Raw genomic sequence first — 121,896 nt, 5'->3', positions numbered from 1 at the left:
TTGATCTTAGGTCTAGGCAAAATGACAACAAGATAAACCATCACGTTGGCTTAGGCAAGAGGGAGTCGGGCTGGAATGGAAGGGCGCTAAGAAGAGCAAGGGCGAGCTGCTTGGCTGGAAAAAATAAAGACGAGGGCTAAGGCAACACACAGTGTCGTAATTTGGGGCCTGGGAGAGATGAGGTCATGATAAGAGGAGGAAGCCTACAAAGGACCTGTGTTGATGGATCATGAGATTGCAGGTTGTGGCTTGTTTGAGACACCCAAGTGAACCTTGGCTAGCAAGTAAGGAAAATCTGAATCAGGCCAGCTCTGATACAGATAAAAGTGTCAGCCCATGTAGGAGTCCATGTGTCAGCCTATGTAGGAGTCCATGTGTCAGCCTACGTCATGGGAGTCCATGTGTGAGCCTACGTCATGGGAGTCCATGTGTCAGCCTACGTCATGGGAGTCCATGTGTCAGCCTACGTCATGGGAGTCCATGTGTCAGCCTACGTCATGGGAGTCCATGTGTCAGCCTACGTCATGGGAGTCCATGTGTCAGCCTATGTAGGAGTCCATGTGTCAGCCTACGTCATGGGAGTCCATGTGTCAGCCTACATCATGGGAGTCCATGTGTCAGCCTATGTCATAGGAGTCCATGTGTCAGCCTACGTCATGGGAGTCCATGTGTCAGCCTACGTCATGGGAGTCCATGTGTCAGCCTACGTCATGGGAGTCCATGTGTCAGCCTATGTCATGGGAGTCCATGTGTCAGCCTACGTCATGGGAGTCCATGTGTCAGCCTATGTCATGGGAGTCCATGTGTCAGCCTACGTCATGGGAGTCCATGTGTCAGCCTATGTAGGAGTCCATGTGTCAGCCTACGTCATGGGAGTCCATGTGTCAGCCCATGTAGGAGTCCATGTGTCAGCCTACGTCATGGGAGTCCATGTGTCAGCCTACGTCATGGGAGTCCATGTGTCAGCCTACGTCATGGGAGTCCATGTGTCAGCCTACGTCATGGGAGTCCATGTGTGAGCCTACGTCATGGGAGTCCAGACAGTGGCCTTATGTGCGACAGACCCAGGTACTCTGAGCCTAGCTGCCACACTCAGCTTCCTCCCTCCCTGTTCTTTCACTGTCCAGCAGGTACAGCACTGATGGTGACACGCCAGGTCACTTTGATACTGAATTAGCTGTGCAAACTGAGAAACTTGTTCTTGTGACAGACCAGGGGCTCTTCCTCCTGCCCAGTCTGAGCCAGGGCGCCTTGACAGGCCACAATCCATACGTGTAGTGGATGAGCCAGACATGTTTCCCTATCTGGAAAGAGCAGAAGAGGGAGACGGACTAGTCAGCCCTCCCAGTCCCCAAGTTAGAACATTGGTATGTTGACTGAGCCTTAGACTTAGTTTTCTTTCCCCAACAGATGGCTCCCAGGACTCAGTCCTCAGAAGACTGGACCCCAGGATGTGTTCCTAAGAAGTGGTCCCAAAAAGGTAGACCCCAAGAGGATGGAAGCCAGGAGGTTGGGAATTGAGCCCCAGGAAGGCTATCTCCAGGAAGCAGTCCTCGAGAGGAAGTGACCACCCAGAAGGTGGTCATTAGGAGGGTGGTCCCCAAGAAAAGGTGGCAGTGTAGCCAGGAAGGGGACGACTGTTCCCTGCGAGTCCTCTAGGTGACGCAACTGAAACCTACGGAGCTGCTGAGAGCCACAGCCAGGAGTGAGTCCTGCGGGGGGGGGGGGGGGGTGAAGTAGTTAAAAGTTAGTGGAAAGCCCTGGAAAAGAGGTCCTTCCAAAGGAGGTGGCTTGGGGCCACCCCGTCGACTCAGTGGGTGTGGGTACCACCCTGCCATCAAGCCTGAAGAGATTGATTCCAGGAACCCACATAATAGAAGGAAACAACAGATTCCCACCAAACTGTCCTTTGAACTCCATACACCAGCTCTGGTATGCGAATTAACCAAACACAAAATATTTTTAAATGTAATATTTTTTTTTTAAATCAAGAGGTGACTCCAACAATGTCCACTATCATCTTCCAGATGGGGAAGGTAAGGCTCTCCTTTTATCTCTGATTATGGGGAGAGGATGTAAAGTCTCCCCAACATGACCTATCTAAATACTTCTGTCCATTTTGCGAAATTATCACTTCTGGGCTGGAGAGATGGTTCAGCCAGAAAAGGCCACCAAAGCCAACAAGCCGATCTCTTGCATCCACATGGTGGAGAGATCGGCTCCCACAGGCTGTCTTCTGACCTCCCTTCACTTGCTTCAAGTGGCACATGCATGCACACAATAAATACAGACAAAAGAAAGCCAATCACTTATCAATTAGGTGTGCTTGCACAGGTCTGTAATCTAAGCACTCAGGAGTGTGAAGCAGGGTAGCGAATTTTAGGTCATCCTGGACCACAACAGTGAGACCCTGTCTCAAGACAAAACAAAAAAGGTTAATCACTGGCAAGGGTGACGTGGGGGCTTACCCCCAGTGGAGGGCCTGTGGAGTGGGGGCGGGACCACTCAACCCTTTGTGAGGTCCTCAGGCCCAGCCTGAGGACGCTCATGGTTGAACATTTCCTCAAACGGTCATGGAGGTTTGGACACATCATCCTTGCGATGTGTCACTCTTGTGGTATGTCACTCTTGTGGTGTGAATCTTTATTCTTCTAAAAGGGAAGTGGGCGATGGAAAACCCCCATAGCGATTTGGGCTGCGGCCTGCTGTGGTGATGCTGGGTGCTGGCGTCCTCTGTGGGCCTATTTTGGAACTGCACCTCATCCAATAGACTCCGGCTCAGTTCTCCTCCTGTCTACGGTGTGAGCCCTTCATCAAGTCAGACTCAGAGTAGAGTGAACGCCAGCAGGCGGTCAGGGATCACTAACCAATGGGTGTCTGTTTTGTGTCTCATAATCATGCCATCTATTGGGTCCTGAGTTCAAATTTTGGCATTTAATTGAGATGAGTCTTACTATGTTGCCTTCTTTGGCCTCTAACTCCTGAGCTCAAGTATCACCTGTGTTCCCAAGAGCTTGGAAGGTGCAAACATGTTCGTTTGAATCTTAGATAAAGTGACCATGAAGTTAGGAAAGACAAGTGGGGTGCTGGCCACCCTGCTGAGATGCAGCAGCACCCTGCCTCCCCAGCGGGAGTTTTTTTTTCTTTTTCTTTGTGTGTTTGTTTTGTTTTGTTTTTGAGACAGGGTCTCTCTGTGTAACAGCTCTTGACTGTCCAGGCTGGCCTGGAACTCACAGAGATCTGCCTATCTCTGCTGGGGTCAAAGGCCTGTGCCATCACCACCTGACTTTTCTATTTTCTTTTTTAATGCAGGCTCGTGAGCCAGCTCTCTGAAACCCCAGAGTTCGACTTAGGCTGGTGGTGTAGGGAGAGGGGTTATTTCCAGAGGACCCAGATGCATGTGGTTCACTGGCAGGGTTGGTGACACAGCCTGGCTCTGTGTGCCTGTGTCCTGGACCAGACACAAGGCTGCTTCCTTCAGCCAGTGTGTTGCTCCCACCTCCTCCCACGTTCACACCCACCACCCCAAATGTGCTCTTCCCACGAGTCCCTCAGCAATATCATTGGATACACCTGGGAAGGGGGATTGCTTTCACCTTTGACCTCCCAAGGCTTGGCACCCAGCAAGATTCACACGTCTGTAAGCCTTTCACATCAATTTATTTCCATCCAATTTGATCCAAAGCAATTCAACTCGGTTCCCAACAGCGTGGTTCAAGCTCACGGCGAGCGTCAACACACAGAAAACAGCCCGAGAGCCAGCTAGGGGAATCTACATTTGTAGGAAGCAGTACTGACTCCGGTGTCTGGCTCAACCCCACCAGTGGGCCCGTGGAGTGGGGGGCGGGGCCACTCAGCCCTTATGAGGCCTCCTGTAAGCCCAGCTGAGGATGCTCATCACAACCATTTCCTCAAACAGTCATGGAAGCTGCTGAATTGTGTCCAGTGAAGGAGGTATGCTAGCTCGCTTCATAGACTCCTCTGTCTCCCGCCATCTTTGTCATGAGGACATAGATGGTGTGGGGACACGAAAGCCCGCTGACCCAAGTGACCCTAGAGCTTGGTCTGAGGCTCCTCCATTCCTGGCTGGTTGGGCTCCTCCCCTTCTCCACACTAGCTGTCAGTGCCGCTGGACTTCCTGGGAACACCCCACCCTGAGACAACACCCAGCAGCGGTTGTTCATCGGCCACAAAGCCCTGGTGACAGCCATTCCTAGCAGCGACGCCACAGAGGGTTCAGCTGAGCAGCTGGTGCTGTCCTAAATCTCACAAACAGCAAGCCGGTGCTGAGAAGACATCCGGGGACCACCGGTCTAGGCAAACTTCCAGAAGCAGTTGAGGCAGGCACGTCATGCACCTGAGACAGCAGGATGGCCGAGCTGCAGGATTCCCTCAGTGTGTGTCCTTCTTTCTGCGCCTGAAAGAACAACGCGAGAGGGTGACCTAAGAGGTGCTCTCGGCCACTGCTCCGGTGTCCAGAGCTTGTGGGATGGGGCAATGGGGCCTATGACCATCTTAAAGGCATCTTTCTGCTGCTGTGTGAATCTGAACACTTCAGAGCCTGGGACTCTCCCCTATGAAGACTCAAAGAGAAAAATCTAAGCCGGGAGGTCAAAGTTATTAAAATTGACCCAGAGTATGAGCCCCTCCCAGAAAGAAGGTCTAATCAGCGTGCTTCTTCACTGAGATTTAGTCACTCACGCTTCAGGAGGGACCTGGTGTGGAAACAAGCTTCACCACATTGAGGCCTAGAGCAGAGGCCACAGAGGACTCTAGAGCAGTAAGGACCTTTGCTCTAAAAAGCAAATCAGCGCCTGACCATTTTCATCCCTTCACCCACTCAACAAACTTTGAGTCCCTGGCTCCAGACTAGGAGCTGTTGTAGTCGCTGTCCTAGGGAGCAAGATATGACCCTCTCAGCCGATGGCAGCGTTCACCCCCTGAGAACTCAGTATGAGTGAATGAATCCCTGTGCCTGCAATTATGGAATAGACAACCACCCTCCAATACGAGGCATAGTTCAGGAAAGCTGTGTCACAGGTAATGAGAGAAACTAGCAAGACAGCTCCGTTCATAAAAGGCCTGCCAGGCAAGTGTGGAGCAGAATTTGGATCCCAGACTCCATGAAATGCTGGGTGGACTCAGGAGGGACAAGAATAGCAGTCAGAGTGAATCAAGGCTCTGGCAGCACCATGGGCCGGGGCCACAACCACCACTTGGGGACACTGGCATCTGGCATGCACTTTTTAAGCAGGCAGGAACCAGGTGTGTCTGTGCACGCTTGTGTGGGCTGGGCAGCTGGCAGCGTGGCTAACTACACACACAGGAGCAGCCCAAGATTGCTCGGAGGGAGGACGAAAGAACTAAGCCTTTTAAACAGGTCACCGTTTGGAGAACAAAGTTCAAGCACTCCTGTTAGCGGTAGACACACGATCACTACTCGCACGGGGGAGAAACGGGAAAGCTACGGTGGGCATTCGGATCAGCTTTCTGTCATGCTGCTTTTTTTTTTTTTCAAAAAAAGTGAAGGTAAACCCAAAGACTTAGAACCTTCATTGGATTAACTAGTAACTCTACTGTCCCTCCCTGACAGGCGACGGAACAGGCCGTAAGTCAGGGGACTAGAGGAAGGTTAGCCATGCAGTAAATGGGTGGGCGGATTCAGGTAAGGGTTCATCGCAGCAGCTGAACCAGTTAGTGCACCGTCATCAGCCAATGACTGGAAACCAACTGCTCTGTTCTCATGACATCACACGCATAAATAAGAGCCTGTCCGTGGCAGGCAAAGCAGAGGCATGGTTGGCTTGCTTTGCTCAGCTTGCTTCTCTTGGGGCAGTGGTTCTCATCCTTCCTAAAGATGAGACCCTTTAATGCAGTTCCTCATGATCTGGTGACCCTAACCATAAAATGATTACCGTTGCTACTTCATCACTGTGATTTTGCTGTTATGAACTATAATGTAAATAGCTGATATGCAGGAGATCTATATGTTGCGACCCATATGTTGAGAACCACTGTCTTGGGGAGAAGGGATGAGTCTAGAGGGCACATACTGCCTGTGACTGGCCGCACTATGGATGGCCTGTGGGGGAAGGATTTTATTACAGCTACCATCTTCCTACGGACAAATCGTTCTGGTAACCAAGGGCATTTCACTGATGGTTTTCTTGATAAAGCAGTATTTTCTATTCTTCTGTAATGTGTAATTTGGAATGGGCACATCACAGGCATGCTGTGCCAAGGGCCAACTGGCCTAAGTAGTGTGTGTTTAGGAGAGAAGTCTTCCCAGGTTTCTCCAGCTTTCAGGCAGTATGAACCAGCTAGCTGGCCCTGGGAATGGGTGGTTCAGTCACTGCCATAGCCTCGATGGGCAGCAGAGGGCAGCAAAAAGACATTATGCAAACTGGCCTCAAGGGAGCCTGGGATAACTCCCACATTAAAATGTTTTCTTTTTAAATTTTTATATTTTTGTTATTATTGTGTGTGTGCATGCATGTGCACGCATGCACCATGGTGTGTATATGATCAGAGGACAGCTTTGTGGGGTCAGTTCTTTCCTCCCACCATATGGGATCCAACTCTGACTTGCTGAGCCATATTGCCTGCCCAGCAGTACCTTATCATTTGGAAGCTCCCTGAAGGGCAGAATACAGAAACTGACGTTCATACACATTTAGAAATGTGTGCATTTTCTTTGTATTTTGTTTGCTTGTTTAGTTTTTCTCAAGACAAGGTCTCTCTGTATAGATCTGGCTGTCCTAGGACTCACTGTATAGACCAGGCTGGCCTCGAATTCACAGAGATTCACCTTCCTCTGCCTCCTGAGTGCTGGGATCAAAGGTGTAAGCTACAACTGCCCTGTTTTGTTTTTTTTTTTAATTGAAATTTAAAATTTATGGTGTGTGTATGCGGGCACCTATGTGGAGGTCAGAGGTCAAACTCTGAGAAGTTGGCTCTCTACTTGATTCTGGCTTGTGCAGCATTTCTTCTTTAATCCTCTGAGCCATCTCAACAGCTCTAATTAGGTTGTCTGAGACAAGGGCTCACTTTTTAGCCCAGGCTATCCTTTAAACACCCAGCAAGCCTCCTGCCTCAGCCTTCTGATTACTAGGATTTTTACTGTATCTGTGATCAGCTGGTACTTAGTTGTGAATATTTGTGACCCCACTAGTCTTTGGAAGTGGAACAATGGAGGGGCTAAACTTTGACCGTTTCTCTTGTCCCTCTCCTCCCGCTACTGTCAAGGTTAGTGGCCAGCTTGTGCTGTCTGTGAGGGGTTAGTGATTTTTGCTTGGCACCACCTGGTAATGCCTGGCCATTATGCACATAAGAAGGTATCTGTCGTTACAACTTAGTTTAGAAACATGCTTTTTATACTGAAGCTACAGCCGCGATGCTTCTGTGGCTTTTCTAGAGGCACCCGATGGAATTTCACAGGAACCTCTGCCAGCAATCAGGAGGCCGTGGCTGCCATTTCTTGATCCCATCAGCTGTTTGCAGACTAAGGTGCGGCAGCTTGCAAGGTCCTGCCTGAAACCCTAAGCACGGAGTGCAGACGCCTCCTCTCCCCTGGGTTTTCAGTGGATGGTGACCAGGAGGGAGTTTTGGTTTGGAAGGAACTTTATATGGAAGGCAAAACAATCATAGCTCAGGATACACAAATGAACCTGTGTTTGAATCTCAGTTTTGCCGCTTAATTTAGTGGAATTTTTTAAAAGTCAAATTAACTGTAACTTTTAATTTCCTTATTTGCAAATGTATCATAGTGTGGCTGTGTAAAGAATTCCTATCATCAAACAGCTGCCACTCAGGTACTATTTGAAGACTCCATCTAGAGACTTTGCTTTGGTTGAGCTGGGTGTGTGCAGTGTAGGGCCACGTCCATCTGAGGCAACATCCCTAGGCCTTCAACAGTTCTGGTCCTAAAGCTTACATCTCATAAGGGTGAAACAATGTTAAGGACCAGGAGGAGGAGGACAAGGACAACAAAGGAAGGTGTGTGATGAGCACAGGGGGAAGTGTCGCAAGGTAAGCTGGTACCGCCCCACTGCTGGAGTGAGGCTGGAGAGGGTGTGCAGGTGAGGGCAAGGCAGCGAGGATGCTCTCTCTAATGGAGACCCTGGCGCACCCTGCAGGCCACAGTGGTGCACCACAGCCACAGGAGTGCTCGCAGGAAGTCAAGGTCCTGACATGGCGGGGCAGGGAGGCGGCACTAAACTGAACGTGGGGGCTGGGCTAGTGCAGAGCAGAGGGGAGAATGGGACATTGGCAGTTCACAGCAAGGATGACATAAAACACCCGCAGGGGCTGCCTGTGAGCAGTTATCCCGACCTTCAAACAGGAAGTGTGATAACACATTTTAGGCATTGGCTCACTTTTCATTTTGGTTACAAGAAAGCTATCTGTAACTGCTTTGAAGATCACACTCATCTTTGGAGGCCCAGATAAATTCAACATTCATATTTATTGCTTTCATTATAAAATATAAGCACTTTACAAACATTTTGAAAAAGAAAAAAAATCCACCGCCCTAGCACAGACAGCATCAGCATCCTAGGTTCTCCCTAGACTTAGCATTTAAAGTTAATCTGAAATTTAATACTGTTCCAAACATTTAGAAGAAAACATAAAACATTGGCTCTTATAGTCCTTGTTTTTCCTAATTCTTCAGAGCATGCTCTTCTTTCACAGAGAAGGCTGGAAGCATCAGTTATAAAACCACATTCTCCAGGTTTCCAGCCGCTGCCAAATGACCTTTCTGTGAGGAACATAGTGTGACTGTGCGGAGCAGAACTTGGAGAGGCACCTGGTGCTCCTGTCCCACTGGGTGTCCAGGTGACAGCAGGTTTAACTGGTTGCTCTGTGATGTGTGATTATTGGAAGCCCACTCTTAGTATCAGTGAGAACGGGAGGAGGGTAGGTCTTGGAACCCTCACGAATCTTTTATGGCCATGATCTGCAAAGTCAACAGCCCAGCAGCACATGTGAAGTGTGTGTGTGTGTGCGCGCGCACATGTGTACATGGGAGCAGGTGCAGTGCAGAGGATGGACCCAGGGCCTCACACACCCTAAACAAGCTCGCCACCACTGAGCTCCATCCCCAGCTCTTTCCAGACAGGATCTCATTAAGTTGTGCTGGCTGGTCTTGAAATTCACCTTACAGCCCAAGCAGGCCTAGAAGTCACAAATCCTCCTGCCTCAGCCATCCGAATAGCTGGGATTAAAAGCCTACATCATCAAGCTAGGTATAAAATTGTTAGTCCACTTGACTTGACACTACTTTGTTGTCTGGAATGGCAACATTCTTGTATGTAGAGAATGCGCTAACTTTTAAAAACCTAATTCTGAGAAAAATAATGATCAAGTTTGTAATTTATTTTTAGACAGGATCTCACTACATAGACCAGGCTGGTCCAGAGCTTGTGAGAGATCCACCTACCGCTACCTCTTAAGTGCTGAGGCTAAAGGCATGTGCCATCATACCGACTCTATTGTTTGGTACTTTAGGGATCTTTGTGCCTCTCATCTCTCAAGATATTACAGCGAGGCTCTCCTGGTCAGCAGTAATGATGGGCATGCCTTGGAAACAGAAGCAAAGCAGTTCCAGAGGTAGCACCTTTACGTCCTGGGCTCACCGGACTTAGCACAGTAATCTTGATATTCATGTGGAATGCATATCGAAGTTGCATGAGAATTACTGGTTCATTACTCCCATTTTCACTGAACAGACACAAAAGACACCCAAAGAATACCTTCAGACACATCACCATGGAGAACACACTAGAACGCTTCCTAATAAATGAACCTGCTTGAAGCACACTGCGGGAAACCACAAGCGGGGAAGCGTTAAGTTAGAATAGCACCTCCAAGTCTCCTGAAGGGAATCAGGAAATAGAGAAGTGATTTGAATCAGAGGTATCACAGAAGCAGAGAGAACAGAAATCTAATGTTCATTCGCAGCAGAGCTAGGGTTAGCTGTCATTCGTTAATTAAGGCTAGACAAAAGGGGAGCCGCGCTGCTCAAAAGTGACCCAAGAGCTGCAGAGAGCCATAGAACATGTTATTGGCCTGGGGAAAGAGACTAACAGGTCACAGGCAGTTAGAATGCCCCTAAAGTAAACAATTTAGAGCGAAGAACCCAGGACTGAAAACCCACCAACATGAAACGGTGGTGGTGAGAGATGATCGCATGCTGAAGTTAGCTATCAGCCAGCAGCACAGCCCTGGACGGGAAAGTGGACTTAAGGCTAATGGAGACCAGGGAACTGAATGGAGATGGCTCTGGCCACGCGAGTGCCACGAGACCCTAGAAGAGCAGGCTTCGCCAGGGCAGGGATAAGTCAGAAGAAAATTGAAATGCTGCAAGCCCAGTGAAGGGAAAGCAAGGAAACAGCACAGGGGACATTCTGACAAAGGAGAAAAAGCAGACACAGTGGAAGCAGGAGGAGCTGCAGGGCTTAGGATGAAGCTTTCACGAAGCAGGCAAAGTCAGAGATGGAGAGGGTGGTGTGAAAGGAAGAGTCCATCTAGGGACTGAGAACAGTCTACTACAGAAAGTCCTCCAGAACCGTTAAGGTTCATACAGTCCTGAGGGTTGTCACTAAGACACAGGGGAGCCTACTGTGTGCACAGTGAACACACACTCATCAAGGGATTCCTTACACCTCCAGTTGAGTGCTAGGCAGCAACTGAACACAGAAGTAGGTGCCCCAGACTCCCAGAGGCTATATCGCATGCCTGATGACTGAATGAACATGAAGCAAGGACTCGATAAATCTGACTTGAACACCTTTATTTATTGGCACTAGGAACTGAACTCAGGTCTTGTGCACATGAGCCAAGCACTAAACTATGAACACCATTCTTCAGTATTTCCCATCCTCTTGTCTAAAATGCCTTCAGACTGCACAGGACAACTTTGGGTATCATCCTTAGGAATGCTGTCCTCCACCCTTGAGACAGCATTTTCATATGGATTCATATGGATTCATGAGCTCAAACCCAAGTCTTCATGCCCGCCACGCCATTGTCAACTTAGCTATGTTCCCAGTCTGTGTTGCCTTTCCTCGAGACGTTGTCTCACTATGTAGTTCTGATTGGCCTAGAACTCACTAAGTAGATTAGGCTAACCTCAAATGCAGAGAGCCACTGGCCTTTGCCCTTGATGCTTCTTTAGGCAGTAACAGGTCTCCACCTAACTGAGCTAGAGACTGTCAATACACAAGTTCTGGGGCTCACAGTCCAGCAGAGGGAGATGTGACACCAGGAGGACAACTATCACAGGCACACACAGTAGTCTGTATAAAGGAAAGCAGAGAACAACACAGGCACAAATTACATCTCTGTGCCTTGAAGACTAAAGACCTAACCTTTGGGCTTTCCTGGTACACTGGATTTTCTTAACAATGTCTTACTGTGCCTAAAGAAAATCCAAACTGAACAGAAACTAGATGACAGGTCTTGTAACCCTAGACCTGTCCCCACCTGCTTGTGTACTTCAAACACCTATTACATCTCTAACATGAATATGGATAGTTCAGCTAAAAAAATCCAAACTGCTTTCATTTTTTTGAAACAGGGACTTGCTATGTGGCCATGCTGGACTTTGTCATGATCTTTCTACTTCTGCCTCCCCAGTGCTGGGATTACAGATGTACACCACCACACACTGTCAGAAGACATTTTTTAAAGAATATAAACTCTTTACTAGGGAGACATATAAACTATATTATTTAATGAAGACTAAATGTTAGGGTATTGTGGTTAACTAAATTATAAAAATTATGTAACCAGTTCAAGTAATTTTATACACACACACACACACCACAAGCAAGGTGTAAAGATGCATTTCTGCAGTGCCTGTGAGCTAAGTGGCAAGTGTGTTCAATGTGTACATGGTATAAGACATCCTGGACATCCAGTACCAAAAGCCATCTCCACTTTCTAGCTGCTGGATTCTGGAAAATGAGTATTTGCAAGCTGCCCAGATGCTTGGTTTTATAAAATTTCCATGCTGCCTGGAGTACAGGGAAAGAACACAGAGGTTTTCAAAACAGGTATCTCTGAAGCCTCCAACTCACTTAAATTCAGTGACTTTTCCCCACATACTACCTGAGAACAACGTTCACCAGACAAGCTTCCTTCCCACTCCCTTACAAAGGCAACCACAGGGGACCAGCATTAGTGGGTAGCCCCCACACAATTCCACCATCTAGAAAAGACCCCCAGAACTTCAGAGAGAACCACCAGTCTCGGTTTTATGTAAATGAAAAAGTAATAAAACCATGTAAATATCAACAAAATTAATACCTGGAATCAACCATTGCTTAGCTATCTGCAATAATTGCTAAGCCCTATTCTCTCCTTTTAGAAAGTGCTCTGCACAGGTGTTTTTTTCTGGAACACATATGAGAATAACCATGAAACCCAACATCACACATTCGCTGCTACCAGGAAACATGGTGTTAGGTGCTCTTCACTAGCTGAGTAAGGGAGGACTAAGAAATACAGATCAAGTATACGGACTAGCTCTATGGAATAAATGCTGCCCACACTGTTAAGTGCTTCGACTGCATCTAGAAATAGTCTTAATTTAAGCTAACATACAATTTTGGAACTCAAAAGAAAAACCAAGGGTCTAGCCTATCAACCTCTTGATGAGAGTATATATATATTGTTCTGAGCTAAATTTGAGTATTTCACACCATACTGTAGGAATTCAAGACCATCCTGAGCAAGGCTGTAAGACCCCATCTAAAAACAAAGAAAATTCATGACTCAAATGCACTACCAAGCACATTTTCCTTTATCCCAAGAGTATGAACACCTTTGCCCTACAAGAGATGAATGCAGGATGTCCTTGCATGAAATGTCATCTACTGTACCTCCCAAATCTTAGCAATACTGTTCCAATATTGTATCACTTGCCTCTCTCCCTAACAATTCTAGGCTGAAGTTACTCCACCTACCAAAGTCTGATTTTCTGTTGTCACCGCTACTCTCAATTCTACCTGGTTCTTTCCCCTTAGGCTTTTACAAAGTCTCACCGCTCCTAAAACTCCTCAGGCAACATTCCAGGGGACAGTTTATCTGTCCCAAGTCCCTTACTACAAAACATGATTCAAATGATGAAGCTATACAACCAGAGTGGGAGCCATGCTTTATGACACATTATTCTCAAAGGTCTGGGTCACAGGTTTGATACACATGATCCTTAAATTCATTTAACAGATTCTGAAACCCACTTGTTCAAACAAGATAAATTCTGGAACTAAGGCTGATGATGCAAATGACTATATTGAAACAAAAAAGAAAAAGCGTTTCATCCAAGTATTTACATTTTAAAAAGACATTTAAAAGTAGACTACCTATTAAGTGTGCTTGAACAAACCATGTGTGGAATTGAATTCCATTCATTATGGAGTTAGTTTCTGCTAAATACTTACTGATGCTATAGTAGGCGCCTGGCATTTGAAGACTTGAGTTTCAGCTGTTCCCAGTCTCCACTAAAAAGTAATACATTCTACACTCCTGAGGCTCTAATCTGGGCCTCAGAAACAAAGAGCTGGTGTATAAGGCTCAGGGATGAGAACGTGGCGGCTATAAGAGTGGTCTCTGCAACTACCCATGTTTTTACCCAGGTGTTTAGTCAAACTCTATGGGCCATTTAAAGGTTTTAATTATGTATATCTTACTGTAGTATGTTACAGTAGCTTAACAAACGCAGATATTCACAGAAGATTCTGGGAAATGCTTGAGAATGAGAAGCGTCTCCTATATTACATCAAGTTAAAAACCATACAGTTCCTCAGGCCTCAAAGCACCTTTTCAAAATAAACTGATTATACAGCTCAATTAAAAACCCGCACACATCATATTACAAGCATAGAAAGTTTACAGTTCAACAATGCAAACATAGGCAATTTGACATTTCAGCCCCTTTTGCAACGTGATTAACAATTACAGAAGACCTTCTGTCATTATTGGCTTTGGCTTACATCTTACACAGCTTGGAAGTTCTGTTTTCTGTCTATGTTTTGTTTTGTTGTTTTCCTGTAGGTGTGTGGGGAAGGGATTGGACCTTCCAATAAAAATGAGAAGAAGTCAGGAATAAAAGAACCTATTGAAATTACTACTTCCTTGTAATACACCAGGGAGAATATGGCTAAAACACAGAGCCAAGTCTCTTACCCAATCACACTCAATGTTAATTTCTATTAAGTCTGACAATAATGTCAAACTTAATTCACTAGTTTAGGCAAGAGTAACTTAAGGTATTGTTATCAAAACCAACTTAATTTTGGTCCCGAAATCGTTAAGTCCTTAAATTTTGGGAACTTTTCACATTAACAAAGATAGCATGTAGGTCAACAATCAAAACCTCAAAAGATCAAGTTAAAAGATAAACCTTGTAACAATTTTAAATCTATCCAATTAATGTTTTTGTAGATTAGGATTAACTAAAATGTACCCTGCCCTGAAAATTTGATCCCCTTGGTCTGTAGACCATGACAATTTTTAAGATTATTTTTAAGAACAAAAAGCTCCGCTTAAACCCAACAACAAGCAAAGAAGCAAGGAAAGGAGGTCACTCCAAAGCTCTCACAAGTCACAAAGAACAACAGACAACACAACAACCCAGTTTGCACAAACATACTATTTTTTGTTTAAAAACAAAAAAAAAACAGGTATGGAATTAGGATTTATACACCAATATCAATAGAAGTGTCAGGTTTCACAATTTTGTTGCTTAGAGATTCCAAATTCTTTGACTGCATCGGTAAGGTAAGTCCTGAAGGCGTGCACACAGTAAACTGCAGCAAACACCCGACAACATGCCTCTGTTGCTCAGACAGCACCCGCACCTGCCTGTGCCTTTACAATATAAGCTGTAGCAGACAGCAAGCAAAAGGCCAGTTTGTGCCATCAATTCAGATTTGATTTGAATAAGCAAATTATTTCCTCAAAAGGCAGAACATCTAAAACTACACTGGGGAAAAGTATCAACTGAGCTTGGGGTAAAAAATCAGAAAATATCACAAGGGAGGCAGCAACAGCGCTTTGCTGAGTATTCTAAAGGCGTGTTTCAGGTAGTTTGACAATGATTCTGGTAAGACAACTGCTCAGACACTCACACCCACACAATTTAATGGCTTAAAAAAAAAGAAAAACCAAATTTGTTACTTTAAAAAAAACGAATGCAGTGCATTTTCAGCAAGATTATCGCCACAGACTCTGACTGCTCAGTCCACACATAAGCAGGAGTTGCCTTCTATGGTGATAGGGCTTCTCTGCACTAATTCCCATCAGGCTGAAAAACATTAGGGCAGGGGAAGCACAGACTGAATTGTTGCACAAAGAACATTTACTCATCAGATCCCACTGATCTCTTCTGTGCCCGCTTCCTGGGCAGCCTTCTTGGAGAAGCTTTATCTGAAAGAAAAAGCAAGAAAGATGCTAACTCAAGAACATTTTGTCTTTTCAGCAGTAAACTTAACACACACATGCGTGTACACATACATACACCATGTGGCAACAAATGCCTCTTACCTAGCTCTAGGTTTTTAAAATAAGTTAAAAATATCTTTCAAGGGTAATACCAATTAAAATAAAGTTTCATACTTGTGTAGGGAATGATCTGACAATGGATGCTGTGCTACTGCGAACACTATGCAAAAGGAAGAATTTGAAAGTACTGGATAAACCCAGGCATGGTGGTCCACACTCCAGTACTTGGGAGGCAGAGGCAGGAGGATTGGGAGTTCAAGCTAGCAAGGGTTACTATGAGATTCTGCTTCAAAAACAAAAACAAAAGCTTAAAAGGTATGACACACTTGGAGCGTATTTATGTTGGGCACTAACATCAGATTTAGTATTTGTGGGTACATAAGTGTTGGCAAATACACAAATCTAACTGCAAGAAGCAAAGCAAAGGGCATTAGTACCTCAATGCTAAAACCACTCCGAGACACAGCCTCTCTTTAGAATTTAACAGAAATACATGGGTGTTGAGTTTCTTCTATTCTATAAAAGAAATAGTCTATATGTTTCTTTTAAAAACAGGACCAAGATGGGTATGGTGGTACATTCCTGTAATCTCAGTTCCTGGGAAGCTGAGTTTGAGGCCAGCCTAGGCTATATCTAATAAGGCTTTTTCAAAAACAGGTTTGACATACCGTTTCCTTATTTTCTAGAAAAACTCCGCACCAGGAAGAATAGCTCACTGTGAAATAAGCTATTATTTTTTTCAAAAAGAATAATGAAAATGTATACGGCCTGTGACATGTGCTAACTACTGAGGCAGGATGATCATATGAAACAAGGTACAAGGCCAGGTTGGGCAATATACAAGACCTGTCACCTCCTCATCACCACCAACTGATTTCTGCAGATTAAAAAAAGTAAAAAACTGGAAAAAGATACTTTCACCAAGGTGTGATGTTTATTTATGAAATGAAAAAGAATGCCTAACAGTCTTTTTCTTAAAAGTTACTAGGACAGAATACATTTTATAATAAAAGTTTATCGAAAATATCTAAAAACAGCTGGGTTGTGGCGGTGCAAGCCTTTAATCCTAGCACTTGGGAGGCAGAGGCAGGCAGATCTCTGTGAGTTTCAAGCCAGCCTGGTCTACAAAGCAAGTTCCAGGAGAGCCAGGGCTGTTATACAGAGAAACCCTGTCTCAAAAAACCCAAACAAACACCCCCCAAAAGATCTAGTAAGACTGAACCTACAAGTCACATAAATAAGGCCTCCAAGAGGGGTTGTTTTTCTTGCCTAAAAACTCACTTCTAAGCAAGGACACGTATTTCCTAGGGAAGAAAACACTTTCTTAACAGATTTTCCCCAAAGATAAGACTAAGAACTACTTTCTTTCCCAAGTGACCAATTTCCAGATTATTGTAAAAAATAAGTAAGAAGCTAAATATTTCATCTCTGAAGATTCAAAAAGCACCCACAATCTAACAGCCATCAGTGTGAGCAGTTAGTGATGACATGTGACCATTAAAATCCCAGTCAGCTGGAGCACGGTAATGAGAGAGGGGGGAGGGGGAGAAAAAAGAGTAGCCCAAGGACTTTTGATGCCTGTTTCAGTTTCCAAATAAAATTCCATTAAAAAGACAGTCAATTCAGCTAGCCTTCACCATGATGACCTGCTTAGGCTAGGCAGCAGACAGAAAAAGAAGTCTGTAAGACAGTACCTTGAGGTCATTTGGGTTTAGAAAAAAATCCTTCAAATACCTCATCAGCAGAAAAAGCATTCTGTTTAAATAAAAAGCAATCACAAATGTATATCATGATTTTTTTTTCAGCTACCAAAGGGGAAAAAAAATTACCATTACTTCCCATAAAGGTTTGGGGGAGGGGGGAGCAAAACGAAACAAGCAAAGCCTAAGGAAAAAACTCTAAATTACTTAAAGTCAATATAGTTTATCTTTCCAGAGTAAACTTTAAACTATATGTGGGGGGAAAGAATCATGTAAGTGGAGAAAACCCTCACACCAGACTCCACAGACAGGCCTGCAAGTGCATGCACCACCCATTTAGAACAGGCTGACCAAAGCAAAACCACTTCACAAAAACTTTAACAGTTTAATTCTTCATTTTCACTAAGGACGACAGCATCATGTTAGCAGACACTCAGCTCAGTCTCCCCTCACCTAGGAGCCCATGCAGGTCAACTGCAGCTCATTTTTTTTTTTTTTTGGCTTTCAAGAGAGCCCAGGAAGGCCCCAAAATGTGATCCTCCTGCATTAGCCTCTTTTGTAGTGAAATTAAAGGTATTTACCCCCATATCTCGCCTATTTCTTTCTAAAATTAACAAGTGTGCGCTTATGAAGATTGTATGTGTGTGTGGGTGTTGTTCTGCAGGAGCTTCCACCTTGTTTTCAGACTCTCCCTGGTCTTGGAGCTCATCAGTAACTGGGCAGCCACGAAACCCCAGGGAGCTGCCTGTTTCTATTTCTGCCTCCCAAAGGCATCCTACCACCCTCGGCTTTTTCACAGGTTCTGGGGCCATAGTAATGGTCTTCATGCTTATCCAACACACACTTCACCAATTCAACTATCCTGTCAACCCTTTAAATGGTATTTACATAAGAAATGTATGCATTTAAAACATTATTTAGCAGGGCTGGAGAGATGGCTCAGAGGTTAAGAGCACTGGCTCCTCTTTTGGAGGGCCTGAATTCAATTCCCAACAACTCCATGGTGACTCACAACCATCTGTAATGAGGTCTGGTCCCCTCTTCTAACCTGCAAGCATGTATAGGCAGAACACTGTATAATAAATAAATACCCAAAAAAATTATTTAGCAAAGACCCTAATTCTTTTCTATTTAAAAAAAAAAAATCAGTCAACCTGTGAGTTTATAGGTTAAAAAAATACTCAGGGGAAGTAGACCCACTTCACCTTAAAATGTAAAATACTTAGCAAGAAATCAGATTAGTGGAAGCTGAAAATGCGTCATGAGCCTTAGGCAAGAAAAGTGAAACCATGGGCATTGTCATCACCATGCAGACAGAACACTCATAGAGAAATAAATATGTACAGAAAACCATTTTAATATCTAAGTATAATTTATTTATTGAAACTGGGATTAGTGAAGTCAAGGACAGAATTTTATATTTTTGTACAATCTATTATTTTTTTTTTTACAACGAGGCTAACTTGAATGCTTTCCCCCCTTTTTTTTCAATTTTCTTTTTTCTTTTTTTAAATGTGTATGCGTGTGTTGCCTTCATGGATGTAGGTGCACCACATGTATACAGTGCCTGTGGAGGTCAGAGGATTCTCTAGACCTGGAGTTGCAGACAGCTGTGAGCTGTCACGTGGGTGCTGGGAACTGACCCTGGACCCCTGGGAAAGCTTTAGTGCTCTTAACCTTGAAGCCACCTTCTCAGACCCTCAAGTGCTTTTTAAAAGAGCCACTCACCAAATGGGAAAAACTGTTCTGTATTCCTTCATAAAAATTAGTACTTTTAACAAACTTCCTATTAAAAAAAAAACACCAGAATCCATTAATATTTTAGATTAATTCTTTAAAAATTAGCATGTAGCCAGTTGTTGGTGGCGCATGCCTTTAATCCCAGTACTTGGGAGGCAGGAGGCAGAAGCAGGTGGATCTCTGAGAGCTCAAGGTTAGCCTGATCCACAGAAACCCTGTCTTGAAAAACAAAACAAAAAAACCCCCAAAGAACAACAAAAAGTAGTTGCAGTAGTTTCCCCCTAAAATACATTATTAAACTTGCTGTAGTCATGCACTATGCAAGAGCCCCCAAAACTGCAGCAGAGACCACTAAAGAAATTAAGTCACCTCACCTCTTCTACTCTGCACTGAAGCAACAGGAAGGAAAAAAGACAGGAAACAGATTAGGAAGAGAACTCAGACATTTACAAACAAGCTGCGTGTTTGAAAGCACTTGTAAATTAAATCATAAAAACTATAAACAGAACAAGTCTTTAAGTGCTTTGTTAATCATTATACCAGAGTCTACACAGGTAATGTTAAATAGTACTGACCAAGGATTTTTTTTGATTATTAGAAACTATTTAATTTCCATTTAGAGAAAAATTCTCACCAAGTTTGTAAGAATACTTACTGATCTGATTCAAAGTTTCCTGAGGAATCCAACTCATGTCAACATCATTTTGACTCGATGTACCCATTTCTACTTTCTGTATAGGTCTCTTGCGCTACAAGAACATAAAAGACTATTTAAATACATGTCATAACATTGTTTATTCTAATTTTAAAAACTTTGATCAATATATATAATTTGAGTATCTTAGCAGACAAATTACATTCTTGTTTTAAAACACCCCAACACACACTTTATCTACTAGAAGGATAAAAACATGTCTTCTTAGCGAGTGAAATGCTTGTCACAAAGCCTGATGACCTGTATTTGATCCCAGAGTCCCAAATGATAAAAGAATCAACTTCTCAAAGTTGACCTCTGGCCTCATCACATGTGCCAAAGCACACACATGTGAATGCACATGTACATATGCCCACCCAAAACCAAATATATGTAATAGGAAAATGTTTAAAAAAATAAATCTTGAGAGTCTAAGTTGTTACACCACTGATAGATCAAATAAAAACTACTATTTACCCAATAATTTTCTTTCCATTTGGGAATCAAATCATAGAAAATAAAGTTCCAGTCAGTGAAATTCAAGATAATTATTGAAATGTTGCAAGCAGGACTCTTTCATTGGTAGCTAAATATAATCAAATAAAGTAGGTACAGACACAAAAAACCCCACAAAATCTCAAATAGCTTGACAATAATGAATTCATTAAGAATGTGAAGGTTTTAAGGCATAGTGGTATGTATATACAATTCCAGGACACTGCAGGGAGAGGCAGAAGGATCAGGAGTTCAAGGCCTGCCTTAGCAGCCTAGTAAGTTCAAGGTCAGTGTAGGCTGACCCTGTTTCAAAAACCAAAGACAGGGTGAGACTTCCTCTATAGTCTATCTGCTGCAATACTGGACTATGAAGCCCACTTAATTCCATTTTCTTTAGTTTTGCTCTGAAGTTTAAAAATCAGAAATCTGTGCAGGAAGCTGGGCATGGTGTACACACCTTTAAGCACAGCACTCAGAAGGCTGAGGCAGGTGAATCTTTATGAGTTCCAAGCCAGCCAGATCTACATAGTAAAAGACTATCTCAAAATTCTGTGGAGAAAGTTTGTAATTCCAGCACCTGGGAAGACACAGGAGAACCATGCTAACTAAGCCAGACTGAGCTACACTGGACTTTAAGGCCAGCCAGAACTACACAGAAAAACGCTGTCTCAAAACCCAAGGGCTATAGCTATAGCTCAGTATAAAATGCTTGCCTAGCAGGTAGAAACTCTGATAATCTATTTAAACAGATTTATACAGTCTATAAATTCTGAATACACAAAAAAGTATCTCCTCTCACTAAGTATTCTAACCCATATAAATTGTTTGATTACAGATAATTCAATACATCCATGAGGAATATGTATTAAGTATTAGAAAAATCGTTCTGAACTCAAGGAACATTACCGTAAGATAGCAAAGATCACTTTAGAGAGGGTAACTAGCACACTAACTGGATTTGTGCACACATCTCAACAAATTCAAGTCACATATTCAAAGTCTTATCTCTAGGTAGTGTTAAAAGGCACCACAAAGCTCCAAGCCTACAAAACTACAATAAGAACTAGAGTACAGTTAGTACCGCAACCACTCAGTGTGGTTTGCCAGCTGCTCATTCATAATTACCTTTCTAGATTCCAGGAGTTGATGAAGGCCAACAACAACTAGAAGCCCAAGACCAGCAAGGAACATATACATAAAAATTCTGGCAGAAAAAAAAAAAGAAAGGAAGAAAAGAAAGAAAATAGAGCTGGTGTTAATTCATACATACCGTATCTAATTAAAAACAAAAACTTAACATATGCTACAACAGCTTTCCAAATAACTTGTAGGAAAAATACAGCATTTTAATTAATTCCAGGCAACTAGCTTTACAAATTTCCTTTTATTTATAGTTAAGAACACTTTGTCAAAAAACTCTACCTCTAAAACGTGTTTTATTTCAAACTCATGGTTTACGGCAATTTCAGCTTTGTTCACCTCACATTTACATCCTTATTTCATAACTGGCCTTATAAATCCTGTCAAGTGAGTCACATCTACGTTCACAAATGATTCTTCACTCAGAAAAAGCATTTTCCAAGAAAACACCCTAATCTGTGTAGTGATCTCAGAGGCCTGTTAGAGTGGCTAACCTGTGCAATGAGATGTTAGAGAGGCATGTTAAATAGGCTAAGGCTCAGTTAAAGCAGAAATGAATTTGGGAAAGGAAAAAGTCAACTACTCCTGCTGTAAAAACAGTTTTTCAGGTTCCACCATTTTCCTTGACTTGTATAATAGGCACAAGAAGCACATAATGTATGGATTTCACATTCTGACCATTTCTAGACATTCTGTGATCTGAGCACACTGCCTTCCAGCTCAGTCTGGGAGCTTCAGATCTACAGATACAGCTTTACTTACGTTTCTCCATCTAGCCCGTCCTCTCTCTCAATAACTGTAACTGTCTGATTGAAGACAGCATCTTGGAATACATTGCCCTGTTTAAGAAACAGATGTTTAAAAAATCACATGAGATGTGTTAAAAGAATAAAAATTACATGTGTTCTTAAAACTGCTATTCTACCAGACTTAACTTTCCATCACTTTGTCATACAGGACAATAAGGCCATATGTAATTTATGATTCAGTGCCAGGTACAAAACTTATGTTATTTCACCTTTAAAATAAAAATGCCTAGGAACTTGCCAAGACCACCCTCTACCTTCTGCAGGGAGCAGGGAGGTGGTGGCTTCAGGAGCCAGGGCAGCTGTGAAGATCACAGAGCCCTCGTAGGAAGAAGCACAGCCCACAGAGCTCCTCAGCAGCTGCAGGAGCAGACCACTTAGGAAGCAACCCAGACAAAGTCAGGCTCATGCTCTAAATGGAAACTGGAATGAAAACCAATTCCACTCTAAGGAACAGACCAGTAATTTATTTTCAGTTTCAAAGTATTTTTTTCATTATCATCTTAAAACTACTTCAATAATTTAACAAAACGTTATTTTTCCAATACAAAAAACCACCGGACATATATATATATATATCAACCTGAACTGAGCTCAATCCTACTTGAAAACAAGATGAAATAATAGACACAAAATGAAGTAACTTTTTAGCTATTTTAATGTCACTCTGAAGACAGAATGAGAAGCTTTTCCTCTGTGCTAATCACAAGGGAGGGCCTGGCTGAAGACACAAGAAGCCATTAACAGGCTGAGGGAAGGTAGAACCCACTCCTCGAAGGATGCTCTTGGGAAAGGGAGTGGAATAAACTCAGCCTCACGCAATAGAGAATATAAAAGTTGTCCCTTTCAGGGATAAGTGAAATTAACACATAAACCTTACTGCAAAAATTGTATTTAAAAGTGGATTGTATTTTACCCATGAGCATACAAAAAAGCAAAACAGTAAAAGTCTTTAGAAGCATTTTAAAAGGAAAAGGTCTACAACAAAATGGGACAGAACAAACGTCTTACTATTCAACACCGTCTAAGTAGAGGCAAACTCCACTGTACACTTCGTCCCTTGTCAAGATCTAGCTCAAGTCACTTTCTCACACACACAGCCCAGGTGTGTACACTTACCACTATGCTACTGCTTCTTTCTGGCCATCTCCCTCAATACCTTATAAGTGAAGTTAGAGACGTTTGTGTTCCTGGTGATATTATAGTTTGAACTACAAAACAAGCACTTATACAGACAGAAAACTATTCAACAATGGCCATTCTCCCATGTGGTTCCTAACAAAGATAAAACACAACTCAAAAGTTCTTACATTCAAATCTTTGTAGTTCAGATTGATGACCAGACCAAAAGGCCGTCCCCCCATGGGTTCTGCAGGAATGAAGGAATACTCAAAAGTCGCCTGTCTCTGGGGTGGCACTATAGTGTTCAGAGGAAGAGCTGTGAAATTCTGGATGTAAAACTGGTAGTCCTGAGGATAACGAAATGAGGCATCTAGAGATTCAACAATAAAATCTTCTGTCCCCTTGTTCGTAAAGCCTACCAGGAACTTCACGATGTTGTTTGCTGGAAAATCTAAGACACAAAATAGGAGAGGTTGGGGGTGGGATCTGAACACATTCAGAGTTCAAAATTAAACACAGACATGGACTTGGTTTCAAAATTCTCTCCACCAGAGCATTCTAGCGTGACTGCACACTAGCTCTGAATAATCAGAGCTATAGTACAAACTGAAAATCTTTTGGCTGCTCTTTGGGTTCCAATTTAGGAGATAAACTGGGTATTGCAATTCCAGCCAAATCACATTCAGATTAAGAGGCTAAGAAAATCGTGGCAGCAAGATTATCATACAAGAGGTTTATATAACTCAGTATGTTACTACAAAAATAAATGGGGGAAGGTATCATCACATACTCAAATTCCCTCTCTTAGGTGGAGAGAACAGAACAGCGGCTTTGCACATTCTAGGTATGTAAAGAACTACTGAGTCCATCCCCAGCAAGCAAATCACTTTTTGTAGGTAGTAAGTTGGAATACATAGAAAACAGAACACTTAAGTCCAAGAAAATTAGTGGGTTTTGTTGTTAAGTCTTCCATAACACTGTATGACAGGCTAATGGGTTGAATTCCATCCAGTATAACAGATTATAGAACAGACAGACCTGGGTTTGAATCTTGTCTCTGAGTAACTGTAGAACAAGTTTCTTAACCCCTGTAAGCCCAAGAGCAACAATAACTATATCCTCAGGGTTTGCTGGATTAAATGAGCACTGCAAAGTTAAAGACCAATGCTCCTCACAGAGTCCTCAATAAATAAATGTACTCAGGAAATTTCAGTAGCCCTAACGGGAAGACTGGAAATGCTCCAAAATCTAAACCTTTATGAGCTGCCAACAAGATGCTACAAGTGGAGAATCCAAGTCTCAAGTTGTGAGGTGTACGTGAAACAAACTCCGCCTACAGGCAGCTCATTATGCACATAAAAGTATTCTACAACTTAAATAAAATACTCAAAACCATTTCTGGTCCCATACATTTAGAGCAAGAAATATGCAACATTAATTTTCTTTATTAAGTTAATGCTATTCTGTAACCAAGGCCTAACTGTAGACATTTAGTATTTCATTGATATTTAAACATTTGAAACTACCATCAAATTCCAGACAGGCCTGTAATCCCAACACCTGGGAGGCTGAGGCAGGAGGACCTTGAGTTCAATACCAACAAAATAAACTCCTTTTGAAAGTGAGTTTGTGTGTGAGTGTGGATGCAAACAGAGCAGAGAATTACTTCTGGGGAGTCAGTTCTCCCCTTCACTTGCTCAGAAAAGGGCCCTCCTGTCTCTGCAGTGCTGCCTACTGCATGCTACCTCATATCTTCAGTGAAGCCCCTAACTGGCATTTTCGTGTGACCGCTGGCTAATCTTTAACATGAGTTTAAACTCAAGTCATCAAAACAAAACGGTATTCCTGACACAGCTTGGAAAGTTTCAAGAATGGGACCTTTGGGGATGGCAAGATGGCTGCCTGATAACCAGGGCTCAATCCTCAAAACCCGTGACAGGATAGTCCTCCTGCAAGTTATCCTGGAGCCCCCGCATGCTCCCAGAGGTATGTGCACCCAGATACACACATTTTTTTTTTAAATTTTTTTGAGAAGAATGTTTAATTTCTAGCAAACCAAATAACATTTATTTTCCCCTTTAAATACCAGCATTACCACACAAAAGATTGGAATTAAACAGACGATTCTCCATTACCTTCTCCTTTTACAAATAAGATAGTTGTGTCTGCACTCGGTGAAGCTTCTGGTTCACCAGACACATCTTCTTCTTCTTTATCTTCTGCCTAAAGGCAACAACATCAACAACAGAGTTCTGTGAAAGGGTGAAAACATTCACTGCAGCACTGATCACTGGTGCTGATGGTGTGCATTTCTCACTTTTTAGGAGGAAAGACAAACACAGTTCCCCACTATCACAGTTTATACAGTGGAGGTTCCTGCCCTGGGAAATCACTAGTCAGCACAGCCCAGTGCAAAGGAAGAGCCTCTCTCTGGGAAAGCCACTTCCTGGGTCAGAGCATCTCTCCCACAGGTAAGCACAATGGTGTAACTCTGCTCTACCTCTTCAATTAAACAGAACTCCTCATGGAAATGTGGACACTAAGTCACTGGGAATCTGGTAACTCTACCTCAAGTAAAGACTGAAATTCTGTTCCAATTTTTCCACACATTCAGGAAATGCCAGCATGGATAGGAGTTCAACCACACTTGAACTACAAGGTCCCTAAACAGACTGGCAAGCTAGCTTCCTTCCAAAGAAGGACCATAATAAGGTCACTCCCCTTTTACTACTTACTTCTGATGCTGTGTAAAAGCAGCCGGACAATAAATGGATGAGCAGAGCTGGATTTGGCTAGTAACCACATTTTGCCCAGCCCCGTTCTCAAGCACCTTATTATTACAGCCCAGAAAGATTTCCATACCAATTACAATTTCCTCATAGCCAGGTGGTGATGGTGCATGCCTTTAATCCCAGCACTTGGGAGGCAGAGGCAGGCGGATCTCTGTGAGTTCAAGGCCAGCCTGGTCTACAAGAGCTAGTTCCTGGACAAGCACCAAAGCTATAGAGAAACCTTGTCTCAGAAAAAATAAAAAATAAAATAAAATAAGATTTCCTTATTACAATCAGTCACTTATCACTGAAATGGTATGGTAATGATGGATACAGACACACACACACACACACACACACACAGAGATCCCCAGATCCAAAGAATACAACTAGGCAGGATATGCCTTTTGAAGGCTGAGGCAGGATTGCTTGATTGAGCATAGGAGTTTGAAGCCATCTTGGGCAATATAGTTGCTCCAAAATACAATATGCAAGTAGGTAGATATACCTGAAACAGAAAGGCTAACAAATTCTGTAAGAATAAAGTAGCAAAGTATACTTGAGAAAAAGGAGAAAGAGAGAAATTACAACTAAGATTCAATTTAATGAACTTCAGAATATGTTGAGAAAAAAAAGTGGTTCTGATCAGAAAAAGATTACAGATACGCAATAAAGACAAATCCAGAAAAAGAAAAGACCTCTAAATGGTCACAGTGATGAATAAATGTATGAAGGTTTGGGAGAGAGAAGAAAGAGTATAGAAAGTTACTGTGTTTTCTTTGAATTTTTTGACTGCAGAGAGATATTTGATTCTGGGGGCTGCTAAGATAAACCAACATAAAGATACCTGGACTTTAAAATTTGGGTCTAAGAATTTGTTGCTTTGGAAAAGAGGTTCTTTTGTTTCCACAGAGCAAACCTGTGGATTGCTTCCAGACTAGAGTCATTTGATGAACAAAGAGCCCCTGAAAGGCCGCCGTGAACAGCCCCCAAAATACTTTGCCCAACAAAAAGCAGGAAGCAGTTTGGAGAGAACTATGCCCATATTCCCAAATATTATTTATAAATGTTTGTTTAGATTTAAAGGGGGATGTGCTATAGAGATTTGCACTGGTATCAATCTTGGTTTATCGATACAAATTTAAAGTCAATTTTGTTGTATGTATATTTCTGTTCTTGATTAAGGTATTGTATTTGTGCAGCTCATTTAAAAATGTAATGTATAATTAAGAAATATAGGTTAATAGATAATCATCTATAATAGTCAAGCTTGTACTCATGTTAGGTTTTCTAGATATATAGAGGTATATTTCAGTTAGTTAGGTATTCTTCAAATCTTTCAGAGACTTTCAAAATATGGCATTTAAAATGTTTTAAGAACTTAGACTAGACTTTTCATGACAATGAGACATATCTGCTCTTGGCAGCACCAATCTACTTCAGAGGCTTCTCATGGAGTTTGCTAGCCATTTGGGCAAGAAACTGCTCTTGCCTGGACTGCTTGATGTCATGCTATGTAAACTGACATGCAGAACCCACAGAAAAATGACTGCTGAACTTGCCTAAAGATGAGATGATCCTTTGGGGTTCCTTGCTTCATGAAAGAGACTGCCAGACATTCTTCAGTACACAGAAGAAAGTGACTGTCAATACAGGTGGAACTATCTTTGAAATTTCCTACTTCATGGAAGAGTCTGCCAGATACTATGGGCCTGTAGGCTGAAGGTGAATGCTCCAATATTACAGAAGAATTTTGGGTAACTGTCCAGGTAGCAGGATGTCTCTGTCAATTCTAGAGTTTTAGAAGTTGCTTACAATGCACTTCCTGTTCATTTAGGTACTATATCCTTCTGAAGTCTTTGATGGAATGAAGAATAGTTATGATAAAAAATATAAATATTGTAAATGTAATTCTTGCTTGATACCTGTTTCGCTATATGTAATTTTACTATGTTAAAGTTAAAACCTTCCTTTTTATTTAAACAGAAAAGGGGAAATAGTGTGGGACACCATTCTGTATATGTGTTGCTTTTATTGGTTAATGAATAAACTGTCTTGGCCTGTTGATAGGGCAGAGTAGAACTAGGCAGGAAAAACTATACTAAATGCTGGGAGAAAGAAGGCAGTCAGGAGACGCCATGCAGCTGCTGCCAGCAGATGCCGGAACTTTACCAGGTAAACCACAGCCATGTGGCTATACACAGACTAATAGAAATGGGGTAATTTTGGATATGAGTTAGCCAGAAACATGCTTAAGCTATTTGCCAAATATTATTGAAATAATATAGTTTCTGTGTGGTTATTTCAGGTCTGAACAGCTGGGAACAAACAAGTGGCCTCCTACAAGAATAGAACAACAACAACAAAAAAGATACTAGTTCAATTCTCTGGAGCTACATAAAAGCAGAGAGTTATTTATGGGAGGACAAACTGGTAAGTGCCAGACTCCATCACGGGCATATGAAAATGGTACTATCCTGCAAAGTGGTGGAGATATTTGCGGAGCTCAAGGCAAGGGGCTAGGAGACCTGAAAGCCATCAACGGAAGGCTGTGGTAGTTAGAATCAGGTTTTATCAACATTAGGGAGTAAGCAGAAGAAGGTAGCAGAGAAAACAGCAAGTCGGCGGGAAAGAGAAGGGGTGTCAACACAGTGGGATTCAAAGTGCAAATAGCAAATGTTAAAAAAGCCTGAAATACACAACCAGGAAAATGTGCCAGGAATTTGGCAATTAGGTTGCTGGTGACCATAGCAACTTTCACTATACATATAGGATGGCTCCTGATGGGTAATGAATATGAAGCTAAAGTAAGAGGAAAAAGTACCAGCAAAGGTAAAAAAGGGAGTAGCAACTGAAGGAGGGAAGACAACAAGCACATCTGCATGTGCGCAGCTCCAGGGCCAAATGCCAAAGAGAAGGACCAAAGAATACTGTACAATCCACAGGCTGAGATCCTTAGAGTCATGAACACAGCTCATTGTTAGGGAAATGCACAGAAGTTCATCTTGAATAGTTCACTGTTGAATGTCTTCATTTTCTGACACCAAAGCCAACATTCCTGCCAGAGCGGAGTTAAAGCAAGCAATGTTTGCGAGAACAGCTGACAACATAGAAAGCATATCAAAGTAAGACGGATAACCTTACGATTTACCTCATGTCACAAAGGAATATAAAGCCCACTGGTGCAACAGCAGACTAGTCCGTGTATCCAGACCACCTCCATAAGCAGAGAGAGGAGAGAGCAGGTAGCATGGGTGAGCTATTCAAAGTTGCTCCTCTATTGAAATGAGTTGAAGAGGTCAAAAGTGGGCACCGGATCCCTTGGAACTGATTGCAGATGTTTTCGAGTTATGTTGGTGCAGGGAAAAGAACTCAGGTCTTCTGGGAGAGTAGCCAGTGTTTGTAACTGCAGAGCCATCTCTCCAGCTCTGAGCCAGATATTCTTATTGTCATTATTACAGAGTATAAATTTCAGAGCAAACTTCAAAGAGATCATTTCTAACTGTTACTATTCATAAAGCATATTTTATCACCTGTTCTTCATCCCCTGCTCCCAAAACACACTCATATGACCCACAAAAACATGAACTCTAAGAAAGGAGAGGAAATACCTCACTTGTTCAATCTAGTACCCAGAACAGAGCCTTGTTACATAGTAGAGATGCCCCTACATGACTCATGGCAGGTTACTGAATGAAAAGAAGCAAGCATACACACACAAAAAACAGAGCTAGAAAGCTAAGACCTAGACTCCAAATTTAACAGTCAGGGTCTGCTGCTGGCCCAAATATGCTGTTCTTCTCCAGCCTTCACATAGGGACGATCCTGACATGTTCAGTGCACCTTTTCTCTTCCCCTACTCCAGAAATCCTCGAGTTCATTCTCAATGATTCGCCCTTAGGCCACTTCAACCCAGGGGAGATGGCTCAGAGGCTAAGAGCACATATGACTTTTGCAGAGGACCCATGTCTAAAACCTTCAACTGTCTGTAACTCCAGTTACAGATCTAAAGCCCCTGCCTTCCTCAAGCATTTGCAATCACATGCAAGTATCCACACATTCATACATAACTTAAAAATAATTACCAAATTTGCCTATATATAGAATATATTCTTGGGCTGAGTATCTAGCTCAGTTGATAGTATACTTGTTCCCTATGTCTGAAGCTCTGGGTTCAATCCCTGATACCACATAAAACATGGCATTGTAGTACATGTCTCTAACCCATCATGTCCTGTATTTGGAAGAAGAGGCAGAAGGACCAGAAGTTCAAGACCATCCCTCAGTACCTTGAGCTCAGGACCAGCTGCATTACATTGAGACTACTTCAAAATGCCGGGGGGGGGGGGGGGGATCTTCATGTGTCATATACATTCTAGATATAGTATGTAGCACTAACCAAATCTGTGGGTTCGTCTTCTTCTACTTCAGCTTCATCGTCTTCATCTTCAATTATCGAATCTTCCACTGTTTCTTCATCATCTGTAAGATCTTGAGCCACTGCTAATGACCCTGAAATTAAAATAAAAAATGAGCACATAAATTTTATCAGTGTTTTTAAACATCAGGTCTAAACAAGAAAATGTTCTAGCCAGGCGGTGGTGGCACACGACTTTAATCCGAGCACTTGGGAAGCAGAGGCAGGCAGATCTCTGTAAGTCTGATGTCAACCTCTTCTACAGAGTGAATTCCAGGATAGTCAAAAGCTACACAGAAAAACCCTGCCTCAAATAAATAATAAAGAAAAAGAAGAAGTTCTGCCAGTAGTAATTCAGTCTTCCTGGTCAGCTGAACAATACCCCTGCACAAAAATATTTATAATATCTTACTAGTAGTCTTAACTTCTGTGCATCAATTTTAATGTTTCTAATATCAAAAGACACAAACTCAGTGGGTTAATGGCACTTGCTGCCAAACCTAGCCATGTGAATTTGATCTTTAGGATTCACCCTGAAAAGTGTCCCCTAGTCTCTGCATATACACTGCAAGACATAAGTACAGATAGAGACAGGCAGGCAGGCAGACAGACAGACAGACACACAACGTAATAAAAAATTTAAAATAATAGTGGTATCTTCATGGTTAGTAGCAAAGAAAAAAATCCAATTATTTTGCACATGACTTTAAGCATATTTTCAGATAGATTTAAAATACCAAAAAATAAATTATAATCATAACACTAAACTATAAATCATAGTTTTATAGGCAAAACTTTCTCAACAAGTCACACTACATCAATTTCAGGCAAAATCCTCAGAAGCCCTTCAAAGTTCTAGCTAGCAGTTCTTCCCACCACTTCTCAGAAACTGATGATGTGGCAATTCAGTGGGAAGAGCCACACGTGCAGTATCCAAGAGCAACAATCCGTTCTCAGGACCATGCATTTTTAAATCTTTTCACTTTCCTGGGTTAAAACGATTCATTCATAGTTTATACTTCATTTTCCAAAGCCAGTTTCAAAAAAGAAAGAAAATCCAGGGGGCTACGGTTGTAGCTCAGTTGTTAGCTTGCAAGCCTTGCATTCCTGGCATGCTGGAAGCCCTGGGTTCCTCTCCCCCACCTCACTCATGGGGTGTGGTGACAGACACCTGAAACCCAGTACTCCAGAGGTACAGGCACAAGGATCAGAAGTTCAAGGTCGTGTTAGGCTACAGAGACTTTGAAGTCAGCCAGGGCTAGCTCCGTGAGACTGTCTCAACAGCTGTCCCGTGTCCCCACCGCGCCCCCAACCAAAATCCCTAACGGTAACTCAAAGTCCTATTAGCTACTAAATAGAAGCCAATCACTTTCCTGATTGCTTGGCTAAACAGCTCCTGAATCTTAACTTTTTATGCCCTGAGCCGCTCAAACTTAGAAAAATGAAAGGAATTCTGGCGATCACTCAAACCAACTCATTTTATAAATTAGAAAATCAAAGCTCATGAAGGGCAAGAGGAAAAGGTTTCTACGTTTTTACATTCTGCCAAGTTTTTACTTCAGGTCAAACACTGGAATGAATAAACTTATAAAGCTCCAAGTAACTTCTTCCCAGCACATTTCCATCCAGCAGAAACTGGCTAGGAAAGGGAGAGGGGAGGGGTGGGGAGAAATTAGGAAAGCAGAAGAAAGCCATCTCGCGGGGACTCTTCGGTACCGGCTGACTAGCAGCAGGAGGAGGGGGCGTTTTTTGGACACCGCGTCTCGAGGTCCACACAGACCGCGATGGTCGATCGAGGAGAGCGAGAGACGGCGATCCATCGCGCCGAAGTAGAGAATCCGCTCTGGGCGAATGAATGGAGGCGCGCCCGCGTGGGGCTAGCGACACGTCAGCGCAGCGGCCGGGGGTTGGGGGTCCAGGGTCCGCGCGGGCAGAGAGATCAGATCGGCCCCGGCGTGGGTCCCGCGGACCGAGGGCTACGGGCCCGCGCTCGCAGAGGGCGCCGAGCCGCGGCGGGTCCTGGGGGGCAGCACGGCCCCCCTCCCCGGGAGTCCGGCGGGGGAAGCGGTGCCGGGCGGCCGCGGTGCCGGGCCCACCCCCCGCATCCCTCACCTCCGGGGCCTCCGCGGAGCAGCACGGCGACGGGGAAGGCCAGCAGGAACAGCAGCAGCAGGCGGGGGAGGAGTCTCATGGTGCCGCCGGTCAGCGTCCACTGCACGTCCGCTAGGGCTCTCGGCGGCTCTGGCGGTAATGGCGTTGCACTTCATCCGGGCTCCGCCGGAGGGGCGGGGCACGCACGCGCGCCGGCCGTGGTCCCGCCCCGCCACCAGCGACGTGGCCTCTAAGCGGCCAGGGGCGGGTCCTGCGGTCGGCGAGGTCACGTGGCCGGCGGTGGGGCCTCGGGGTTCCCGCGAGAGCCTTCCGGGCCTACCTCTTCCAGTTACGTTTCTCGTGCGGTGGTTGCTTTGAGGGACAGACCCTCGGTGAGTAGCGATGACGTGAGGGACGTAAACTTCCTGCTTGTGTAGTTTTTGACAGAAAGGAAAGGCTGTGGGTAGCGACAAAACAAACAAACAAAAAAACAAAAACGAGGAGTGACGCCTCACGCTCTGGAGTTGTAGTCTTTTACACTTTGGGTGAGCACGCGCACGTGGTGTGTGCGTGTTCATGTGCGTGTGTGTTTGTGTGTAATTACCCGTGCACAGATGTGGAGGCCAGACAGAGGACATCTGGGAATTGATTCTCTCCTTCCACCTTTACGTGGGTTTTGGACTTGAACTCTGGCTTGCATCACAACCACCTCCCAGGCTCGGTTCTGGGATTTTTTTTTCTCTTAATGTAATGGATCCAGACTTAGAAATCACCTAGCATTTCTGCTGTTTCCACTCCACAAGATCTCACGTGGCATATTTCTGGCAACTTCAGCTGGCAAGTGTGAAACAAACTCAGGAGACCCTCAAGACACAATCCTTTATCAGGGCCTTACTGAGTTATTTTTCAGTGGCTATCAAGAGACACCATGATCAAAGCAATGTATAAAAGAAAGCGTTTAGTTTGTAGGCTTGTTTACAATCTCAGAGCGTGTGTTCATGACCATCACATCAGGGAGAATGAGGCAGGCATGTTGCTAGCGCATTACCTAAGAGCTTACAGTGCAGTGCCAAAAAAGACCAGGTAGAGAGTTAACTCCAATGGTGTAGGCTTTTGAAAGCTCAAAGCCCAACCTCAATGACATATCTCCTCTAGCAAGGCCACACCTGTTCCTTAGCAAACAGTTCCACCAACTGGGACAACACATTCAAGCATATGAACCTATGTGGGCTCTTCTCATTCAAATCACCACAGGGGCTAAGAGGCCACCAGGATGTTTGGAGCCTCTGAGCCACATAGGGAATAAACGCACCTAGGAAAGTCACAGCTTATGTCTGAGCTTAACCCCAGTGAGTTCAGGTCGGCTGAAATGTGTGCTGAGAAGAGGTGGGAGAGACATCTGCAAACTCTAGGGCCTTTAAAGGACCACAAGTGCTCACCACCTGGAGTCAGACCTGAGAAGGGGAGAGTCAAGAGAGCTCCTCGGTGCAGTAACAGGGCATCTATAGCTTCACCTCAGTTACAGTCCCTGAAATAGAAGGTAAAATTAGAAGGACATATTTGTCCAAACCACCACAAAATGAACAAACAAAAAATAAAAGCTGTGGTGGTCTGAATAAGAATGGCCTCCACAGGCTCATATTTAAAACTTAGTCATCTAAGAATGGCCTTATTGGAGGAGGGTTAAGGAGATCGGGCCTTGCATGGCAGGCCCAGTTCTCTCTCTCCCTGCTCCCTGGGGATCAGGATGGAGAACTCTCAGCTACTTCCCCAGCACCATTCTGCCTGTGTACAGCCATGGTCCCTGCCATGATAATAGACCAAGCTTCCGAAACTGTAAGCCATCCCCTAATTAAATGTTTTCTTTTATGAGTTGCCTCGGTCATGGGATCTCATCACAGCAATAGAACATTACTGAGACAACCTTCTCCACATCAGCAAGTCAGGGCGGGTCTGAACAGTTAACTCAGGACACAAAAGGGTTCCCTTAAATTTGTTTTTGTTGTTAGTTTTTGAGACAGTGTCCCTTTCTGCAGTCTTCAAAACAGGTGTTGAAGTGGAGGTGCAGGACTATTCCTTCCAGTGGAGAACTCAGTGTAGTCTCTGCCATCAAGGCAGTGCCAGCCACCCTGTGGCTCTGCACAGAAGTATCAGTGAAGTGGGAGGGTGCTCCTGGGGAGCAGCCGTGGTCGCTGTTGCATGGTACTCTGCAGTAGCTGTTGCAGCAGTGGCAGCACTGGTGACTTCATGGAGCACTTTTGGGTGATTAGCTGTGAAAGGTGCGGCAGAAACCAGTGATGTGTGTGCTCAGAGGTGACTGGTATGTAATGAACTAGGGAATATAAAAACATGAAAATGGGAGGAGGAAGAAACCAGCACATTCAGCTATTTAGTTATATAAAAAGCAGAAGCCAGTGTTTGAGGGAGCCTTGAGACAAGTCAGCTTTCCCTCAGTGCCCACTAGGAAAGTTCCCCTAAATTGGCCATGGTATTTATTAAAGTCCCATCTACTAATTTAAGCCTCCCATAATATCCCCTCTCATGCCCCCTATCCTCTCCCACCCTCTGGCCTACTTTTTGGAAGGTTTTGTTGTCAGGGAAGATGGGACACCCGGGATAATCACATTGGGACAGTTCAGACAGGCGATTCTCTGCTTTGGTCATTTGATTCCTTTATAATATGTGGGAGCAGAAAATCATTTCCCTTGATACTTGAGTTTGCCTCAGCACTGTTCAAATTGCACGAGCCCTGGGTTTGTTCTCTGCATTCTCTAGGTGACTGCGTGGCCTTCAGAATGTCACTCATTTGTTACTTCCTCCGTGTACCCTGCCCTGCACTAAAATTACAGACAGCCCTTGGACTGGAGAGATATCTCATTGGTTAAGAGCACTGTCCTTCCAGATGACCCAGGTTTGACTTCCTGCTTCTCAATCTCAGATCCCCCCATTCACTTCATAGCATCTGTAATCTTCTTATACAGTCCATAGCTCTTGGGTCTCCTATCTGTTAATATGCCCTACCACAGGTGTTAGAAAACAGTCTTTTGAGACAGGACCTTCTTGTGTAGCCCAGGTTGGCCTTAAGCTTTGAACCCTACTGCCTCAACTTCCCAGGTGCTAGTACTATAGGTGTGTACCGTCATTCCCAGCTCGTAAATACTTGTTGAACCAATGAGATATGGTTTTGCTATAGTTAAATCTTTCCTCCTTAAATTTGTAATCCGCTTGGAGGACTTATAAAATTATGTCATTCAAAAACAGTTGTGTTTAATTGTTTGTGACCATATACTTGAGTGTTCTTTCATGCATCAAGGAACAAAAAAAGAATTAAATATTCTATTGTATTTTCTCAGAGAGAGCAAAAATCTATGGGAAAAGGGAACAGGAAACAAGACTATCCTGGCCAGTGTCTCAATTAACAGGAGAGCTTCCATTCCTTCTACAGCCCACACTGTAAAAAGATCATGAGCAATCTGGCCACCAGATTGACCACAAACCCCACCACTTAACCTGCCTCTGTCCCCTCAGGCTTTGCCCTCCTTTCTCTTACAATAAAATGTTTATAGGCCAGTCAGAAGCTAGTCACCATTTGTGGTTTGGATCCTGTCACCTGTGTAAAGTTGTGATTCTAGAGTCTCCTTCTCTACACCACATTGACTGCTTCTCAGTGCATCACTACCATCAACCCACATAGCCCACTAATGCCACTCTCAAAACTAAGGGCTCAGAGGCCGCTCCTTTCAGTCCTGTGCCCGTAACAGCGACAATATGGACTGTCATTTTGCAGTTTTCTTCTCAGTATAGTTCGACTGGCTTGGATTTTAAATTCTCCACTAAAACTTGATAAATTCCATGACACTCATGTAAAGCCCCGCACTCCACCCCAGCACTCTGACTCCCATTTCACCTCCGTGGCCCCTCCCCTACAGGACAACCACATAACAATACTGAGCCCTGAGAATGTCTTCACTACCTCGGAGTGTCAGTCCTACCTGCTTTGGCTCTGTTTGAAAGCTGGCAGGACACTCCCTTCAGCGGATGGGAAGAAAGGCCCTGGTGAGAGGCTGTGGAAAGAGTGGTCAGGTGCTGTTTGGGAGGCAAGGGCTAAGTGCAAGAAATTCTGGAGAAGCAATACCACTCTTGGGAATATACCCAAGAGAGGCCTTATCATACAACAAAAGTATATGCTCTGCTATGTTCATAGCAGCATTGTTTGTAATAGCCAGAACCTGGAAACAACCTAGATGCCCTTCAATGGAAGAATGGATGAAGAAAGTATGGAATATATACATATTAGAGTATTACTCAGCAATAAAAAACAAGGACTTCTTGAATTTTGCATGCAAATGGATGGAAATAGAAAACACTATCCTGAGTGAGGTAAGCCAGACCCAAAAAGAGGAACATGGGATGTACTCACTCATATTTGGTTTCTAGCCATAAACCAAGGACATTGAGCCTATAATTAGTGATCCTAGAGAAGCTAAATAGGAGAACCCAAAGAAAAATGTATAGGCATCCTCCTGAATATTAACCTTCATCAGGCGATGAAAGGAGACAGAGACAGAGACCCACATTGGAGCACTGGACAGAAATCTCAAGGTCCAAATCAGGAGCAGAAGGAGAGAGAGCATGAGCAAGGAACTCAGGACTGCGAGGGGTGCACCCCCACACTGAAACAATGGGGATGTTCTATGGGGAACTCACCAAGGCCAGCTGGCCTGGATCTGAAAAAGCCTGGGATAAAACCGGACTCGCTGAACATAGCAGACAATGAGGACTACTGAGAACTCAAGAACAATGGCAATGGGTTTTTGATCCTACTGCACATACTGGCTTTGTGGGAGCCTAGGCAGTTTGGATGCTCACCTTACTAGACCTGGATGGAGGTGGGTGGTCCTTGGACTTCCCACAGGACAGGGAACCCTGATTGCTCTTTGGGCTGATGAGGGAGGGGGACTTGATTGGGGGAAGGGGAGGGAAATGGGAGGCGGTGGCGGGGAAGAGACAGAAATCTTTAATAAATAAATAAATTAAAAAAAGAAAAAAAATTCTGGAGAGAACTGAGCCAATGGAGTAGAGATAAGAAAATGGGAATGGGGACAGGCAGACATAGCCTGGGCACTCTACAGTGAGCTGCAGGTAAGACAGGAGAGGTGAGGGAAAGTGGGCAGAGGGTATAACTTGTAGAGAGCTGTGCTATTGTAATGAAGCGCCAACCTAGGGAAAGGACAGAAGAAAGGACAGAAGGACATGTTATGTCCATAACACTTCAGCTGTGATAGAATACCCTGACAAAAGCACCTAGGGGAGAAAGTTCTAGGTTACAATCCATCATTTGGGGGAATCCAGAGACAGCTGTTTATATTGCACCCACGGGCAAAAATCAGCAAACATGCTCCCTCGTTTTCATTCATTCAGTCTGGGACCCAGTCCACAAAATAGTTCCATCCAGTTCAGGGTAGGTCCTCCCCTCTTACTTAACTGATTTAATTAGCAAACTATTTCACAAGCAAGCTCACAGGCCAACTAATCTAGACAGTCTGTCATTGAGCCTTCCAAGTGATCCCAGATCTAATTTATACAATTGATGTGTCTCCATCTACATACAATTGAGGAGACTGAGGGCTGTTCACTCTTTAAAAAATAGAGGATATGTATGTATGTATGTATGTATGTATATATAGGGTTTTCGTTTTTGTTTTTGTTTTTTTGAGACAGATATCACTGCCGTGAGGACCAGCCTCCAGCAGTAGCTCTGGGCTCAGTGGGAATCCACGGAGTCAGTGAACTAGGACAAACAGACACACAGGGACTTCCCTGAGAGCCAAAGCTTAGTTCTTCATTTTATTATTCTGTCTGCTGCTTGTTCTACTCTTCTTCTGATGTTTTCCTTCTGTCTAACTTTCCTTCTGCATCTTTCCATGGACATAAAGGATGTGGTGGTTTGAATGTAATTGATCCCCATAATCTCATAAGGAGTGACACTATTAGGAGATGTGGCTTTGCTGGAGTGAGTATGGCCTTGTTAGAGGACTTGTCCACTGTGTGGGTGGACTTTGATGTTTCCTATGCTCAGGATACCGCCCAGTGTCTTAGTAAACTTCCTGTTGCCTGCAAGATGTAGGACTTTGGGCTACTCCTCCAGCACCACATCTACCTGCATGCTGCCATGCTCCCTGTCATGATGATAGCGGACTGAACCTGTAAGCTGCCAACTTAAGAGTTGCTGTGGTCACAGTGTCCCTTCACAACAGACACCCTAAATAAGACAGAGGAGGATAAGAAGCTGCCAGTGATCTCGTGGTAAAGTGAAAGGGTGTGATAACTAGTTAGCAGCAGACGTGGAGAGAAGGGTTACAGGTGCTGAGAGCTCTGTGTGGGTGGTGGTCACACAGAGGTATGAGGAAGAGGGTTAAGGCAGGTGTGGTGGTGCATGCCTTTAAGTCCCAGACTCTGATGGCTGAGATAGGAGAGCTGCTGCAGCAGGACTTTCTTCTCAGAACCTTTAGCCGACAAATAACAACATGGGACTTCTTATTAATTATAAAAGCTTCGCCTTAACTTAGACTTGTTCCTAACTAGTTCTTATAACTTACATCAACCAGCAATCTTGAATCTCCATTCTCCCACAAGGCTCACTTCTTCACTGCCTGTCCTACTTCCTCCAGATCTGGATGGTGATTCTACCTTTCTTCCTCCCTGAGCTCTCTCTCTGCCCGAAGTCCCTACTCTATCTCCTGCCTAGCTATTGGCCATTCTGGTTCTTATTACACCAATCACAGCAACACATCTTCACACAGTGTACAAATAGCCCACAACAGACTGCCATGAGTTTGAGGCTAGCCTGGGCTACATAGTGAGTTTGAAGCTAGTCTGGCATGCACAGTGAAATCCTGCCTCAAAGCAAGACAGGTAAGAGGGACAGCAGATTTTCAGAGGCATGCAGAACTTGAGGGGAAGTTTGAAGAACAGTACAGCATTTTCTGAGAAGGATTTCTGTAAAGTCTCCCCAGAGTCTTCTCTATGCCAGGGCTACTTCCCACCAGCTCCTCTAGTGTAGGACCAGGACTGTCACTCTGTACAGGAATCTCGGACAGTTCCTTATCTAACTTCCCATACATAAGTTCCCTTGTGATCTTTACCTGTTTCTCTTTGTACCCTCAGCATCTCTGCAACTTGCTATGTGAACCAGGCTGCCCTCCAACTCTGCCTCTGCTTCTGTTCTGGGATTAAAGGTGTGTACCATCATGCCTAGCTCCCCATCCCACTCCCTCCCCCCTCCCCCCTTTTTTTAAAGCAGAGCAAACAGATTTGAGAAGTGAGAAAGAACTCCTGAGAGTGGTAGAGTCTCTAAGGGAGAAATGCCCATTTAATGTTTCTCAAAACCATGTGCCAAGGGAGGTGTGTTTATTCTGAGATGCTCTGTAGGTAACAAGAGGCATGGAAATGCCTCTTAGTACATACCATAAGTCAGTGTTTCTGCACAGAGCCCTGCTTTTGGACAGCCTGGGCTGGCCTTCTTTCACTTGGTTCATCCCATCAATGTGAAGATTCCAGACTTAGCTGTCTTTGTAGTAACCACCTTCCCCCGGCATGCTAGGTTTTTCTAGAGGATTCTTTGGATGTGACTTATAAGGAAGGTTACTTCTTACACTTGGGTGGCTTCACAGCTTTCATGCTCATCTTACTGAAAGGAGACACTGCTATGGCTGCAGCTTTCGTACACAAGTCATGTTCAATGTTTTTTATGATTTTAAAAATATTCTGATATTTATCATTTTTGCTTTTTTCTTCTTTAAAATGAATTAGTTGAAATGCTGAGCATGTCAATTCCAACTGACCCAGTGCTGTCTGGGCCTCCCCTTCCCCTTACACCTTACCTGTTCAGAACCCTCTAAGGTTTTAAGCCTGTCATCCACCCAGCCCCCTTCCCCAAAGACAGTGGCTATCTGAACCCCCTCTGGTGGACCACCTTGTCTAAGTGTTCCAAGACTCGAGCAAACACCACATTTTCTGTTTCCAAGTTCATACAGGAGCTGCCTTACAGAGTCCTCCAACAGAGACAGAAGTGGTGATGGTTTGACTTATGAGCATGTCCTTTGGAACCCGTACACTCCACACTACTCACTCTTGCACCTCACGACTGACAGAAGTGTAACACTGACTCTGTGAGATGGAATGTCCACCAACATGGTGTGTGGATCAACAGCTACACTTTCAGCCTTGTTAGGGGACTTGACAAAGGGATGGAATGGGATGAAGGCAAACATGGAGTCAGGAAGCCAACCAGGATATAATGCCAGTAGGTCACATGTTCGGTGCACAAGCACAGGGACCCGATTCATATTCCCAGAACCCACATTTTTAAAAAGCCGGGTACAGTGCTGCATGTGTGTAGTCTCACCGCCATGGAGACGGAGACTAATGGGTTCCTGGGGCCAGCTGGTAAGTTCTATACCAACAAGAGACATTGTGTTCTCAAACAACATGGATGACTCCTGCAGAGGGACACCCAAGTTTGTCCTTTACCTTAGATACCCAAACACACATACACACACACCCCAAATAAGTAAACATAACTTCAGGAATGAACATTTAATCATGTGTTACTGTCAGTTCACGTGGAAATGGAACATTCTTTACAGTGTCCATCAAGATGATCTACCAAGGTCATGGACTTTGGGTGATTTTCTAATCTTGGTCTGTAAGAAAGAAAGAAAATTATGTAAAAATGGGGGGAGAGAATTAAAATAGTGAATATGGTAAAAAAAAAAACAACACCATTATTTTGGCATATTTCCCTCTCACTTTCAAGAAGTTGTCATTTAGGATCAAAATATGAGATACTAAAATGATAACACTTTTCAACACAAAGTGTGTGGACCATCCTCAGTGAGGACCATCCTCAGTGTGGACCATCCTCAGTGAGGACCATCCTCAGTGAGGACCATCTTCAGTGTGGACCATCATCAGTGAGGACCATCCTCAGTGAGGACCATCATCAGTGTGGACCATCCTCAGTGAGGACCATCATCAGTGTGGACCATCCTCAGTGTGGACCATCATCAGTGAGGACCATCATCAGTGTGGACCATCCTCAGTGAGGACCATCCTCAGTGTGGACCATCCTCAGTGTGGACCATCCTCAGTGTGGACCATCTTCAGTGAGGACCATCATCAGTGTGGACCATCCTCAGTGAGGACATTCCTCAGTGAGGACCATAATCAGTGAGGACCATCATCAGTGTGGACCATCCTCAGTGTGGACCATCCTCAGTGTGGACCATCCTCAGTGTGGACCATCCTCAGTGTGGACCATCCTCAGTGAGGACCATCCTCAGTGTGGACCATCCTCAGTGTGGACCATCCTCAGTGAGGACCATCATCAGTGAGGACCATCCTCAGTGTGGACCATCCTCAGTGAGGACCATCATCAGTGTGGACCATAATCAGTGAGGACCATCATCAGTGTGGACCATCCTCAGTGAGGACCATCATCAGTGTGGACCATCCTCAGTGTGGACCATCTTCAGTGAGGACCATCATCAGTGTGGACCATCCTCAGTGAGGACATTCCTCAGTGAGGACCATAATCAGTGAGGACCATCATCAGTGTGGACCATCCTCAGTGAGGACCATCATCAGTGAGGACCATCCTCAGTGTGGACCATCCTCAGTGAGGACCAAACTCAGTGTGGACCATCCTCAGTGAGGACCATCCTCAGTGAGGACCATCCTCAGTGAGGACCACCCTCAGTGTGGACCATCCTCAGTGTGGACCATCCTCAGTGTGATCCATCCTCAGTGAGGACCATCCTCAGTGTGGACCATCCTCAGTGTGATCCATCCTCAGTGAGGACCATCCTCAGTGAGGACCATCCTCAGTGTGGACCATCCTCAGTGAGGACCATCCTCAGTGTGGACCATCCTCAGTGAGGACCATCCTCAGTGTGGACCTTCATCAGTGTGGACCATCCTCAGTGTGGACCATCCTCAGTGAGGACCATCTTCAGTGTGGACCATCAGTGTGGACCATCCTCAGTGAGGACCATCCTCAGTGTGGACCATCAGTGTGGACCATCCTCAGTGAGGACCATCCTCATTGAGGACCATCATCAGTGTGGACCATCAGTGTGGACCATCCTCAGTGTGGACCATCCTCAGTGAGGACCATCATCACTGTGGACCATCAGTGAGGACCATCCTCAGTGTGGACCATCCTCAGTGAGGACCATCATCAGTGTGGACCATCAGTGTGGACCATCCTCAGTGTGGACCACCCTCAGTGTGGATCATCATCAGTGTGGACCATCATCAGTGAGGACCATCATCAGTGTGGACCATCCTCAGTGTCGACCACCCTTAGTGTGGACCATCCTCAGTGTGGACCATCCTCAGTGTGGACCATCCTCAGTGTGGACCATCATCAGTGAGGACCATCATCAGTGAGGACCATCCTCAGTGTGGACCATCATCAGTGTGAAACATCAGTGTGGACCTTCCTCAGTGTGGACCACCCTAGGTGAGGACCATAATCAGTGTGGACCATCCTCAGTGTGGACCATCCTCAGTGAGGACCATCCACAGTGAGGACCATCCTCAGTGAGGACCATCATCAGTGAGGACCATCCTCAGTGAGGACCATCCTCAGTGAGGACCATCCTCAGTGTGGACCATCCTCAGTGTGGACCACCCTAGGTGAGGACCATCCTCAGTGTGGACCATCCTCAGTGTGGACCATCCTCAGTGAGGACCATCCACAGTGAGGACCATCCTCAGTGAGGACCATCATCAGTGTGGACCATCCTCAGTGTGGACCATCATCAGTGAGGACCATCATCAGTGTGGACCATCCTCAGTGAGGACCATCCTCAGTGTGGACCATCATCAGTGTGGACCATCCTCAGTGAGGACCATCCTCAGTGTGGACCATCCTCAGTGAGGACCATCCTCAGTGTGAACCATCCTCAGTGTGGACCATCCTCAGTGAGGACCATCCTCAGTGTGAACCATCCTCAGTGTGGACCATCCTCAGTGAGGACCATCATCAGTGTGGACCATCCTCAGTGTGAACCATCCTCAGTGAGGACCATCCTCAGTGAGGACCATCCTCAGTGTGGACCATCCTCAGTGAGGACCATCCTCAGTGTGGACCATCCTCAGTGTGGACCATCATCAGTGTGGACCATCCTCAGTGTGAACCATCCTCAGTGAGGACCATCCTCAGTGTGGACCACCCTCAGTGAGGACCACCCTCAGTGTGGACCATCCTCAGTGTGGACCATCCTCAGTGTGAACCATCCTCAGTGAGGACCATCATCAGTGAGGACCATCCTCAGTGTGAACCATCCTCAGTGAGGACCATCATCAGTGTGAACCATCAGTGTGGACCATCCTCAGTGTGGACCATCCTCAGTGTGGACCATCCTCAGTGTGGACCATCCTCAGTGTGGACCATCCTCAGTGTGGACCATCCTCAGTGTGGACCATCCTCAGTGAGGACCATCCTCAGTGAGGACCATCATCAGTGTGGACCATCCTCAGTTAGGACCATCCTCAGTGTGGACCATCCTCAGTGTGGACCATCCTCAGTGTGGACCATCCTCAGTGTGGACCATCATCAGTGTGGAGCATCCTCAATGAGGACCATCCTCAGTGTGGACCATCCTCAGTGAGGACCATCCTCAGTGAGGACCATCCTCAGTGTGGACCATCCTCAGTGTGGACCATCCTCAGTGAGGACCATCATCAGTGTGAACCATCAGTGTGGACCATCCTCAGTGTGGACCATCCTCAGTGTGGACCATCCTCAGTGAGGACCATCATCAGTGAGGACCATCATCAGTGTGGACCATCCTCAGTGTGGACCATCCTCAGTGAGGACCATCATCAGTGTGGACCATCCTCAGTGTGAACCATCCTCAGTGAGGACCATCCTCAGTGAGGACCATCCTCAGTGAGGACCATCATCAGTGTGGACCATCCTCAGTGTGAACCATCCTCAGTGTGGACCATCATCAGTGTGGACCATCCTCAGTGTGAACCATCCTCAGTGAGGACCATCCTCAGTGAGGACCATCATCAGTGAGGACCATCCTCAGTGAGGACCATCCTCAGTGTGGACCATCCTCAGTGTGAACCACCCTCAGTGAGGACCATCCTCAGTGTGGACCATCTTCAGTGTGGACCATCATCAGTGTGGACCATCTTCAGTGTGGACCATCCTCAGTGTGGACCATCAGTGTGGACCATCCTCAGTGTGGACCATCAGTGTGGACCATCCTCAGTGTGGACCATCTTCAGTGTGGACCATCATCAGTGTGGACCATCCTCAGTGAGGACCATCCTCAGTGTGGACCATCCTCAGTGTGGACCATCCTCAGTGTGAACCATCCTCAGTGAGGACCATCCTCAGTGTGGACCATCTTCAGTGTGGACCATCCTCAGTGTGGACCACCCTCAGTGTGAACCACCCTCAGTGTGGACCACCTTCAGTGTGGACCATCATCAGTGAGGACCATCCTCAGTGAGGACCATCATCAGTGTGGACCATCCTCAGTGTGGACCATCCTCAGTGTGGACAATCCTCAGTGTGGACCATCATCAGTGTGGACCATCCTCAGTGAGGACCATCATCAGTGAGGACCATCATCAGTGTGGACCATCCTCAGTGTGAACCATTCTCAGTGAGGACCATCCTCAGTGAGGACCATCCTCAGTGTGGACCATCCTCAGTGTGGACCATCCTCAGTGTGGACCATCATCAGTGTGGACCATCCTCAGTGTGAACCATCCTCAGTGAGGACCATCCTCAGTGTGGACCACCCTCAGTGAGGACCACCCTCAGTGTGGACCATCCTCAGTGTGGACCATCCTCAGTTAGGACCATCATCAGTGAGGACCATCCTCAGTGTGAACCATCCTCAGTGAGGACCATCATCAGTGTGGACCATCCTCAGTGTGGACCATCATCAGTGAGGACCATCATCAGTGTGGACCATCCTCAGTGTGAACCATCCTCAGTGAGGACCATCATCAGTGTGGACCATCATCAGTGTGGACCACCCTCAGTGTGGACCATCCTCAGTGAGGACCATCCTCAGTGAGGACCATCATGAGTGTGGACCATCCTCAGTGAGGACCATCCTCAGTGAGGACCATAATTAGTGAGGACCATCATCAGTGTGGACCATCCTCAGTGAGGACCATCCTCAGTTAGGACCATCATCAGTGTGGACCATCCTCAGTGTGAACCATCCTCAGTGAGGACCATCCTCAGTGTGAACCATCCTAGTGAGGACCATCCTCAGTGAGGACCATCATCAGTGAGGACCATCCTCAGTGAGGACCATCCTCAGTGTGGACCATCATCAGTGTGGACCATCATCAGTGTGGACCATCCTCAGTGAGGACCATCCTCAGTGTGGACCATCCTCAGTGTGGACCATCCTCAGTGTGGACCATCCTCAGTGTGGACCATCCTCAGTGTGGACCATCATCAGTGAGGACCATCATCAGTGTGGACCATCCTCAGTGTGAACCATCATCAGTGAGGACCATCATCAGTGTGGACTATCCTCAGTGTGAACCATCCTCAGTGAGGACCATCATCAGTTCGGACCATCATCAGTGTGGACCACCCTCAGTGTGGACCATCCTCAGTGAGGACCATCCTCAGAGAGGACCATCATCAGTGTGGACCATCCTCAGTGAGGACCATCCTCAGTGAGGACCATAATCAGTGAGGACCATCATCAGTGTGGACCATCCTCAGTGTGAACCATCCTCATTGTGGACCATCCTCAGTGTGGACCATCATCAGTGTGGACCATCCTCAATGAGGACCATCCTCAGTGTGGACCATCCTCAGTGAGGACCATCATCAGTGTGAACCATCAGTGTGGACCATCCTCAGTGTGGACCATCCTCAGTGTGGACCATCAGTGTGAACCATCCTCAGTGTGGACCATCCTCAGTGTGGACCATCATCAGTGAGGACCATCCTCAGTGTGGACCATCATCAGTGAGGACCATCATCAGTGAGGACCATCCTCAATGTGGACCATCCTCAGTGTGGACCATCCTCAGTGTGGACCATCCTCAGTGTGGACCATCCTCAGTGTGGACCATCATCAGTGAGGACCATCCTCAGTGTGGACCATCCTCAGTGTGGACCATCAGTGTGAACCATCCTCAGTGTGGACCATCAGTGTGAACCATCCTCAGTGTGGACCATCCTCAGTGTGGACCATCATCAGTGAGGACCATCATCAGTGTGGACCATCCTCAGTGTGAACCATCCTCAGTGAGGACCATCATCAGTGTGGACCATCCTCAGTGTGAACCATCATCAGTGTGGACCATCATCAGTGTGGACCATCCTCAGTGTGGACCATCCTCAGTGAGGACCATCCTCAGTGAGGACCATCATCAGTGTGGACCATCCTCAGTGTGGACCATCCTCAGTGTGAACCATCCTTGATGCATGTGAATAAAATACTGGGCCACAATCTCATTATATTTAATAGGGTCCTTAAAATTACTTAGGTCAAGATTCAGTTTTAAAATAAAAACCTACAAAACCTCCTGGAAAGTGAAGAACTAGGAGCAAAATCAGGCATGGGTTGTGTGTGTGGGGGGGTGAAGATGGCTCAGTGACTGAAAGCACTCGCTGCTCTTGCAGAGGACAGAGTTTGGTTCCTAGTACTCATGGCAGGTTTCTGTCAATATCCTGTAACTCCAGACCCGGGGGGTGGGGGGTGCAAAGCCTCTGCTTCTGTGGTCATCTTCAACCAGATGTGCATGCCCACACAGAGACATATATATACATGAAATAAAAACATATTTCAAAAAGCTAGCCATCTGGGACTGTTTTCAATCCCAAAGTTCCACTGCCAGAGACAACTGGACAAATCAGCACTGTAAGTTTGAGAAGATGCAGAGGAAGTCTCACTGCACTGAAGAGTGCACTGAGGTTAGAGGTTACTCAGGACCAGAGTTTGTCATGGCTGAAGCCTGCAGGGCTCTGGAGTTTTCACACAGATGGACATAGCAGCTGGGGAGTACCTTGTCACCTCTTTCCCTTATTTCACAGTCAATAAATTTATATAAATAAACTCCAAATTCAGTGTAAAAATAAGCTATAAGTGAAAAAATGTCTCAACTGGTAAATGTATAAAATGGTATAAAAATACTCTTAAATGCTTCTAGAAAAAAACTTCTCTAGTGTATTTCTACAACTCAGAGAAAATTCAGGCTGTTTTGGAAATCAAAACTGAACAGAATTAAACTAGTGTTTGCAAAGTGATCATATAAAATAATTGATTTTTTTTCCTTAATTTCCAGTTTTAGTATATGCACTGCTGAAACTAGGACCCAACTCTATACTGACAGTCAACCTAAAAGATTGTGTATGTGTCCTGTAGCATTGGGTTACATGACTGACTACCTGGCTACATGACTAAGACTTTTTCTAAAATTACAGACTTTAAGATTTCATGTTACTAGCCGGGCGGTGGTGGCGCACGCCTTTAATCCCAGCACTTGGGAAGCAGAGACAGGCGGATCTCTGTGAGTTCGAGACCAGCCTGGTCTATAGAGCTAGTTCCAGGACAGGCTCCAAAACCACAGAGAAACCCTGTCTCGAAAAACCAAAAAAAAAAAGAAGATTTCATGTTTACAGAGTCAGTTTACCGACATGGAAAAGGGGATAAGCACCTCAGCTCATAACCCTTGCAGTATCTTGCTTATAGCTGCTATGAGGGCTGGCTGCGGCCTTCTAACTTGTAACTTGGTAGGTGGAACGTGCCTGTAATCTCAAAACATGGGAGCACTTAGTGAAGGGTTTTGTGTTGTCATCTGTGCTGCATAGCAAAAAATAGTTCAAAAAACAGTCAACCCAGACATAAGACCATCTCTAATATAAACAAAACTTGTTTCTGACACAGTATCTTGCTAAACTTTGCAGGCAAGCCTCCAGAAATAGCTCAGGATTTTAGATATGTGCCACTCTGTAAGGCCTACAAGAAAACTTGGATCAAACAATATTTTATACTAGAAAAATATGAAATACTTCATTTTTTCTTAAAGATACATTTTTTAAAAAAGAATGAAAACTTACCTTGGCCTTCTGGCTTTCTCTTTAGGCATTCTAATTAAATATTCCAAATGTCTGTTTCTCTCTTCCAAACTGAAGGAAGAAACAATTGCATTTTACACAAAAATGGACTTTTCAAGATGAATATTTTTTAAAGATTTATTAATATACAGTACTCTGCCTGCATATATTCTTACAGGCCAGAAGAGGGCACCAGATCTCATTGCAAATGGCTGTGAGCCACCATGGTTGCTGGAAATTGAACTCAGTACCTTTGGAAAAGCAAGCAGTGCTCTTAATTGCTGAGCCATCTTTCCTGCACCTCAAGATAAATATTTTGTAGGTTCTCTGGAGGCTGTCTTAGTTACTATTTTACTGCTGTGAAAACACACCATGACCACGGCAACTCTTATAGAGGTAAGCATTTAATTGGGGGCTTGCTTACAGTTTTAGAGGGTTGGTGCCTCATCATTATGGCTGGAAGCAGGCAGGCATGGCACTGGAGTAGTAGCTGAGAGCTTTACGTCATCAGCACCAGGCAGAGGGAGACAGACACTGGGCCTGGCATGGGCTTTTGAAACCTCCAAGCCCATCCCCAGTCACACACTTTCTTCAACAAGGCCATACCTCCTAATCCTTCCTAAACAGTTCCACTAACTGAGGACCAAGCATTCAAAGCTATGAGGCTATGAGGCCATTCTCATTTAAACCACCACAGAGACTGTGAGTCAATACTGTCAGGATTATGAGCTAAAATTGTTACCTATAATACAATTACCCTGTTAAATATTTTATGATGAGATTTTCTCATAACTAACATTAAATCCAAAGCTAATCATACATAATCTGTCTGTCTCACAATACAGGAATCTGGGTCTTTTCCTGGCAATTCAGAATATGTGGTCAGTTTTTCCCTTTTTAGGTTACAGGGCTAAAGATAAGACTAGATAATGGCAAATCCATAGCATGTCATTTAGGTATTGTTTGTTTGCAATAAGGTCAGTGTAATATAGCTCTGGAGTATGTGTATTAACAGAGTTCCTTATCTGGGGCTGCTTTACCACAGGAAAAGCAGCAAGGTCAGAGGCCAGGCTGGGCTCCTGAACCAGTGGCGTCCCCATGCGAAATGAGTAATAAAGCAGCTTATTCTGAACCAGGTCCTGAATTAGTTCATCCTAAACACACACCCTAGTTTTCCTACTTCTAAGAGTCAGGGTAAAAGATCGTAGAAGCCAGAGGATGAAATAAAACATCAATTAATATTCACAAAATTTAAAAGATTAGTTTTATTAACTCACTGTGCAATCTGAGAATGGGATATCTCAAGTCTTTGATCAGCACACTTGATAATTTCTTCATATGATGTTACCTTGAGAAAATAAGTATATATTTTTTAATAAATACAAATATTTGTGTTTAATTTGATTACCTTCTCCTTTTTTAAAAAATATTTATTTATTTAGTATACAATATATCCCTTCAGGCCAGAAGAGGGCATCTGATCTAATTACAGATGGTTGTGAGCCACCATGTGGTTACTGGGACTTGAACTCAGGACCTTAGGAATAGCAGACAATGCTCTTAACACCTGAGCCATCTCTCTAGCCCACCTTCTCCTTTTTTAAAATCTTTACAAGTTGAGCCGGGCAGTGGTGACAGATGTCTTTAATCCCAGCACTCAGGAGACAGAAGCAGGTAGATCTCTGTGAGTTGGAAGCCAGCCTGGTCTGCAGAGTGAGTTCTGCAACAGCCAAGGCTACACAGAGAAATCCTGTCTCAAAACAAACAACAACAAAAAACTTTTACAAGTTGAAGTTGAACTGTTTGATTACAATAAATGAAAATTACACAAGAGACCACGCATCCTTTTCTATTTTGATCTCAGGAGATGAGCATCAATGAGTTGGTCTGGAAATGGGAGTCCCAGAAACTTGACAGCTCCAGCGAGCGCACTGTGATCTGCCTGTCTTCCACACAATGATACCAATGATACAAGGCCAACTAAGGATTATAGCCTATTTGGTTAAAATCAGTGCAGTCCTTATTTGTGTGTGTGTGTGGGTGGGAGGGCTAAGGCAGTAAAATGTGAGATTCCAAGGCCAGCCTAGGCTGTGCGTGGAGACACTATCTCAAAAGATCAAAATGAAAACAGAAAGTAAACTAAAACACTAAATTGGAAAGATACTTAATTGCTTTGAGGGTAAAGTAGGGAAATTAAGATTTAAAGTGCCTGGAGCAAGGTTCTTGCCCACTTTCCAGCTACCCAGCTAATAGGGGTATTTAATGTGCTTACGAGGTAAAAGGGCTTGGCAAACCTCATATCCTTTTAGCTCAGGAGTTCCATTAGCTCTGTGTTTGGTTTTGTTTTTAGTTTTTTGAGACAGGGCTTGGTTTTTCTGTTGCTTTGGAGCCTACCGTGGAACTAGCTCTTGTAGACCAGGTTGGCTTCGAACTCACAGAGATCCACCTGCCTCTGCCTCTCACGCGCTGGGATTAAAGGCCTACGCCACCACTGCCCAGCAAGAGTTCTGTTAGCTCTCACATGATGTTTGTGTTGAACTTGGTTTGGTTTTTGTACTGAGGACCAAACCCAGGGCACACATTAGGCAGGTGCTCTGCCAGTTGAGCCACATCCCCATCATTTATTGATCCTGGCGTCATTTTTTGATGGTTTTGTTTGCTTGTTTTCCTGTCAGAAAACATGTACCTTATTTATTAAGCTGCCTACATGTCTCCGGTACTTGTCATTCTCCTCGATGAGTCTGCTGTAGTGGTCTTCTTTGCTCTCTAGAAGGTCCCCCAACTTTGTGATCTATGGAGAAACATCAGTGAAAATGTAACCTGGAAACCACCGTGAAACAGGTGTGAAAAATGCAAAGAGCTACATTTTAGTCCAATATCTCTGAAACTGAGTTCCACTTAAGTGAGTTGTGACATAGCCGAGCTGGATCTGGGGGTAGATTGCATATGGAACACACTGGCAGGAATTATGATGGACTTTCATTGATTCTGTTATTTCCTATGTGAAATGGCTTTGTAAATAACCAAGCATCTGCTACGGACATTAACCACATCCTACTTTCCCACCATCCCTTGTGTAGATGACACGTGCAGGGACACGTTTGAGTCTGAGGCAGAGCAGTGGTGTGGATGATGATACATGAGACAGACCTTCCCTTGCAAATGATGCTCATCTCTAAGTTCCAGCTTAATGTGTATCATGGTCCAGCCTATTGTCCAGTTTGCAAGAATATTATTGAAAATTAATGACTATAAGGTTGGCAAGATGGCTTAGTGGGTAAAGACCCCTGCAGCCACAGCTGGTGACTTGAGTACTAAACCCTTAGATTCATAAGGAAAGGGGAATCAACTCCTGCAAGTTGTCCTCTGCCTCCATGTGTGCCATGACACTTTGCATGCCAGTATGGTTTTACACACACACACACATCAAATGTAATAAAAGTTTTAAGTAAAAAATTAATTTTTTTTTCTGAAAGGGGCATTTAGGGTCATCAGGAAACCTTATTAATATTTTCTTTGCAAGTTTCTTTCTTTTTTATTTTTTTTCTCAAGATAGGGTATTTCTGGGCTGGAGAGATGGCTCAGTGGTTAAGAGCATTGTCTGCTCTTCCAAAGGTCCTGAGTTCAATTCCCAGCAACCACATGGTGGCTCACAACCATCTGTAATGGGGTCTGGTGCCCTCTTCTGGTCTGCAGGCATATACACAGACAGAATATTGTATACATAATAAATAAATAAATATTTTTTAAAAAAAAAAAAGATAGGGTATTTCTGTGTAACAGTCATAGCTGTCCTGGAACTAGCTCTTGTAGACCAGGCTGGTCTCGAACTCACAGAGATCCACCTGTCTGAGTGCCGGGATTAAAGGCGTGTACTATCACCACCCGGCAAATTTTCAAAGCAATATCAGAAGAAAAACTAGAGAAAACTTCCCAATAAGTAGCAGTGCTAAGAGTAATTTTCAGCCTTCTCACACTTGAAATATACTTCTGTGTCTGCAGAGGACCCGTGCTGGAGAAACTGCAACACCCCATTCCTCTCTCTCTTCCTTCCCTCTCCATTCCAGGCATATAAGAAGAACCAAGCGCCTACAGTGTGTGATGCGTGAGCTCTGCTTCCAGGCTATTTTATTTTATATTATTTTTTAATTTGGAGGCAGGGTCTCCCTAATTTGACCAGGCTGGCTTTAAATTCAATTTATATATCCTAAATTAGACTCAAACTTGAAACCCTCCTTCCCCAGTCTTCAGGGTTATGGGATTTTAGGCATGCGTCTCCACTTTCTTTCTCTTTCAAAGGTTAATGGCTATGCAGCAACTATTGTGCATATTTCTGCTTCTAAGTGGTTTAGAAATACAAGGACAGACACCTGTGCTATACCAGAGACCTTGTCAGTCTTTGTCATTATAGTGAGACCCATAGGGCTTTCTAGTATTATTCAAATTATATTTGTGGCACAATGTAATAATCTAACATACATAATCTATAGTGATAAAATTAGAACAGTTCAGATTTCCACCTTCATAGACTTTAAAAAAAAAATCTTTGCTGGGTAGTGGTGGCTCATGCCTTTAATCCCTGCACTCCAGAGGCCAAGGCAAACAGTTCTGAGTTCCAAGGTAGCCCGATCTACAGAGAGAGTTCCAGGAGAGCCAGGGCTACACAGAGAACCCCTGTCTCGAAAAACAAAACAAGCAAACAAACAAAAATCCTTTGATCATCATGTAAGAGTGATACATATTTATGCAGCTGAAAGGGTGGAACAGGAGGGTATTATAGTAAATGAAATAAGTCAGACTCAGGAAGGTAAACACTGTAAGTTCTCTTTGATAGAAATATGCTTTTAAACAGTTAAAGTGAATGTGTGGTGGTGATATCTAGAGGGAGGGAAGAATAGAGGAGAAGACGGAACGGTAGGGGGTTGGATAACAGGTATCAAAATACAGTAGTAATAAGATCCAGTGTTTGCAGCAACATGCAACATATTCTACAAATAACCAGAAGGGAAGTGGCCAAAACTCCAAACACAAAGTTATGGTAAAAAGAAAGCTTTGATTATTGCACACTGTATATATATATTAAAATATATTATAGAAAAAAGAAAAATATTATATTGTACCAACTCAGCGTTTTTAAAATTGTTCTGTAACTGTCTAAACACCCAAATCATGTTTTCATTTCCTCCTATTTTTTTGCATTCTCTTTCTGTGCCACCTGATGCAAACTAAGTTATTTTCAACCATAGTTATTTAATGCAGCTATTATAGCAGAATACACAAAAGTGTAAGTGTGCTTTATCCACAGTGAAAAGTAGCTCTATTTTGGAGAGCTGTGCATGGTGTGTATCTGTAAGCCTAGAACTCCAGAAGCTGAGGTGGGCTACCCTGATATGAAGGCTGGCTTGAACTACACAGTAAGATCCCATCTTGAAAAAATAAATGAGGGGCCGAAGAGACAGCTCAGCAGTTAAGAGCGCTTTTGGTGCTCTTTCAGAGGACTCAAGTTTGGTTCCCAACACCTATATCAGGGAGCTCGTAACCAACTAGAACTTCAGCTCCCAGTGATCTAACACCCTCTTCTCATCTCTGAGGGTACCTGTATGGATTTCACACACATATGTGTATACATACAAAATAAACAATAATTTTTTTCAAGTAAAACGAAGAAAGGGATATAGCTAGTGGTAGCATGCCTGTCTGCAGGGGGTAAGCTTTGGGTTTGATGCTTAGAATTAGGGAAAATAAAAGCATGTTGATCTTTTGGCTTCTGCATTTTGAAAGGCATAAATTTTACTAGTATAAATACAAATCAAGTTGGACAACATTTAAATTTTTTATAATTATTTTTACAATTCATTTTTATTTTTATTTTATGTGTATGGATGTTTTGTCTGCAAACATCTATATGTAACTTGCATGCCTGGTACCTAGAGAGGCAAGAAAAAGGCATTGGATCTCTTGAAATTGGATTTATAGACAGTTGTGAGCTATCTTGTGAGGGAATTAAACCTGGGTCCTCTGGAATTACAGCTTAACCACTGCGCCATTTTTTCAATTTTAAAACATGAAAATACTTCTATACTTTTATTGGTAATGCTGCCACAGTGCCAGTATGACTATTTTAATGAGCAATACTTTGAAGGTTGATAACTTTTTAAAATGTGTTGGATGGCATTGGGTATAAAAGGGAGCATAACATAACATATTGGTCTGTCTTACCAAGAAATCAAGCTCCTCATTTAGATTGTGGTATTTATCCAGTTTGACTGCCAATAACACAGGTGCATCTCTGGCATTCCTGGCTTCGTCCACATCAAAATTTGTGACCTGAGATTAAATATGTTTGCACACATTATAGTAGTTACACACTCCTATCATTTCACAGTGTCATTGAGAATCAAAGATGGGGGCTGGAGAAATGATTGGAAGTTAAGAGAATTTGCTGATCTTGCAGAGGTCCCAGGTTCACTTCCCAGCACTACATGGTGGCCTCACAAACATCTGTAATTTCAGTTCCATGGGAGCTAATGCCCTCCTCAGGCACTGCGTACATGTGGTGCATAGACGTGCATGAAAAACACATTTTTTTTTAAGACTCAAAGATTGAGGGTTGAGCAACATGTGACTGGATTCTTAGAAGTACATAATTTGCTGGGTGGTGGTGGTGCTCACCTTTAATCCCAGCACTCAGGAGGCAGAGGCAGGTGGATCGGTGTGAGTTCAAGGCCAGCCTGGTCTATAGAGCGAGTTCCAGGACAGTCAAGGCTATTTAAGAGTTAGAAGGACTTCAGGAAACTTGGCAAGAGAGCATCAATACCTCAGTGTATTAGCATGTTGAGGACAAAGCATAATGTGTTAAACTCACCTCAAGAGTGTGATGCTGAAGTGCTTTTTCATTAGCAATTAACTCTTTAAGAGTTGTAATTCTGTTTTTATGTTTCAATAACTAGAAAAAAGCATTTTATATTTTAGAGGAAAAGAAATAAAATTACCTGCTAGAACATTTACCATAAAGTCATGCAGCCACACCAAGTCCAGTCTTTAATGCTGGAATGATTTAATGATTTCACCACTTCCCCGATGAAGAGATTCTACAGCCAGCCCAAGACTGCTATGCTTAGCAAGACCAGCTAGCAAGTCACCTAGAGCCCTGATTTGCATGAGGTTTCTGTGACCCTTGCTACGGATGACTCAGTAGGCCAAACTCTGTTGTTCACAGCATGTTATGTAGACTGAACTCTTGCTTTCTGGTGGGTGGAACTTTGGTACATGATTTCCCCAATAAAAATTCTATGGGCAAGTGGTTTTCCTGAACTTCCCTGGTCTATTTGACCCTGTGATCACTAGTTAGTGCTGGGGAAATGATGTGCAGACTTCTGTGATTTCTCCAGGACACCTGGGGACCTGGTTCCTTCCAATGCGGCCCCACTGTGCCTTTGCCTGGCTGCTTTTACCTGGTAGCCTTTTGGTATAAGATGTCAGAGGTAGGGGTATAGCTGGATGCTGAGTCATGTTCAATGCCTGGAGTTCGTGGTGGAGGTGAGAACCAACTCCTGAATATTTACTTCTGACCGCCACACATGTGCCGTGTCCCATATGTACTGCCCCAACATATACACATTGATAAATATGGTTAAATTTAAATTTTTGGAAAAGGCAATGGAGAGACTCTAGGTACTTCTGCTCTGACCCTTCTTCCCAATGAAGAAATAAAGGGTTTGTTTTAAATGTGACCAAGTGACAAAGTTTGAAGCCACTATAAGGACTGTCAAACTCCTTAGGAATAAGTAATGCCATGGGAAAATGAAAAAAATGTAAAAAATTTATTACACTTATGTGGTGTGTGTGTGTGTTCATGCATGGCAGTCAAAAGGAAACTTCAGAGAGTTTGTTCTTTCCTTCTACCATGTGGGTCCCATGGGTTGAATTCAGGTCACTGGGCATGGTGGCATGTGTCCCTAGCTATTGAGCCATCTCATCAGTCTCTGTGAATAAAATTTCCCAATGTAGATTTTTTAATTTGAAAGCAAGTCAAATTTTGGCTAGTGTCTCTACTTCTAACAAGCATAATACGCTAGTCTGGTCCAGAGCACTTCTTTAAAAAATCCAAAGCTTTAGAAGCAATGTTCTGTGATGTTTTAACTATTTCATCCCCCTACAGCGAATCAGGGTTTTAGAATGAAGAATACAGCACCTCTTTATCTAAATCTCTCTTTTGAAGCTGAAGGCTCTTCAGTTTTTGCAGCATTATGTCATTAGTTTTCTTACTATCTTGGCAATGTTCGGCGTCAGGATTGGTGATATCCTAAGGATAATGGTTTGAGAAACTAGATTGAAAAATTTTCTCTGAAGCGAAGGAAAACCGCCTTTCAGAAATAAGGGGCCAAAGGAGATAAATCACATTAAGTCCATGCTTCCAACACTCTTCATTATCTCACTGGGAGTTAATAGGAAGGCCTGCGCGTGACTCACACATGCATATACATTGCTATTAAGAGTGGATAGTGCCCAGCAGTGGTGGTGCACACCTTTAATCCCAGCACAGGAGGCAGAGGCAGGTGGATCTCTGAGTTTGAGGTCAGCCTGGTCTGCAGAGTGAAGGCTACACAGAGAAACCCCATCTCAAAAACCAATAAACGAATAAATAATAAAAAAAACATGGCAAGCTATGCATTCATATTTCATCTCAGATGAGTGTACTTAAAATGGAAGAAATGCACAACAGAAGAAAAAGCTAATTTGAAAATCTAGCAAGTACACACCCTTTCATATTGTTTTTGTGACGTGCAGTTGCTGCCCAGGACAGGGCAAATATGGTTCCTTATTTAAGGAAACAGGCCAAGAAAGGTCATGTTACTTGGACAAGCCACATAACCAAGGCATGCAAGGCCACAATTTGAACTCATTGATGATTCACTTAAAAATTTATCTATCTATCTATCTATCTATCTATCTATCTATCTATCTATCTATCTATCTATCTATCTATCTTTACCTGACATGTGAGAAGTCCTACTGTCAGGGCCAAAAGACTGTGAATTCTAGAGGCCAGTGGAGAAGTTCTCTTCATAGGTGGGAGTTCCGAGGTTTCTTTACAAGGTGAGCAATTCAGGAACAAATTAGAAGGTAGCCCCTTTTCACCCTATACGTACACAATTCAGATTTGTCATAATAAAGTCAGAGGATCCATATTAGCTTTTAAATAAGATGCTGGTAAAACACTATGTATAAAAGTTCTAAAGCATTCTTCCTTGGGATGCCTTGATACTCTTAAAATTTATTGAAAAAAAAAACAAAGCACAACTTTAAAAACAAAAAAATATTGAGGACCATGTTTTTTATATTAGAAATTGTAACAGAATATTTTAGAGTGTTTGTTTACTAATTCATTTGGCTAACAATCCATTATGCCTCAACATAAATAGGCCTCTTATTAAAATTATGTTCTCCAAAATAACAATGTTAGTGGAGGAGCAGTTTTCTAGTTTTTGCAGTTTAGCGGGCACTGGGGATCAGCCTCAGGGTCTCACTTGTGCTAAGCAGGTACTCCTCCTATCCCTAGCTATAACCCTGGCTCATTTGCAACCAATTTTAATTCTATAGTTGGAAAGGCGGTGGCCGGACTCTTATCTTGGACTCACACCCTGTGGTGATTTGAATCAGAATGTCAACAGAGAGTGACACTTTTTGAAAAGATTAGAAGGATTAGGGGGTGCAGCCTTACTGGAGTAGGTGTGGCCTTGTTGGAGGATGTGTGTCACTGGGGGTGGGCTTTGAGGTTTCAAAAGCCCATGCCAGAGCCAGAGTCTCTCCCTCTGCCTTCAGATCTTGTGAAGCTCTCAGCTACTGCTTCAGTGCCTGCCTGCATGTCGCTATGCTCCCTGCCAATAGGAAAATGGATTGAACCTCTGAAGCTATAAGCAAGCTCCCAATTAAATGTTTCCTTTTATAAAAGTTGCCCTGGCCATAGTGACTAATACACATCCCATCAGCCTGGAGGGCAATTATGTCACCATACATCATACAGCTTCTAAAATACTATCCATCAGAGAAATAACAATGGGAAAAGCACTGATGTCTTTGAGAGCGGTCATCAAAGTTAGTATTCCCACATGCAGAGCCAGAATCTTCACCACTTATCTACCCCTGCACATCCTTTAAAATGTTAAGAGCATGTTGCCTAGGCTGGCTTTGAACTTGGAATCCTTTTGCTTCAGACCCTAAATGTCTGAGATTATAAGCATGTGCAGCAACCCAGCAAGAATGTCTTTTTTCCCATGCTATTAGTTTAGTTACAAACATATATAGTATGCTATATGAGTTCCAGAGTCTGATCCACTTCTCAAACTGATTTTTCCTTTTAAGAACATTCTTCGTCGAGTTTCCAGTCATGACCCAGCCGCAGAGGAAACAAGATGTGACTGCCTTGCCAAAAGAGGTACCAAGACATGTGGCTAACATAGACAAGAAATATGGGCTAATATAAGTTACAAGAATTAGTTAATAAGAAGAGCCTGAGATACTGGGCCAATCAGTTTATGATTAATGTAGACCTCTGTGTGAATTCTTTGGGACTGAATGGCTGATGGCTGTGGGACTGGGCAGAACAGAAACCTCAGTCAACAAATGGTGCCCAACATGTGGACAAGTGTATTCACAGAAAACCTGAGAGAGCTTGGGAACAGAGTTAAGCATGGCTTCTTGGTAGCAGCAATTTCTTGACTTTTTTCTGCTTCCTAGAGGCAAGCACATCTCATCTAAGAGAGGCTTCCTGACTCTGCTTTAGCTGCAAAACCTTGCAGCTCTTTTAAGAGGTCCTGACACGAAACACTTAAATGGTGTTGATGAAAAACTGACTGCATGCTTTTGGTGGTGGCAGGGACCTTGAGATGCCATAGAATTGTGGAAATAAACATGGCTCTGGCCGGTACCTCCACCATTAGGCTAGAATCTCAGAAAGCTAAGAAATGGGCTGGATCCAGATGTTAAAGCCAAGGCTTTAATCATAGTCATATTGCTTAGTGAATTAAAGGCTCATATGGTCAGAAAAAGAGAAATATACAGTAAAGAAAGATCCAGATGAAGAAAACCTCTAAATGGCTTAGAGTGTGTTTAAAAATATATGTAGGCTTGGGAGATAAAACAAAAAGGATAAATGTCCTTAAAAGAAAAAAGAAAAAAAAGAGTAGTTGGGTGTGGTGGCACACATCTTTAATCCCAGCACTTGGAAGGCAGAGGCAGGTGGATCTCTGTGAGTTTAAGGACAACCTGGTTTACAGAGTGGATTTTAGGACAGCCAAAAGATACACAGAGAAACCCTGTCTCAAAAAGCTAAAAATTAAAAGAAATAGAGTTTAAAATAAAGCCATATAAAGATGGAAAACACATAGAGAATCTGGATACTGTATGTTATTGTGCTCTCCTTGAATTGTTTGCATGCTGAGGAAGGAACAACAGCTGCTAAAAGATATTTGTTTATAAATTCTGCTGAATTAATCCAAGATAGATATTTTGAAAGTACCCTGACTTCAAAATTGAAGTCAAAAGGTATCTTACTTTGGAGAAGAGGTTTTGCTTTTGTTTCCACAGGAAATGAGAGACTGTGGATTCATTCCAGGTTAAGAAAAATTGAGTTTGCTCAAAGATGACCCCCTGAGAAATCTCTGTTAGGAGTGGATGGCCCAGATGTCTGAGTTTTACATTCAGAGCAGATTCAAGACTACTGGCTGAGATGATCAAGCCTCACAGAATTTTTCAGTCAGGACTTTACCACAATTCTAACTTTTCTTTAGGTCCCTGTAAGATTATCAGCACCCCAAAATCAGCAGGAAGTAGCCTGAAAAACTATACCCACATTCCCAAAAAATGGACTGTGGATATTTTCTTTTGTTTAGAATGTTGGTTACAAGTTGTTATGGATATTGGTCAGGAGAAACACTAAACAAAGGGTATTAGAGTCAGAGTTCTTGTTTAAAAACAAAGGGGGAGTACTGTGCGACAACAGTTACTTATCTTGTCACTTGTATTATTTTTAATAAAATGCTGATTGACCGGTAGCCAGGCAGGAAGTATAGGCGGGGCAACCACGCAAGAAGTAGAGGTGGGGCAACGAGAACAGGAGAATTCTGGAAAGAGGGAAGCTCAGTCTCCAGTTGTGACCCAGCCGCAGAGGAAGCAAGATGTGACTGCCTCACCAAAAAAAAATACCAAGCCACATGACTAACATAGACAAGAAATATGGGGTGATATAAGTTATAAGAATTAGTTAATAAGAAGAACCTAAGATACTGGGCCAGTTTATGATTAATGTAAAAAAAAAAAAAGAACATTCTTTGTAGCTGTCAAATGAATAAAAATATTTTATTGTTTATTACATTTCACTTCATTTTGTGTGTGCAACACATGTGGATGTCACAGAACAATTTTGGGGAGTCAGATCTTTGCTTCTACCATGTGTATTCCAATAACTGAATTCAGGTTCTAAAGCTTGATGGCAAGTGCTTCTCCCCATGGAGCCATCTAGCTAGTCCCCAAACCGTATTTCTTAAGCAGCTTGTGTCTTACTGTAAAGGTATGACCAGGCAAAAAAATGGTTGCTCACACCTGTAATCCAAGCAACCAGGAGTCTAAAACAGGAAGATCACCACAAGTCTGAAGCTAGTCTAGGTTACATAAGAAAATCCTGTCTCAAAAAAAGGGGGCGGGGAGAGAAGAAAGGAGTAGCAGATGCAGATCGAAAGACTAGGACGACCATAACCAGTGACTGCCACTTGTTTTCCACTGAGAATAACAAATGCTTCCTGGGCCCTCATCTCAGTGGCTCTGATGCTCTGCCCCAGAAGGACTTTATTAGGAACACGGAAAAAAACACTGACATGGAAGGCAGAAGAAATAGCTACACCGCACCAATAATGTCTTAATATTACTATGAAAATACTTTTGACCTCACAGATGGTCTCAGAGCATATTTTGAGAAAATGGACCTAAAATAAAGAGCAAAATGAGGGTGAATTTGGAGATGCTAAAGAAATTCTTTAGTCAAGATTAGGAGATTGACTTCTTTTTTTTTCCAGTTATTTTCTCTCCGTTGGAATTCTTTTTTTTTTTTTAGTTTTATTGATTTTTATTGAGCTCTACATTTTTCTCTGCTCACCTCCCTGCCTCTCCCCTCCCCTTCAACCCTCTCCCAAGGTGCCCATGCTACCAATTTACTCAGGAGATCTTGAGGAAATTGACTTCTTAATATGAAAACAAATGAAAAAAAAATACGTCATGTTAAAACCATCTGGAAAGGAAGGTTCCATGATTCCAGCAGAACTAAACTCAAGATATCTGCTAAAGGGAGGCACTCTGAAGTGTGGCCCCTGAAATAACACCATCTCTTCCCCCCAAGGACCTTGCTAGAATATAATGTTCTCTAACAGTCAACAAATCCTCCTTGCCATGCTGCGCATGCCCAAGTTTGGGAGTCCCTGATCTAGGTAATTCCTGGAGAGCTCTTTAGTTCATGTGTTTTCAAAACTAAGATAACAGCAGTATTTTCCCAAAAATAAAAAAATAGATTTTACTCTCAAACAACACTTATAATTATTATGAGAATGACTCCATAATATGTTCAAAGCAATATACCAGTTCCATTCAAGTTGTTACAACATGAAAATCAACACAGTTGGGCACGGTGGCACATGCCTGTAACTATGTGGGAGGCAGAGGCAGGGAAATCACAGGAAACAGGAGGCCAGCTTGGTCTACATAACAAGACCATCTAAAGCCAACCGATCAACCAACATTTAAATAATAATTTTTAAGGTAAAATAGACTTGTCCAATTTTCTGGCTCTAACTGGCTTGCTTTCTTTACCTTGGCATACACTACCAGAGTTCCCAGACCAGCTTCCTTCCTAACCAGTCAACTGACATGATTTTACTTTACCTAGGCAGTGCAGTGGCTCAAAGCTGCAAATCTAACACTTGGAGTCACAGGCATTAGCATTTTGAGCTCAAGGCCAGCCTGTCACAAGCCAATCAAAACAGATTTTCAATTTTACTCTACTTAGATTCATATACTTTGGCGGGTGGTGGTAGTGCATGCCTTTAATCCCAGCACCCGGGAGGCAGAGACAGGTGAATTTCTGTGAGTTTGAGGGCCAGCCTGGTCTACAGAATAAGTTCCAGGACAGGTTCCAAAGCTACACAGAGAAACCCTATCTCGGAAAAAAAAATTGTAAAAAAAGAAAAAGGAAAGAAAGAAAGAAAGAAAGAAAGAAAGAAAGAAAGAAAGAAAGAAAGAAAGAAAGAAAGAAAGAAAGGGAAAGGAAAGGAAAGGAAAGGAAAGGAAGGAAGGAAGGAAGGAAGAAAGAAAGAAGATTCACATACTTTAAGGAAAAAAATATAATAGGTGTGTCCTGACTTGGGAAAACTACCCCTTCCTGGACGTACTTTAGGTATTTTGCCAAAGAAGACAAGCAAAACAAAGTCTTAGAATGACATTAAAAATTCAGTTCCTTTAAAGGTATTGATAAAAGGTTCCAATGCAGTATTTTCAATGCTTTATAATTTTACAAGTAAAATGTACTATAGTTTTACTTTGTAAGAAAAAGAACAATTTTATTGCTAAATTGGGTTTGTAACCACACTTCAAGAATTCTCTGGTAGTTGAGCCAGTTAAAATAAATCAGGCATGTCCTACAATTCCCCCCACAACAATGGAGAAGGAAGGAAAGGAAGAAAGGAAAAAGTCCTTTTTCAAAGGACTCTTCTAGAGATGATCCTCAGGACTCATCACGGGTACCCATAAAATTCCCAGGTTAATTGTCACCTCTACCAAAACCAACACAAAAAGCCAAGAATTATTGTTCTTTAAGGTGAGTGCCTAGAAACCAGTAGAAACGTCTCTAAATTGGTGGTACATTTCCTCTTCTCTCTCTCTTTTTTTAAAACAAAATAAAACAAACAAACAAATCCAATTCCTCCTACAAACAAATGCCATATCTGAGTATCAAGTCTAAATGTCCGTAGCTAGACTACTGAAAACTCTGGGGGCTGTGTTAGACATTCGGCATCTGCATCGATACCTGGGTGCCATCTGGCTCCATCGCTTCCTCCAGCTGCTCTCTTGACTGAATTATCTCAAAGTTAGGGGTGCCAGTGTGCACCTCCCCCTTTGCAGACTGCTGCCAGAGCCCCATGTTTTCCTGTGCCAGCTCATCCACCTGCTGCTGGAACTTCGTAGTTTTAGCCCTCTCCTTCTCACAGGTGAAGAGCAAATTCTTCACTTGGGCCGTCAGATTCTCAACTCTTGATTTCAATTTCCGCCTTTCTTTCAGGTACTCCTTTTCCCGCTTCTGGAATTCCTCCTGAAAAGACAAGATCTCTTGTTTGCGGGTCTCCTTTTCCCTTTTCAACAAGTTCAAAGCGGAACTGGTAGCCTTCTCCAGCTCTCCTTTGTATCGCTGCAGTCTTTGCAGCTCTTCGTCTTTCTTGCTTAGGGTCTTCTCTATCTCCAGGTACTGACTGACCAATCTGTTTTTCTGCTGTATCTCGGCGACGGACCTTTTCTGTAAATGGACATAATGGATCTTGATCTTTTTAACCTGGAGCTGCAAGGTCTCCTTGTCTTTCTTGGTTTCCTGAAGATGCTTTTTGGTGTTAGCCAAAACCTCCTGCAGATCCTGGAATTTCTTGTTGATATCATTCTTCTCCAGGAGTACGTTGTATTTGTCGTCAATTAACTCCTCAATGTTCTCCTTTAGTTTATTTATGATGTCAGCAAAAACTTGCTGTTTGGTGACCTTCGTCTGTAGTTCTTTAACCCTGCTTTCTAAGTACAAATTCCTACCGTGGAGCTCTTGGATCTGCATTTCCTGTTTCTTGTTAATCTGTTTTAATCTCTGCAAGGCTTCATTTAAAGCCATGTCCTCTTCCAGGGGCTCCAAGCTTTCAAGGCTTAGCTCCCTATCAGGCACTGTGCAGTTGTCCTGAGATCTACTCTTGGAGATGCCCGCTGGAGACCAAGGAGTTATGGCCAGGCTGTCTACACCGTCTTCTGTGACTTGCTGCTGGTGACTACCGGATGTCTCGGAAATCTCCCCAGAATGCTGCATTTCTTTGGAAGAAACTTCAGGCTGTAAATTACAGTAGATAGAATCAACGTGAAAGAATAGACTGCTGACTGTAACTCCCATCTGCATGGCAGACAGAAGCAGTAGGCGTACGCAAGAAATGTCTATCCTATTTACTGAGACAAAAGAAAAAAATCTATTTGGACTCTCATCATCTTCTATGATGTAAACCCTGGTCACATACAAGGTATTTTTTTTTTTGTTTCAAAAATCAATTAAGCAACTGTATCAATTACCCTATAGACTATAAGATCTTTTGAGTAAAGAGCTTTATAATATCCTGCTTAGAACATTACTTCATCCATGCTGACTCCTGTGAACATTAGAATGGCAGACATACTTCATGATTGACTTTATGCCCACAATACGTGTTTGGTGGGGGTGTATGTAACAAAAGACTCCACAATTGTGGTATAGGACCCTGAAATGAATATCAAAAACCATTTATGAAGCATCTGTAGGGGCAGTATTATATCCACCTAGAGATGCTGAGCCCCTTTACTTTTAACGACTTTTCTTTGCTCTGGGACAAAGTCAGTTATCTAACCAAGATTCCCAAGATTCCACTAATTGCTATAGATAGCAGACCCTACCACCCTGTCCTCATCCTCTTCCATACCCCTGCTTCCTGCAGCCCCATGTTCCCTGGACTCTAGGCTTCCTTGAGGTCCTAGTAGGTATCATAGACCTTACAGATACAGGAAGCCCATAGATATATTGTTCCTTATTCACGAAATGCTTCTCAACCCACAATTGTTTGATCCATCAGAGCTCAGTCCAAGGACTACTTCAAAGAAGCCTCCCCAGACTCTCTTGGCTGGTGAAGTACTCTGCAGAGGCAAGCATCAATCTGTGTAGTGCTAAGAGTCTAGTGCACAGAGGTTTGTGTGATTACTTGGCTAATATCTGTCTCCCTTACTAGGCTATTTTCATGAAGACAAGAGCCATGTGCTTTTCTTGCTGGGTTGTTTTTAACATTCTATAACTATTACATAGCCTGTCCTAGTACATAACAGATTCATGGAAATACCTAATGACTACGTGAAAAAAACTAAATGCAATGGGGAAAGAAATAAAGAATCTTGAGAAACCTTAAATAAACAGATCTTGGAAACTGGTCTCTAGAAATCAACATGCTAAGCTAAGTTTTCTTTCGAATGCTGCTAATTTCCAAATGAATGAACAGAACAACCTGCTCATAGTCATAGACAGGTAATACCTTTTCTTATGAAACTCATAATGAAAATGTGATATTTACACTCCCATAGGACTAAACTCTTCTGCTGAGGTTGTTCAGAGAATACACAGACTTGATGTCTTCAGCGCTGTTAGGATATCACCGGTGACCACAACCAATGAAACCCAAGACAAGTAAATATTTGCTCTTCCAAAGAAGTCCAAAAACACAGACAAATCTTTGGCTTGTTTTGTCATATAACTAATAAACACCTCTGCACAAGCTCCCTTTCTCAGCCTTTCCCACAAGGCCATCTCTCGAGTCTCAGCTAGTTTGCCGTGGTGCACGTTAGAATGCATCCTACTTAAGGCACCATGTTGATACCATGCCGTGTACATATTAAGTAGCAGGACGGCGAGTCATAATCCTTAGCGAGATCACACTTCGGAGACCTACTCTCTAGTTACAGCCCGATGTGAAGACCCCTCAGAAGCACAGGCCCTTGAGCTGATCAGACGATTTAACGATATTTGGAAAGTCTCAGCTTCTGTGTTTTTAAACAATAAAACACCCCTGTATCTGTTAACATGCCACAGGCTTTCATGACCCCACCGACCAATCTTACCTCCTCTATTTCATGATCAGTTCTCAAGTCAAGCAGGTCTAAGCAATCCTCAGTATCAAATGAACTTTCACCGCTAGCACAGCCATTTTCTCTACGCAGAAAGCTTTGAGGCTGACTGGTGTTGAAGGTGACATCTACGGCAGTGCTTCTAGCCAGGGACTTTTCCATCAACGGCTGCGTCTCTCCTCTGTAGTAGTTTAGAGACAGACTTCTAGATTTCCTGACGTGCTCATGAACAAGTTGGTCTTGGTTTTCGGAAATCCTACTTTCCAACGGATTCTCTCCCTTAAGTGCGTAGGGCTTCTCACCGGCGTCCACTGTATTATACTCATGGCTTTGCAGCTCAGGCTTCTCCAAGGAAGAAAAGGCTTCGCTCAGGTCTTGAAATATCATCTCATCATTAAATGCTTCTATCCAGTGAAATTTGCAAATGGGTTCAAATTGTCTCGAGGAAGAAACCCTAGTGTTAGCTGGTTGATTCTGTACACCCTCTGAGTAATCCCCAAGGTTGATATCTTATTAGAAAAAGAAAAAAGATAATGAGTTACCATAAACTTATAGAATAACTGTTACAATTAAAATAAATGTTGAGCTCTCTCTCTCTCTCTCTCTCTCTCTCTCTCTCTCTCTCTCTCTCTCTCTTTGTTTTGTTTTTTTGAGACAGGGTTTCTCTGTGTAACAGTCCTGGCTGTCCTGGAACTTGCTTTGTAGAACTGGCCTCAAACTCACTGAGCTCCACCTGCCTCTGCCTCTCAGGTGCTGAGATTAAAGGTGTGAGCCACCATCACCCGGCTACTTTTCCTTTTTTATATAGCACCTCACTATTGAGGTTAAGACAGCCTCAGACTCATCCTCCTCCTGCCTTTACCTCCAAGTGCAAGGATTACAGGAGCGTGCACCAATGCTTGATTTAGGTTTCATCCGTAGCACCCTCAAGATAGCGCACAACTGTCCAGGGGATCAGATGCCCTCTTCTGGCCTCTGAGAGCACTGCATGCATCTAGTGTGCACATGCATGCAGACAAAACATTCAAACACACAAAATAATATATGTGTACGTATGCATATAAGTATATATATATTCACGCTTTGAAAAAGGACAGGGTAACATAATTTCAAACACACAAACATGTTTAATTTTTGTAAGTTTACAATACTGGAGAGGCAGAAGCAGGCAGATTCATTCCCAGAGCTCACTGGCCAAGCTGGTCTAGCAAATTGGTTAGCTGGTTTTGTCTGAAATTCTGTCTAAACAAATTAGGTGCCGAGCAATAGAGGAAGACACCCAAAATCGACCTTTGGCATGCACAGGTGCGCACGCGCGCACACATGCATACATACACCGCCCTACAGGTGTCAAGTAAGTCAACTGTAGAATAAAAGACAGTGTAAATGCATTTTCTTATCCTTTCTCCTATTAACTGACAAATTCAGCTGTTTAAAATAGTCAAGTTCTACACAACTAACACCTCATCAGCTCTCTGAAAACCTGCATGTGCTAAAAGAAAACTGCAGGGCTTGGTACCATCTGTAACAGCTGTACTGACTACTTAGGGAAGCTGCAGGGTGCCATAGATACCGTAGATACGCTGGAACCTGATTGTACAACACCATTCCTGCTTTTCTAGTCAGAGACGGTAAAAAGAGATGAAGTTTGGCTCACTGAAATATTGAACTACTTCGAGCTAGCAAATGAGGTCTGAATGACATGCAGCATTTGAGATAGCTTCAAATTTCAAAATGCCTTACAATCTCCCAGGTAAGCTATGGTAACTACAAACTATAACATTTTTACAGAAATAGCATGACTATATCAACTCTTAGAAGTCTTTCAGGACTGAAGGGAGGGCTCAGTTGGTAAACACTTGCCTTGCAAACACAAGAACCCGAGTCCAACACCCGGGACCCACATAAAATGCTGGGCATGGTGGTGCATGCAGCAGCATGCCCTTATAATCCCAGCACTGGGAAAGCGGCAGCAAGAGTATGTCTGGGGCTCACTGGCTTGCCAGTCCAGTCTAATTGGGGAGCTCAGAACAATGAGAGACCACGTCTCAAAGAGGATGGGAAGCCTTCCTGAGTCCTCTGGCCTACACACATGCCTGTGCATGCTTTAAGATGCATATATTAAAAGGCATTTTGGAAAAAGTAATAGAGCATTTGCCTAGCATGTAGGAGTCACTAGGTTTGACCTCCAGCGCTATAAAATAAAACCCTCCAGTCTTTAATTTCAAATTTTCCTTCTGAGACTCAGCCACATAGATACATGTAGATCTAATTCACTATACTGACAAATTACATTTTTAAATTTTACTTATTACTTAATTTGTTCCTAATGTTGCTGTCAAAACCAGCATGCTTTTGAAACTGGACATCCTTGTACACTTGCATGTCTTATCTCCCGGTATAGAGAAATGGAAGAGACAGGTTCTAGAAAATGCTCGTCTTAAACTTTGTTAGATATTGTGAGATCACTCTCCCAAGCAGTTGTATCAATGTATATACTTCTTCCAGTAATGAAAAATAGTTCTTTTAGATCACCTGGGAGACGGGCTCTCTGCATGTCTGTCTGGGACTGTCTTGGTTATGGTCATCTTTATGTTCACTACAGTTAAGATCTTAGCTGTAGTGGAACCTTTCCCTGGACAGGGATCTTGGGCTGTTAAGGAGGAAAGAACAAACTGGACAGTAGTAGCACACACTTTTAGTCCCAGCACTCAGGAGGCAGAGGACAGACAGCCCTGTCTACAAAGAGAGAGAGAGAAAGAGGGGGCGGAGGAAGAGAGACAGTGGAATATTATTTTAACTATGTAAATATGTGATACATTTGTTTAATTATGTAAAGATGTGTTGCTGTTTCACCTTGCCTGATTGGTCTAATAATAAAGCTGAATGGCCAATAGCTAGGCAGTAGAGGGTTAGGTGAGGCTGGAGGGCAGAGAGAATGAGGAGGAGGAGGAATCTAGGCTCTAAAAGAGAAGAGAGGAGGAGAGAACATGGGAGAGAGAACAAGAGAGAAAGAGAGAGAGACACCTAGGGCAGTCGGTCAGACACAGAGTACGACATACAGAATAAAAGAAAGGTAAAAAGCCCCGAGACAAAATGTAGACGACAAGAACACGTTAATAAAAATTATAAGAGCTAGTGGGACACACATAAGATAAGCCTGAGCATTCATAACTAATAATAAGTGTCTGTGTCATGATTTGGGAGCTTGTTGGTGGCTCAAAAAAGCCTGTTACAGAGAGAGAGAGAGAGAGAGAGAGAGAGAAAGAGAGAGAGAGAGAGAGAGAGAGAGAGAACGAGAACAAACTAGCACTTAAAAAATAATTTATTGGTAGCTCCTGACTATAGATGAAATTTGGCTGTCTGCCTCAAGTTCCTGCTGCTTTGAATTTCCTATTGGACCTTGAACTGTGTGCTAAATAAACCCTTTCTCCTTTAAGTGGTTTTTTTTTGTCAGTATTGTTTTTATTTATCTATTCTTGTTTTTTGAGACAGAGTCTCACTAAGTCTTGGTTGGTCTGGAACTGGCCGTATGAACCAGGCTGGTCCCACACAGAGATCTGCCTGCCTCTGCCTCTTGAGTGCTGGGATTAAAGGGATGTGCCTGGTGAAGCCCTAAGTCCAAACATTTTAGAACGTAATTATTTTGAGACTGTATTTGGTCTTTAAGGAAGTGATCAGGCTCAAATGTCATGAGAAGTGTAATTCCTAATCCAGTGAGGTCCTTACATGAAGAGAAAGGCACTGCAGACCAAGGGCCATGGGTGAGCACAACAGAGGAGTGGCCACCTTCAAGCTGAGGAGAGAGACTGAACCTGGGCTCAGGGCCTCCTGTGTAAGTCACACAGCCTGTGTTAATTCATACCAATCCCAGAGAACAGAAGCATACTGCCCGGGTTGTCTATTGAGTTATGTGTTGTTTTTTGTATTGGAATTCTTTATTTTGGGATATCAATTTACTGTCAGTTATATATATTGTAGATATCATCTCTCAGTCTGTGCTTTCAGCCTGTGGTTTCTAACTGGTTGATTATACTTTGATCACATATTAGTTTCTGATTTTGATATTATCAAATGTATCAATTATGGTTTGTATGTAAATGTCAAGAAACATTTCTCTTTCCTATTATCATAAAGGCATTTAAGGTTTTGTTTCATTTATTGATGGTGGGTGGGTGTGAGTGTGTGGTGGGTAGGTGTGTGTATGACACACACACAGAGAGAGAGAGAGAGAGAGAGAGAGAGAGAGAGAGAGAGAGAGAGAGAGAGAGAGAGAGAGAGAGAGCGCATACAAATGAGGCATGGCATGTGTATAAAGATCGGAGGTGATTCTCCCATCTGTGCCTTCCCTCTTACTGCACGAGTGCTGGGATCACAGATGTGCACCACCACATCTGGCTTTTTACCATGGTTCTGAGTGTTGAACTCTGGTTTGCTCAACTAGTACCTTTACCTGCCACATCTTTGGCCCTAACTTTTCTTTCTGGAGTTAAGAACATTGTAGCTCACTGGTAGGCCATGACCCCATGGAATTAACTTTTGAATCTGGTGTATCTTAGAAAACTAACTATTCTAGCATAACCAGATAAGTGTATTCTTACCCCACTGATTTACAATCACACTTCTAACAAATCTTGTTGCTATGAAGCCCTCAGTAGTGGGGTAATTATATAGCCCAGACTGTCTTAAACTCTTGATCCTCCTGCCTTATCTCCTCAAGTGCTGGGGTTTGTGCACACACCATCATACCAGGCTCAACTTTTTTCATTTCTAAATGGGAATACCAGGATTCCTAACGATAAGTGTAATTACGTTAATTCGTAGCTGTGAGAAACTGAGTATGCAGCATCTCTTCAGTTCCTAGGTTCTCCACCAACTTTCCCCATCAAACCTGGCACGCCTTCTGTGCCATTTGTTCTCGGTTATTTTAGTAGCGCTATTACTGATAATAGTTAAAATTTTAGAAAGAGTTTCATTTATGTGTATGTGCCTCCATGAGTTTATGAGCATGCAGGTGCTGATGGAGAGCTGAAAAGCGTGTCGGGGGCTTCTGGAATAGGAGTTCCTGGCAGCTGTGAACCCCTAATGTGGGTGCTGTGAATCGAATCCGTCCTCTGCAAGAGCAGTAAGTGCTCCGAACTGTTGAGCCATCTCTCCAGACCTAAGCATTTCTTTTGAAAGGAAATTCCTGTTAGCACATTGTAATGCTATTAGTTTTTAAAATATTGGCTGATCATTCTTCTAAACTTTTATATTGGGTCTAGGAGTTTCTAGGTGCTTATGAATTTCTTATGTAGAAAACCCACGTTTACAAATGATTACTTCCTATCTTTAACTTAAAAATGATTATTATTGTATATGTGTGTGTGTGTGAAGGCATGCCACAGCACATGTGTGAGGTCAGTGAACAATTTTGTGGAATTCTCTCCTTTCTTTTTGATGTGGGTCCTGGGAATTGAACCCAGGCCGCCAGGCTTGCATAGCAAGCACCCTTATCTGCTGATCCGTCTCATGGGCCTTTCTAATCCCCACACCACTTTCATTTCTTACACCCATGCATATTGAATGCTACAGCAAGGTTTGTCAGATCTTTTCAAGTTACTATTCTTTATAGTTATTAAAACAGATTTCTATATGCTATTTGGGCTTGTATTGATAAATATGGTCAGTGCATCTTATGACTAGCTCTTAACTAGCTTTTAACCCAATATCAATTTAAACCAAAAATAATAAATTTTGGTCATATCAACACCCATCTCCTAAAATTCTTGTGTGGTATTCTAGTGTTTGAGACAACTTGAATCACAGCTTGCTGATTAAAGATACATGACGCTGGGCAAATCAGATTCTTAATGCAAAATGGAAATAAAAAGTACTCTTATTTCAGAAAAAGAAAACCCCAACATTTCATAGGATTATCTGTGGTTTACTTTAATAGCATATATAACATGCTTATCTCAGAATCTGGCTATTACTGTTCTTACCACAGGACACAGTTTTCCTGTTTTGTATATGGAAGCAAAGGGAAACTTACCCCCTAGCAAACTGTCTTGAGTGCTATATATATCTTCAGAGAGCGTGTGTGTAGACTCATTTTCTCTTTCTGCATTTTTTGTTTCACCCTGCATAATAATTTAAAAAGCATTATTAACACTTCAAGAAAACATCGGCTTCTTCTAAAGGAGTACATAACTTATTATATAGGGTTTTTTTTGGTTTTTTGAGACAAGGTTTCTCTGTAGTTTTTTTCTTTTAAAGATTTTATTTATTTATTATGTATACAATATTCTGCCTCCATGTATGCCTGCAGGCCAGAAGAGGGCACCAGCTCTCATTACAGAAGGTTGTGAGCCACCATGTGGTTGCTGGGAATTGAACTCAGGTCCTCTGGAAGAACAGTCAATGCTCTTAACCCACTGTAGTTTTTTTTTTTATGAGAACTTTTTGTTTCACAGGCAGAATGTGAACTTTAGCACATTTTCCACTTTGTATTCAGAACTTTGTTTGCTGATCACTCAGGAGAGTTACATAAAAAGAAAAGTAGCCTGCTACTCGGTTTCTTTTTAAAAGTGAGATTATCTATCTCTAATCACAGGGATAGATGAGAATGTTTATATCTCTTGTTGATCATTGTTGGGTCTTTTAGAGACAGGGTTTCACGACATAGTAATTTCAGACTTTCCTGAAATTCACTGTGTAGACACAGCCTTGGATCCGTGATTATTCTCCTGCCTCATGCTATCCAGTGCTGGGATTATATACGTGAACAATCAAGTTCAGCCGGGGTAATTATGCCTTATCCAGTCCTATCATTTGGGCATGCATACACACACCATGAGGAGTGTGGTGGGCAGAGGGCAACTTTGGGAAGCTGATTGTCTTTCCTTCCTCTTTGTTTTTTTTAATACTATTTATTTTATTTATTTATTATGTATACAATATTCTGTCTACATGTATGCCTGAAGGCCAGAAGAGGGCAATAGACCTTATTACAGATGGTTGTGAGCCACCATGTGGTTGCTGGGAATTGAACTCAGGACCTTTGGAAGAGCAGGCAATGCTCTTAACGGCTGAGCCATCTCTCCAGCCCTCTTCCTCTTTGTTTTGGAGTGAGGACCTCTCTTGCTATTTCTGCCATGATGAGTACTCCAGGTTACCCAGTCTGTGAGTTTTGGGGCACTCTCCAGTCTCTGCTCTGCGTCTCACAGTAGGGGTGCTGGGGTCACAGGTACACAGTACCATCAAACCTGGCTTTTTACCTGGGCTTTGGGGGTTGACCTTGGGTGACCAGGCCTGAGTAGCAGCATCTTTACCTGCTGAGTTGCCTTGTCAACCTCAGCTCAGCTAATTCTTTAATTTTTATTAAATCTTGTCTAAACAGCACTAGAGTAGGAATGCTTTTTTTATTAACTAGCTTTTTGTTTTGTTTTGTTTGATATTGAAGATAAAATAAGAGTTCCAGTCATGAGGTGACACCTGATTCCCCTACATAATTGATAACCACACCCAGGTCTTGTTCTCTATGTATTCTTAATGCTATACAAAAGGGCAGATTAAATTAGTCTTAGAAATAAGATAGCATAGGGAATATTCAAAATTTTTGACAAAAACATTTGGTTTTATCATAAGTAGTATCACATATCTCAAATAAGTGGATCTAAATGATGCCCTACCTCATAGAAGCAGGCCAGCTTGAGCAACGGAGTGAAAGCCTGTCTCAAAAAACAAATGAATACATAGGGTCTTAAGGAAGAACTTCTAGTGTCACCAAGCTCTAGTCAACAGTATAGAGTGGCCCTGTCCAATAAGAACCGCTACAGCTAAATGCAGCTTGTTACCATCCCTCCTAATCAGACTTAAAATTACTACGGACCCACAAGACCATTGGCATGCCTTCAGATTGTATTTCACACAGTTCTTTGGGGATCCTGATTCTCACAAAATTTCATGGATAATTTGAGCTCTAGTTTTCTCTTGTATTCTTTAAAATTTTTCTTCTTAAGTTCTATGTGTATGGGTATTTTATCTTCCTGTATATCTGTGTAACACATGAGTGTCCAAAGTCTAAGAAGGCCAGAAGGTGGTGTTGGATCCTATGAAACTGGTGTTAACAGTTGTGAGCCACCATACAGATGCTAGGAATTGTTCTTGGGTCCTCTGGAAGAATAGCCAGCTCTCTTAACAGTAAAGCCATCTCTGTAGTCCCCACTCCCTTTTCTTTGAAACAGGGTCTCACAATGTAGCTCTGGTTGGCTTTAAAGTCACATAGATCCCACCTACCTCTGTCTCCAGGTGCTGGGATCATGGGTCATTCTGTCAGGGTATATATATATATGTGGTAGATCTGGAATCACTAGGCAGTTGTGAGCAGTTGGATCAGGATGCTGAGTACAGAACTCAGGTCCTCTGCAGGAGCTGACTCAACGTCTGAGCCCATCTCTTCAGCTCTGATCTTACCATTTTTAACTAAACATTTATTTTGCTCCTTTGGTCCACAAATTTATTATAATAAATGTTCAGGATAGTTCCTTATATAATTTAAACCATTCATTTTTCAAAATGTAGAACTATAGCATCTCGGACTCTGGTCAACATTAGACATTATTGAAAAAATAAATTAAAAAAAAAGCCAAGAATGGAGGTTCAGGAGGCAGAGGTCCATAGATTTCTGTAAGTTCCAAGTCAGCATAGTACACATAACGAGCTCTGTCTGGTCAGTACTACATAGTTACATAGTGAGATCTTGTCTCAAAGGAAAAAAAGGATGGAGGGAGGGAAGGAGGGAAGGAAGAGAAAAAAATATATTAAATAATCCTGGGAGCTGGATATGGTTCAGCTCTTCCAGAGGACCCCAGCACCCACATAGTGAATGCCTCACAACTGACTTTAACGGCAGTCCCATGGATCAGCCATCCTCTTCTGACTCTGTGGACACTGTGTGCACATGGTGCATAGATATACACATAGGCAAGACATCCTACAGTAAACAATTAAAAAAAACCTTGGCATGATAGAGAATACTAAAAACTCATTACATAGGAAAAACTAATGTGACTATTTTTCTTTTTCCTTTCTTTTTTTTTTTCTCTGAAGGGCTGGAAAGATGGTTTAGTAACTGCTTAAGAGCACTTGATGCTCTTCCAGAGGACCCAAGTTCAGTTCCTACTACCCACATTGGGCCGCTCACAGCTGCATCTAACTCCAGTTCCAGCGGATCTGGTGCCCTTTTCTGGCCTCCAAGGGGTACCTATATTTGACTGAGCTGGAACCATGTCCCCTAGCTGCACGCCTGGAACTTCATGAGCAGGAAGGTTCTGTCTTAGCACTATGTCTGTAACACCGAACCACCTTTTGTACCCCAAGATAAGAAAACCAGGTCCTGCATGCCCCCTTTTCTGTGTCCACTGGAGATCTTTTACCATCCCTCATACCTTTGAGGGATGGTAAATGTTCACATGAGAGTAATCTGGGCGATCTCCTCAAACTTATTACTGCAGAGTGCACACCTGAGGCCAGCCTGAAGCGATCGAGCTAGCTTCTATACAGAAGAGCGAGTCTGAATAGGAGATGTCTTGAGGAGGCCCACTGACGTCTATTGTTTCCGATTCTGACATGCTTTCTAAATTTTCATGGAAAGTCTCCACTTCAAAATGTACAGGATCTGAGGATGACGGCAAGAACTTTCCCCCTTGTTTTTGCACTGCCAGGGATGATGACCAAAACTTTTGAGAGTCCTTATTTCTAACTGCCAAATGATGGAAGGCATCTTCAAAACAAGCAAACGAAAAAGACACGCTTTTAGTGTCAATCAGTACGTGAAGAGACTTTCTTTACCCCTCTTCACAATAAGAAAGCAACAAAGGGGCAGGGGGAAGCTGGAGAGATGGCTCAGAGGTTTAGAGCACTGGCTGCTCTTTCAAAGGACCATGGTTCGATTCCCAGCAACCACACTGCCCCTTAAAACTGTTTGTAACTCCAGTCTGGGGGATCTGAAACTTCTGGTTTCCTTGGGCACTGCACACATGTACAGAGACATATATACAGACAAAACTCCCATACACTTAAAATAAAAATGTAAAAAAATCAGTAAAGTTCACTACTCCAGATTTTAAAATGCCTCTCTCTCTCTCTCTCTCTCTCTCTCTCTCTCTCTCTCTCTCTCTTCTTTGACAGGGTTTCTCTGTGGCTTTGGAGCCTGTCCTGGAACTAGCTCTTGTAGACCAGGCTGGTCTCGAACTCACAGAGATCCACCTGTGTCTGCCTCTCGTGCCTCTCGAGTGCTGGGATTAAAGGCATGTGCCACCAAAGCCCGGCTTAAAATGTAATTTTTCTGATTTAGTATTGCAATAAATAGTGATTTGGCCAAAAGAAGCCAATGTATGTAGTGTCTATCCAATAATGTTCTACAAAGTGAAGGAGTCTATTATTTCAAAAATACTATCAGAAACTTTTATGTTTTCATAAAATACCACCTTTATGCTCAATGCCATCTCCTTCACTACACTAAATCAAATTCAACACTATACAGGTTTTCCACACCACACCTGTTGTTTCAAAAAACTAGCGTTGAAATTTTATTTTTGCTTTGTTTTGTTGAGACAGGGTTTTTTTATAGCTTTTGGAGCCTGTCCTGGAACTTGGTCCGTAGACCAGGCTGGCCTCAAACTCAGAGATCTGCCTGCCTCTGCCTCCCGAGTGCTGGGATTAAAGGCGAGAGCCACCACCACCAGGCTCATTTTGTTTTCCAGAGACGTTCTTGCTATTATGTACCCTGGGCTGCCTTCAATTCGTGACAATCCTCCTGCCTCAGCCCTCTGACTGTTGAGATTATGCGGCACCACCATGACATTCAGCCTCGGTTTCCACTTTTGTTTTGGTTTACTTTCTGCATGTTTTGCAAGAGTCTGGAACACTGGAGGCGTATTAGTAGTCCTGTCATCACCATGGCTACTGCCATCAAATCGTGCCCATTTTTTCCTTTATAAGAATTTGTCCATAATCCATGCTTCATTCCATCTCCTGTCTTCACTGATCTGCCAGGAGGTAGGATAAGTAGGTCCAGTCGCAGAGTCCAAGTCTTCTACTTGTCCTTGGGGGCATTTCAAACCCACACACCCACACAATTTACCCAATGTTACTCCATGTTCTAGCAGATCAGGCTCCTTTCCCTACAAAGAGATGCTTTCTACCATCCCAGCCATCTTCCCAAGTCCGTGCATCTCCTAGAACTTTCCTTGCTTTCTGTTGCTGTGACTAAACACCAGTCAAAAACAACCTGGCTACTACTTCTGGTTCACAGTCCGTCACCATGGGAACTCCAGCAGCAGAGAGGTAGCAACAGGGACACTGTTACCTTTTTAGTTCCTGCACAGCCCAGGCCCACCAGTTCAGGGATGGCAGAGACCACAGTGGGCTGGACCCTCCATCATTTAGTAATGAAGAAAATGCCCCAGAGAAATGCCCACAGATCAGTCTGATGGAGGCAAGTTCCCAACTGAGGTTTCCTTTTTTCAGATGTCTCTAGTTTGCACCAAGCTGAAAAGAGACAGCACACCATCCATCTGGTTTTAAATTTTCTGTGGTATTTTATTAGGCTTATTTGTCATTGTCCTCTCATAATGCATCATTACTACCCCAAGGGGATTTTCCACTTACACATTATAATCGTCTGGCAAGGAGTTTATTAACAGCTTTTCTTTCATTTTTGGTTTTTCAAGACAGGTTTCTCTGTGTATCTCCTGATATCCTGGAACTCACTCTGTAGACCAGGCTGGCCTCAAATTCACAGAGATCTGCCTGCCTCTCCCTCCCTCAGTGCTGGGATTAAAGGTGTGTGCTACCACCACCTGGCTATTTACAGCTTTTCAATACTTCCTACCGTAAACAGGCCAGCGTTAGTCTTAAGTCTGCCCTCCTCTTTCTCTGCCCCCACTAACTTTCCTTTTATTCTTAAGGATTTTTAATAATGTGTATGTGTTTGAATCTGTGTGGGTCTGTGCCTGGGATTCAACGTGTCCTTGGAGGCCAGAGGTGTCAGACTCCCTGGAGCTAGAGTTCCAGGAAGTTGGGTGTCAAGAACCAAACTCGGGTCCTTAGTAAGAGCAGTATGTACTACATATGTATTATATACATACTACATATGACAGTATGTAATAACGGCTGAGCCCACCTTCTTAGCCCCTAATCTTTGTATTGATAATTTCCTCTTTCTATATCAAGTGGGAGTAGATTAGACTGGGCTTTTAAAAACCTTTTCCACTCACAATCTTCTTTTCTGTGAAATTACATGTAAATAAAACACCCATGACAAATCATACAGATATTTATTTTAAAGCAATTTTTATATACAAGTTAATTTTACCACTTGTTAAATAGGAAAGCAAGTTTACATATTAATCAGACGTTTATCTGACGTAATACCATCCAAATACTTTGCTATTTGTATGCTGAGGAATGCCAGCAGGAAAATACTAAGTCTGTTTTCCGTAATGAAACGATTATTTCTGTAAGACTAGAAAATTGCATGTACATAAATCCCTGCAGTTCCTAACATGTCTGTCTCACATCTGAAGGGAGGTATTTCAGGCAGTGTTTGCTGCTGTGGCTTGGTATAATGGCATGCACAATACAAGCTGTGGGATGTTATCAAAGGTGAAAATTAGCTCCAAAACCACAGAGAAACCCTGTCTCGAAAAACCAAAAAACAACAACAAAAACAAAAAAAAAAGATGAAAATTACCAGACAACCAGCAGATTCATTACACATTTTATTTATTTATTTATTTGGTTTTTCAAGACAGGGTTTCTCTGTAGCTTTGGTGCCTATCCTGGAACTAGCTCTTGTTGGCCAGGCTGACCTAGAACTCACAGAGATCTACCGGCCCCTGCCTCCCAAGTGCTGGGATTAAAGGCATGTGCCACCACTGCCCGGTTCATTACACATTTTATTATGAATCAATCTTTTGGGTGTCAAGAATTTATCATGACCCCACATGCTGACTCCCATATGGGGCCATGATCCTCAGTTAAGAAACTCTGGCCTACACAGTTAAACGACGGCTGAAAAATATCCTACATTCTAGTGACTTATTATCAGATTGTCTTACAGTTAGTAAGCTTACAGTAGTACCTATTTGCATGAATGACTTTGTTTTTTTTTTGTTTGTTTGTTTGTTTTGTTTTTGGAGACAGGCTTCTCTGTAGCTTTGGAGCCTGTCCTGGCACTAGCTCTTGTAGACCAGGCTGGCCTCGAACTCACAGAGATCACCTGCCTCTGCCTCCCAAGTGCTGGGATTAAAGGCACGCACCACCACCGCCTGGTCTGAATGACTTTGTTAATTATTTAATTTACTGAAGATGTTTTCAAATCGATGTCATCACGTGGTCAAGCATGAAAGACTCCACCTTCTGCTCACCTTTCCCGTCTTGCAAATAAATTCTACCTGGGGGATTGATGACAGGGATGTGAAAATCTTTAAGTCGTTTTCCCGATGTAAAAGGTTTCTCTTTTCTATGGACCTGTGACTTGCAATTACACTTTAAAAAAATTAGGTAACTCCCCTGGAACTGGAGTTTCAGTAGTTGTGAGTGGCCCACCCAATTGGATGCTGGGAACTGAACTCCCATGTTCTTAACCACTAGGCCATCTGTTCCCATTACGTTTTTAGGTTTGTTCATGCCTCCTATAACTCTGTATAATCTGCCAATTTACTCAAAAAAAAAAAAGATTTTCCATCTTTCACTTTTAAAAATACGTATTCAATGTTCAGTTAGTCGTTATATCTAAAGTCATTTTTTGTTTTTGGTTGTGGCGGGGGGGATTGGATTTTTTCGAGAGAGGGTTTCTCTGTGTAGCCCTGGTTGTCTTGGAACTCGTTCTGTGACAAGGATGGTTTCAAACTCAGATTTCTCTGCCTCTGCTGGGATTAAAGGCGTGCGCTCACGCCCCTACGCCAGGCCCCGCGCCGGTTTGAGATTTGCAGTAAGGGCCTGCAAGAGGGCTAAACGCGGACGGAACAGCGCTGACGACCTGGATTCGGTTCCTGGAGCCCAAGGTGGAAAGAGCGAAGGCTCCCAAAAATCATTCTCTGACCTTCACACGTGCGCTAGCGTACAGACGCGCTCGCGAGCGGTTCTACATACCATTTAAACAACAAAATAATAATAATAATAATAATAAAGCAGTGAGAAAGCTCACGAGAGTTCCTGCCAAATGTGAAATTTTGAACTTAGTACTACTTCAGTGGAGTAACACCAACCTAAAAACAAAGCCAAAACCACTTGTCCCATTTGCATCTCAAAACAACGGACCAACGTTTCTAGGGCGAAAAGTGTGCTCACTTCCATGATCCATAGAGCTTCTCGGCCCCAGGCTGAGGATTCCTGGTTTCCTCCGGCACACGGGGTCCGCGGAAGGGAGACCACCTTCCAACCGTCCCCTCCGAGGGCAGCCTCCAGCTGGCTGTGTCGCCGAGAGCTCGAACGTCCCAGTGTGACGTCCTCTGGACCTCGCTGCAGTCCGGAGGAAGGAGATCAGAGGACGCGAGTCTTCAGGAGCAGCCGGGGGATAACAGGCCTGACTTTCTGATGCGGGAAGCGCCGTGGCGGAGCAAGAAGGAGAGGGTGGGGGAAAACCGCCCCACACGCCCTCTCCTACCATCAATGAAACACGCCCACTTCACAACGCGGATTGGCCATTCCGGGCCACCGTAAAACACTTGCTCCTGAAGGGCGGTACGGCACGGAGCGGAACTGCGTGTGACTACTTCCGCCCCTGAACTTCCGGCATTGAGCTTTATAGAAGTTGTGTCTCCTGTCACTCCGCCGCTGCTGGTTGCTGCTTTGGGCCTGGCGGTGGCCGAGCGATTTGTGTGAGGCGGGACTCGCGGAGACGCCGTTGGGTTCGCCAGGTGAAAAGCCGTCTTTTCCGCTCACGGCCGCCTCTCTGGCCATGGACTGCAGTCGGGATAGGATGGTCGCGGTCGTGCCCGGGCAGTTCGACGACGCGGATGCGTCCGACAGGTAGGCGGCCGGAGACCACACACGGACTCCTTAGGCTCCGCAGTCCTCTCGGGGAGCTGACGCCTGACGGGTCGGGACTGTGGTTTCCTCAGGGTCTGTCCTTACGGCTGGGCAGGGCGTGAAAACTTCTTGTCAAGGGAGGGAGTCTGGGTTCCCGGAATGATGGACAGAGAAGCAGAGTTGGGGATAATTGAGAATCGTAGGACTCCCCCGCCCCTCACATACAGGGTTCCACATAGACTGAGCAAACTTTTGCCTCCACTGGAGAAAGTGATGGACAAGACAAACCAAGTCTCTGCTGTCTGTTTGGAAGGGAGAGCAGACGCAGATGGTTTCAATGGAACGGATGCCTTCGGCAGGAAAGAGCCAGGTTTAATAGCTCGGGAGACCGCTCGTCTAACAGATGGGGCTCTGATTCCATCTCCAATACTAAAACCACACACACACACACAAAACGAGTCTAGATTAAATGACTCGAAGAAGCAGAGGAGAAACAACGTTTGATGCCAAGTGGCCAAGTGAAGGCCCTGTAGTGAATTCCTCTTGGCTGTAAAACAAAAGCGAGGGGCCAGAGCCTAGAGGGCAGCGGGGAGAACTGAGGCCGAAGGGAGACAAGCCAGGTAGAGCCTCACAGGTGCCTGAGAGGAGTCGAGATACTGACTGTTCAGGTTTTATAAGGACAGAGGAAAGCTTTTAGCAGATCCAGGGAGTCAGTTGATTTATGAATTAATGGAACTGGTCAGTTACATAAAAGATATTCTTGGAAAGTAAGAGTGGAACAGAGAACCGGGCGATGGTGGCGCACGCCTTTAATCCCAGCACTCGGGAGGCAGAGGTGGGCGGGTCTCTGTGAGTTCGAGGCCAGCCTACAGAGCAAGTTCCAGGACAGGCTCCAAAGCTACAGAAAAACCCTGTCTCGAAAACAAACAAACAAACAAAAAGACTAGAACAGAGAATGAATTAAAACAAACAAAAAAACCCAAGCTCAAACATGATGGCTCCTAGAGCTGTGGCCATAGGATGATTTTGCAGTAGCAGTGTCGAGGTTTTGTGGTTAAGTTGAACGTGTGATCTGATGAAAGCAGTGAGGGAAAACTTCCCATTAAAAAGAAAAAAAATTAAATATAGTCATTTTGAAGCAACAAAATTTTGTGTATTTTATGTCATGTAGATGTTATCCATCAATTAATAGTGGTATTGATAAATATATATGGACCATGCTGTGTGTCATATGTAGCGTTAGCTACCGTTTTGATTGACAAAAAAGGTTAGGGGAAGCTGGTATTAATAATGAGGCAAATTATTTGTGTTAAAATTAAATGGTGAATATTGCAAAGGAGAAAGGGGTCAACAGTAACATATAGTAACTTAGTAGAGGATGTGTGGGGTTAGCAAGAGAAATTAGAGAGCTCCAGTCTTTTGGTTCTAGATCCTCTCGTAAGAATTCTTGCTGAAGAGTTTTAGTGGGAAGAAGAAACAGCCTGCTTTACTGGGCAGTGTGTAATGGTAATGGTGGTGTACCGCATACCTGCTATCCGCTGGGAGACGGGATTCTGCCACTGTGCCACAGAGACGTGGCAATCTCCAGACACATTTTTGTATGTCACACCTGGGCTGGGGGTGGGTTTTACTAGTGGCATCTGAAGGTAGGTAGAGCCTGGCAGTGCTATCTCTGCAAGACATTCTCACAGCAGAGATTGCCTAGTCGGGACTGAGGACACCAGGATCGTTTGCACAGTAGTGACTTTAACCTACCATTCTGGGTTATTAGATTGGCTAAGTGAGGAGTCGTTTGTGTTTTATACGTAAATGAAGTCCTAGTAAATTGCAGTTATTTAATGATTGTCTCGCTTTTTCCCACTCATGCCCATAGGCATTTGAAGCCCAGTGAGCTGTAGCCAATTAATACATTGGAATTGATAACTGAATTTATTTTTTTTAAAAAAATACAAGCGGCCAGGTGTGGTGACAGTGCCTTCAATCCCAGCACCCTGGAAGCAGAGGCAGTGGATCTCTGTGAATTCAAGGCCAGTCCTGCCTACATTGTTTGCTTCAGGCCAGCCAGAGCCACACAGGGAAACTCTGTCTCAAAATAAAAATAAATAAATAAATAAAAAAGTTGGGGGTGGGAAGGAAGAACTGGGGATTTAGTTATATGATATAGAGTGCTTGCCTAGAAAGGACACAGCTCTGGGTTCAGTCCTCAGAACTAGCGGGGAAATGGCTATTTTTATGGTCAGATGACGGGATACACATCTTTAATCCCAGCACTAGGAAGGCAGAGGCAGGTGGATCTTTGAGTTCAAGCCCAGCCTGGTCTACATAGCAAGTTCCAGGCCCTGGCTACATGATGAGACACTTGTCTTTTAAGAAAAGGAGTGGGGATATCAGTTCACTAACTGTTTGCATGCCATCCTTGCCAGAAACCCACGCTGATGTCGGTATTGTTCCTGCTGTATTTATTGTGTGATGCTGAACTACACACCATGTCTTTAACTAGTGCATAGTATTAGTTGTTTTATGTGATGACTGGCCTGCTCTTTGCATGAAAGGTCAAAGCTGGTTACAATTGTTTTGAATTTGGTGGTGGATGTGTTTTGTTTGGGATGCACAAAGTTTTATAAAAATTGAACCTGGCTCTGGGTGTAGTGGTGCACTCCTTTAATTCCAGCATTTATGAGGCAGAGACAGGAGGATCTCCTACAAAGTTCCAGCACAGCTGGGGCTACACAGGGAATCCCTGTCTCAAAAAAGGAATGAAAAAAAAAAAGATGAAGAAGATGAAAACAGATTAGGAAATAAATGTAAGGGAATCTTTTGAGACAGGGTTTCTCTGTGTAGCTTATAAGCCTGTCCTGGAATTCACTCTATAGACCAGGTTGGCCTTGAACTCACTAGATTGCTTGCCTCTGCCTCTTGAGTGCTGGGATTAAAGGCATGTGCCACCATTGCCCAGCATGTCAGGGAATCTTTAGGACTGTATGTATGTGTATGGTTTTCTCCTTAGAGAATGTATAAATATGCCAGAACATTCTTATGTCTAGTGAAAGCATGGAAGTGAAGTCAATTCAAGCAAAAGATGACACAGTACTTCAAAACCTTCAGAATGATGTGACAGAGGTGAAGGATGAAGGTGAGATCGATGAGGAAGACAACTATGATTATGACAGTGATTGGTACTGGGATGATGGAACTGGAAAACTCACCAAGGGTTGTACCGGGAATGGAGGCAGTAACCCTCAGGTATGGAAGTCATTCTGTGAATCTGTGTGTGTGTTTGCATGTGTGTGTGGGGGTGGGGTGGGGGGCAGATATCTTCCTCTTTAGTTCTCTACTTTATCTTTTCTTTGAAATTTCAGGTAATTTCGGCTTCAATTGTGATATGTATGCGTGCTGAATGTTAGCTGTTACTTTTGGTTGCTGATGATTATAGCAATTGTTGTGTTAGCCGTGCAGTACATGCTATAATTTATTTTAAAATGGTGGGAAGGAGAAATGCCATGCAGCAGGGCTCACATAGGAGTGACCTGGGTTCAATTCCCAAAGCCTACATGGCAGCTCACAACGCTCTATATAACTCCACTTCTGATGGATCCAGTGCCCTCTTCTGGCCTCTATGGGCACCAGACACCATGCAGTGCATATATATGTAAGCAGGTGAAACATTCATACATAACTAAATCATACATAACAAAAAATTCATACATAACAAAAAATTGCATTAAATTTAATAGAAAAATTTTAAAAGATTATTTATTTATTTATTTATTGTATTTATAAGGTTCTACCTGTCTTTTTAAACTTTTTATCTTAAGCTTTTAATCTTTTAAGCTCTTTACAAATAAGACAACCCAGTCCGAGTCTCATGCTTAGATACAGTAAAACTGAGTCAGCAGTTATTCAGAGCCCTCTATATCTGTGCTGTGTTCTCTGAGTGTTTGGTGGTGTTTCTGCTTCTCTTTGGCATCATTTAAGGTCATGCAGTGTACCAATATAAGTGCTGGCTGAGGCTCTTTCTTTCCCCTTTTCCTTTCTTGAGATGTCAGGATTATAATTACTAGAATGAACTTAATGTTATCTTTAGCTCTTTATTAAACACTTTGAAGGTAAAAGAATATTCCCAAGTATCAAGTCTATAAACCAATTAAATAAAAAATAAATCTAACCTAATTATTATTCATAATAACAAAAAAATACATTGAAGGGAAGTAAATAACATGTGACCTCTGTTCTAGTTAGTAATCTTAGCCTTCTCTTAGAAATGCCTTACTTTTTTATGTGTGTGTGTTTTGTCTGCATATATCTATATCTATATACCATGTGTATGCAGTTCATGAAATGCCCGAGGAATCCAGAAAAGGGTTTTGAATCCCCTAGACTGAAGTTACAGACGGTTATAAGCTGTCACATGGGTACTGGGAATCAAATCCATTCTGGAAGAGCAGCCAGTGCTCTTAATTGCTGAGCAATCTCTCCAGCTGTAAAAACCTTAAAAAAAAAAGTCTTAGAATGTGTTTTTTGTGTGCTCCTGTATGTAATGATGCTTTAATAACTAATTGAACTGGGGAAGGGGAGATGATGGTTCAGCAGGCAAATGCACTTGGTGCCATGCCTCACAACCTGAGTTCAATTCCTGGGATCATCAAAGTGGAAGAAGATCAGCTCTTAAAAGTTGTCCTCTGGGCCGGGCGGTGGTGGTGCACGTCTTTAATCCCAGCACTTGGGAGGCAGAGGCAGGCGGATCTCTGAGTTCTAGGCCAGCCTGGTCTATAAGAGCTAGTTCCAGGACAGGCTCCAAAGCTACAGAGAAACCCTGTCTCGAAAAACCAAAAAAAGAAAAAAAAAAAGTTGTCCTCTGACCTCCATATGTGTGGTGCCCCTCCCCCCCAATTTTTTTAAAAATGGCTAAGGGAATAAACAATGTAATTATGAATCTTAGGCTTGAATTTATAACTAATCATATTTTAAACTAATTTCTTATAGGCAAATCGTCAGACTTCTAACTACAATTCTGCCAAAATGTCTACTCCAATTGACAAGTCCTTGCAAAAATTTGAAAATAAAATCAATCTAAGTAAGTTCTTAAAAGATACATTGCCTGGCTAGGAATGGTGGTGCATGTCTTTAATTCCAGCACTCGGGAGGCAGAGGCAGGCGGATCTCTGAATTTGAGGCAAGCCTGGACCACAGAGTGAGTTCCAGAACAGCCAGAACTATACAGAGAAACCTTGTCTCAAAAAAAAAAATACACAAACAAACATTACATAATTGGGCTATGAAGAGATTTTTCCAAGTACTGTTGGCTCAAGAAGCTTAGTGATAGAGCTGAATGAAGAAAAGGAACTTTTAGTGGCTGAAAAATATCTTAATTCATATTTTCTTACTTCTCTTTTTTTATCTGTTGTGGTAGGAATATGAAATTTCAGATACTCATTACAATTCTTACCTGTTGTGCATTGGATTTTTTATTAGACAGCCTAAAAATGCTATTTTGTTTGGTTAGAGACTTTATGATGATGTTAATTGTTTAGTTGAAAGCCAGCCGAGTTTGAACTATATTGCTTTAACAGTACAAGGCCTTCATTTTCTCCTTGTGCCATCTTGACTCTAAACCTACCCAGTGTCTCTCATATACACTCTCCATAAATATCAGATTAATGTATATAAGTATTTCACAAATGTGATGTGCCTCTAACTTGAAAAGAAACTGAAGTTTTCAGAGTTAAACTTTGAATTCAGATATTTGTATTATTTATACTGTACAAAATATAAGTATCTGAGATTTAATATGTAGATCCAATGCTTTTGAGTATTGTCTTTATCTAGAATTTTAGAATTCTGACTCAAAAATCACATCTATAGTGCTGTAAGTAATCACTGTGAAGAAAATATCTTAATTTGTTGTCTCATAAATAAAATATATTTTAATTTTTATTAAGAAACTATATAGAAAGGGGAAGGTAGAGGGGGAAGTATCCTGCTTAGAAACTATTATTGTCTTTTGTATTGTTTACATTGTATTTTTTTTGTATTTTTAGATAAATTGAATATTACTGATTCTGTCATAAATAAAGTCACCGTGAAATCTAGACAAAAAGAAGCAGAATCGTAAGTAATGTTTTCATGAAAAGCATGGTTGGTGAAGCCTGATTTCTTGACTGAGTAGCATAGTTGATCTGCAAAGGATGTTTATATGCTCTCATTCATTAGCATATGCTTTTGTAAATCTCATTTTTTTTCTCCCCGAGACAGGGTTTCTCTGTGGTTTTGGAGCCTGTCCTGGAACTAGCTCTTGTATGCCAGGCTGGCCTCAAACTCACAGAGATCCGCCTGCCTCTGCCTCCCGAGTGCTGGGATTAAAGGCGTGCGCCACCACCGCCCGGCTACTCACAAATTCCCCTCTTCCTCTTCTTTATGTCTTCTCCTCTTTATCCCTCCCCTCCCCTCCCCTCCTCCTTTTCCTCTGTATGCATATGTGGAATATATATTACATATATAACATTATGTATGCACACATATTTGTGTGTGCGTATTGTATGCACACATATCTAACCTGTCGGCTCTATGTGAGTGTATGTGACTAAGGATAAAAATGAAAAGGTCCAACAGAAAATTATAAACTGGATTTAAAACATGAGATTTGTTATTTCTTGATTGCATGATTCTTGAGTGAGCTTTGTAGATGACTTGTCCTGTGGAAATATCAGAAGTCCTGGGAGATGGTGGGGAGAGGGGGCCATAAAAGTGCTTGTCATGCAAACTTACAACCAGAGTTTGGTCCCTGAGGGTGGAAGAGGGATCTAACTCCCAAACTTATCTTCTTACTACATCTGCAGGGTCGCAATCTCTTATTGTCTACACTTCATTCACACACAAGAATAATAAATGGAAAAAAAATAAAAACTTTAAAATGAAAAAAAAAATAACAAAAGATTGTGCATGCCTGCTAAGGAAAATTGACTCACGTGCTCAGAAATGGAGTTTTACTGAGTGAAGTGTTTATATCAAGTTAGGATGAAAAATTCTTACGAAAAATTCCTTAAGAATTGTCACAGAATCGTGTCCATTTAGAAGTCTCATTCTAACTTCTCACTGAGTTTTGACTGTTTTTGTTTTTGCTTAGGTATCGCATTAAGGACAAGTCTGACAGAGCAACCGTAGAACAGGTATGCTTGACACGTGCTGTGTGGTCTTGTTTGAAGTTAGCATTCCTTTGTTCTCTGAATTGTGTCTTGTTTTTACCTTCCTTGCGTGGTGTTAATTAATCTCACCTAAAATGACCCCTGAGTAAACAGTTTCAAGTTTAGTGATCAACATTTTGCTGTATAATAGGACCCCTAGTGGATAAAGAGAGCCATGGTCCTTCCATAACTCTTGAAGCTACTATGCAATGCTTCCCCCTTCTCAGAGGCTTGGAAAGCAGAGACTATCAGACCAGAATCTTTTAAAGCAGCATCTATAGGAATTGTATTCTCTTTTCCATTAAATAGGTTGGATATCTGCTGTGAAATAGGTTGAGTACCTACCTGCCATGCATCTGGGGCATGTATAGATGGGAGGGAGAGCAATACCTTCAAATTTCTAACTAGAGACCTCTTTCTTACATGTGCTTTATTCTTTGGAAGGGGTGGGGTGCTAGTCCCTAATTTCTTATGGCCAGCAGGATGTGATCGAAACTTACTCTCGTGTGTGTGTGTGTGTGTGTGTGTGTGTGTATGTGTGTGTGTGTGTGACAGAGAGAGACAGAGACAGAGAACTAGATAGACACAGACAGAGAGACAGACACAGACAGATACTCTCTGTAGTCCTTCCTGGCCTGAAACTTGCTATTTAGACTATGATACCCTCAAACTCACAGAGATATGATGCCAGCTTCTTGCCTCCTGAGTGCTGGGATTAACATTATATATCTCCTGATTTAGATTTTTGATGTGAAGAAAATTATTTTTAAAAAAAGGTTGAGATTATTATTATTGCTACCTACTTGGGCTCTCTTCTACCCATATGTCTATGTACCTTTCCACAATCTGACATAGCAACTTCTTGACCTGTAGCTTCTTTTTTTTTAAACATTTATTTGTTTATTTGTTATGTATACAATATTCTGTCTGTGTGCATGTCTGCAGGCCAGAAGAGGGCACCAGACGTCATTACAGATGGTTGTGAGCCACCATGTGGTTGCCGGGAATTGAACTCAGGACCTTTGGAAGAGCAGGCAATGCTCTTAACCACTGAGCCATCTCTCCAGCCCCCCAACCTGTACCTTCTTGACTTAAGATATAAGCACCCCTCTGTCCTGTACCCCCAAGGAAGTAAAGGCTAACCTGCAGTCTAGAACCAGTTCGTGGAACTGAAGAATCATTGGACATGAAAGAGCTATTATTTATAAATGTTAGCTACTTGTTGTATGTTGTGCTGGTTAGTTTTTTTCTTCACTTGCTACAAACTAGAGTCATCTGGGAAAAGGGAACCTCCAGTGAGGAATTGCCTCCATTAGGTTGGCTTTGTAGGCAAGTCTGTTTGCCAGCCCGCTGTGGATGGTGCCACCCCTGAATAAGTAATTCTGGGTTGTATAAACAAGCAAGCTGAACAATCTTTGGAAAGCAAGCCAGTGAGCAGCTTTCCTCCATGGTTTCTGCCTTAGTTCCTACGTCGCGTTCCTGTCCTGATTTTCCTCAGCGGTAAACTGTTTTCTGGAAGTGTAAGATGAGATAAACCTTTTTCTCCCTAAGTTGTCTTGGTCATAGTGTTTAATCACAGCCACAGAAACCAAACTGAAATGTGTGTATGTGCATGATGGGAGAGGCCGTCTCTGTGCAACGGTGTCTGTGGAGGTCGTAGGGCAACTACTGGGGTTGGTTCCATCCCTCCACCTTTATGTGGCTGGGTTCTGGGTGGCAGGTACCTTTCACTGTGCCATCTTGATCACCCTGGGTATGTACTTTTATTGTCCTATAATTTATTATTGTCACTGAAGCTACCTTGATCACCTTGGGTATGTACTTTTATTGTCCTATAATTTATTTTGTCTGATTTGTTTTCATGACTGTACTTAAAAACAAACAAACCAAAAAAACCTTTTCGTTTTAGGTTTTGGATCCCAGGACAAGAATGATTTTATTCAAGATGTTGGATAAAAAAGACATATCAGAGATACATGGCTGTATTAGCACCGGAAAAGAAGTGAGCTTGTGTTGGGATGGCAGTGTTTTCATATTAGTTTCAAATACCAAGGAAAACTAAGGAACTTTTAATTTGTGCCTTTAAAAAGAGAGGAAAGCTGGGCAATGTGACATACACCTTTGATCCCATTACTCAAGAGACAGAGGCAGGTAGATCTCTGTGAGTTCCTGGGTAGCGTGATATACATAGCAAATTCCAGGCCAATTAGAGCTACATAGAGAAATCTTGTCTCAAAAAATAAAGAAGGCTACACACACCAGATAGTTTATTAACAGTATTTCTAGAAATTATGTTGCTTGATATTTAGTTGATATGAAAATGTTTGTGTACCTTACCCTGATCACTGTATTGTATCGCTGAGTCTATGCTCAGCAATGAGCTTCAATTTTCAAAGATATCAGTGGTCCTGAGTCCCCTTTAATATTGCTATTAATGAATGAAAGTTGTTGATTCATTACTATGAGCCAGTCTTCCATGTTCCTTTATTTGTAAGTCCAGAAAAAGATAAGTGTGACTTTTAAAAAACAATATATTACTTTTCTGTTGCTATGATAAAATCCATAACCAAAAACATCTTAAGGAAGAAAGTTTATTTTGGTTTAGGGTTCCAGAGGATTAGAGTCCTTAATGGCAGGGAGGAGGCATGGCAGGCAGTGAACAGGAAGCAGAGAGTGAACTGTGGGCCCAGGCTGCTAATCCTCAAAACTTGCCTCCGCCAACATTCTTCCTCCTGCAGTGCTATATCAGCTTCCTGAAAGTTCCAGAAGCTCCACAACCAGCACCATCAATGGGACCAGTGTTCAAATTGATGAGTGTACAGAGGTCATTTCTCGTTCAAACCATCACAATTAGCAGTTCATTCTGTGGGAATTAATTAGATGTAAAAAATTTTTATTAGAGATAAATGTGTAAAACCAATTACACTGAAATTGGACTTTTCTATGTGCAGTATGCCTCATGTAACAATAGTTTACATTCAGAGAAATGAGTCATTAAGCAGTTTTATGTAGTAGAAAACCTAAGATGTCTATGACATCATTATAGGTAATGCAATCTTATGGAACCCCTCTGGTGTATGGGGCCCATCATTGACCAGAACATAATATGTTGGCATATGAATGTATGCCGGAGGTATAGTTATTGTGATACAGTGTTTTATATTTTAATTCACATCTTCCAGAGATGGCAGTGATGCAGATGTTGTTTCAGTTTGTTTTTGAGGTTAGAATCACCCGGAAAACTGACATTAGTTATTTAACACATGCTTCATTTCCTTTGTTTTTGCTTAAAATAGGCTAATGTATACTATGCTACCACAGGCGGTGGAGAGAGCAGAGCAATCAAAATATACAAAACTTCTATTTTGGTGTTCAAAGATCGTGATAAGTATGTAACTGGAGAATTTAGGTGAGTCTAGGTTCTTGAATTGCTTTTTCCTGAATTGCTAAAATAGTATAATGCAGTGGTTAAAGTAACACATGCTCTCTTGCTTCAGATTTCGTCGTGGCTATTGTAAAGGAAACCCTAGAAAAATGGTGAAGACATGGGCAGAGAAGGAAATGAGGAACTTATCCAGGTGCGTGGTGGTGCGTGGGTTGGAGGGGGTGCACGTGCTTGGCTGTGTCTGTCTGTGTATCTGTGTCCTCCCCTTTCCAAACTGAGGGGGAGTCATTAGACCATGGAGTCTCTATTACATATGCTTAACTAAGCAGAAGAATTCTGCTATCTGAAGAGTCTGAAGCCATGCGAAAGCGTGTAGAGTTCAGACAGTAGTTAGTGACAGGGTGATGATAATTCTGTCATATAAAAACATTATAGGAATTTTAACTTGCTTATCAGGCCCTAAGCTCTTTGGCTAATCACTTGCTTTTCTTACTTAGTCCAGTTTGGGACACATTCATGTAGTCATTTTGCCATAATTACAGTTAAAAAGGACACTTGCCTAGTTTTCTCAAAGGTTGTGAGAATGCTAGAAAGGAGTAGCATTTTTTAATTGTTATATACAAGTATAATTTGCTGTTAAGCTGGTACCATTTGTTTTGGAAGTCCTTTGAAATCTTCCTGTGTCCCAGTTAACCACTAGGCGTGTGTCCAGTGATTTTATTTTTGAGATTAGTAAACTCAAGAGATAATTGTTGACATAGTTGCTATCTTATCAATTCTAAGATGTACTTTTTTTTCACAGTTTAACATTTCTAGAAATGGATTGGGTGTCACAGGTTATGGGATTTAATTGTTTATCAGTGTTTTCATGTTCTTGGTGGCACACCATACTGCCACTGAAAACCACTGGTTTATGAAAGCGATCTAGTTGAGAGGACTGGGAACTGTTTCCTAACGGAGTATTCATGCCATGTCTGTAGCTGCTGTAATTTGCTTACATGTCTTTTGACTTTGCAGTTTTCCTTTTATCTTCGTCACAGGCTAACAACAGCAAACATACCGTGTCCTAAACCAATCAAGCTAAGAAGTCATGTTCTTCTCATGGGCTTCATTGGCAAAGATGACATGTAAGTATATGGAAGGTCAAAGAATTTCATGGTGAATCTGTATTTTAAGTCCTTTGAGCTATGTATTTCCCATAGTTCTTCCAGGAGTCTTTCCTACTGTGTGCACATAACTTGTTAGGATTTACCATTGTGAAGCTTTGCAGTACTTCAGAATAACAAAGTTAACCTTGTTTTTGAGGGTTGTTTAGTTTATTAAAAAAAATGCTGGAAAGTACCTATAATTGCCAGTGTTTTGGAGTGATATCCATTACTCCATAGTCAGTTCACATGACAAATTACACTAAGAGGCGCATGTAACTGTAGAATGAGGCAAGAAAACTTGATCTTGATAATTTTATTGTCTTTTTTTTTTTTTTTTACTTGAGGCCTGCACCACTTCTGAAAAACGTCCATTTGTCAGAATCGAAAGCCCGGGAGTTGTACCTGCAGGTCATTCAGTACATGAGGAAAATGTATCAAGACGCTAGACTTGTCCATGCGGATCTCAGTGAATTCAACATGCTGTGAGTGTGGTTTGCTTCCTAGAAAACTCCCCTTCATTATGGCATGTCCTTCAAAAAGTCCAAATCGATAAAGTCATGCTGTACCCTGTTGGTTTCCCATGGCAGGAATTAAGATGTGGTCACTGTCTTCAGTCACCTTAGTCACAGAGTAGACCACTGGGAAGGACTGAGGTTGTAGCTTGGTTGGTAGAACAAGTGTCTAGTATGTGTATGGGAGGTGTTGGATTTCATCCCCAGCACTACAGGGTGTCAGCGGAGGGGGTGCATTTTTAGCTGACTTAATGCGCTTTGAAATTTTTTTAGTTTTCATCTTTTTATTAGTCAAGATACCCTTTCTTACCTGCCATAGTCATTATGAATTACTTATCTTAAGGCGGATGTTTTGTTTTTTTAAAACCAGATATGGTAGTGCATGCCTGTAATGTCATCACTTGTGAAGCTGAGGCAAGAAGATTAAGAGTTTGAGGCTAGCCAGTGCTACATAGACTCTGCTCAAAACAAAGAACAGAATCAATTTATTTTATTTTTTATTTTTTGGAGACAGGGTCTCTCTAAATAGCTTGGCTGTACTAGAACTCACTTTGTAGATCAGGCTGGCCTCGAACTCTACCTCACGAGTGTTGGGATTAAAGTGCTGGGTGTGGGGCCGGAGAGATGGTTCAGAGGTTAAAAGCACTGGCTGCTCTTCCAGAGGTCCTGAGTTCAGTTCCCAGCAACCACATGGTGGCTCACAACCATCTATGAGATCTGGTGCCTCTTCTGGCAGGCAGGTATACATGTGGACAGAACATTGTAAACATAATACATAAATAAATTAATTTTTAAAAAAGTGCTGGATGTGTGTACTACAACCTAAAAATGTGTAGCCTAGGTTAGCCTTGAATTCTGGCTTGATCTTCTCAGCTTTGCCTCCTTCAGCAAATTCTTCCAGTGTGTGCACCACAACCAGCTTCAGAATAATAGATTTTTAAAAAAAAAAACCCAAAAAACAAAAATAGTAACTTGTAACCTTGTTCTTATTGCCTACAAGGTACCATGGTGGCAATGTGTATATCATTGATGTTTCTCAGTCTGTGGAGCATGATCACCCACATGCATTGGAGTTCTTGAGAAAAGACTGTGCGAATGTCAATGGTGAGTAGAAGTGGGATTTCCTGATAGCATCTATGCGTGCGTGCATAGGATCAGGTCTTGTCACTCGGAGTGGGAATGTAGTCTGGCATTAGAACACTGTGCTTGCCTCTCACGTGGAAGACTTTGCATTTGATCCCCAGCACTGACAAACAAGTCCTGTTAATTGTCCTGTGCAGTACCACTTAGACCATTGGCTGGAGATGGTGTATACTTCTTTCTTTTCCTGTCACTAGTTGGAGTAGTAACTATTCCCCTTGCAGAGCTGTCACTAATGTTTTTTCTTCTGACAGATTTCTTTTTCAAATATGCTGTCGCTGTGATGACTGTTCGGGAGCTCTTCGAGTTTGTCACGGACCCTTCCATCACCCCTGAGAACATAGATGCTTATCTCGAAAAGGTAGGCTGGGCTGAGGAGAGGAGAAAGTATGGCTTGCCTTTGTGCACACATCTGAGGGATTCGGGTTGCTTGGTGTAATTATTCATTTCCAGAACTTGTTAGCACTTCTCATCTCACAGTGAGATTAGAAACAGCAAAGATGTCAGTAATGCCAGGTTTCCTGACTTTACTCAACTGGCTGGCAGGATTACAGAGATTGTCAACTTCATAAATGTTAGTAAGAAAACTGCCAGGTTGTGTGGCAAAATATGCATGACATTAAGTACTAAGCATTGAGTACTGTGCAAACCATTAGTTTTCCATCTTCAGCACTTTTTTTTTTTTTTTTTTAGTTTTTTCAAGACAGTGTTTCTCTGTAGCTTTGGAGCCTGTCCTGGCACTAGCTCTTGTAGACCAGGCTGGCCTCGAACTCACAGAGATCCACCTGCCTCTGCCTCCCGAGTGCTGGGACTAAAGGCGTGTGCCACCACAGCCCGGCTTCAGCACTTTTTTAAATCATCAAACACTGAACCTGTGCTCCCCCGCCCCCAGCTCCTGAAAACTACCATTCTGGTGTCATTGAGCTACTCTTGATACTGCTAATAAGTGCAATTGCATACTGTTTGTCCTTTTTTTTTAAGTTTAAAATTTTTCATTTTTTATTTACATGTATATATGTGTGTTTGTGTGATTGTATGCTACATGTATGTGGATGCCAAAGGAGGCCCAAAGAAGGTATTGGATCCCCTGGAGCTGGACTTAGAGGTGGTTATGAGCCACCTGAAGTGAGTGTTGGGAACCAAACTCAGGTCCTTTGGAAGAGATGCCAGCACTCTTAACTATTGAGCCACCTCTAGCTCTTTGTAGCTGGCTTATTTTATTTACCATGCTCAGTGTTCATCTGTGTTCTAGTGTGTGACCAGATAACACTCTATTTGTCTATTTTCTCATCTGTCAGTGGACATTTGGGTTCTCTACAATGCTTCAGGAATAATACCGATGAGAATTTGAGCATATAAATATCTCTAAGTTTTGAGGGCCTACTGTTGACTACTGTTTGCAGTTATGCTGACACTGTGCAAGGCTTCCAGTTTCTCTGTATTCTGGCTTGCACTGATTGTCTCTCATCTTGTCCTCACCCTTCCTAAGGGGTGTAAGGTGGTATCTTATTATGAGTGTGTTGAATGTTTCTCTAATGAGTGACACTAAATACCTTCTTAGGTTTCTCTTGGAGAAACGCCTGTTCCAGACTCTGCCTTCTTTACGTAGATTGTTTGTCTTCTGAACCCTGCCTGTTTCATTTTTATCAATCCTGAGCTGCAGCATTTTCGTCTGCCTGTGTATTGCCTTTTTCACCCCTCTTGTTGAGTCCTTTTGTCCCTAAACAGAAGTTTTATATTTTGATATAGTCTGTTTATCTTTTGTTATTCTTGGCACTTCTGAGTCAGGGTTTTTATATTTCCCCTTTCCCTTGGAGTGCCTTTTCATCTTGCTTTGCCTGGTGAATATTAAAACTCAGGTCAGAAAGCTATCTCAAGAGAAAAAATCAGGAGAAACACTGTTTTCAGGGGTATTGTTTTCTCTTAATTTTTTGGAGTCCCTGTTTCCTGTATCCAGGCTGCCTCAAACTGTGTATAGCCAAGGATGAATTTGAGTGTGTGATTCTCCTGCCTCTGCTGTGTTCTGAGATTTTAAGTGTGCACCACTATACCCAGTTTATGTGGGCTTGGTGTGTGCTGTGCTAGCATTCTTAACAATTGAGCACATCTTAAGCCCTCTTGGTTGGTTGGTTGGTTGTTTTGTCTCTTTGTGAGGTGTTTGTTTCTTTGAGATAGGTCTTACTCTGTAGCCCAGGCTGACCTGACTTTATGCTCCTCCTGCTGCTGCTTGGTAAGTCCTGGGGTCATAGCTGTCCACTCCACCATGTTTGGCAGATTATGAACCCTTGATGAAGAACAGAAATTTTATTTGTATATAGTCAGTACCTGATTATGTACTAGACAACTGCATGTTGTCTTAGGGTTTCTATTGCTGTGAAGAGACACCATGACCATGGCAACTCTTACAGAGGGAAACATTTAATTGGGTCTGGCTTATAGTTTAGAGGTTTAGTCCATTATCATCATGGAGGGTAATATGGCAGCACACAGGCAGACGTGGTGCTAGAGATGTAGCTGGTGCATCTGGATCGGCAACAGCAGGAAGAGACACACTGGGCCTGGCTTGAGCTTCTGAAACCTCTAAGCAACACCCCCAGCGACACACTTTCTAAAACAAGGCTAGACCTACTCCAACAAGGCCACATATCCTAATCTTTCCAAATAATGCCATTCCCTATGAACTATGGAGGCCGTTTTTAATTCAAACCACCAAACATGTATTGACTGAGTAACTATCAAAGTATTTTTATCCCTAAACCATTAGTATTGAGTCTAGTCTATATATATTAAAAAAACAGAGAATAATGTTCTTTCCTTCTGTATATATTTCTAAAAGATACATTTTTATTTTAATTATGTGTCCATGTGGGTATGTGCATGTGTGTGTAGATGCTTGTATAGACCAGAGGCATTAGATGCCCTAGGAGCTGGTGTGACAGGCACTGTGAGCTCCCCAATGTGGATGCTGGGAATTGAACTCTGATCCTCTGGAAGAATAATACATGCTCTTAACCAATGAGATCCCTCTCTGGCCCTCTGCTGTATGTATTTTAACTGAAGAACTGTTTGATCAGTCAGAAGAATCCTCTATAGGGTCTTTGTCACCTCTGTTTCAGTCAGTGTTTGCCCAAGGGGCTTTCTTGGTGATTTATATTGTACTGGCATTAGGTCCACATAGTTGGCTTCCTTGGGATTCATTTCACTGACTTTTCAAGAATCAAGAAGTGGTTCATGCCATCAGAGGTGTCACACACCTTTAATCCCAGCACTTGGAAGGCGAATCTCTGAGTTTGAGGTCAGCCAAGGCTACACAGAGAAACCCTTTCTTGAAAAACCAAGAAACAGAAAAAGGAGAAATGATTCATTATTGGGTCTCAGTTTTTCTCTGATAAAGATTTTTGCTAATAGTTTAAAAATAAGTTCATAAAAAGCTTTGTTTCTTAGTTGTCTTGGCCATGAGTTGGGTGTGGGTATGAGTGATGCCGGTACTGGGATGTGGAGCTTCGGATAGCCTAGGCTAGTGCTTCACAACTGAGCTGCACCCCAGTGTTGATCCTTAAGAAGGGGACTGAAGATAACTTGAGACTAGAAAGACTTATTGTTTCTTTTTAAATGACTGGCAAGTCTTTAGTAGAGAGCCAACCTACATTGTAGAAGCTCGCTTTAAGTATTTTCAGAAGTGTGAAGACATGACACCTATTAAGATTAAAAAAATAGTTCATTACAAAATAGAAAATGTGTCTTTTCTAGGGTGAGGGTAGAGGAAAATAATTTTTTGCTTTTTCTCAAAGGCCATGGAAATAGCATCCCAAAGGACCAAGGAAGAAAAGACTAGCCAAGATCAAGTGGACGAAGAGGTGGGGTTTATTATGTATCCACAGCCTTGGGGAATATTTGGGTTTACTGTGGAATTGTGAGGTGTTTTGTCATATGTTTGGACAGGGTCTTTTCCTATAAATCTAGAGCTTGTCTTAGCTTCTTATGTAGTACAGGCTGGCCTCAAACGCACACTCATTCTGCTTCAGCTGCCTGTGCCATCATTCCCAGCTAATTCTTGAATTACAGTGTTTTGCATGGTTTTGTTTTTGTTGGTAAGGCATGAACTTGATTTTAGAGGTACATGGTATATAATTTACATTCAGTCATATTGTTGCACTCAGCAACCTCTTAGCCTGTTGTTTAGGTAAAGTTTGGAAAGAGCTTGTGGGGTGTGAGAGTCAAGAAGGAAAAGACTTAATTTGCAAGTATGAATTTTTAAATGACTTACATACTGATTCTATAAATATAACAGACTTTAAATATTGATACTTCGTTAAAAAATAAAATCAAACTAGTACTAAGAAGTCAAGACATCTTTATTGAGATCCACAGTAGGCTTATTATTACTATATTTATTTATTTTAATTGTAGTTTATTTCACTCAGAAGTTTTGTAGCAGCTGGGTGGTGATGCCCTACATAGTAAGAATATGGGTGTGTATTCAGTTGCTAATAGGCAGGCAGTTCTTGCTAACTGTAACTCCATCCTGTCCTTCCTCTCAGAAGATGCTTTTTGAAATTAGAATGTATGGGAGGAATGTTATTCTAAAGGTCATCTGGAATAGACTCTTTTTCTTTCTAAGATTAATTGTAAAATTTTATTTTTATCTTATCAAATCGTTTTTAGCTTACCAATAGCACACAACACCAGTGTGAACACAAGTTGACTGAAAGTCAGCGTTGGAGATGAAATACAGATTTCTGCATGCTTGATAGAGCTAAGGATACTGTAGGAATTCAGGGGTAAAGGAATAATAGTTTAATTTTGCTTTTGTCTATTAGGTGTTCAAGCAAGCATATATTCCCAGAACCTTGAATGAAGTGAAAAATTATGAGAGGGATGTGGATATAATGATGAGGTTGAAGGAAGAAGACATGGCTTTGAATACTCAACAAGATAATGTGAGTAGCTTGGTTTGTCTGTAGAGCCAGTTCTAACAAAAGAGACTGTCCCGAGCTTGATCCTGGCTTGGTGCTAGTGAGATGGTCAGCTCCCTGTGTATAAACATGCTTCCATACTCAGTGCTGTAAAGGGAATACTTCTGAATTTAAGAGGGGGTGATGCATTTTCATGTGTTCAGAGAACTATAATTAATAAAACGATAGATTCACAAGAAGTCTAGGATAAAAATGGCTGCAGTACATTGATACGCTATGCTTCATTTTCATTTGGGATTATAAAATATTTAGATTAATTTTAAATTATATGTGTATGTGGTGGGGGATATGTGCACATGAATGAATGCAGTGTCCTTGGAAGCCAGAGGTGTTAGGTTCCTGAAGCTGGAGTTAAGAAGGGGTTGTAAACCTTCCCACATAGGTGCTGGGACGCAAACTTGAGTCCTCTACACTAGCAGAACAAGTTCTTAGCCCCTGTGCATCTCTCCAGTCTCCTTGAAATATTTTTTGTTAGCATACCAGAAAGTAAACCCTTGAGCCTTTGCGGCCATGTAGAAAAACTTAGCTGTTTATGTAAGCCTTTATATAAAGACATAAGAAGTGGTCACCAGATTTTCATGCATGAAACAAGAGTATTTTAAAAAATTTATTATTATATGTGTGTGAGCACACACATGCCATGGTGCCTGTAGGAAGGCCAGGGGGCAGCTTTGTCAAATCATTCTCTCCACCTTTGACTCCTGATGTAGTCAGGGGTGTAGTCAGGCTTTCATGGCAGGTGCCTTTGTCTGCTGAACTAGCTCTCTGGCCTAAACGCACATCAAAAAATTAATTAATTAATTAATTAAATGTGTCTATGTGATCCAGTGTACACATCTGTGTATGCATTCAGGCCAGAAGAGGGTGTTGGCCCTTGTTACTCTCTGAGCCATTGGATATAGGTGCTGGGATCCTAATTCTGGTACTTATGATTGAGCAGCTTGCACTCTTAACCACCGAGCCATCTTTCTAGCCCCTCGAAAGCACTTTTAGTAATCACTATAACTTTTACATGTAGATATACTAATGGGAGTTGAGTAGGGCTATTTGTGGAGTGGGTAACATTTCACCAAATAAAGTTCAAAGTTAGTGTTTGCTGCCATCTGTTGGGTTGTGAGCTCATCTGAAAACTATTAGACATAGATTGTATTGGGCCTGTGGGCATGCGTGGTTGGCACACAAGACCCATGCTGGCTACTTTCTATCTAACTATGTGATAGATAGATTTAGAGTACGTTCTCAGAATCACAGGAGACAGTGTTTAATAGTGTAATATGTGCATATCATTGTTAATTTTTATATTTAATCTTTTTCCTTTTTTTTCTTTTTAAACAAGATTCTATACCAGACTGTCACGGGATTGAAAAAAGATTTGTCAGGAGTCCAGAAGGTATGGAGAATATGTGTAATTACTGCTTTATAACACATTGTTTTTGTGCATGTGCTCACAAGTATGCCACAGCACATGTGTGGTGGGTAGCCAGAAGACAGCTTTAGGGAGTTGATTCTCCCTATCTCCTAGGTCTTTGGGATCCAACTAGATTGTCAGATGAGCCATCTTGCCAGCCTATGGAAGCTATTTTTAAAAGATGCAAAACTTACTGTAAAGTGGTATTAGAATTAAATTTGAAAATGAGCCCCCCCCCCCCCTTTTTTTTTGTCTCTGAATTCTTCTGTTCAAAGTGAAAAATCTAGGCCAGCTTGGTCTATAAGAGCTAGTTACAGGACAGGCTCCAAAGCTGCAGAGAAACCCTGTCTCGAAAAACCAAAAAACAAACAAAGTGAAATATTTGTCCTTAATCCTGATTTGCATTTGTGTGGGGTAATACTGATCACCATACACCTTTTTTTGGATAGTTTTTATAATCAGTTTTGAAAATTGTTAGGGGTGGGGAGATGGCTCAGCAGTTAAGAGCTCTTGCTGGTTTTCCAGAGGACCTGTGCTTAGTCACCATCACTCACCCACTTACCTGTAAGACAAGAAAATGGAAAGTCTAAGGTTATCCTTGACTATGTGATGAGATTCTGTTTTGAACAAGAAAAAAGTGAAATAAATGTAAATTTCAGGGATAATGAAGCTTTCTCTTGGTTGACTAACTATTCATTTGATTATTAGATTAGCTTATTGCTACTAATGTGGTTCATAGAAAAACAGCTCTGAAGTCACCCAGCTAGATATTTATTATCATCATTGTTGTTATCATCATCATCATTATCATTATTATTTGCCTCACGTCTTTTCTAAATCACAACTCAGCATCTGGCTTGCTAAAAGCAGCAGCAGACTTATGTTGTTGATTTAGATCATCTGTGTAATCCTAGTAATCAGGCATGTGCCCAGCCTTTGGCAGTGGACCACCTGCGTGCCAGGATAGCGGTGAATAGAGATAGCCCCACACATTTGTGGATGGTAGCATCATGTTACAGTGTCAGAAGATTGAACACCCGTGCTAGATCCTTTATTTGTGTATGTTCTTGAGCCCTACTGGAGCGAATGGATGTTGTCTGTCTTTCTCCCTAATGTTGATTCTGCTATCTGGATGTTTTGGTGTATGACTTTACAGTGTATCTGGCATACTGATGTACTGATGTAAAATGGTGGCATTAACATGTTGACTAACAAATAGATAAGTAACTGTCTCCAAGTAACATGGTTCTATAATAATTTCAAGGTCCCTGCACTCCTAGAAAGTGAAGTTAAGGAAGAGACTTGTGATTCAGAAGGTGCTGGAAGTTCCGAGTGCTCTGACACAGACTCCGAAGAGCAGGGAGATAATGCCCAACGCAAGAAACACACTGCTGACCCTGACGTTGATAAAAAGGTTAGTTAAGATCTTCATTTTTTTTTTTTTGAGGGTAGTGACTTTGAAGCATCAATAATGCCTTGGTTGTTTGTTTTCCGAGACAAGGTTTCTCTGTGTGGCCCTGGGTATCCTGGAACTCACTTTGTAGACCAGGCTGGCCTAGAACTCACAGACCTGCCTCTCTCTGCCTCCCAATTGCTGGGATTAAAGGTATGGGTTATTTCCAAAGGAGATCAATAGTGCCTTTAATTGTAGTTTTCATAACTAAATGTGAACTTTATTTTTGGAGTAAATTAGAGTTGGCTGCTATTAGGGGCTTCTTCAGAATCGCACAGATGACATGTGATGTCTGCCTACTAGAAGCAAATACTTGTTTCTGTCTAATCTTTATTTCTTTTAAAATATGAGGCTTGTGAACCTCAAGTAACTAACAACATACAGGGATATTGATTTGACTCTGCAATTTCAGCAGAGTTTAAGGATCAGGATGTAGTTTAGTGGTAGATGGGTTGGGGCTACGATGGGGGGTAGGGAGTACAGACAGACAGAAAAATAACCTGCATATGAAGACAGGTTACCATCATTCCAGCACTTGAGAAGCGGAGGGGTGTGTATGTGTAATAAAAGTCTGGACAGCAGACTTGAGGGAGGGAAGAAGGCAGAGATTTTGGGGTGGGGGTTGGGAATGAAGTGAGATGGAAGGTGCCTCAAAGAAAAGTTGTACCCCCAGGTTTCACCAACCTGTAATTGCTATTTTTATGCTACATTTATTTTTATCCCGTTAACGTAAGAATTTTAATTCAGTTCTAATAATAGTTTAAATACTTTGAGTGAATGAAATTTGTTGGGAGTGTGTTGTTTGCTTTTTACAGGAAAGAAAGAAGATGGTCAAGGAAGCCCAGAGAGAGAAGAGGAAAAGTAAAATCCCTAAACATGTGAAAAAAAGAAAAGAAAAAACAGCCAAGGCCAAGAAAGGCAAATAGAACGAAGAGCTGTGTTGTGGACATTCCTCCGCTATTTTTTAAACCCCAGGTAGAAGTTGTAGCTGGAGGATGGCTTCTTGATTGCACCTGAGTCTCTACCATCTCTTCCTTTGGGGACGACTGCAGTGTGGCCATGTGATTGCCTCAAAATCCCAAAGCCCATAATGTCGGAATCCAGCCACTGGCTCTGCTTTTAGTAGATTAATATACTATTTTAATGAAGAACTTTGTACATTCTATTTTTATATATTTTCTCCTGCAAACTTTTTCAGAAGCATCTTAAATATTGAAATATGATGACCATCCATGACCTTTATAAAAGTGAGCATAAAGGCATTTGGACAGACTTGGGGATATTTGTTTTCTTTGTACATGCCAAAGACATGTCTGAGATCGACGGATTACTGAGCTGTGACTTATAGCCTGGAGTTCCACTCTTAAGAGAAGTCATGTGGCCATGATGTTGCTGTTCACAGTGGATCTGTTCTTGTCATATGATACCACTTCATTTTTAATTTGCCTTTTCTAGCGAGACCTGAGCTCATAAGACATTTCACATTCAGCCATTTGTCATGTTCATTTGATCATCAAACATTTAAGTATTTTAGGTACTGGGATATAGCAGTGAATAAAACAAAATTACTTCCTTTGAATTGTTTGTATTCTTATAGAGAAATAAGTCACATTCTTCCAAGAGGTTATAAATTATATATAGAGAAATAATGCTGAATAACGAGACTGCCTAGAGAAACCCGCCACACAGTGAGATACTCGACAAAATACTTGAAGCTGAGTCACACTGAGCTGCCTGGCGCTGCAATGGCTAAATGGAAGGATTCTAAGTTCTGGCCAGCCTGGGCTACTTAAACAGATGAGGATACAAACAACCAAGCCAAGTCAGGTGCAGAAGAACACATAAGCAAAGCAAGCAGCCAGGGGAAGGCCCTGCAGCAAAGGATGTCTGCAGCATCCGAATCAAGGGGCGGGGATCGTCATGAGATCCAATGGTGTTTTCTGGTGATGTTTTCAGCAGAGGAGTGACAGGATCAAACTTGTATTTTGAAAGCATCACTCTGGCGTCTGGAGAATTGCGGAGTTGGAGGGTGATTGATTGGCTATGCTTCCCAGCCCAGGTGAAGGATGCTGGGAGCTTGACTTAGGTTGCTAGAAGTGGAGGTGGAGTTAGTATAAGGGAACAAATGAGTTAGAACAGAATAGTAAAAGGTGACTTCAGAGGTTTATGATCAAGAAGTCACTGAGACCACTGGAGTCACTGATGAGAGAGGCATGTGGGTGGAGTAGACTTCCTGGTAGGATCATTGTACCAGGTAGATATTCTACACGGCAGGCGAGCGTTTCTACTTAGATGCAGCTTCTAGCTACTTGTTTGGTGGGTTATTGTGGGGACCAACTGAACTCTGATCATAAGTTCAGAACATGCTCCTTTCTACTTTAAAGTTCACAATGTGAAATGGGGTTTCAGTGAAACACAAAAGTCCTAAAAACGCCCAGTTTACACAGTGTTGAGAGCAGCTCTGTGCACAGTCATTTTCCATGTCTTCTGATTCACTTAGACAAGTTTATGTAGATTCGTATTTTACCTTTAAAAAGTAACTTTTCTTGTCCCAGCATTAAGGTTAAACCATGTGGACTCAAAGCTAAGTCAAAGCAGAATTGTGCCTCCTGGTTCAGACCTACCTGGTGTAAGTTGTCATTCGAAATGCCCTGTTATGGTTTAGATCCTAAATGTTCCCCAAAGCCATATGTTAAAAGCTTGATCCCAAGTTGATAGGGGTATTCCTCAGTAAGGGTAGAATGGGGAGGGGAGGGGGCTGAGGTCTTTGAGGGTGCTCTTGCTGGAGTATTGGATCCTGGCGCTTTCCTCTGCTTCCTGGCCACAGTGATACAAGCAGCTTTCCTTCGTCAGTGCTTTAACCTGCTGCCTCACCACAGGCTACACCGGTCAGAATGAACGTTTCTGTTGTTTCTTTAGTCTTCTTCCTTCATCCATCTTAACTCAGGCACGTTGACTACAGGTACTCACTGCTACTACTAAACTCTATCTGGTATTTTGCACAGCCACAAGAAACTTAACGTGGACCCTTTGCATTATGAAATTCAGACTTCACTTATGGACAAAGCTAGGGAACTTGTATGTTCAGAATAGCATTTTCAGTTTTACCTGATCTTCAATTTTAAAACAGAATTGACCAGTCATGATGACACACTATTTAATCCCAGCACCGGGGAAGCAGAGGCAGGTAGATTCGGAGCCAATCTGGTCTACATAGCATGCTCAGTCAAGGGCTATGTAGTCACCGACTCAGTGAGGCCCTTTCTATTCACTTGGTTTCGTACTGTCTTCTGTGTCCTTGAGAGCCTGCAAACTTTATCATTCATTGTTTTTCTGTATCTCCCAATGACAAAGTAACTTGGATATTGAATTTACTTACATATATAGCCTCAGACCAGATTGTAAACTCACAAGGGCAGGGATTTGTCTTTGTTATTTTGTATCTCAGCACCTATCCTGTGCTGAGATATAGTTAACCCAGTAGGTGTTTAAATGATGTTATTCTGTTAACTAAGCAAATATGAGGATATCACACATGCCTCTTGCTCCTAAAGATGGAAATTAGGAATTGGTGTGATCACACACGCCTCTTGCTCATAAAGATGGAAATTAGGAATTGGTGTGATCAGTGTGCACCCTTCAGACTTGCAATAAGGCCATCTGGATACCATGGAAAGTGCTCAACCTAAAAGGTTAGTTCACTTAATCCTAGTGCAAAAGTAGATGGAAATGGGGCCGCCCAGCCCATATTCTGATGCCTTGGAATGGAACATGGGCAAGGCTTTCTGAGGGGTGGGGTGTCAACTCTAGTCTTTAGCTCCCTTACTTGTTCTGATAATCTTGTTGTGATACTGGGGAGTCACTTCTCTTTGGGGAAGAAGTCCTCATGTGTAAGCTGTGGGACTTGGACTGAATGATCACTAAAATGTCACCTAAAACGCACTCGTTTGCAGTGCTTCATGGAGCCCAGGCTGGCTTCTAGCTCCTGTGTAATCAGTGTTTCATGGAGCCCAGGCTGGCTTCTAGTTCCTGTGTAATCAGGAATGGTCTTAACTTCTGACCCTTCTGCTTTCGTTTCTTTCCCAAGTGCTGGGAGTGGAAGTGTGGTACCACACCCTGATGTCTGCAGACTAGGAGAGTGGAGCCCATAAAAGAGGTGACTAAGGTGTCGCACAGTAGCCAGCTCTACACTCTGAGGGTTAAGAGGAGTCACGTGAGTAAAGCTTCCAATCACAAACATGTTTCCATAGGCCTAGGACCAAGTAGCAGTGGCCAGCTGTGGCAAGTAATCTCGAGCGCATGCTCCTGTCTGCTGCACCTGGAGGGACGCTCGAAAGCCCAGTGCAAGACCAATGCCGTGTTTGGAAGAAACTGAGGTCACAGACTCTTGTTTCTTGGAGTTTTTTCACAAGCTTTCAGAAACCTCACATTCTTGGACCATGTTCTGACATCCTGTTGTATACAGTGTTGGGATTAAACCCAGGGCTCCCCACAGGCTGTGCAAGCACGAACTGAGACTATCTTCAGCCTACAATTATTTTAAAATCTATCTGATGTGATGTTTTGTTTTGTTTTGTTTTTGTTCCCGAGACAGAGTCCCACTGTGTTGTCCTGGCTGGACTCAAACTCACAAAGACCAGATCAGTGTTTTTGAAAAGACTGTTTTAAACACCAGAGGGCCAGGTTGGAATCACTTCTTGTTTATTAGGACTAAAATAAATGGATTTAAAGTGCAGGCCACCACACAAGTCAGGTTTGCTAGTCCATGAGCTTTGCTAGTCCAGCCTTTACCATGCTCTGGGAATGCTGTTAATTGTCCTTTTGTTCCACTAGAGGGAGACATGTTACTGAGTGCTGATATTTAACCTGCATGATTGGCAGCCGATGCACTGAGTGGGAGAAGGGTACTCACAGGGTACTGGTACAGAAGTAGCCATGTTTATCACTTTACTTTTCCCTAAAGACTCACTGGCCTGGGGGCTGGAGAGATGGCTCAGAGGTTAAGAGCACTGGCTGTTATTCCAGAGGTCCTCAGTTCAATTCCCAGCAACCATATGGTGGCTCACAACCATTTGTAATTCGGTCTGGTTCCCTCTTCTGGCATGCAGACAGAACACTGTATACATAATAAATTAATAATAATAATATAAAAGACTCACTGGCCCGATGGTGGCACATTTGGTGCTCAGCTTCTAAATTAGTCCCTGCCTAGAACCCCTGACAGTTATTCCTCAGTATATACTTTGCAGAAGTCGTAGCTAATCAAGGTGTGGTAGAGCACACCTCAATCACAGCACTTGGGACAGAGGCAGGGCAGCCACATGTTGGTGGTTAGCCAAGATCAGACTGTGTCTCAAAACCACAACAACAGAAGTGGTTTTTTCCCTTGGAAATAATGCACATTTAATAAGATGTTTACAGAAACACCCATAAAGGGCCATAGACTCGGTGTAATGTGCTGTTCACTTGCTGATTCTTCATCTTGCTAGGCCTGTTTCCCTCCTTAGCTATCAAATCAGGACTGAATGGAGAACGGCTTAGAGGCTGCGCTGTTCAGGAGCCGCAGTGCAAAAGACACTTGGAAAAGAATGAAGAAACAGTAACCTGTTACTGTTGAGTACTTGTCAAAATGATATTTCCCATATGCTGGGATGGGACAGTATTGACTGAAATCCATATGTGGGTGTAGGTTGGAAGACTCCGTGGACAAAAGGGCCTGCTTGGCAAACCTGACAGCCTAGTTTAACTCCTGGATCCCATCCTGGAAGGAAAGAACTGATTCCTCATAAAGTTTCCCTCTGACCTCTGCACGTGTGCTATGGCACATGCCTGACCCCCCCCCACTATATATATATAGTAATTTTAAGTAAATTCTCTATGCAGGGATTTTGTATATACATAATAGGGAGAAACAGGATTTTCATCAATCTGTATAAGCTAATTCACTGTACTTTTCAAATTAATTTATTAAGGAATCTTAATTACTAATGAATAAAGGTAGCAAAATGGTTTAATTGCCTATTTAATAGCTTTTTAAATACAGGCAGGCTATATGTACAATATATGAAAGAAAATAGGGTTTCTTAACAAACAAGAAGACATGAAGTAAAGATTGAGTATCTGTTATTTAAAATACTTTGGATCAGAAATGTAAGGTTTTTCGATTTCCATTTTTGCATAGACTGGTTGAACATCCTGATTCAAAATTGGAAATTTTTCATCATGTTATTGTGAAAAAACTCAGATTTTGGAGCATTTCCAATTTGGGGGACTCACATTGTTCTCTGTGTCTTCTGGAGTACTTTGTTAGCCTGTGATTTGCTCAGATTCTTCTGCCAAAAGTTGTTAGGGAAGACAGACTAGAAGATGGGTCAACGATTCTGAGCACTGGCGGCTCTTCCAGAGGACCAGGGTTCAATTCCCAGCATCTGCAAGTGGCTCACAACCATCTGTGACTAGTTCCAGAGGATTCAATGTCCTCTTCTGACCTCCAGGAACTGCATACGTACGGTACGCAGATATTCAGACACTCATACACATAAAATAAAAATAAAACCTCAAAAAAATTATTAAAAAAAGAACATGGCTCCAAGCTTCCTTTCATTCCTCCTCCAAGAATGGCGTGTCTTTTTAATTTCTTGTTTTAAAAACAAAAAAAAAATCCACAAGAAAATTTTCATTCCACTCACTAAATACATTTCTATTTAATTATTTTTTAGGTTTTTAACTGTGAGGACGATGCTTCAGGAAATCACACACTGAACATGTGGTGGACACGTCAGGACTGTCTAACTCTGGAAATTTGTGTTTGTGTGGTTAGGATGTCCGGGTTTTTGCCAATGATGGCATCTATTACACGACAGGATTAAGGGAAATGTAATACAGGCAAGTTAGCACCATGAATGTTTATAAAAACAGAGGTAAAGCGTGCAGGGGAGATGGTTTAGTGGACGAATTGGTTGTCATGAAAACATGAGGATAGGAACTGGAGTCTTCAGAGCCTACATAAATGTCAGGTGTATGGTGACCCACCTATAACCTCAGACATGGAAGGAGGAAACCGTGAGCTAGTTTATGCCAACGTCACACGACTAGCATCATTTGGGAAGAGGAAAATGCTCTCTTTGAGAATGTGCCCCCACCAGATTGGCCTGTGGGCAAGCCTGTAGGGCATTTTCCTGATTGATGATTGATATTAGGGGGCCCAACTCACAGTGTGTGGTGCCACCCCTAGGCAGGTGCCCTGAGTTCTATGAGAAAGCAGGCTGAGCAAGCCATGAGGAGCAAGTCAGTATCATTCTTCCATGGCCTCTGCTCCAGTTCCTGCCTCAAGTCTTGCCTTGACTTTCCTGGATGATGGACTTACAAGCTGTACGAGGTTATTAGTGGAGGTGCCCCCCCCCACCCCACTGCAGCAGAAATTCCCCACGTTTTGGAGCACTGTCAGATGATCACCTTGTGGTGGTGTGGAATAGAGCTGACCTGAACCTGGACAAGCTCTGCGTGCTGTGGATGGCTGTGAGTAGGTCCCAGATGTCCGACATTGAGCTGTTTACACTGTTGGGCTCAGGGTTTGCTTTGATCTGATTGTAACTATGCCCTGGCTTGTTTTTGAAATAAGTATTTAACTTGTGTTTTACTTTATAGGCACCCACAGTTGAGAAACTAGATATTTTAAAGAGGTTCTGAACTTTGACAGAGACTTTCAAGCGTCAAAGAGAATATTTTAAAGAGATTAAGCTTTTAAAGCATTTAATTTTTAAAGACGGGAGCTTTTAAAATTTGGAATGTTTTATATTGTGATATTGATATTAATATGAAAATTTAGGAATGAACAAGAAAGGAAATTTTATGATGTAAGTTACTGGTTTGTGTGTCAAGTTGACAAGGGGTCCATTGTACTGGTTGGTTTCTGTCAACTTGACATAAAACTAGACACATCCAGGAAGAAGGAATCTTCAAAGAGAAAACACCTCCATAAGATTGGTGTGTAGGTAAATCTGTGGGGAATTTTCTGAATTAGTGATTGATGTATAAGGGCTAGGCCATTTGGTGGTACCACCGCTGGTCAGCAGAACCTGGGATTTATAAGAAAGTCTAAGCAAACCATGAGGAGCAAGCCAAAAGCATTCCTCCATGGCCTTTGCTTCAGTTATTGCCTCTGGGTTCCTGCCCTGACTTTCTTCTATGATGGAATATGCTGTGGAAGTGTACACTGAAATAAACCCTTTCCTCCCCAAGTTGCTTATACCTGTGGTATTTTATCACAGCAATAGAAACTTTTACCTAAGACAGACAGGGGTCCACAGAGAAGCTGACTAGCTAGCCTAACAGTTAGCAGTGAGCTCTGGATTCAGTTGAGAGACCCTGCCTCAATCAGTATGGTAGAGAGCACATGAAGATGGCTTCAGACTTCCCTTGAGCCTCTGCACTCATGCTTACACCCACACATTGGAACATGTGTGTACACATTCACACCACAATGTGGGTTATTCTCACCTATTCCTAATAGGCACGGTTCCATTCAGAATGAAGGCTAACAGAATCTTTTTAGACTTGAAAAATGGTGACCATATCAGAATTGCATAGTTAAAACCATGCATCAAGATACTATAAAATGCCGGGCGATGGTGGCACACGCCTTTAATCCCAGCACTCGGGAGGCAGAGGCAGGAGGATCTCTGTGAGTTCGAGACCAGCCTGGTCTACAGAGCTAGTTCCAGGACAGGCTCCAAAGCCACAGAGAAACCCTGTCTCGAAAAACCAAAAAAAAAAAAAAGATACTATAAAATGTATAGAACATTCATTTCATTTTCAGTCAGTAATATTGATACAGATAGTAGGAAGTCGTAGTTTAACTGAAACGTCTTAGATTTTTTTTTACCTCTGTGCTTAGGAACATGTGTATGCTTATAAGGGTGGGTGGGTGGAGACTGGAGGGCAACATTGGATGTCTCCCTCAGTGGCTTTCCCCTCATTTTGGAGACATGGTGGTCTCTCATCAAATCTAAGCTCACTGATTCTACTAGCCTGGTTGGCCAATGTGCTGTCTTCCACCATCTTGACCCTGGCATTGGAGCTACAGGGGTGCTGCTGTACCCATCTTTTTATGAGCTCTCTGGGGATCTGAACTTGGGTGTTTATGTACTTGACCAGCTGAACCATCTCCATGATTTTTTTTTCTTTTGAAGAGATGATGTTTCACTGTTTCCCAGGTTAGTCCTGAACTCTTGAGCTCAAATAATCTTTCCACCTCAAATTCCTAATTAGGTATACTATAGATGTATGCTTGGCCTTGTCCAGCCAGGTGTGGGTGGCACATGCCTTTAATCCCAGCACTCAGGAGCCAGAGGCAGGCAGATCTTTGAGTTGGAAGGCAGCCTGGTCTCCAGAGTGAGTTCCAGGACAGCCAATGTTCCACAAAGAAACTCTGTCTTGGGTGGGAAAAAAAGACAGAAAAAGAAAACCCAAGTTTTTCCTGGTTCAGTGGTGCAAACCTTTAATCCCAGCACTTGGTGGGCAGGGGCTGGGAGGATCTTTGTGAGTTTGAGGACAGTCTGGTCTACATAGAAAATTGTAGGGCTACATAGAGAGACCCTCAGTCCTCTCCCCTCTCCAAGTAAAAAAGAAAACCCAGTTTCTAGCCCACAATCTGTTCTAGCCATATATATATATATACATATATACATATATTTACAGCATATATTATGCCTTTAAAATTTTCTAAGTGGTTTTTACTAAAGCAGCATACTGAGTTCTGTCAAAGAGGGAAGACATTACTGTAATGGAAACCTAAGTAGCTGCCTGGTTGCTGTAGCTCGTAGTAAGGGGGCATCATTTCTCATCTGGTCATTGCTCTTCTCCATAATGAAATTAGCCATGTGGTTAAGAGTCCATCAGGTAGTGAGCAGAATGAACTCAGCCCTTCATCTAAAATGAGGACAGTGTGGGCCAAAGGTGATGCCTGGGAAAGTTCAAGAATTGACGCTTGGGAAACTCTGCTAATGTTGATGTGTCTAAAGAAGTCTAGGAATCTGATGCAATTTTTTCATGCAGTGTCACTTCCAAAATGAAGTGTGAGCTAGGTGGGGATGTGGCTTGATTGGTGGAGATCTTGCCTAGTATGCAGGAAGTCCTGGGTTTGCTCTCTCACTGGGTAAGCCAGGCATGGTGGTGTGTACCTGTAATGCTAGCATTTGGGAGGTGAAGGCAGGAGTTGTATATGTGCTGGGTAGTTTTATGTCAACTTGACTCAAGATAAAGTCCTCTGAGAAGAGGGAACTTCGACTAAGAAAATGTCTCTGTAAGATTGGGCTGTAGGCAAGGCTGTAGGGCATTTTCTTAATTAGTGATTGATAGGGGAGGGCCCAGCCCATTGTGGGTGGTGCCATTCCTGGTCCTGACTTGTGTAAGAAAGCAGACTGAGCAAGCCATGTGGAGCAAGCTGGTAAGCAGCACCCCTCCATGGCTTTTATATCAGTTCCTGCCCTCTTTGAGTTCCTATCTGGACTTCCTTCTATGATGAACAGTGCTGTGGAAATATAAGCCAAATAAACTCTTTGTTCCCTAACTTGCTTTTTAGGCGTAGTGTTTCATTGCAGCAACAGGAGCCTTAACTAAGTCAGTATACACGTATGAGGTTCTCAAAAGAATGTATACATATATCTCCTTTCCAAGCAAATAGGTCTTTAAGTACCTCGTTAGTACAGCCATTAGAAAAGAAATAAACATGACCACTTCCACCACTTTGCACCTGAGAATGTTGTTCTCCAGAGCAGAAGGTGTTTCTTCACTGGTTTCCAGTGCTGGGGGGCGGGGGAGTGACCCCAGGACATCATGTCTGCTAGGACGTGCTCAGCCACTGTATAGCCTCACCATTGAGTTTTGAGACCATCTTGCTCTCTAGCCCAGGTTCCTGGTTCCCCTGCCTCAGCCTCTCTGGCGCTGGGATTACAGGTATGCATCACCACACCCAGCTGGGACTCGTATTTCAATTAGATGGCTCATTCTCATTGAGCAAATCTTGACGTAGTGAAGGAACGTGGAATGCTGGAAGAGGCGTGGCAGGAAGTGAAGAGAAGCAGAAAGGTGAGGGTGGGGATAACCAAAACCCAAAGCTACTGACTCCACAGTTTTCCTTGGAAGCAGGCCAGCCCTCGCTCAACGCTGCAGTAAGAGCTGCGTCACTGCTGTGCCCTTCTCACCATGTTAGACAGTGTTCCCCCATTTGGAGCTTGGTCCTAATGGGGTTGGAACAGAGGCCAGTTTCTGCACACCCAGCAGCTCCAGGGGCCTCGTAACACATGCTCGTGTAGAGTGGGGCTGTGGCTTTAGAGTCCCCAGAGTTTCTCCAGCTTGAGCTGGTTGCTAATCAGGACCCTGGAGGAGAAAGGGATCTTGATGTCTGGGGTACTGTTGCTTCTGTCTGATCCAGCTTCATGGCAGCCCGTGGAGCTCTACACAGCTGGAATGAAGGAGGGAACCAGGAGCTTGTCCCTCTGTTTGACCTCCAGTACAGACATCTGGAAGCATAGAGCTGATTCCCCAAGTTGTCTTCCGACTCTCACTTGGGTGTCGCAGTTCCACAAATAAAATGTAACTTAGAAAAGTCTGAATGATGGAAAGCATCCAGTAACGAAGGGCCAGCCCCTGGGGAGAGGGCAAGCCCAGAAGGCACCTGAACTGATTGTATTTGGGAACTTGAAATTCCAGCAGCTTCTCTGTCCTGGCCAAAGGGAGTCTCTTCACTACTTCAGGGGACAGTCTCTGACCCCATCATTTCCTAGGGGCACTCCTCCTTTAGGATGGGTTTTGTGCCAGCCTCTGTTGGTGTCTGAGCAAGTCCAGGAGTTTATTTTCATGACCTTGTGTTTTGGAGGGGAAAAGAATCAGCAGGTAATCTGAGCAATGATGCTGCCGGAGACCAGGTGTGGGTGGGGCTGCCGGCCATGTGCTGCTGATGGAAATCGCCTTTGCTTGGAAACACGTGGTTACGACTAATAAAGGCCACCCAGGTCATGAGTCCTGCAGCTTGGAGGAGCTAGAACTGCCTGTGCATATGGAAGTTCAGGTAGAGTCCACAACCTCACAGTGAGGGTGGCCCAAGAGGGTGGGTAGGTACAAATCTGGAGTAACGGGTTTGATGGTCTGGTCTCTTGAGCTGGGTCCCCTCTTGTCACATCATGTCTACGGAGTCAAAAGGGACAAAAGTAAACAGCGTTCCCTGCCCCCCAACCTCAGCTTAGAGATTTGACAGTTTAGAGCCTGCTGGTTTTAGATCTACTGGTTTGTGATGCCTTGTTCAAACAACTCAATTCTAAGGGTCCTGACTTACTACCTCAAGATAGGGAACTGCCCCCTCCACCTCTGTTCAGATAGGACCCCATCACATCGCCTGGAGGTGAGGCGCGTAAATTTTTCTTTAACTCTCAGAAAAGCACCTTGTTTCTCTCAGGAGCCAAATTTCTCTATCCCTGCCCCCAAATCTCCTCAAAATTTGCCTGTTGTGATTGCTCTCTGCGTCTGCTAGGAATAAGGATATGGGTCACCACAGTTGGTACTGGTTGGATGTTGTGCAGGTGTTGTACATACAGCCGCAGCTGATATGAGTTCGTGTATGCAAGGCCCCTGTCATGGCCACAGCTGATGTGAGCTCGTGTATGCAAGGCCCTGTCATGTCCACAGCTGATGTGAGTTTGTGTGTGCGAGGCCCTGTCATGTTCACAGCTGATGTGAGCTCGTGTGTGCAAGAGCCCTGTCATGGCCATGGCCAGCAAATACGGTTTCACTGTAGGCATTCACTACCTCCGTCTCTTACAGTCTTTCTGCTTTCTTCCTTGAAGGTCCTTCAGTTTTGGGGAGGGATGTGATGTGATGCCTCATGTAGACTTGAGCGCTCAGCACTGCTCTCAAGCCTCATCAGGGAAGTTTCATCTTCAGTGCAGATGCAGAGCATTCTGAAATATACAGTTATTGTAGTAATAAGGGGCGGCGGCGGGGCTGCGTCCCCAAACACCCCAGCCGCCTGCCCTGCCCGGCTAGCTTATGCCCCGAAATAATTACACGGACACTGTATTCTTTTAAACACTGCTCTGGCCCTTAGCTCTAGCCCTTACTGGCTAATTCTCACATATTAAATTAGCCCATTTCTAATCATCTGTGTAGCGCCCCTAGGTGCGCTTACCGGGAAGATTCTAGCCTAAGTCCATCCTGGGTCGGAGCTGGGGCATGGTGTGCGTCTTCCCTGGAGCAGGTAGCATGGCGTCTCTCCTGCGTCTGCTCCGGAGAGCGGAGCTGTGGAGTCTGACCTCACTTCCTCTTCCTCCCGGCATTCTGTTCTGTTTACTCCTCCCACCTATCTCCTAACCAATGAGAGCCAAGCAGCTTCTTTTATTTTAACCAATGACCTTCCTCCATCATTTCCCCTTTTTCGGTTTAAACAAAAAAAAAGGCTTTAACTTTAACATAGTAAAATTACATATAACAAAACAGTTATCAAGTAAAAGTTACATCAGAAACATTTATACATATAACAAAATTGACCGTAAATCTCTATCAATAAAGCAAAATCTATACTAATGCAAATTATTCATATCTATATCAAGTTATGCTTCTCTTATCTATGCCAAAGGCGTGTTTTCCTACCCAGTGCTTAAGGTATTGAAACACATGTGGTACCTTATTAACGTATACAAGTTTGTTTTTATTTATCAGTAAAATATCAAATAATTATTAGTTCTTTCTTTTCTTTGTTTTGGTTTTTTGAGACAAGGTTTTGCTATGTAGCCTTGACTGGCCTGGAGCTTGCTGTGTAGACCAGACTTGTCTCAAACTCAGAGATCTGCCTACCTCTGCCTTCTGAGTGCTGGGATTAAAGGTGTTTGCTGCACTGTACCACCAAGCTCTATTTCCCATCCAAAAAAAAATTATTTATTTTTAAAAGTTTTATATGTGAGTGTTTTGCCTACATGTATGTATGCATGCCATGTGTCTGCTTGGTGTCCTCAGAGATCAGAAAGGATTTCACATCCCTGGAACTGGAATTACAGATGATAGTGAACTACCATGTTGGTGCTAGGACTCGAATCCAGGTCCTCTGCAAGAGCAAGTGCTCTTTACTGCCGGGCCGCCTCTCCAGCCCCTAAAATGCAAATTTAAATGAACTTTTAAAAATCATAAAACCTGTTATCTTGATGCAGTTGTTCGAGGCCCTGGTAATTTGTTTTTCTTTCTTACGCTTGAATAGATTTTAGAGGTTATTTTCTCCCTGTAGCAGCCGATGGGCTCCAAGTCGCTTCTCTTCTTTTCAGTGACAGACATTAGACACTTGTCAGAGGTGTGCAAACAGTATTGGTCCACTCCAGATTCAGAATTGGGATGAAGCTCCATACTGGGACCCCTGAGAATGCTGTCAGGTGTGTGGCCGAGGACCCCACTGTGGGATGACAGGAATGCCCCTCATAGAATTTGTCTTCCGAGTCCCTGAGTCTAAGTCTTTGATTTTTCATAGTCAGGTCTGTATGGTTCCACTGATCTACAGTGCTATAGTGTGTGTTTCTAAAAAAAGATGTCTCTTTTTTCAGCTAAGCAATCTTTAATAAGCTAAGCTATTTTAAATAGCTTTACTTCAGCTTTTGTCATTGGGCTGGCAAATCAATGGCTTTCAGTGTCTCCTCCCACCCCCACCCCCATACACACACACACACACACACACACACACACACACACACACACACACACGCACACACACAGAGTCCCATTCGACAAGAGGGGAGGGTGGGACTCTACCACCTCCCTCTGTGGGGTGTGAGCACTCTGGTCAGTCACCTTTTCTGACAGTAGCCACTTCTCTCCTCCAGCCCTGCCTGATGACCCCAGCCCAAGGACCCCCTTGTTCTGCCCTCCCTGAGGAGATTTGACTTCTGTGGCTGTGGGGCAGGGCTAATCTCAGCCCTAACCTCTTCTCCACCAGCTTGCTGTCCTCTTTAGGTAGCAAGTCACTCCTCCATTAGTTTCAGGGTTGCCTGGTGTCTTCACTCCTGAGACCATGAGGACTTCAGCAGAAAGCATACCACTCCCAGCTTCCTCCAATGGGACAGCCTTCATCTAAGTCCTAGATTCCCGCTTTATCCACTTCCAGAATTTGAGGCTTTATCCCTGGTCCTCCCTGTTCTTGTCGGGGTCCGTTTTGTTTTTTTGCATTTCTGCTGGGAAACTAGAGATGCTTGCTATTATCTTTATCCAGACATAAAGCATCCGAGTGGACGTGCTCAGAGGCAAACACTGTAGAAGTGACTAGAAATATTCTATTTTGTTGGTGAGTGCTCCTAGGAGAAAGGGAATTTAAACTATAACCAGATAAACATGTAATTCTTTTACCCTCTCTGTATTATCTTAAAAACATTGTCAATCAGGCCAGGAGGCAGGTGATGTAGTTTTCAGTCATCTGTAATTTTTCCAGTCTCCTCTCTCACACACACTGATGAACCTGGACGGGTCACAGGGGTCGCCACAATGACAATGAAAACCCAAGAGTCACTAGAGCACAGGGCTGCTCGATTGGGAAAAGGAGCGGAAGATTGTTATGATTGACATCGTTTTCAATTCCCAGCACATCTCTGGAGAGATGGCTCAGTGGTTAAGAGCACTGCCTGCTCTTCCAAAGGTCCTGAGTTCAATTCCCGGCAACCACATGGTGGCTCACAACCATCTGTAATGGGGTCTGATGCCCTCTTCTGGCCTTAGACATACACACAGACAGAATATTGTATACATAACAAATAAATAAATATTCAATTCCCAGCACATCCGAGGTGGGGCTGGGGTGTAGCCCAGGGGCATAGCATGTGCTTAGCATGCACAAAGCCCTGGGTTCAATTCTCAGCATCATAAACAGTTGTCAGCATGTGGTGATAGTAAGGCTACGGAGACTGAGGCTGGCCTGCCATTTTACAGCCATCTTCATACGCACCATCCCTGGTTTGACCTCTTCCGCTCCCCTTAGGATGCCATCATTTTGCAGCCCTAGGAAAAATAACTCAGAAATAATGGAGTAAGAGCTTATATTTCGGGCAAAATATAGAAAGTTTCTGGGGTTTCCGGAGTTTTAAAGCTTTCAGAAACTGTAATTGTTTCTAATTATATTACGCTCTTTCTAAAATTCTGTGAAAATGGTTGGCTTCCTCAAGTTTATCTCTATCCAGTTATATATTTATTAAAGGTCATTTATATGTCAGGCCTATGAGAAAAGCTGACCTAAAATCATATAAGATGCTTCTTGGCTTAACTTGTTGCTTAGCTGGAGGGAGACACACAGTAGAGGGAGTAACTCAGTGGAAGAGCGTGTGCTCAGCGTGTGGAGGAACTCAGTCTAACCACCACCAGGCTGAAGAAGAAGAGAGTAAAGATGGCATCCAGTTTCCAGGCTGTAGAGGAGGAGGCTCAAAGAGGTGGGAATTGATTTTCCCCAAGGCCACCAAACAAGTCCGCAGCAAGACAGGGCATCCAGACATCAGGCTAGTGTCTGCAGAGAGGGGGATGAGGCCATTCTGTCTGCCCCAAAAGGAGGCCCTGTGCTAGGGCCGAGGTCTTATGAAGAAGCGTGAGGATGAGTCTTCAGGCAAGTGATTTTGCAAATAGTGGGGCTGACTGCTTGAGACTCCCTAGACACCCTGACTTAGCCCATGGAATTTCCCATCCTCTGCATTCAAAAAGCCCCCAAGTATGTGGATTGGCTTTTAAACAACCGTTTCAGGACGTGCAATTCTGCTGACGGAATCTCAGGAGACTGTGCGATCAGACTAAAGCAGAAGCAGCCTGTTAGCCCAGATTGTGGGAGCTGGGCGGGGAGACAGTGGAAACAAGGAGGTTGTGTTGAGAGGCTTCTGGTAGGGAGACTGTGGGCAGGAACCAAGGTGGGGACCGTGAAATGGAAAGCATGAGCCTACGGTTTAACTGTCACCTCCACCCCTCAAAGCGGCTATGGAGGAAGTGGAATCCCTGTGGGAGGCGGGTTCTCTTGCCTAGCTGCACAGGGAATCACTGTGGGAGGCCCGTTCTCTTGCCTAGCTGCAGAGTAAACAAAGGCTCAATCCATCTTATATCAGATAAGCAGAGTTTGGGGTTTAGAGAGAGTGTGTGTGGCACTTTGAACATTATGAACAAGCAAGAATGTAAATGGTTATAAAGATTTAGGGGCTCCCTGATGGAGGAGAACATATTTGACACCAGGGAAATAAGTGACTGACCCAGAGAGAAGGTGAGGATTGAGATGGGAAGAGAACCGTATCGTTAACCTTAAAGCAGAGAGGAGAGCAAACATGGCCGTAGACAGACGGAGGTGATGGAGTCTGCTATGGCTCTGCAACTCCGGGTTCCAGTCCCAGCACAACAAAAACAAAACAAAGCCAATGAATAGAAAGAGGAGGAAGAAAGACAGACAGACAGATGGGCAGATAGGGAGAAAAGAAATGAAAAGAAAAAAAATGCCACAACAAAAGAAAACATTTCCCAAGCATGACCACACACACCTGTAATTCCAGCACTTAGAGATGGGAGGCAGGAGGATGGAGATTTTGAGGCCAGCCTGGGCTACGTGAGATCCTCTCAAACAAAATAAAACCCGCAAGAAGGGAAGGGGAGGAGGCTAGTGGCCCTCAGACAGGTTAGATGCCTTAAACAAGCAGAGAGTGGTCAAGCAGGCCCAACGGCCTTCTCCTCTGAAGGCTGCTTCCCATCCTGCCCTTCGCCTTGGGAGCAGGCAGCTTCAGGCCCCAGAAAAAAGGGGAGGAGAGTCAAACTCTGGATCTTCCTTAATTATTTGTAATCTCCTGGAGGATTTCATTGGTGCTCAGCAGCATTTCCCCCCCCCCCCCAAAGACAAAGGCAGGAGGGTGCTCCAGGCTCGGGTGTGGCTGGAGCGGACGTGTAACTGCTGACTGAGGAGCTTTAGCGTCCCAGAGAGCCAGTTGGAGAAGCCCGGCTGCCTCGCCCTCGGGCAGATGCCAGCTCGGTTCTGCATGACTTATACATTTCTTCTGAGTTTTTGCAGCACACGCCCAGTACTCAAAGATTATTGTAGATGCTGGGAAAAAGGCGGGGAGGGGGATGAAGACATTTAATAAAGAGAGAAATTATAAAGGGATTCCCCTCATTCTAGGCTCTCTGCTGATGCATTCCATCCCCATTGGTAGGGGACATCACACACGTATTTACAGGTGGTCAAAGACCCCTGTTACCGGGTAAGATATACTCCATATGCACCCTCCCTCTCTAGCCAGCAAGATCCAATCAGTCATTTCCATCTGAAGAGCTCAGATCTCCTTAGGGACACAGTGAACACGCTGTCCAGCATCCCTGGGAAATGGGAAAGAGCCCCCTGTTGGAGAGCCTCGTAGAGAACAGGTAACAAGGCCCTGTGACTACCTTACTCGATTCTTATTCACTCGGCAGATATATTTATTGACTGCCTTCTCTGTACACACCAGTGCTTATGAAACTCCCCTGCCCACAGGTATAGTATATCCAGATCCGGGGCAAGCTGAAGCATGCATGCTCTGCTGAAAACACGCTTACGAGAACAAGGCCGGCACCCTTGCTTGTCAAATGAAATACAGAAGGGCTCGTGTTCCCTGAGCCTGCTTACCGGACTCCACGCAGAAGCGGCAGCAGAGCGCTAGTAGCATGTGCTGGTTCTCCGTCTAGCTCCCTAGGACGCTGGGAGCTCTCAGCAACAGAACTGGAGCTAGTCTTCTTCCACCACCTTCCCGTGCTGGCCCACCTTGCCCCTTCGGTCCACTTCACTTCAAGTTCCCTTTCCTGTGAGCCACCATCACTGTGAAGTTCCAACTCTTGGCTCCTGGTGGGGACTTTGTAAATGCCTGTTGAATAAGGCACTGAGGAGTGCTCTGGACAAAGAATACGTTGTATGGACCCAGAATACCCTTGGGTTGTCCAGAGGAGAATAAAACATGCTAGACTGGAATCAGGTGTGTGGCAGGGTCTTGGAAAGACAAACAGGACCCAGTCATGGTGCATCCTATGACCTTAAAAGTGGACTTTGTCCTGCTGGCACCAGGAGTCATGGGATGGAGAAGGGGGACTGCCAAGGCAAGAAAGCAGGAGGATGAAGGGTACAGGGTAG

The 121,896-nt window shown here is 43.1% G+C and overlaps 3 protein-coding genes across 7 annotated transcripts; 1 reads left to right on the top strand and 2 right to left on the bottom strand.

Annotated features, from left to right (window-relative positions):
• Positions 1-3,642: 3,642 nt before the first annotated feature.
• Positions 3,643-32,686, bottom strand: Ssr1 (signal sequence receptor subunit 1). Of its 3 annotated transcripts, none has more exons than XM_075969865.1 (9): positions 32,505-32,686; positions 30,375-30,487; positions 25,340-25,427; positions 23,393-23,655; positions 22,039-22,115; positions 21,262-21,340; positions 19,582-19,696; positions 15,369-15,426; positions 3,643-4,417 (listed from the first exon to the last, which is right to left on the bottom strand). In XM_075969865.1, the coding sequence occupies exons 1-9, from the start codon at positions 32,581-32,583 to the stop codon at positions 4,393-4,395; spliced, it is 897 nt and encodes a 298-aa protein (XP_075825980.1). In that variant the 5' UTR covers positions 32,584-32,686; the 3' UTR covers positions 3,643-4,392. The 3 variants fall into 3 exon arrangements, with proteins under 3 accessions (XP_075825980.1, XP_075825981.1, XP_075825982.1); XM_075969866.1 differs by having other exon boundaries at positions 15,369-15,432; positions 19,603-19,696; XM_075969867.1 differs by lacking the exons at positions 3,643-4,417; positions 15,369-15,426 and adding an exon at positions 17,707-19,336 and having other exon boundaries at positions 19,603-19,696.
• Positions 32,687-32,750: 64 nt separating this feature from the next.
• On the top strand, positions 32,751-104,334 carry Riok1 (RIO kinase 1). 3 transcript variants are annotated; one of them, XM_075969863.1, is made up of 18 exons: positions 32,751-32,875; positions 58,969-59,041; positions 84,597-84,795; positions 86,536-86,626; positions 87,591-87,660; positions 88,676-88,718; positions 90,643-90,735; positions 92,030-92,142; positions 92,231-92,311; positions 93,159-93,245; positions 93,611-93,748; positions 94,779-94,882; positions 95,173-95,279; positions 98,710-98,775; positions 99,739-99,858; positions 101,231-101,284; positions 102,567-102,716; positions 103,571-104,334. In XM_075969863.1, the coding sequence occupies exons 3-18, from the start codon at positions 84,604-84,606 to the stop codon at positions 103,679-103,681; spliced, it is 1,620 nt and encodes a 539-aa protein (XP_075825978.1). In that variant the 5' UTR covers positions 32,751-32,875; positions 58,969-59,041; positions 84,597-84,603; the 3' UTR covers positions 103,682-104,334. The 3 variants fall into 3 exon arrangements, with proteins under 3 accessions (XP_075825978.1, XP_075825979.1, XP_075825977.1); XM_075969864.1 differs by lacking the exon at positions 32,751-32,875 and adding an exon at positions 48,782-48,999; XM_075969862.1 differs by lacking the exons at positions 32,751-32,875; positions 58,969-59,041 and adding an exon at positions 81,295-81,552.
• Cage1 (cancer antigen 1) lies at positions 41,069-76,145 on the bottom strand. Its single transcript, XM_075969868.1, has 12 exons — positions 76,038-76,145; positions 72,566-72,653; positions 66,526-67,040; positions 63,677-64,726; positions 57,599-57,745; positions 56,798-56,908; positions 55,469-55,549; positions 54,823-54,930; positions 51,290-51,394; positions 49,881-49,951; positions 48,607-48,675; positions 41,069-41,188 (listed from the first exon to the last, which is right to left on the bottom strand). The coding sequence occupies exons 1-12, from the start codon at positions 76,143-76,145 to the stop codon at positions 41,104-41,106; spliced, it is 2,538 nt and encodes an 845-aa protein (XP_075825983.1). The 3' UTR covers positions 41,069-41,103.
• Positions 104,335-121,896: the final 17,562 nt, after the last annotated feature.

Source organism: Microtus pennsylvanicus, chromosome 4, assembly GCF_037038515.1.
Source record: "Microtus pennsylvanicus isolate mMicPen1 chromosome 4, mMicPen1.hap1, whole genome shotgun sequence".
Lineage (NCBI taxonomy): Eukaryota > Metazoa > Chordata > Mammalia > Rodentia > Cricetidae > Microtus > Microtus pennsylvanicus.
The sequence above is the reverse complement of the archived record's forward strand: the minus strand, read 5'-3'. Positions and strand labels throughout refer to the sequence as shown.

What these genes read in the sequence shown, in the direction of transcription:
- Ssr1 (XM_075969865.1), bottom strand. Translation starts at nt 32,583, where the DNA reads ATGAGACTCCTCCCCCGCCTGCTGCTGCTGTTCCTGCTGGCCTTCCCC. An exon ending in CTTATTTGTAAAAGGAGAAG is followed by an intron (nt 23,656 to 25,339) that starts GTAATGGAGAAT and finishes TTTGTGTCTTAG; the next exon opens with ATTTTCCAGCAAACAACATC. An exon ending in AACTCCTGGAATCTAGAAAG is followed by an intron (nt 19,697 to 21,261) that starts GTAATTATGAAT and finishes ATGTTCTTGTAG; the next exon opens with CGCAAGAGACCTATACAGAA.
- Cage1 (XM_075969868.1), bottom strand. Translation starts at nt 76,145, where the DNA reads ATGTCAGAATCGGAAACAATAGACGTCAGTGGGCCTCCTCAAGACATC. An exon ending in AGAGAGATTTAGATAAAGAG is followed by an intron (nt 55,550 to 56,797) that starts GTGCTGTATTCT and finishes GCTTTTTTCTAG; the next exon opens with TTATTGAAACATAAAAACAG. An exon ending in TAGGCAGCTTAATAAATAAG is followed by an intron (nt 49,952 to 51,289) that starts GTACATGTTTTC and finishes TATTTTCTCAAG; the next exon opens with GTAACATCATATGAAGAAAT.
- Riok1 (XM_075969862.1), top strand. Translation starts at nt 81,482, where the DNA reads ATGGACTGCAGTCGGGATAGGATGGTCGCGGTCGTGCCCGGGCAGTTC. An exon ending in ACAGAGCAACCGTAGAACAG is followed by an intron (nt 88,719 to 90,642) that starts GTATGCTTGACA and finishes TTTTCGTTTTAG; the next exon opens with GTTTTGGATCCCAGGACAAG. An exon ending in AAGATCAAGTGGACGAAGAG is followed by an intron (nt 98,776 to 99,738) that starts GTGGGGTTTATT and finishes TTTGTCTATTAG; the next exon opens with GTGTTCAAGCAAGCATATAT.